This window comes from Phascolarctos cinereus, unplaced genomic scaffold (assembly GCF_003287225.1).
Source record: "Phascolarctos cinereus isolate Bilbo 61053 unplaced genomic scaffold, phaCin_HiC Scaffold_5;HRSCAF=322, whole genome shotgun sequence".
Classification (NCBI taxonomy): domain Eukaryota; kingdom Metazoa; phylum Chordata; class Mammalia; order Diprotodontia; family Phascolarctidae; genus Phascolarctos; species Phascolarctos cinereus.
In genome coordinates, this window is record NW_027555958.1 from 324,810,613 (window position 1) to 324,928,661 (window position 118,049).

At 45.1% G+C, this 118,049-nt stretch overlaps 5 protein-coding genes and 1 pseudogene across 5 annotated transcripts; 3 read left to right on the forward strand and 3 right to left on the reverse strand.

Moving 5' to 3' along the window:
• Positions 1-692: 692 nt before the first annotated feature.
• Positions 693-71,688, reverse strand: IQGAP3 (IQ motif containing GTPase activating protein 3). Its single transcript, XM_020991979.2, has 38 exons — positions 71,601-71,688; positions 68,637-68,724; positions 56,389-56,545; positions 55,778-55,855; positions 54,487-54,563; positions 53,872-53,939; positions 51,965-52,078; positions 51,488-51,666; positions 50,235-50,313; positions 49,239-49,402; positions 48,855-48,942; positions 44,978-45,141; positions 43,942-44,099; positions 41,605-41,726; positions 41,283-41,446; positions 35,183-35,273; positions 33,683-33,850; positions 33,423-33,562; positions 29,833-30,003; positions 26,417-26,500; positions 25,177-25,248; positions 24,997-25,066; positions 23,518-23,726; positions 21,841-21,993; positions 21,350-21,513; positions 20,419-20,643; positions 19,299-19,439; positions 11,738-11,822; positions 11,142-11,374; positions 10,338-10,470; positions 10,076-10,178; positions 8,466-8,592; positions 7,654-7,741; positions 5,998-6,210; positions 5,140-5,306; positions 4,623-4,724; positions 3,887-3,995; positions 693-2,655 (listed from the first exon to the last, which is right to left on the reverse strand). The coding sequence occupies exons 1-38, from the start codon at positions 71,635-71,637 to the stop codon at positions 2,542-2,544; spliced, it is 4,899 nt and encodes a 1,632-aa protein (XP_020847638.1). The 5' UTR covers positions 71,638-71,688; the 3' UTR covers positions 693-2,541.
• Positions 71,689-76,085: 4,397 nt separating this feature from the next.
• TTC24 (tetratricopeptide repeat domain 24) lies at positions 76,086-86,592 on the forward strand. The gene is made up of 9 exons (XM_020991508.2): positions 76,086-76,800; positions 77,321-77,524; positions 78,508-78,636; positions 79,012-79,133; positions 79,596-79,694; positions 83,787-83,887; positions 84,325-84,401; positions 85,253-85,340; positions 86,308-86,592. The coding sequence occupies exons 1-9, from the start codon at positions 76,101-76,103 to the stop codon at positions 86,387-86,389; spliced, it is 1,602 nt and encodes a 533-aa protein (XP_020847167.1). The 5' UTR covers positions 76,086-76,100; the 3' UTR covers positions 86,390-86,592.
• A 242-nt stretch (positions 86,593-86,834) lies between these two features.
• Positions 86,835-89,326, forward strand: NAXE (NAD(P)HX epimerase). Its single transcript, XM_020991510.2, has 6 exons — positions 86,835-87,111; positions 87,402-87,510; positions 87,687-87,797; positions 87,898-88,011; positions 88,549-88,696; positions 89,074-89,326. The coding sequence occupies exons 1-6, from the start codon at positions 86,942-86,944 to the stop codon at positions 89,274-89,276; spliced, it is 855 nt and encodes a 284-aa protein (XP_020847169.1). The 5' UTR covers positions 86,835-86,941; the 3' UTR covers positions 89,277-89,326.
• A 582-nt stretch (positions 89,327-89,908) lies between these two features.
• GPATCH4 (G-patch domain containing 4) lies at positions 89,909-97,124 on the reverse strand. The gene is made up of 8 exons (XM_020991512.2): positions 96,957-97,124; positions 95,785-95,929; positions 94,311-94,384; positions 94,121-94,213; positions 93,877-93,972; positions 90,968-91,053; positions 90,728-90,778; positions 89,909-90,489 (listed from the first exon to the last, which is right to left on the reverse strand). The coding sequence occupies exons 2-8, from the start codon at positions 95,861-95,863 to the stop codon at positions 90,120-90,122; spliced, it is 849 nt and encodes a 282-aa protein (XP_020847171.1). The 5' UTR covers positions 95,864-95,929; positions 96,957-97,124; the 3' UTR covers positions 89,909-90,119.
• Positions 97,125-104,608: 7,484 nt separating this feature from the next.
• On the reverse strand, positions 104,609-105,098 carry LOC110211911 (large ribosomal subunit protein eL31 pseudogene; annotated as a pseudogene).
• A 5,200-nt stretch (positions 105,099-110,298) lies between these two features.
• Positions 110,299-114,936, forward strand: HAPLN2 (hyaluronan and proteoglycan link protein 2). Its single transcript, XM_020991507.2, has 7 exons — positions 110,299-110,387; positions 111,015-111,071; positions 111,709-111,821; positions 112,094-112,447; positions 112,535-112,651; positions 112,875-113,057; positions 114,177-114,936. Exons 3-7 carry the CDS (start codon positions 111,734-111,736, stop codon positions 114,458-114,460), a joined length of 1,026 nt encoding a protein of 341 aa, XP_020847166.1. The 5' UTR covers positions 110,299-110,387; positions 111,015-111,071; positions 111,709-111,733; the 3' UTR covers positions 114,461-114,936.
• Positions 114,937-118,049: the final 3,113 nt, after the last annotated feature.

Below are 118,049 nucleotides of genomic sequence, written 5' to 3' on the forward strand. Positions count from 1 at the left end.
CTCAGGGCTGTTGTAAGGATCAAATGAGATATTTGTAAAGCACTGAGCAGTGTCTAGCACACAGAAAGCACTCTGAACATTGTAGAAGCTCAGTGTTTGTGCACATCTTTCACCCCTAAATTGTGGGCTCTTCTTTTGCGTATTCCCACCACCTGGCACATAGTGTTTTACATGTTTAATAAATGTTAAAGTATTTCACTGAATATGGAAGAGGAAGAATCAGTTACTTTCTTACAGCTGAGAACATTATGTAGCTCATAGGAAAACTAGGGATTTAGGGTTTAGAGGACGATGGTGGCATCCAAGTCTCAAGAATGTGCTGGAGAACAAACAAAACGTATGGGAACAGGGTGTGAAATTGGATGCCTTCTCCTTGGACTTTTCTATGTCCAGCTGGTCATAAAATCAGAGTTGAAACCCAACCACTCCTTCCTCCTCTCTGTTCCAAGGGATGAGAAGAATCAATTTCATATCTCATGAAAACTTTAATACAGTGGGAGAGATTGAAGGTAGGCAGTATGAGTGATTTCCTCACCCACCAGGAACTGGGGAGTAGGAGTGGGGAGAGACGGCCTCATTCTTGGGTATCTGGGAAGAAGAGAGATCCTCTGGAAGCTGGACATAGGCTGGCCCAAGAGTGAAGTGATGGGTGACCTCAGGTGAGTGGGGAATTAATAAGTTAACAACAGACGTGGTTACAACAGCAGATTTTATTCAAAACAAAGCTAGAAGGGTAATAGGACAGAAATTGGGTGCATGGGGAAAAGGGAGGAGAAGAACAGATGGACAAGAAGAAATACAGTGACAGGCCAACAGATCTGGAGAGGCCACATGGATAAATCGAAGAACAAAAATCTGGGAACTGGAAGTCAAGAGAAAAGGGGGGGAAAGGGAAAACCAAATATACTGTATCAAACTGAACATAAAAAGTTGAAGAGAATCCTATTGCCCCAAATAAGTGATTTTTAAATATAAAGGGAACATTATGAGTTTTCTATTAGCATGGGTATAAGGCAACTTTGAATAAAAGACTCCTTTTGGCCCACATGTAAGGTGAGCTCAAATATACGGAAGATAATGAACACTAGGGCTAGGAATATACAATCATTCTGAGTAATGGCGGCAGGGAAATAAATACCCTATTGACCCAAGAATAAAGTAATTTTTTTAAACAAGGGTAGGGTGGAGGAGGAATGAGATTAGAGGTTAAAATAGAGTAAGCTTTATCTACCCTAACAGGGAGAAAGAGCTGCCCCCTGGCACCAAGTAGTAATTCTATACTACCTCTCTTTTTTCAACCCATTAGATGGTAAGCTTCTTTAGGGCAGGGCCCATTTTTTGCTTCTTTTTGTACCCCCAGCACAGTGCCTGGCACACGGTAGGTGCTTAATAAATGTTTCTGGATTAGCCTGTTGTGAAAATATAGTTCCAAATGGAGGGGCACTTTGGAGCTGGGGTTTAGGTGGTTCCAATTGCTGGACAGCCTTCCCTGGAAAATTGAGGCACTAGGTTTGGGCTCTCTGGATCTGTAATAATAAGGCCTGGGTTCAGATTGGGCTTTGCCACTTACTATGTGACCATCACAAGTCACTTCATCTGTCGGCCTCAATGTCTTCGTTTGTCAAACGACGGGACTGGGCTGGATGACCTCTAAGTTTCTGCCTAGCTCTAAATCTATACTATTTGATGGGGGGGGGAGGGCGGGGGCGGGCTGGGATTGTGCTTGCAATACTAAAGTCAGCCACTAGAGTGCAGCAGGTGCCATTACTTTAACACACCCCTCCACTCCCCCAATTAGTCCAAATACATGCATGGTCCCACGCTTAGGGTGTGGAGAATCAAGAGCAAAAGGCTAAAATCAACAATTGTGCCTGAATTCCTCTTTCTGTAGGTCGGGCTCTGGCCAGCAGAGGTGTCCGAGGCAGTATAGTCCTGCTATTCTTTGCCATGGTCATGATACATCAGGAGTCCTGTATTCAGTTCAGGCTGGAGTGTGTCCAGGGAGGGAGTGACCAGGACTGTGAGGGGACGGAGGACCCAATGCCACGGGAAGACCTGGTGAAGGCGATCGGGGTTGGGCCAACTCACAGAAGGCAGATTACCCTTGTTCTATTTGGGTGGAAACCATGGAGAGGCAGATTTAGGCTTGATGTCAATAGACAGCGTTGGGAGGTAGTAAGCTCCCCATTGGTGTGGAGTTCTTTGGGCAGAAGCTGGAGTACCGTGTGTGCGCACGTGCACATATGCATGTACACATAAAGTCTGGGTTGGATTACATGACCCACATGTGTTTCCTTCCCAACTCCGAGGTTCTCTGTGATTCTGGAGTATAGGAGGAATAGAGGAAGAAGCACAAAGCTGCCCCTCCCCCCTGTGCCCACCCCCCCTCCCCAAAGTACCAGCTCCTGCCGTGGGGAGGGAATAAGTCAGCCAGGATGCCGAGCGTTGGGGTCTTTGCAGTTCGGTGCTTTAGTTGGCGCATCTTTGGTTAAAACAGCTGGAATGGGGTAAAGGGATGTTTCATGCTTCTCCCCCCACCCATCATTTCAGGAATAGCTTCTTATTGAGAAGAAAGATGAGGAGGTTGACATTGACTTTGGCCTTGTTGAAGAGTTTCATGATGGCCACGCCTTCGTATTGGAGCTGGAGGAGATCCTGGGGAAGGGAGGAAGACTGTTGAAGACCTTCCTTTGAATCCTACCTCAGAGAAGACCTTGTAACCATAGGTGAGCCTACTTCCTCATCTGAAAAATGGGGATAATAATGCCTCTACCTCCCTCCCCTCCCCTCACAGGGCTGTTGGGAAGCTCAACCAGCAAACCACTCTGTAAACTTTAAAGCCCTGTATAAATGTCAGCTTCCTTCCCCCTTTTCACCTTCAGCCCATCCAATCTTCCCCCTTATCTGCCTTTGACACTCCCTACGCATAGGGTGGTAGATGAATTGCTTCACTTCTGGCCTGTTTCCTCTGAGATTGTCTTCAACTTTCTACCCCTGTATATATCTTGTATTTACATATTTGTTTGCCTGTTGTTTCTCCCATTAGACTGTAAACTCCCTGAGGGCAGAGACTGCTTATGCCTTTCTTTGTATATCCCCAGCACTGAGTAAGAGCTTAATAAATGCTTGCTGACTCCAGATATTTTATTCCCCCCCCCTTATAAAAATTAGGCAATTGGGACTAAGTGACTTGCCCAGGGTCACACAGCTAGTAAGTGTCAAGTGTTTGGTCTGAGGCCACATTTGAACTCAGGTCCTCCTGACTTCAGGGCCAGTGTTCTATTCACTGCGCCACCTAGATGCCCCGACTCTAGATATTTTAGAGGGATGTGGGGAAACTGCTACACCAGCATGAGCTACTGTTCTCTGAAAACAGGCCCAGATGATTTGGGGGCTCAAGAAGGGTCTGCACTGAGCCAGGCCTCTCTTTTTGCAGATACTGCCATGAATCAGGATGTGTGCAAGGGAGTTAAGGGGAAAGGAGGAGGGAACACAGCTAATCTCATTTTCTCTAGCAAAAACTCCAGAAGCAAAGCAGATGATTCCTAAAGAGGGAGAATGGGGATCTGCGTTGACCAAGTTCTTCTTGCCAATGACACTACCCACAAAACTGAGTGAGAATCAGGGCAGAAGCCAATGAGAATCCCCAGGAGTTCCATTGCTGGTCAGGGCCCCCCTAGGGGAGAATGGGAAAGGATTCCCCCACCCCTTACCCAGCCCAGGAGGAGCTAATAATATCTCTCAAGCTTTGGATTTTACATCCCCTCATGTCTTCCCTCCCTCTCCACGTCAAGCCGGAGGAAGCATCCTGTGTCCCTTCTCTCAGTCTCTAGACTGGAGTCTCAGGGACAAGCCACTCACCATACACAGACCAGTCTTCCCTCACCTGGTAGTGAATCTGGAATCTCTCCATGTCTACGCCCATGAACTTGGCATTCACCTCGAACTTTCCTGCCTCTTCCCCAGGAATGATGTCAAAGATGACATTGCGAAAACTGTCAGAGAAATAGGATCAAAAAAGGGGGTGATCAACTTTGTCCCTCCAGAGACCGAACCCCATATTTACAGAGGGAGAATGTTCTAGTTGTCCCCTTCTCAATGGAGCAAGGGCAATGATAAAACTTATTCAGATCCCTGGCTTCTCCTCTTGTCTCCCCTCCCATTAGAAGAAAGTCCCAACCACATGCATTTAGCCCCAATTCCTCATTATAGGCTCAAAATCCCCCCTAGCATGTCTCCCAAGGCCCCCTGGATTGGTGTGTTCTGCACTCTAATGGGGTAAACATGGCCCCATGTTTCCCCCATCCCACCTCTGGGCCTCACACAGACCATCACTCTCCCTGCTGGGGACATGCTCCCATTTTGTACAAACCTCATCCTTCCAACTCTGCTCAGTCTAGAAGCCTTCCCAAAGGGATAGCTCTCAATTTTACTCTACAGAAATTACTTCCCATCGTCCAGTTCCAAAGTCTAGCTGGTTATCTTGCCCTAATCCTTCTGTCCCTGGGCATTGGCTCTGTCTCCTCCATCAGACTGGAGTTGTCCCAAGGGGAGGAGCAGCGAAGTTATTGACTGACTTGATTGGAAATTCCCACACGTCCTGCCCTGGGGGATACACTCACTGAGTGACTGGCAAGTCCTCAATTTCCACCAAGACTCCCTTTTCAAAGAGCTGGGCAGCGGTGTAACGCAGAGATGGCTGTTTCTTCCCCTTTTTGTCATTCCTATTTTAAAATTTGAAAAAGACCCAAGAATTCACTCAAAGGTCTCTTCCTGGGAAAAGGGACTTCCTGTTACTACAGTAGAAGGGATGGGATGGAAGTGTGACTATAGGAAGACACCCACTGGCTAAGGTTAAAAAATAATCCACTTTATTTGGGGGGGAGGCAGTATTCCATTTGATCTTGGGGATCAGTTAGGGCGGGTTCTCCACTCTCATAGGGATTAAATAACTTGACAAAAGTTCTCTAAAAGATGATTGCTCTTTCAGTGAACTGTTGCCATGGAGAATGACGGAGGGAAACCAAGGTAGAAGGATAGCTAAGGAGTTGGACTCAAAGACCCATCATTCCGGGAGAAGCATGGTAGAAAAGGCTCTGAGGCCTGCCCCTTCCACCATGCTGGGACCCAGTGCCCTACTTGCTGCCGCGGGCCAGATTGTCCAGACAGGTGCGGAGGTACTGGTTGTAGTAGTCGCCCTGCTCCTCATAGAAGGCTGTCTTGGCCTGCAGGCCCTGGTAAGTGGCCCGAAGCTTCACCAGCTCCATCCTTCTCCTCTGCCGGTAACGGCGCTGGTTTCGAATATCCTGGAAGGAACAGGAAGAGCAAGGATGATGATGATAAGGAGAACAGAGGGGACAGTGACAGGACTTTCCCAGGGGAGGAGAGGTCTTTAGGATTTGTCTACTCCACACCTCAGTCTCTACCTAAGGGGAAGATGTCCAGTTGTTAACAACCTTTCCCTATTTGACGATGTGCTAGTGGGGCTTAGCACCATTCCAATGAGCTTATTACACATTATGGTGTATTACAGCTACCCATGTTTCTGTATTACCCTCCTAATAGACCCCATGAGGGAAGGGACTTTATCTTACCCGAACTTGGTATCTCCACTAGAGGCTACCCTCAGGGCTCTAAACAGCAGTAATTATTTGTGGAATAAAGGAATAAGGAGAGAGACGTTTCAAGGGTGTCCCCAAGATAGGAAGAGAAGTATAATTTCAAATCTGTTTTCCTTCTAGATAAAGGATGGTTTGAAGTACCTGCCCTTCCCTCATTGAGAAGATTGTTTTGAGGTCTCCACCCTCCCGGGAGAAAAGGAAGACATTTCAACAACTTTCTTCCTCAAGACAGTTTAAGTGTTTCTCTCTCCCTCTCTCTAAGAAGACTGATTTTGCAGGTTTCCACATTCCCAGAAGAGTGGGACACGACCATGTTCATGGTTTTTGGTGCCAGGGTAATGAAGGGCAGAACTGGGCAGGGCATCTGGCTAGCTACCTGGACTATCTCATCCACAAGCCCCTGGTAGCCGTCAGCAGAAGTCACGAGTCCCAAGCTCTCAAGGTGACGAAGGTTCTTCAGGACCCTCCGCTGCTTTTCTCTTAGCGACAGGAGGGACTGGGCAGCCAGAGATCGATGCCGTTTCAGTGGCTCTGGGGTCTGGGCCTCAAAGGCTTGGCGTCGGGACATCAGTAAGTGATGGGCAGTTTCCTGAAGGAAAGAAAAGGTATGAGATTCTTGAGTTATCTCCACCACTCCCCTGCCAGGGCAGCCCCACAGATGAAGGGAAAAGAGACTGCTGGGGGAGACATCTTGACTCCAGAGGTAAGAAGAGAAGATAGAAGGTTCGAGGTCCAATTTCTATGGTGGGAGCCAGATTAGGGGCTGAATCCCCTTTTGCCATAGGGCTATAGAAAGGTGGTTTAAAATGTTTGGACCTTCCCCTTCCCCTCACGTATAGGACAGATAGGTTTTGCAGGGGATGGGGCGCTGGGCATGGAGTCAGGAAGACTCATCTTCCTGAGTTCAAATCTGGCCTTAAACACTTCCTAGCTGTGTGGCCCTGGGCAAGTCACTTAACCCTGTTTGCCTCAGTTTCCTCATTTGTAAAATGAGCTGGAGAAGAAATGGCAAGCTACTCCAGTATCTTTTCTAGGAGAACCCCAAATGGGGTCACAAAGACTCAGACACGGCTGAAAACAACTAAACATTCCCCACTTCAATACATTAGGGAGAAATATGGCCAACATGATAACATACAAGGGACTGTTGGATTCAGAAAGGGAATTCTCCTGAACTGAGCCGAGGTCTCCACAGGCTTGTCTATTCGGAGCAAGGCAGAACAGGGCTTAATCTAAGGCATGAGAGATTTCTGTTAGATGTGAAAGAGGTCTTTCAAACTAGGATTATTTAGGGATGGAAAGGGGTGAAGAGTACCCCTTCTCGTTACGTCTTGCCTCTCAGGACAGGCTCTGAGGATATTTCTCCCTTGCCCGCCATCTTCTCCTTACCCCTGGTTTGGTTTCCATACTAGCCAGCTCAATGTGCTCCTCGCTCCCACCCACGCCCCTTCTCCTGGTTCCAAATATGCCATTCCCTCCACATAGGATGCCCTTCTCCACGCCCCCTGCCCTGCCTTGTCCCCCACTCCCTGACTTCCTTTTGCTGTTGTCGTGTATGACTCTTCGTGACCCTGTGATCCTGGCACTCCAATACTGTTGATGGAGTTTTTTTGGCAAAGATACTGGAGTGGTTTGCCAATTCTTTCTCTAGTGGATTAAGGCAAACAAAAGTTAAGTGACTTGTCCAGGGTCACACAGCTAGTGAGTATCTGAGGCCAGATTCAGACTCAGTTCTTCCTGACTCTAGGCCCAGCACTCTATCTACTGAGCCATCTAACTGCCCCTCCTCCCTAGGCTTCGCCTAATCCCTATCTTTCCTCCTCCTGCCCACCTAGCATCATTTCTCTGTTTCCTATAGGGGTGTACTTTATTTCACCCATCAGAGGTGGGGGGAATGCCCCCAGGGCTCCCCCTTCCACTGAATTTCCCTCTAATGAGCAGCACCAGACTCTGGGTAATCAGGTTGGGGTGGGATACAGATTAAGGATGATTGATTGATATGCCTCCCCACCTCCCCCAAACTCAACCTCACCTGTTCCCCTGATGGTAAAAGAGACAGGATGTCCTGAAGGGAATCTCCTGCCTGGAACTGGATGATATCAACCAACATCTGCTTGGTGCTGCAAAGGAGAGTGAAGTACAGCCCTTTGAGGTGAGGGGGAAAGGAGGGAAGGAGGCAGAGGGAGGCCACTGCCCTGCCTCAGTGGTAGTATTTGGTGGAGGATGGGAAATTCAGTCATTGGGATGATGGAGCAAAGAGGTGAATGCACAGGGTTGAACATTTAAAAAAAAAATCCGTCCTCAGTCCAATCCCTTCACATAGCTTGTCCCAGAGACTCCTAAGACAGAATCACAGAACCTTAGAACTGGAAGGAATCTTATAAATTCATTCTATAACCACATAGGCACCCCCTTTATAACATTCTTGACAAGTGATCACCCGACTTTCATTTAAGGACCTCAAGAAATGGGGAACCCACTACATCCTGAGGCAGTCAGCTTATCCCATTTCTGCCCTAGGTACAAGCCTAATCTACAAGCCCTCTTTATATTAAGATGACAGAGAAGCCTTTCAGCTCATTCTTCATCAGCTCCCCCCCCAGCTTCAGCTACAGAGAACAATAGAAGAAGGGGAGGGTAGAGTCTGTTCTTTAGTTCATTGATTGAATGAGAACAAGAAGACAATGTAGCAGAAATCGAAGCAAGGGGGAAACCAATTAGAACTTTCTCATGGGTGGGTCACCATGGGAAGGCAGTGCAATAGCCAGGTTAGGGTGGCACCTGTCTGAGGGCTACAGAGAGCTTCAGCTCAGAGGCACTGGGGAAGACCTGGGCACCGCTCACCTTAGCAAGAGGCTCCTTCTGTTAGTGTCTTCAGGGTCAGTCTCGAGGCCCTCAAATTTGCTGTTGAGAGTCAGGGATATTTCCAACTGGCTCATGTCTGGATTCCCCTCTGAAGCCAAATTCTCTCCTGGAAATGGGACAGGGTGGGAGTCAGGGACACAGAGAGCTCTTGGGTTTCCTCACAGCCCCTCAAGTCTCTCCTTTCTTCCCCTTAGCTCCTAAAAGTCAGCTTCCTCTGGGAAGACTTCCCAGAGCCAAAGAGCAGGGAGGGTTTGCTCTGGCCCCATCTGAAATAGTAAAACTGTGGAAAAGATGAAGAAGTCAGGGCCTGCTTACAAAACTGATCTCTACTCTCATTCTGCCTTTGATCTGTCCACATCCACGTGTCTGTCCCCCTTGTAGGGGGTACAAATCTAAATAGCAGACTAGTTGACATCTCCAGTGATCTAAGGCTTACAAAGGATTTTCCTTTAAATAACTCTTATAAGGTAGGGCACATGGACATTATTATTTTTGCTTTACAGATGAAGAAACAAAGGGTCTCAGAAATGATTTGCCCAAGATCACAGTCAGTGAGAATCAGAGCCAAGATGTGAACTTAGATCTGAGTCAGGAAAATGTTACTCCCTTTCCTTTCTGCAGAGGTGGGGGACTATGGGTTTGGACTACTGCACTTACTGTCAGGCATGATTGTTGTATTGTTCAGTTTCCCTAACCCTTTCTTTCTTTTTTAAAGTTTTTGTGGCAGGGGATGGTCCAATGGGTGGGCAACATATATAGAAATAAAATGTAAAGACAAAGAGTATCAATAAAAATGAGATGTAAGAATAAACAGAAACACTAAGCCTTCTGCCTACAACTGTAGAATATTCTATTATTCCGCACCGACCCAAAAAAAAAATGGCAAACATTCATTTAGCGCTTTACAGTTTACGATGACGGCTAATGTGGAAATTTGATTTGCATGACTTCAAGTTTGAAATGGGTTTTGTATCTCTTGCCTTCTCAGTGGCTGGGAGGAGGGAGAGAATTTGGAACCAAGAATAAAGTTGGATTAAAAAAACAAAGCAAAAATAACAGTTTACAATGTACTTAAAATGTACATTACTATTATCTGATGCTCACTCCAATCCTGTGACTGAGAGAGTAAAAGTATGGTTCTCCTCATTGTATAGATGAGGAAACAGAGGCTCAGCGGGGTTTAGGGACCCTCCTAGACCTCAAGGCTTTCAGCTCGTGGCCCAATCCTCGCTTTTTCCCACTCTGTGGGGTCCTGGCTGTGTCCTTTATTCTGTGTGACAATCAGGGACATCCAAGATTATACTGAGGCTGACTGCCTTTCTTTACAGTAAGGTCCAGCACCTGGAGTCTGGAGACCCAGGTTCAGATCCCAAGCCAGACCACAGCTAACTACGTGGCCTGGGACAAGTCACCAGACCTCTGTTAGGAGTTTGTGTGCCTACGTTTGCAGGGTGGAGGGGAAGGTGACCTGTCTGTGGGAGTAAATGAGATAGCATTTATAAAAAGTACTGAGCACATAGCAGCTACCGTCGAAATGCTCATTCCCTTCCCTCCCCTGCTGATGGCTGATGTCTGATGAGGGGTGTCACCTATCAGGGCTGGGATGGTAGGCAGCTCCCCTAGATCCTCCAAGAGCTCATGCAGAGGGTCCCGGTGATCTGGGGCAACTGAATCCTGATGCTCCAGCAGCAGCTGAGAAGGAAGAGATGGGAGAGGTCAGAGTTGGGGCCCAGACTTGGCTTTGGACCCTCCTCTTGCCCCCCAGTTATCTCAGTCCCCATGAGGCCCAGAGCATCCCAGATGGCAGGGTGGGGTGGGCACCAAGCCCTCTCCCCATTCCTCCCTCCTTACCCTGTGAGTGTTAATGAGCTCTCCCACAGTGATGTAGACCATAGGCTTGGCCACAGCCACCATATCTGAGTACTCGTCCATGGCGAAGCGCTCTTCAGGCTCTGGTACGCGGCAGGCTTTGTAGATAAACTTCCTGTCTCAGAGAAGGAGGAGAGAGGCATGAAATGAGGGAACAGGAAAGCTCTCCAGCCTCGGTATCTCCATTAGTCATGGTCAGCTACTCCTACATATTCTCTCACACACTCTCTGCCACCCCCCAAGACTTGTAGTGGGTTCCAAGTCAAAGCCTGGCCTGGGCTTCCAAATTCCTCCTCCCCTTTGACCTATTCCATTCTCCTAGGCTGCCTGGAGACTCTATAACCAGAGGGTGACCTTCGAGATCAATAGATCAAATCGATAATTTTATAGAGTATAGTAAAAAAAAGGGCAACATCTGAAGTCAAGAGACTTGGGTTCAAATCCTGACACAAACAACAGCCAGATTGTGTGGCCTTGGGCAGATTACTTAACTCTTTCAGTCTCAGCTTTCTCCTCCATAAAATGGGAACCATAACACCCAAACAACCTCCTTCACAGGACTGCTGTTGTGAAGAAAGCATTCTATCAACTTTAACATGATAGAGAAATGTAAGTTTTTAAAGACTTTTTCAAGGTCATACAGCCAACAAAGAATTGCTCTCCACTGAACACTCTTTCCATTGGACACCAGAATTCTTCTGCAAGAGGATTCTGGCTGGGCCAACAATGGGGGAGGGAGAAGATTCCCACAGAGGCCGAGGGCAGGTTGGGGCATGACCCACAGACCTGAACTTGAGGTGTGTCTCCTCCAGGTAAGAGTTCAGAACCCGAAGGTGCCCATTCTCCCCAGAGAAGGGCTTGCCGGCTGCAGCATGCTGGAGGAGCTGGGCTATGGCCCCCAGGACGTGGCGCTGGGAGGACGTTAGGGCCCCACCTGCCGCCAGATCCACGATGTCAAAGGCATCGGGGGCTACCACGGCTGGGTTCAGGAATCGGTAGTACAAGAGGTTCCCTACTACCTGAGGATGTAGAAGAGAGGAAGAGAATCACAAGCCGGCTCCCATCAGGTGCCAGAGCCCTCTGGGACCTTTGGGGTCCAGTCCAAGGCCCTCAACGGGACTTGCCTAACATCCCACAGTAAAGTGAGGCAGAGCCAGGCCTGCCTCCACCCGCAGAGTTTTAGAAGAAGCGGAAAATCCAGTTCTTTTAGCCTCAAGGTTTAGGTCAGTTTAATTCTCCTTCCTTGGAGTTCCACTGCATTTGCCTTTCTTCCTTTCTCTTCTTCTGGGCACAGCCCTGGGACCAACAAGGCTAAGAAAGAAGCTGTCCTATTTGGAGACAAGGGGATGGACAGGGTGACCCTGACCATCCTAGGCACTCACCTTACATATCTCACTTTCTGTAGCACTGGGAAACTTCTCAGCCAGAGAAGTCTTCAGGACCTTTGCAACATAACGCATCCCGTACCTGAAACAGTAGAACAGGGGGGCTTACCACATCACCTTCCTCATTCCTCTCCCCACCCCCAACAGCAACTGCATCAGGTGAGAGAACTTCTCTATTTGTTGTCCAGTCTTATGCCCTTTCATGTCATCTCTGAGAATGAAGATCGAGGGACTCCTGTTAGGCTTCCAACTGTACCCCTCTCAGATCCTTTCCTGCTAAGCTTCCAACTGTACCCCCCTCAGATCCTTTCCTGCTAAGCCTCCCCCCCACCCAGATCCTTTCCATACGCTTTTTTTTTCTTTTTGGTCAGGCAGTCGGGGTTAGGTGACTTGCCCATGGTCACACAGCTAGCAAATGTCAAGTGTCTGAGGCCAGATTTGAACTCAGGTCCTCCGCACTCCAGGGCCAGAGCACCATCCACTGCACCACCTAGCTGCCCCTTTTCCATGCACTTTTTTTTTTAGGCAATTAGGGTTAAGTGACTTGCCCAGGGTCACACAGCTAGTAAGTGTCAAGTGTTTGGTCTGAGGTCAGATTTGAACTCAGGTCCTCCTGACTTCAGGGCTGGTGCTCTATCCACTGTGCCACCTAGCTGCCCCTTCCATGCACTTCTTGCCCCTGTCCCTTCCTCTGCATCCCCACTGTCACCACCCTGGTACAAGTTTTTGATGCCCTGTGCTGGTTTCTCTCTGCCTCTGGCCTCGCCCTTCCTCCAATCTGCACAGACACCACCAAATTTACCTTCCTTGAGCATCACGTTCCTTCCCTGCTCAAGCACCTCCCATAGCTCCCTGTGACCACACGTCCAACGTTTACATAACCTATGTAATCCTGGGAATTCATCAAACCCAAAGCTCTGAACAGTCTCTAGATGTGGCACCGAGAAACATGCCATGGAAGAACACAGACGCCTGCCATGGTGTTTGTCAGCCGGCCTCCAGGGTCAAGGACTAACCAGCTGAGTAGGAAGCCTTCACTGAGCACAGAGTATGTGCCTGGTCCTATGATAGAGATATACCTCCAACACTCTTGGCACTCCCTGAATACTAACAATAGTGTATATATAGCTAGCATTTATTTAGAGCTTTGGGTCTGCAAAGTGCTTCACACACAATAATAATAACTAACATATATAGCACTTACTACGTGCCAGGCACTAATGCTAAGCACTTCATTATTATCTCATTTGACTCTCACAACAACCCGAGGGAGGTGCTGTTATTATCCCAATTATACAGATGAGGAAACTGAGGCAGAAGGGTTACATCACTTGGCCAGGGTCTCACAGCTAATAAGTGTCTGAGGCTGGATTTGAACTCAGGTTTCAAGTCCGACACTCTATCTATCTACTGTGCCACCTCGCTGCCTTCATAGAGTTTTAGCTACAAACACTTGACCTCCACCCTGCCCTCTGATCCTCACAAATGCATCTCTGCAAAGGCCTACTATGATGCCTCATCACGGTTTGAGGGCGACCCTAGGTTCCTGAAGGAAGAGTCTACCATGCTTGAAAGCCTTCAACCAACAACTAACAAACATTTATTAACATTTTATTAATATTATTAGCACTTGTCTGCATGCTCAGCGCTGTGGACACAAAGAAGTCTCCAGGAGCTCACATTCTAGGCAGGGAGACAATGTGTAAGCAACTATGTAAGTACAAGTTATATTAATGGGAGGTGACCCAACAGAAAGGCACTGGAGCAGTTGGAGGCCTGGGAAAGGCCTCCTGTAAAGGGTGGGGTTTGAGGTGACTCTCGAAGACAGCCAGGAGGCAGAGCGTTCCAGGCAAAGGAATTCCAGCCAGTGAAAAGGCCCCACGAGGAAGTAAACTATAAGAAGACTGGACAGATAGGAAGGCACCAGCCTTGTGGAGGGCTCTAAAAACCAGCTAATCAATAAGCATTTATTAAGCACTTATGGCATGCCAGGCACAATGCCAAGACAGTTTCTGCTTTCAAGGAGCTCACAGTCTAATGGGGATTTTATAGTTAATCTGTGGGAAATGGGGAAGACACTAGAGTCTATTGAAGAACGGAGTGACGTGGTCAGACCTGTGTTTCAGGAAAATCATTTTGGTGCCTGTACAGAAGATGGATAGAATTGGAGTGAGACATAACCAGACTATTGCAACAGTCCAGGTATTAGGTGATAAGGGCCTGCACCACAAGGATGGCAGTGTTAGAAGAGAGAAGGGGACAGATGAAAGAGCTGTTTTGAAGTCAGAAATAATAAGACTTGGCCACTTATATGTGACGTGAGTATGAGAGAGAGGAGTCAGTGACACAGAGCTAAAGAGCCTGGGTGTTATGGCATTGCTCTATGCCTGCTTTACAAGAGCCTGCCTAGCTAAGTCAGGAGAGGCTTCCCTACCCCCCACCAACAGGCTGGCCACTTGGTGATGAGGTCTTTGGCCAGAGCAACTCATACAATAAAGAAAAAGTATAAACTATTCTCAGTCTTATTCGGCCCCTTTCCTCACCTACGGGGACAACCCTCAGAATGACAGAGAAGGAAGCAGAGGGTACAAGAATCGCAGTTCTTAGACCATCCATAAACATTAACTTAGCTGTTGACACTCTCAATAGGAAGTCCTCGTCTAGCAGACATCTTCCTGGAAAAAATTAACTAGATGCTGGATGACTACTTATTGAGCACATTATAGTGGGGATTCCATCTGGGTATGGATCCCACTAGACAGCTACTCTCCAACTCTGTGATTTTGACATTCTTACTATAAATGAAACCATAGACAAAAGGATGTTACAGCTAAAAGAAAGGATGGCTCACAACTTCTCCTGGGAGAGGCAAACGGAGGAGATGATGAGACTTGCTTTTATTGCGGTCCAAGGGCAACGAGAAAACAGCATTTCACAGGATATTGGGCCATCTCATTTTGCTGTGTTGATAATAAAAATTGGAAGAAAAGATCATCATGAAAATAACTGCAACTTATACACCAACAATTGTTGCTGAGGAAATGGAGGTAGGGAACTTCTCCTGAAGCATCTGACAAGACATTCCAGATTGAATCAACTTGTTGACCTCAAGTCAAAGATGGCCACAGGGGAGAATGACAAAAATGTTGGAATGGAAAACTTGATTAGGAGGAAGAAACAAGAGAGAACAAAGGCTGAGAGACTGCAGAGATGCCTCACGCCTACATAGCATGACTATTTTCTTCAATGAGAGGGGAGGTGCTGGACACTGGGAACAGCGAATTTTTAAAAAATCACCGAAAAAATGAAACGGATTATATTCTAACAGACAGGAAATGACTGGTTACAGATGTGGGAGTCATTTCCAAATCAGCTGTCTATGTACATTTAGATCATCAACTTGTTAGAGCAAAGACCAAAATCAAAACCAAATTAAAATGAGAAGATGAGCAATTAAAAAAACTTCCACCTAGATGAAAGAAAAATCAACATGGACTTTGTTACAGCAGAAACTGAAAGAGCTTAAAACCCACCTCAGCCAGCAAACACTTGACATCCTTGACAAGTGAAGAGAGACAGGATGGTTTAGAATATAAATTTGTTTGGTACAAGATTATAAACAATATCATCTCATAAAACACTGAGAGCAGTGGGAAGGAAAACACGTTTGCAGAGCACTTGGCAAGGGCCCAACTAGCCAGATTATCCCAAAGGTATCCAAAAATTCTAATGGAATAATGATAATAATAATAATAATAATAATTATAGCTAGCATTTACATAGCACCTACCAAATGCTGGGCACTATGCTAAGAACTTTACAACAATTATCTCATTCAGTCCTCACAACAACACTGCTATTATGATCCCCATTTTACAGTTGAGGAAACAGAGAGCAGTGACTTGCACAGGGTCACACAGCTACTAAGTGTATAAGGCTGGAACTGAATTCAGGTCTTCCTGACTCCAGGCTCAGTACTCTTATTCACTGAGTCACCCAGCTAACTCAAAGGACAAGGAACTACTCAGAAAGGAAAAGGTATTTTAAGATTTCTCTAATCCTTTTCTCCATCAGTGACAATGGAGCCAGAACATCTAAACTCTACTATATCAGTCTGCAATATACTACAGGAAGAGACAGAAATGGTGATGATGGGATGAGTAGTGGCATTGCACCAAGCAAGCACAGATGCTGAAGGTGACATCATTATTTGATATCTTCAGCTAGATGTCTGAAAGAAGAGAAGATACACCAAATGCGTGGGGGAAAATCATGAACCTTGGGGCAGGTAGGCGGTGCAGTGGATAGAGCACCGGCTCAGGATTCAGGAGGACCTGAGTTCAAATCTGGCCTCAGACACATAACACTCACTAGCTGTGTGACCCTGGGCAAGTCACTTCAACCCCATTGCCTAGCCAAAAAAAAAAAATCATGAACCTTACTGTTACCAAGAAAAGATGATTGAGAGAGACCCAGAGACTCATATACCTACTTTCCCTTCTCTAAAATAAACTTTATGAGAATGCCAAGTATTGAGGGTATCTTTGATGAAGGTATGAGAAAGAAGTCTTGCAAATGGTAATCTGCAGCAGACAGGGTCTTTACAGTCACACAATTCCTGGAAAGAATTGGAAGGAAGACAAGATCTCAAAGTGCTTGTGGTTTGCTGACATATCGTCCAGACTATAATTGATCTGGTAGAGTAAAATTGCACCTTAAAGGCTCCCTTCCAACAAGGTGTGGCCCGTGTATATGTCAAAGCCACTCAAGATTCCTTGAAAAGGTGTGACAACAGAGATCCATCCCTTTGTTCAACGACTCTCTGATTATTAACATCAAGGGATAGAGACTGGACTTCTGATTCACTGGTGAGGAAACTCCCTCTACCAATGCCAACTGCCCCTATGAAGATTAGAGCCTTCTTTGCAATTTATTGTCTTAGAGACCTGCCTGGAGCACCAAGAGTCATGCTTGTCAAAGATGTTTGCCACTATCACAAAGAATGTCCAGAGCAGAGTCCAGATTCTCTATAGGTGGTTAGATCCTCTGGATGCTTCTGTTTGCAGACAATGTTGTGCTGATCGCATGAAGTCTCGGAACACTGAAAAGCCCCCGAAACAACATACATTATCACTCAAAAGAGTTTGGCTGAACTATGCACACAGGAAAAACCAAGTGGATGAAGAATGACTATTGTCTGGACTATGACATGCAGTTAGATGGACAACCCAAAGAGTTGGTCCACTCAGTATTTATATTCTGAGCTAACACTGGAGAGAAACAATAAACTGGGCCCAGAACTGAATAGAAGAGTGAGTTGGGTTGCTTTTGGAAAATTGTACAATGCTTTTAATGACCCCAAAATTCCTCTTGAGACAAAGTTACCTTTAAAAAACCTCTTTATTCTCCCAGTAATGACAGATGGTTGAAAGTGAAAGATGATGAGATTCTCCAAAGAATAAAGCTATGAGTCTCCCATAAGATAACAGAGTGTGCATGGTAGATGTGGGTAGAAGGCAACATATCACCAACGAAGAAAGGCACAGGAGAAGGGGCATGAAGGATACCATCAAAGAGAAATGGAACTGGAAAAGGAAATTGAGTCAGTCACAAAGTGAAAGTGTACCCCACATGAAGACCTTCAGGACACTGGGTGGACTTTCCATGGAGGATTCATAGGAGAAGCTGGACAAGGATTCACAGTATAAGGAGCAGAGGGGTGGAGATCTGCGTCACAGAAGGAAGCACTTACAGGGATGAGACCACAGATCCCGTAGAATGTAAACTCCTTGAGAGCAGCTACAGATTTGTTTTTGTCTTGGTATTTCTAGCTGCTGAACAGTATCTAACACATACAGTAGTAGGTGTTTAACAAATACTTGTTAAATGGATCAATCCATCCAAATACGACAACACTGAGGTACAGATATTATTGTCCCATTTTACAGATGTAGAGACTGAAGCTAAGTTCAATTTTAACTGTTTGAAGTCAAACAGCTAGTAAATAGCAGAGCTAGAACCAAGAAACGACTCTATCTTCTGACTCCAAGTGTAGTGTTCTTTCCATGATAATGTGGTTGTTCAGGTGTTTCAGTAGTGTTTGACTCTTCACGATCCCATTTGGAGTTTTCCTGGCAAAGATACTGGAGTGGTTTGCCATTTCCTTCTCTAGCTCATTTTACAGATGAGAAAACTGAGGTGAATAGGGTTAAGTGACTTGCCCAGGGTCACACAGCTAGTAAATGTCTGAGGCTGGATTTGAACTCAGGCCTGGTGCTCTATCCACACTACGCCACCCAGCTGTCCATCCATAACACATTGTCCTTAATAGCTCATTTTGAGTCTGTTCATGAACTTCTTCCTTCCTTTCTTTCTTTCTTTCTTTCTTTCATGAGGCAATCAGGGTAAAGTGACTTGCCTAGGGTCACACAGCTAGTAAATATCATGTGTCTGAGGCTGGATTTGAATTCAGGTCCTCCTGACTCCAGGACCAGTGCTCTATCAACTGTGCCACCTAGCTGCCCCCATGAACTTATTTCTACAGATCCTTTCTGAGCTCATTTTTAGGCTCCATTCTCCACCTCTGGGAACAGAAGACCACCCTGAGTCCACTATGTAGCATGTACTTCTTGTCTCTTCCACACTTTAGGAGGAGGGCCCTTGTCTTCTCTCTCAAGGTTTAGTCTACTTACCCACATAGCATGTATATTCTGGCTTCCCAGCTCAAGGTTGTTGTACGCTTCACCCGCAGCATCTTCCACCCACACACAGTGTCAGGCACAGTGCTGGATGGTGGATGAATGGAGTGGGCACTCACCTTATCCATACACACCATGATTTTAGGAACCGTGAGAGACAGCACGGTGTAGCGCAAAGAGGGTTGGATGGGGAATCAGGAAGACCGAGGCTCAAACCTTAGCCCAGCCACTTATTAGCTAGGTGGCCATTCACTTCATTTCTCTGGGCCTCAGTTTCCTCATCTGTAAAATGGGGATAGTAATATACTACCTACCTCACAGGGTGGTTGTGAGGAAAGTGCTTTGTTAACCTTAAAGCACTCTAGGAACCTGGGCTACTCCCCTCTAAGCCTTTGTCTTTCCAGGCTGAAGAGTCTTGATGTTTTCAGTCTATCCTCATGTGGCAAATCTACCTATCTCCTCCTCCCCTCTACCCCCCTGCTGCCATTAAATTTAAATGCTCTTCTCCAAGCCTTCTCTGCCACCATCTGGCCTTTTCTTTTTTTCCCTTAAGTGCAATGACCAAAACCACAAGGCATCCCAGGTCTGACTCCCCAGGAAGGACCTTTAAGGCACACCTGCCCAATCCTGGGCCTCACTCCTCCACGCCTACACCAAAGCTCTCCTGGCCCAAAATGCCTCTTTCCAACTGTCCATATCCTTTCTTCCTCCCCAATTCGTCCTCAGGATCCTTCTAGGTTGACACCCCATCACCCAGATCTTCCCTTCTGAGCTACCCCTCCCTGCCCCAACTACCCTATCTCAGACCTGATAGAGTTTTCACCAATTCAATTCTCTGCCTGGGCTAGGAGCCTACATACGGGATCTGGTCCACAGATGAGGTGATAGCTGCAAGAAACTTCTCTGTCACAGAAAGAAGGCTTTGTAGGGAGATGTCCATCCTTCTCTGGACCTCAGGATGACTCAGGGCCTGCTCAGGACTAACATCATAGGGAAGGTTGCTGTGGACAGAGAGAGTCAAGGGGTTGGTTCATTTCACTATCTCCATGGTCTAAAATTACAATGCCACTAATCCCAAGGAAATCCCAGCACCCAAATAAATCCATATAATGACCTGAAATTCAAAGACCTTGCTCAGAGCAACCCTATCAGAAGGGATCAGGAAACAGCAAAGAAAAGAGGCTAAGGAAGATAGGAGGGATTCTAATGGGGGAGAGCTTTCAGGGAAAGGAAGAGAAAAAGGGGATGGGAGAACCTACAGATCTGGGGAATGAGCCCCAAAAGAGATGAGGAAGGACAGCAGACAAAACCAGCAGGTCTGGAAACCAAGGCTAAAAGAAAAGTGTCTTTATACCAGAATAGCTGGTAGTACCTGAGTCTGCTCTGCAGCAGGCCTGAGGGAGGGGGGAAGGGGACAGACTGGGTTAGAATAGATTCACCCTCCCCCCTCCTTCAGTTTGAGAAATATCTTCACCCTGTATGTATGGCCCTATTGAGCCACCCACTCCCATGAGGTTACCTTGCTTCTCTCACTAAGCTACACATCTGGCCTCTAAACACACACCTGCACATGAAAACCTAGATTCCCACATGAAAACCCCAATTCTGTCAGGCCGCCATGTTGGATGAGGCATTTGGCTACATTTGCCTGCTAGGCTGCAAAGAGCTACACACCATCCACACCCCCAACCCAGCAATCCTGACCTGTCATTTGTATGCACCGACTTAGCAATTGAGCACATTTGCATATGGTCTCATCTGCATAAATCCCATGAAAATCACCATAAAGGGATATCTCATTTCTCCCTTTCCTATTCATCCCACTCCTTTATTTTTCCATCAAAGCTGACACTTAATTTATACCAACTAGCACTGTCATTTGCTCGCCACCTTCAAAGGTCTTCCACCCCACCTGTGTAACCTAAGATCAAGGTGATAAAAGACAATCTATCAGCTCCCTACTTGTCCTGGCCTCCTCACCTCCGCTGCCCAGTCTGGGCCTCCATCTGGTTGATCCAGGTCTTATAGAGGTGAATGGGGTCAGTGTGGACACTGAGCGTCCTGTCCTCAAGGACACTCTGGATCACTTCGCCCAAGATCTCTCGCAGTGCACTCTGTCCTCGGCCATTGCGGTAGAAGCTAACCACCAGCTTGACTACCGTTGGGTTGCCCATCGCCATATCCTGGGGCTGTTCAACTTTGGATCTAGGATACAAGGAGACATTCTTTTCCACTTTCCAGACTCCACATGGCACCACATTTCCCACTGAACCAGTAAAGAGTATGGTGCTATGAACTAACCACTGAACAGTTTCTGGGAGAAACATTCTATAGGGCAGTGGCAAGAGCGCTGGTTTTGGTGTTAGGAGACCTAGAGCTCTATTAATTATGACTTTGCTACTTCCTACCCATGTGGCCTTGGACTAGTCACTTCTTCCTGAGGGCCTCAGCTTTTTCACATATAATATGGGAAAAGGTTGGACTTGATGATTTCTAAGATTCCCTCCAACTCTAAATCCTACCATCCTTTTTGACCCCTGCCTAAGCAATGGCCTCAGTTCCTTAGGGCTCTAGGGTTTCCAATGCTTAAGGGAAGTCCTTTTGTCTAGCCGACATCCTTCTTGCTAATGTGTACATGTATGGTGTCATATCTTGTCCCTGCCAAATGGCCACCACGGAATCCTGGGGTCACTCCACCCCTGACCCAGAGTATGAAGACAAGGAAGAAGTCACTCAGGCCCAGTTCTCTATCCTCATACCTGAAGAAATGGTCATTTTGATTATTCAAGACTTCCATAAAGACTCCCTTGGGAAATGGTTCTGATATCTTCCAACACTAAGTCCTTCCTCATGTAAGTCTTAAGTTATTCTTGGTGTTTTCCTCCCATACCCACCTGCCTGTCATACTTACTTGATTTCCTCCTGGAGGGCAGTCTTAAAGAGCTGGAGAAGGAGGTAGGCTTCTCGTTGATTGGAGGCATAATTGTACAGGGTGAAAATGACTGATTCCATAAATTTTGTGGTCTTGTTCTGTGGCATCTGGAAGATCAGCTTGGCCAGGTAGATGGGCTGGGTCTACAGGAGAGAGGGACAGGAATGGCTGTAAACAGAAGCAAGAAGCCTATAGATGAGATCTGTAAAAAAGGCACCTCTTAGGTGGTAGAGAGATCTCTGCCAGCTGAGGCAGGTGAGAGGCAGCGGCTTATGAGGGAGGGGGACAGATGTCATAACCTCAGGTCACTGCAGCTGTCAAGAGAGAGGTCACGAGGGTCCTAAGTTACCAGCAAGGCTGACTTATATAGAGGCAAGAAGATGGCCATGACCTTGGGAGGGCCCCAACCCTCAAGGGAGCTGGGGAGCAGAGGGCAGGGCTTCTTTCTCCTTCCAGCGTCCTCTACTCACCTGGAGCAGGTAGAAGAGGTGTTGGTAGGCCTCTAATTTCTGCCGTTTCTCTTTGCTCAGTGACTTTAATCCTTTCCGCTTGTCTGGCACCATCATGTCTGACAGATGCTCCTTGTTCTTCTTGGTCAGCTTCTTGCTGTGTGAAACAACCTCCTGGGGGTGAGAAGAAGAGAGGGGAACTTCAAGACCCAGCCCAGAACATATGGTCTGATGCTGGGGCTGGGACAAAGGCAAAGTCTCACCTTTTAGCAGCCTAGAGCTGCAGTTTAAGATATGCATGTGAACCTGGGGCAATTGATGAGTGGAGGAAGAGTGAGGAGAGGTAATGACAACAGCAACTAGCATTTATAGAGTGCTTACTATGCGCCGGGCACTGTGCTGAGCACTTAGCCATTATTATCTCATTCAATAATAATGATAGGTAACATTTATATAGTACCTACTACATGCCAGGTACCATGCTAGGTGCTTTATAATTATTATCTCATTTGATCCTCACAATAACCCTGGGAGATAGGTGCTATTATTATCACCCCCATTTTATATCTGAGGAAACTAAGGCAAACAGAGGTTAAGTGACTTGCCCAAAGTCACACGGTTAGTAAGAGTCTGAGACCAAATTTGAACTCAGGCAGGTCTTCCTGACTCCAGGCCTAGTGCTCTACCCTGATCCACCCAGTTGCCTCATCAGCAAGGTAAGAAGTGGGATAGAATCAAGGCTGAAGATCACGCTGAGGGGTGACTTCAGTGGTCACTCCTACTAAGAATGGCACACTCCCTTTCTACCCCAAGGGAAAGGAGGGCAGAAAAGAAAGCACAGTTTATATTACAGGAGGCAAAGAAGAGGGAGAGGGGGCAGGAGGAAAGAAAATAATGTTGTATGAAAAGGGATTCTCTTTGGGGGTCACCTCCTGGACTCTATCCATTAAGGATCGACAGGAACAAAGCAGGAAGTGAGGACTTTGACAAGAATGTTCTTGCTGCAAAGAAGGCTTCAAACTGGAATGAGGAACTGGGAGAACTCATGAAATCCACAAGTTTTAAAGAAAGAAGATGGCAATGATCAGGTCGGGGACCCCTCCAAGGATGCAAGGGAATGGCCCAGAACACACTCAAGGGCATAACAGTCTAAGCTGCGGCCTATGCTATGGAGAATAATGATGCTAATTCATGTTCATACAGCAATGTGAAGGTTTACAACCCACTTTCCCCACCTGTAAAGGAGGTAAGTTTAAGTGTTTATTACGGCCGATTTTACAAATGGGGGAAACTGATTTCCCTTTGAAGAGCCCAGATTTGAACCTGACTGTACGTCCAGGGCTGTATTTCCTTCCTGCGCCATGATGCCCCGAAAGGCAAGATGGGAGCAAGCAACACAGATCAATATGAACTATCTATTACGGCAGCTAGGTGGCGCCATAGTGCACAGAGCCCAAATTCGGTCTCAGATGCTCACTAGCTGTGTGACTCTGGGGCAAGTCACTTAACCTGTTTGCCTCGGTTTCCTAAACCATAAAACAAGGACTGTAATAGCACCCACCTCCTAGGGTTGTTGTAAGGATTAAATGAGATAATACTTGTAAGGCACACTTAGCACAGTGCCTGGCACACAGTAGGCTCTCTCTCTATGATGATGGACTGGAACCTGAGAGCCTGGTGTGGGCTCTGATGCATCACCTGCAGCGTGATTCTGTTCTTCACCAGCAGACCAATCTTGATGTCCATCAGGTTGAGGTCTTGCTCCAGTCGCTGGTTGGACCGGATTTTCCTGACCACCTCCTCCTGGAGCTTCAGCAGCTCGGCCTCTTCCCAGAAATCCTGCTGCCTCTGGTCCAGGAGGTGGGCAAATCGACACACCACACTGAGAGGGGGGTGCTGATCGTAGACTGGAGGGAGACAAGGAGGATGGAGGCTAGGAGAACCCTCCCTGATGGTCTCACCAGTACCTATTTCTTGCTCCTTCATTGCACTCTGACTTTGTGGAGACGGAGCTTGGGAGCTCCATGCCTCTAAATAGAATCCCCTTTCATAAAATGTGATCCTTACCCTCCACCCTGACTATACCATTAACCTGTTTCTTCCCTTCCTTCTGTTCTTTGCAGAACACACACACGCACATACACACTTTAGATTTTTTTGCACATAATAGTATTTCCCCCCCTAATTACATGTAAAGATAGTTTTCAACATTCATTTTTGTAAGATTTTGAGCTCTAAATTTTTCCTGCTTCTAATACATACTGTCCATTCCCAAGTTCCCCAACTTCCTAAGTCTCAGCCCTGTGCCTCTTTCTATCCAGAGTTCCTCAGATTTGGATGACAAGAGCCTCCTGTCCAGCCTTTCCCCAAAGGCTCCCATATCACACCCAGATGCCTGAAGTGGCTTTTTAAGCAACTCTTTTAGTCCCATTCATTGTCTTGTCCCCAAACCTACAGTTCCCTCCAATGGTCTTTCCCACCCAATTCCAATTCCCTGGCCTGGGATACTCATAGGGTCATAGGTTTAGAACTGAAAGGAATATTAGAAGCCACTTAGAATCCAAACTCCTCATTTTATAGATGAGGAGACTGAGGCAGAGAGAAATCATGGGACTTGTCCAGGGACACACAGCTAGTAAGTGTCTGAGGTTAGATTTGAACTCAGGTGTTTCAGACTCCAGGCCCATCACTTTATCTATTCAATGCAGTACCTACTGCCATTAAAAAAAATAATAAGAGAGCAGTGCATGGTCTTTGGGCATTCGTGTGAATGAAAAAATTCAGCACCTGATCACCTTCTGGTGATGGGGCTCTCTAAAGCTAGCTGGGCTGGATATCAGACAACAGACACAGTTGGCTCATTAATGTATTATAATAAAACCCATTAATCTTTTACATAGTCTGGCTATTAATCTAAGCCTATTGCTATGACAGCTGATATTAGCTAGAATTTATGCCATCAGAGCAGGAGCTTTCCAAGAGTTAGGATTGTGTCTCCTCTTGCCTAAAGATCTCCCCTTAAATCAAGAGAAATGCTCAGGGATGGGGGAGGTTGACTGGTGACTGTGAGGTGAGGGAAATCAGGCCCAGAGAGGTAAAGCAACTTGCTTAAAATCACACAGCAGTCTCACTACCAAAAATAATAAACATCTTCCATCGAGGTGCAAACCAACTTACTTAGCATCCTATAGTCATCCCGGGCTCTCCTGGCTCGGAAAAATGCCTGGATCTTCACAACTGAATTAATCTGTTAGTGGGCAGAGAAAGAAAAAGAAAGTAACCACCTTCCCCCTCCTCTTCTCTTGCTTGCATGGGTTGAAAGATGACATACGCGGGAGATGAGGAGCCAGCACTTACATTCTCCTTGAAAAAATTTAGTCTTTCCTGATATCTCTTCCGAGCCACCCACATCCGGGCACAGGCCTGAATCTTTGGGAGGGAGAGACAGGATTAGAGATACGCTGTCCCCATCAGGGCTACAGACCCCAAGCTAACATCCTCCATCCAGAAGTCACATAAAACAATAACAACTTAAATGGGGATCTAACAGGGGCTTAGAGATCCTGGCTTCCCCCTTCAGTCTCACTCATATTTCCATTCACAAGTTATTGTTTGTATTGCTGGGCTTAACACAGTGCCTGGTATATGTCGCTGTTGATCAGTCATTTCTAAATCATGTCCGACTCTTCGTGACCCCATCTGGGGTTTTCTTGGCAAAGATACTGGAGTGGTTTGCCATTTCCTTCTCCAGCTCATTTGACAGATAAGGAAACTGAGGCAAACAAGGTTAAGTGACTTGCCCAGGGTCACACAGCTAGTAACTATCTGAGGCTGGATGTGAACTCACAAAGATGAGTCTTCCTAACTACAGACCTGGCTCTCTATCCACTGCACCATCCAGGTGCCCTGGCACAGGGTAGTTGCTTAATAAATGTTTTTTGAATTGAATTTCCTTCAGTACTCTAGGGAGGGTAATCTAAGACCCCTTTTATGTAGTAGTGGGATGCAACAAGGGCAGAGAAAGATAGATCTGCTTAGAAATAGCTAGAAGAAATATTGGTCATAAGCTGCATCACTATCCACTCTGGGTGAGGTGCAGGAGCAAGAGCTTATAACTGGGAATCACCTGTCTGGGTTTAACTCCCCGGCTCCATCAATGGATGTGCTGTGTCACTCTGAACAAGTCACTTAACCTCCCCAGGACCCTTGGATTACCAGCTTCGAAAGGCTATGGAGCATTTTATAGAATCTCATGATTTAGGGCCAGAAGGGACATTCGAGGTCCAATCCCTCATTCTGTAAATGAGGAAACTCAGGCCCAGAAAGGAAGGACTCACATGAGGTCTCATAAGTAGGAAAGGCAGAGAAGGATGGGGAAAGAAGAGGGTGAGGGTAATAACCTATTTAACAGAGATTAAACAGCTTATCCAAACTCATTCACCCGGGTCAGTCCTTCTGTCTCCTTACTATCAGCCTAAGATTCAGACCATAAGGCCATTTCCTCTAGACACTGCAATAAGGGCAAATTAAGAAATCCTTTCTAACAAGTCCTTTGTGGGGAGAGAGAGAGAGTCCCCAGAAGCCCAACCATGAGTACCTTCATCACAGAGGCCACATTTTCCTTTAAGAACCTCATCCGTTCTCGGTAAATCTTTCTCTGCTGGTAACCTCTCCAATGAGCCTACAAATTGGGACAGAAAAGAAATCATCTCATCTGTCTCCATTCCTCCTGCCTCCCCAAACCTGAACAGCCCAGAAATCAGATCCTCTCTTAGATGCTCAGGAGTCGGGGTGCAGACTAGAGAAGACTGAGAATTTGCACGCTTCTAAATTCAAATTCAACATTTATCAATTAACATATTAACTATGTGCCTAATGCCATGCTAGACACTGGGACAAGGGTGAAAATAACACACTGTGGTCTCAAGGAACTTACATTCTACTGAGACGGCTGGAGGAGATTGGGGAAGCACAACATGGATCTAGACAAATTTGATACAAGGCAGCAGATAATGGGGTAAAAGAGCCATCCAGACAAAATGCTCTAGAAAAATCTGGAGGGCATCAGAGAAGGCTTCGTAGAAGAGGTGACTTCTGAGAGGAGCTTTGAAGGAGACCAGGGGTGCGATGGAGAGAGATGAATGAAAGTACTGTCTTTTAGCAGTGAAGACTCAACTAAGGCTGGACAGTATGAATTTGAAGAAGGCCCAATATGCATGATATACTAACTTCCTCTACTATTAGGAATGGAAAAGGCGAATTGTAGTGGTGATGCTGAGGATTAACAGAGGGTAAATGGTCAAAGGACAAAGGGGCACAGGATTTACATGTATCCTTGTGAAGCCTGATCCAATCCTACCTTACATGTCCCAATCACCCACCGGTGTTACAGAGACACAAACCAATACCTATAAGAACATGGTTCAGACACATGTGGATTGAGAGCTGGAAGGAGTCTCAGGCATCATGGAACCCAACCCCCTCATTTTACATATGAGAAAATGAGGCCAGGAAAGGTTAAATAACTGGCTCAAGGCCATATGTCATAAACAGCAGGGCCAACATTTGAACCAAGGTCTCTTGATGCCCAAACCAACAATCTTTCCACCATACTCATCTCCCTCACACAAACACCATTCATCCATACAAATCCTTATTTTTACACCAACAGCAATCACTCATCCAAACACAGTCAGGCACCTGGTATACTCACAGGGCATTATCCATTCCCCCCCCTCCACATGCACATACGCATGTGACATACACACTGAGAGCCCATCTATTCACTCACATGACAATATCCATGTTGTACACATATAAAGAAATGTCCGCTGTTATATACACAACACGCATAAACATTTGTGTGTAATTTATATATATATACATACACCTATATATATGTGTGTGTACATATATGTATAAATACATAAACATACACACACACACACATATACCTATGTAAACATTGGCATATATCATCAGACAGCTCGAACTCTGTCCAGTAGACATCTTAACTCAATATGTCTAAAATTGAATCATTATCTCTCCCCCTCTATCCTCCCCACTTCCTACCTTCCCTATTACTATAGAGGGCAACGCCATCCTCCCGATCCCTGAGGCTCACAACCCAGGAGTCACCCTGGAGTGCTTGCTATCTCTCACCCCACTCCCGCCCCCCCCCATTTTTAGTCTGTTGACAAAGCTTGCTGATTTCACCTTTGGAACCTCTCTTGAATACGCCCCCTTCCCTCCTCTGACACTGCCACCACTCTGGTGTGGACCCTCATCACTCCATATGTGGATTACATCTGGATAGCCTGCTGGTGGGTCTATCTGCCTCAAGTCTGTGCCATCTCTAATCCTTTCTTTATTAAAGTGATTTCCTGAAATATCATGTCACTCCCCCTACTCAGTAAACTCCTATTGTGTCCAGGGGCAAACACAAAATGCTGTTCGGCATTCAAAGCCCTTCCTAACCTAGCCCCCTCCTACCTTTTCAGTCTTCTTATACCCTACCCCCCTACACTCACTCTTCAATCCAGTTGACACTGGACTCTTGGCTCTTCCACGAACAAGACACTCCATCTTTGGCTTCTGACATTTTCTCTGGCTGTTCCCCGTGCCTAGAATACTCTCCTTCCTCCACCCCAACTACTGACCTTCCTGGCTTTAAGTTACCATTAAAATTCTACCTTCTACAGGAAGCCTTCCCCAACCCCTCTTAATTCCAGTGCCTTTCTTCTGTTAATTATTTCCTATTTAGCTGATATATAGTTTGTCTATACTTATTTGTCTGTGTTGTCTCCTCCTTTAGACTATAAACTCCTTGAAGGCAGGGACATCTTTTGCCTCTTTTTGTATCCCTAGGGCTTAGCACATAGTAGGCACTTAATAAATGTTTGATTGATGGATGTATAACATAAACCAAATATACCCATATCTTCATGCCTACATAGCTATACTACTATACTTACATACCACCAATCCACATAAACACCACACATACCTGTATAGTATATACCTTCACACATCTATAAACTCAAACAACTACATGCATAAGCACGTGTCATCATGCATATACACACATACTACCCTCCCTCCCTTTCCCCCTCCTCCCCATCACTCCATGTACTAAGCCAAGACCAAAACTTTCTATTTTGCTTCAGAACAGATCATATGTAGGAAAGCAACAGGAAGAGGGGCTGAAAAAGCAGGTTAGGCCCAGACTGCGAGGCCTTGAATGTGAAGCTAAGACTGGGATCTTATTCAGTAGGCAATGGGAAGTTGTTATTCACTTGTGTCCGACTCTTCATGAACCCACCTGGGGTTTTCTTGGGAAACATACTGGAGTAGTTTGCCATTTCATTCCTCAGCTCATTTTACAGATGAGGAAACTGAGGCAAACAGGGTTAAGTGATTTGCCCAGGGTCACACAACTAATAAGGGTCTGAGGATAGATTTGAACTCAGGTCTTCCTGACTCCAGGCTCAGTGTTCTATCCACTGTACCACCCAAATGCCCTTTAGACAATGGGAAGAGGGATTAGTAAATGCCTACTGAAAAAACTATCTCATACACACCCACACCCACCAAATCTATAAAGTGCTTGGCCCAAGGGGAATTTAGAATGATAAAGGAGAAGAAGAAGAAAATGGATGAAGGAAAGATAACACATTTGGTGAGACTGGTCCCACCAAAGTAACTTGCCCAAGATATCTAGTGAGAAGGCTTTTAGAAGAGCAATCTTGAGCAAGTCTGGGAAGGAGGAAAAAGGCAGAAGACACTTCTGTACTTGGAGAAATTTCTTCTGCCTCTCCACAGTCCTGTTGTGCAATTTCAATCTCTCCTTCTACAATTTCCTTTCATTTTGTCCTTGGGGCAGACCAATAGGATTTCCATCTTCCGTGGAACAACTCTTTGGGGACTCAAAGACAAGTTAGCTTTCACTCAGTATAGAAGATGGGGTGAGACGCTGAAAGTCTGAGAAACCAAGAGTCTTGACGACCGCTCTACCTGAATTTTAACAATGGCTGGGAGCCAGGTCTTTAGGAATTGGGAACGCTTGCCAAACTCCTGCCGAACAAGGAAGCCCCGCATCCGGGCCTGGAGCTGGATGATAAAGCCAACATTGGCATTCCAAAGCTGGTGTCGGTCGTGGGCGGCAGTAACTGTTGTGACTGCTGCCTGTGAAAAAGAATGGAGAGTAGGGAGGGTTATACAGACCTGGCAGGTGGATGGGATGGTCATAGTCAGGGAAGAGTGAAGGAAGTTTTCTCTCCAGCCCCCACCTCAACATCATGCTTTCCTCCACCTATCACTCTAACCATTTACTCTACTGGTTTTCCTTCCTCATGCTCCTATAGTACTTTCTTCATTACATGAGAGCTCATTAGATCATTGCCTTTAGAGCTAGAATGGAAATTAAGATTACCTAGACCATTTTTCAGATTAAGAAATTGGAGGCCTAGTTTAGGGGAAGTGACTTGCCCAAGTCACATGGTTAATAATTGATGGAGCTCTGGTTGGAATATGGATTTGCATGGATATAACTTCCAGAAGAAGGTGAGCAGAAAGAAGAACTGGAGGAGAGGTCTGGAAAATCGATCACAAGTCTGGCATAGACACATATGATAGTGATGGGGGACTTCAATTATTTGAACATCTATTAGCATTCTTTCTGCCCAGAGAAGAGCAGCTAATAACTTTTTATTTATTTTTATTTTTATTTTTTTTGGCTAGGGAATGGGGTTAAGTGACTTACCCAGGGTCACACAGATAGTAAGTGTTATGTGTCTGAGGCCAGATTTGAACTCAGGTCCTCCTGAATCCAGGGCCGGTGCTCTATCCACTGCACCACCTAGTTGCCCCCAGCTAATAACTTTTAAAAAGATATTTTGTTAGGGGCAGCTAGGTGGCACAGTGAATAGATCACTGGCCCTGGAGTCAGGAGGATCTGAGTTCAAATCTTGATACTTATTATGTGTGACCCTGGGCAAGTCACTTAACCCCAATCGCCTCCCCCCCTCAAAAAAAAGATGTGTACAGAACATGAAAAGGCAAATAATGGAGGAAGACTACAAAATCATGACCTGATGATCATAAGAGATGCCAATGCTTAGAATGCACTTAGGCTGGTAAGGACGGCTAAGAACAAAATGGCAGGAATTTTACTTATGTTGGGAGAAAAGAGGGAGCTCCAAGAAGGAAGAAGACAAGTGCTCAGAGTAGATGGGCCAATCACAAGAGAAGATAGAGAGATGGCAGAACTGCTCCATTCTTAATCCACTTGTTTTCTCTGCCAAGGAGAATGATCTTTGGACTGAAAATGAGATAATAAACATGATAGAGAGGGAGTTGCTACCCAAGATAAGGACGTAAATAATAAGAGAGTGCCTCCTGCCTTAGATGAATTCAAGTCACCAGGCCCCCACTCATCTAAAATTGAGGAAACTAAAAGAACTGGCAGATATGACTGCTGAAGCTACGTCAGTGATCTTTGAAAGAAATGAATAGGAGTCACCACAGCACTGGAGAAGGGCAGGTGTCACTCCTATTTTTTTTTTGAACAATTGGGGTTAAGTGACTTGCCCAGGGTCACACAGCTAGTAAGTGTGAAGTGTTTGGTCTGAGGCCAGATTTGAACTCAGGTCCTCCTGACTTCAGGGCCCGTGCTCTATCCACTTCGCCACCTACCTTCCACTTACTCCTATTTTCAAAAAAAGGAAGAGAATGGAATCTATAGCTCCATGGAGGCTAATGAGATGGATTTCAATTCCTGGCAGGATTTGACAATGTATTATTAAAAGGATGGTCAGTGAACATCTAGAAAAGGAAGCAGTGATCACAAAGAGCCAGCATGGTTTCATCAAGAACAGGTCATGCCAGCCTAACTTCATATCCTTTTTTGACAGGGTTACTAGTCAATGAGGAAAATGTTACAGTTTACCTAGATTTTAATAAAACATGTCAAAAATACCTCATGCTGTTTTAATGGAAAAAGTGAAGGCTGGAAACTACAAAATGCTTAGGTAGACTTGAAAGTGGTTGAATGGCTGGGCCCAGAGAGTAGTTTTTAATGTTTCTATGTAAATTTGGAAGGTCTCTAGCAGAGTGTTTTAAGGATCTGTACTTGGACCTATATATTATTTAACAGATTTATTTATGACTCAGATGGTCACAGCAGGGATGCTTACCAAATTTGCAGATGACACAGTGTTGGTAGGCATAAGTTAGCATGTTAAATGAAGGTCAGGATTTAAAAAATTCTTTATAGATTAGAAGCTTGGGCTGAATTTTCATTTGGACCTGTGACTTCATCTGTGCAAGGAACTTCTAGTTTGGAAACTCTCTCTACCAAAGCAATTCTTTGGTAACTTACAGTCATAGAGTTTCCTGGTACTGAGAGGTTAAGAGACTTGATTGTAGTTACATTTAGTATGTGTCTAGAGGCAGGATTTGAACCCTTGTCTTCCTGACTAATATTGATTGTCTGGCCTTCTGTTCATTATATCATACTACCAAATCTAAGATTAAATTAAATAGGGATAAATGAAAAGTCTTTTGCTTGTTTAAAAAAAATTAACTTTCCAAGAAGAAGTGAGTAGGGTTAGACAGAAGTTCATCAGAAAAAAGTTGTGAGGTTTTAGTGACTGTAAGCTCAAAATTGAATACAAAAATATTTATAGCACCACTTTTTTGTAGTAGCAAAGAACTGGAAACAAAGTGGGTGCCCAATAACTGGGGGAGAGCTACACAAACTATAACATATGAATGCAACAGAATATTATTGTGCTATGTGAAATAATGAATATGAAAAATAACTCCCATCTCACCTGTGAAGAAATCCAGGTCAGTTATGCCCTGGAGGCTTCAAGAGAGGATTGGAGGGGAGGGAGTGGGAAGAGAGGCTGAAACCTAATGTGGGCACCATTTTAGGAAAGATACTGATAATCTGGAAAGCATCCAGAAGACAGCAATCAGGACATGGCCAAGGGCCTTAAGATCAAGTCATATGAAGATCAGTCGACAGATATGGGGATGTCAGGCTAAAGAGAGGGGGAAGACTTAGGGGGAGCAGGAGAGCTGCCTTCAAGTATCTGAAGGGCCACCACACAGAAAGAGTATTGTGCTGGCTCTGCCTAGTCTCAGAGGGCAGTGCTTGATAGCAGAAGCTGCAAAGAGAGAAATTTAGGCTTGATATGAATGAGAATGCCCGCTGGCAGTCAGATCTATACCAAAGTACAAGGGGCTACCCTCATGGGAAAGTGGCCCTCTCCTCCCTTGAGTTCTTCAGACCAGCTCTTGTTTAGGTGAGGGTCAGACTGGATGATTCTGTGATTCACAGTCCAGGGCTACCCACTACAGAACTCTTTCGACTTCTTTGGCTGGGCTACCTGAGTCTAAAATTCTTGGGGATCTCCTGGGGGAGCCACCTCCAGTTTCCATGCTTCCTGACTTTAGGGTGGGGGCAACCACAGAGGCCTTGGTGAATTCCTGATCTTTGAAAGCAGACAGGAATGACATTGGGAGCCTCACTAGGAGTGGCTTATCGTGACTGTAACTAATTTGTAAGTCAGGAGGTTTTAGCCTCCCTTCCCACTAACCTGGATCTCTTCACGAGTGAGGTGGGAAGTATTTAGGATACAATCGAAAGGGTGTTCCCAGGTCCCCTGGAAAGTTTGCAGGTGGAAGTAGTAGGCAATGCCACCCTTCATCAGATGCTGGACCCAGAAGAGCTTGTTTCCTATAAGAAAGCCATAGAAAAAGAGAGCAGAGATAAAGAGATTTGAAGAGATGGGGAGGTAGGAGGGAAAAGAAGGATAAGAAGGAGGAATGGGAAGAGAGGCAGGAGGAGGACTGATACCTAGTTGTTTCTTCCTTTCCATGGTATCCTGCAATACCTTCTGGTAGTCACTGGCACATTCTGTGACCACCCCATAGAGGGCCACAGCTGGGTTACGTAATACCCGTTCTGTCTGGGCTGACTTCCCTTCCTTGATGGCTTGGTTGATGGCAGCCACTCCAAGGGCCACTAGGGTGGCAGAATAAGAGAGAGAAAAGTCAATTAGCTCCTGGGGAACTTCCACAAGAAGCATGCTGTTCTGGGCTGTGGGAGAGGTGAAAGAGAAGAGATACAGTGGGATAGGGAAGAGGAGACAGTGAAATGGAAATGGGGAGGGTGTGGGGAAGGGACACTATCAGTCTTGCATGCATCCCTGGAGGAAGACAATGTTGAACTCGATTAGGAAGAAGGGCAGAAATGGAAGTGGATAGATAAAGGAGAACTAGACATCTCAAGAAGAAAGAATGACTACAGCATTTGATGGGGTTATAAGGTAGGGAACACGGTGGTTTCCCTGAATGGAGTAGGGAATACAAGTTGGAGAGCTGGCGGGAAACAAGGTGGAGGGGTCATGTAGGGGAGAAGCTTCGATTCACTAAGATGCTCAGGATCTGCCTTCAAGGAGCTGAACAAATGGACAGATGGTGCTATGTGAAGGACAATGGATGCAAAGGACACACTCCGAGAGAAAACATGCATCAGTTTTTGCACCGATTTTACCTCTTACACTTTCACATAGTCTATAGTCTAGTCAAACTGGACTAATTCCTTGCTCCCCAAACAGTTCATGTGTTCTCACTTCCTCTGGCTTTAGCTCACAAGCCCAAAACACTCTCCCTCCACCTTTTTGACCAATCAATCAATCAATAAACATTTATTAAGCACCTATTATGTGCCAGGAGCTATGCGAAGCACTGAATCCCCACCCACCCTTCAAAAGTCCACTCAGACCCCACTTCTGTGATAAAGCCTTCACTTATGCCCCTGACAGTGACAACTTTCTGTTTCTTTGGCTTCACACAGCACTTCTAGATAGTCATGAGCTTTTGAGAGCAAGGACTGGGTCATGACTGCCCCCCATGCTTAACCCAGGAGTCTGAACATAGCAGAAGCTTAATGAATATTTGTTGGCTGAATCCCCCTCTCTCCTCTCCTCCCCATCTCACTCAGCTGAGAGAATGAACTCTGAAACACGTTCTGGGGGTAGAGTCTCACCAGAACCTAACACAAAGGCAGAAGAGGAAAAAAAAAAGGGTGGACAGTTTGTTTCAGCCTGTTGCATGATTTCTTATATGCTCCTGGCACGTGCCAACGTTGGGAGTGATGCATGAGGAGGAGGTCTGGGGAGGACAAGTGAGGCAGCAGAAAGGGGTTGAGTACAAAAAAGATTCTCTCATCCCTTTGACCATCAAACAGCCTCTTCTAAAGTTCAGCCAACAAGTCTTCTGCAATGTGAGTCTGCTTCTTCTCAGGAGGGATGGAATGGGATAGGAATGGGTATAATTCCTTTATCCTTCTTACTCTTCTGAGCTGCTTCTGTCTCCTGATTAGCTTTGGCCACTCCCTGGCGGATCTCCTCCAACCACAGCACAGCTCCAGGGTCCTTTGTTACCTAGAGTAGAGGTAGAGAAGAAAGAAGATTAGGGGCCAGTCTGGACTCCCAATTTTACAAGAGTTTCCCCCACCCCTCCATGAGGTTAACTGGACACTCTGACCTGAACTGGACCTTCTAACAGGTAACCCTACTCCTCTCATCTACCCTGTCCACAGCCAGCAGAAGCAGTGTCCTCTTAAAGGGTCCAAGGATTTAACTAGCAATTCATCAAAGAGGAAGCAGAAATTGTGAAGGAATGCTTGAAAAAGCTAAAACCTCACACCTATCAAAATAGCAAAAATAAATAACAATGATAAAAGGCTTTGTTAGTGGGTGGTTTAAGGCCACAGGTGGCCTTGGGCATTGCTGATAATTATGCAAATGCAGTATGCTTTCTGAAGAGCAATCAGAAAGCCTATCAGTTCTGGAAAGGTGTGCTGGGCTTAGAACTGGTTCTAGAACTGCTACCTACTAAGTGATCTTGGGTCAGTCACTTAGACACTGTTTTCAATCCATCAATCAACAAGTACTTAAACAGTTACTCTGTCTGCCAGACCCCGGTGCTAGAGAAACAGAGATAGAAGTGAAACCATCCCTGCCCTCAAGGAGCTTATACTCCATAGAGGAAGACAGTAAGTACATACATAAGGATATTAAAAAACAAAAAAAAAAACAGATACAGGATGATTAGGGAGGGGAGGAAGTTAGCAATTGAGGGGTTCTTTTCCTGAATGAAGAAATGGTTTTGGGGTTGAATCTTACTAGAGGTTTTAAGAGCTGGAAGTGAGTATGGGGTGCATTACAAAGGCACTGGGACAGGGAAACTGGATGACACATTCAAATCCCAGTAAGAAGGCTGACTTCATCACGAAGAGGAATAACATCTGAGAAGGCTAGAAAGGGAGTCTGAGGCCAGGTTTTGGCTTTGAGTACCAAAGAGAGGGGTTTATATTGATCCCAGAGGTCATAAGAAGCCACTGGACTTTAATGAAAAGGGTAATGACGTGACCAGACATACACTTTGGGAAAATCACTTTGGCAGTTACGTGGAAGAAAAACAGGAGTGGGGAGAGACCGGAGGCAGGGAGACCAAGAAGGAGGTTACTGCAATAGTCTAGGTGAGAGGGGATAAAGGCCTTAATTTGAGGGGTGACTGGGAAGGTAGGGGGAAGGGAATGCCTGATAAGAGACGTGAAGGTGGAAATGGTGACCTCAAGCAACCTCTATGGGATGAGGGAGCAGGAGGGGTCAAGGATGATCCAAGGTGGGAATCTGGGAGCTTGGAAGAGGTGGTGTCCTGAGCAGAAATTCTCAAAGTTCAAAAGAAGGGTGAATTTGGGATAAAAGACAGTGAAGTCTGTTTTGGACATGTCAAAATGAAAATAACAACCCTTCCAAAGATTCATTATTTCATCAGAGTGGGTTCTCTACACCAAAGATCAAGACCTTGTCCATACCTTACTAGATAACTTTAAGAATTGTTGTGTCCAAAATACAAATTCATGCCTTGGTGATGATCCTTCTGGTGGTGAGAATAACAATTTATCTTGTTGCACGAAAGGAAGATGTGCTGCTGACCATCCCTTTTGACCTTGTAATTCCACTATTAGGATAACACTCTAATTATTTAACAAAAACTTATTAACTAAACACTTTCTCTAGGCCAGGCACTGTGCTGAATGCTGGAGATACAATGACAGAAATGAAATCGTCCCTGTCTTCAAGGAGCTTACATTCTATCATGGGAGACAACAAGGGCACATCTAAACATATGCAAAATAAATTTAGAAAAAAAAAACAACTTTATTGGGAATGGGTGGGAGGGGGGCACTAGCAGCTCTCACTGGGGAGAGGGGGTCATGTCCAGACTTGTGATTTCATTAGGACAACAGAGCAGAAATCCCTTCAACTGATTCAGAACCTAATTAGTCTGTAACTCAGTCTCAAAGATTTTCCTGGGACTCTGAGAGGTTTAAGTGATTTGCCCAGGGTCACACGACTAGTAGGCAGTGAGGTAACACAGCAGTTAGAGCACTGGATCTGGAGTCTGGAAGACCTGAGTTCAAATCCAGCTGTAGACTAGCTGTATGACCCTGGGGCAAGTCACCCCTTTTGCCTCAGTTTCCTCAACTATAAAATGGGGATAATAATAGCACCTACCTCCCAGGGACGTTATAAAGATCAAAAGAGAGAATATTTATAAAGTGCTGTGCAAACCTTAAAGCGCTACATATATACTAACTCTTAATATTATTTAAATTTTTTTTTCTATTATTATGTGTCAGAAGTGAGTCTCAAAACTCAATCTTAAAGACTTTCAAGATTCTCTCCACTACTTCAAGGTCTCTTCTCTATAAAGATTTTTATAGCTACATTATTTGTAATGTGGGAAAAACTGGAAACTGAGTAAATACTCAATGGCTGGGGAATGATACCTCGATAGAACATGTCACACAAGGAGAAGGACAGATTGACACTCATATACCACCTGTATCACAGCACTGCCTCTGGAGTCAGAGGAACTGGGTTCAAATATTGCTTCTGACACTATCTGTGTGACCTTGGGCAAGTCATTTAACTTCCTTGGGCCTCAGTCTCCTCATTTGTAAAATGAGGGAATGGGACCGGATGGCCTGCGCAGCCCCTTCTAGGTCTAAATGCACGATCCTGTAATTTCCATAAATAAAATGTTTATTCTATAAAGTAAAACCTTTCTAGAACTAGGGATACATTTACTGATACTCAAACATAATCAATAAGGACTGAGATGTTTTAAAGCAGGGATTCTTTTTTTTTCTCTGGATGAGTCAGTCAGGGTTAAGTGACTTGCCCAGGGTCACACAGCTAATACGTTTCAAGCGTCTGAGGTCACATTTGAACTCAGGTCCTCCTGACTCCAAGGTCAGAGCTCTATCTACTGTGCCACCTAGCTGCCCCTAAAGCAGGGATTCTTAAGCAGGGATCTGTGAACTTGGATGGGAAAAAGATTACCTCTTTATTTTCACTAACTTCTAATGAACATTTAACATTTCCTTCAGTTGAGAATTTAAAAAACCCACAAACCTTATTCTAAGAAGGGGTCCATACACTCTACCAGATTGCCAAAGGGGTCCATGAAACAAAAAAAAGGTTAAGAACCCCTGTTTTAGAGTGAGCTATTGGGGCAGCTAGGTGGTGCCATGGACAGTGCACTGGCCCTGGAGTCAGGAGGACCTGAGTTCAAATCTGGCCTCAGACACATGATACTCACTAGCTGTGTGACCCTGGGCAAGTCACTTAACTGACTGCCTCGCCAAAAAAAAAAAAAGATAGAGCGAGCTATTGAGGGGGTAGAGGTTAGAACAAAGAGCAGACTAGCTTCAGAAGATCTGGATTCGAAATACTTACTGGATATGTGACCTCAGGCAAATCACTTAACATCCCTCAGCCTCAGTCTCCTCAGATGTAAAATGAGGATAATAGTACCACATACTTGCAGGACTGTGGTGAAGAAAGCTTTTTGTACACTTTAAGCACTGTATAAGTATAAGTTATCCTTACTTGAATGTTTAAAAAAATTCAAATTATAGTGGTTCAATACTCACTAGATTCTTTCTTTCTTTTTTAAAGTACAGTTCATAAGGAAAAAAGAAATTGTGTTCTTCAATATAAAATAAAAAAATTCCCTCCCTGTTCAGGAAGCTGTAATGGCTCTGTATTGCCTGTTGGATCAGGTCCTAACTCTTGGGTCTGGATTCAGGATTTCTACCCTGCATCATCTCCTCTGGGCCCCAACCATCCTGCCAGGAGAGAACACTCTGGAATCTCCACTCCAGCCTGGCTCAGACTCTTCCCCTAATCTCTAAGCCAGGGGCCCTGCAGCCTCAGGGCCGAATGTGGTCCTCTAGGTCCTCATGCTCAGCCCTTTGAATCCAAACATCACAGAACAAATCCCTAAATAAAAGGATTTTTCAATCAGTCAAAAGGCCAAACCCAAGGACCTAGAAGGCCACGTGTGGCCTCGGGGCTATAGGTTCCCCACCCCTGCAGTCTCTGCCATTACCTCCGCCTGTCATGTTCTCTAACTCACCTTCTGTTTCTTCCTTCCTTACCCTCTTTTTATAATTTCCTCTTTCTCTGGGAAGCCACTCCAGATTGCTTCCAATGGCTCCACTCCTTCCTCTGGGATTACAGGACATAGAGACTTTAAGAGACTGTTTATTCTAAGCCTTTCATTTCCCAGATGAGAAAACAGATGGGAAGAAAGAAGATAAGTGACCTAGCTAAGGTCATACAGAAAGGTGGCAAAGCCAGCATCTGAACCCATGGTACCATGCTGCTTTCTTGTCTCTCTGTCTGTGTCCTTTGGGTACCTCTTTCTCCCTTTTTATCCTCCAGTGCCTAGGATGGACACAATGAGTGCTCAGTCCTTGTAGTAAACTAGATAATTCTTTTTTTTTCCTCTTTTTTTCTTTTCTTTTCTTTTTTGGGCTAGGCAATGGGGTTAAGTGACTTGCTCAGGGTCACACAGCTAGTAAGTATCAAGTGTCTGAGGCCAAAGTTGAACTCAGGTCCTCCTGACTCCAGGGCTGGTGCTCTATCCACTGCGCCACCTAGCTGCCTCAATAATTCTTTTTAAAAAATATATATTTTATTTTTTTCACTAAATATTTCCCAGTTACTTAAAAAAAATTTTCAACATTCATTTTTTAAATTTTTTTGAGTTCCAAATTCTCTCCTTTCCTCCTGGTGCTCCCCCCTCCTTAAGAAGGCAGGCAATTTGTTATCAATTATACATGTGAAGTCATGCAAAACTTATTTCCATATCAGTCATGTTGCAAAAGAAAACACAAACAAAAAAATAAAGCTTTTAAAAAAGTATGCTTCAACTCTGAGGTACCACATTACACCTATCAGATTGTCAAACATGACAAAACAGGAAAATTATAAATATTGGAGACGTGGGAAAACTGGAACACTAATGCATTGTTGGTGGAGTTGTGAACCAATCCAACCACTCTGGACAGCAATTTGGAACTATACCCAAAAGGCTATAAAACTGTACACCCGTTAACCCAGCAATACTACTTTTAGGTCTGTATCCCAGAAAGATCCTAAAAATGGGAAAAGGACCCACATGTATAAAAATATTTATAGCAGCTCTTTTTGTGGTGGCAAAGAATTGGAAATTGAGCGGATGCTCATCAATTGGGGAATGTCTGAACAAGCTGTGGTATGTGAATGTAATGGAATACTATTGTTCTATAAGAAGTGGTGAACATGTAGATTTCAGAAAAACCTAGAAAGACTTGCATGAACTGATGCTGAGTGAAGTGAGCAGAACCAGGAGAACACTGTATACAGTAACAGCAACAACTGACTTTGATAGATTTAGCTCTTCTCGGCAATGCAAGGATCTAAGACAACTCCAAAAGACTCATGATGGAAAATGCTATCCACATCCAGAGAAAGCACTGATGGAGTCTGAACGCAGATTGAACCATACTATTCTTTCTCTCTTTCTCTTTTTCCTTTCTCATGGTTTTTTCCTTTTGTTCTGATTCTTCTTTTACAATATGACTAATGTGGAAACATGTTTAATATGATCATACATGTATAGCCTATATCAGATTGCATACCATCTTGGGGGCGGGGGGAGAATTTAGAGCTCAAAATCTTATAAAAGTGCATGTTGAAAACTAAAAATAAAAGAATTTATTTTAAAAAATTATTTTGTTACTTTGAAAAGAATGGAAATATAAACTTCATTTTAAAAAGCCATACTAGCCTTAAGAACTCAAAAAAATTAAGTATTTGTGTTAATATTAAACTCTGACCTTATAAGTCTTACTAAGAAAAATATTTTCAAGATGATCTGGTCACAACACTGCAGAGTTACGTTATGCTGCATTTTGTTTTTTAATAAAAATTTATTTTGCAAACAAGGAAAAAAAAGTATGCTTTAATCAGCATTCAGAATTCATCAGTTCTCTCTGTGGAGGTGGATAGCATTTTTCATCATGTGATGTAGATAATTCTCAAGCCTACCTGGGCCTTCTTTCTCTTGGCTGAGGTCAGGATATGGTGGTACAGGGGGCCAACAGGGACAGTGACATTATTCAGGCCAGCAGAGGGCAACAGTAGGGCAGTCAAAGTCTTCTCTGGTTTTCTCTGATCCAGGGCCTCATTGATGAGACTGACTGCGAGGATCTCTGATGGAACAGTAAGAGTCTACTAAGGAAGGGAAGCCCAAGGCTGCATTCTAGGATTAGAATGATAGCAAACAAAAGCAGTTGCAGTGACCAGAACTGGGGGTTGTGAGTCTGACCCCCGACACAATCCATCCCTTCCAATCCAACACCCAACTCACGCTCTGTCTCCTCCTGGACCTGACCATTGACTTGGCTCACAGTGGCCTGCAAGTCATTCCAGCTCAGGAAGGCCCCGGCCTCATTCCGTTCCTGCCACAGCCTTCCCAGGGCATCAAAATAACTGAGGATTAAGGAAAGACAAGATAAGTTGGGAGGTTTGGGATCTCACAGCACTTACGGGTCAGGAGAGATGGAGGATTTTACCTCTCAAAGAGAAAGTAAGGCTTAAAGAAAGAGACTAAGAACAGTAATAGCTTAAATTTTATCTAAGTGCTTTAAAGGTTACAAAGTGATTTCTCTACAACGACCCCATGAGGTAGAGAGTGCAAGTATTGGTATCCTCATTTTGCAGATGAGGAGACAGGCTCAGAGGCAAAAAGATTTCATAGGTACTGAATCTCAGAGCCAGGACTTGAATCCAAGATCAAGTCACCTTTCCACTATCCATCTACCATCTTTCCACCATCCACCCACCATCTTTCCACTATCTACCATCTTTCCACTATTCATCCACCATCTCTCCACCAGCCCCACAGTCAGAGGGACAATCAGATTACATCTCCTTCTCTTTTCCACATGCCCAGGACCATCTCTCCTTGAAGGGAAGCAGGCAGTGACTTCATGCTGGAGCAGAGATGTCTAGACTCCAAACCTAATGAAGAAACTCATTTCCAAAATCACAGACTTGCTCCCAGGACACGGACTATTTCAGAACCTTGTTTTCTTGGTGCCAAGGACCTGAAAACTTGCCAAAGTCCGAAAAGGACACAGTTTTAAGTACTTTCCTCCCCTTTCCATACTTTGAACAGTCCAGCCAGACCGGCCCCCTTAATGGTCCTCACAAAGGAGGCTCTCATTTCCCACCTCCATGCCTTTGCACAGTTTATATCCCACGCCTCCTCATCTCAGTCCTTTGTGTCCTTCAAAACTCACTTTCTACAGGAAGTCTTTCCCAATGTCCCCAGCTCTTACTAACACCTCCTCCCCCCAAAGAATCTTGCATTGATTATGCATAGATTCATATATGCATATGCTGTGTCTCCCTTTCCGCCCTCCCCTCAAATTCAACATAAGCATCTTGAGAGCAGGAACTCTTTCTTGTAGCCTTTTTATTTGTTTTTTTTTTTTGGTGAGGCAGTTGGGGTTAAGTGACTTGCCCAGGGTCACACAGGTAGTAAGTGTTAATGTGTCTGAGGCAGCATTTGAACCCAGGTCCTTCTGACTTCAGGGCTGGTGCTCTATCCACTGTGTCACCTAGCTGCCCCTCTTTTAGCCTTTTTATTACCAGCACTTAGCACACTGCTTGGCACCTACCAGGCATTTAATAAATGCTTACTTTCAGAAAAACCTGGAAAGACTTGTATGGACTGACGCTGAGTAAAGTGAGCAGAACCAAGAGAATGTTGTACACAACAACAGCCACATTGTGTGATGACTAATATTGATAAACTTAACCCTTTCCAGCAATACAAGGATCTAGGACATCTCCAAAGGCCTCATGATGGAAAATGTTATCCACATCCAAAGAAAGAACTATGGAAGCTGAATTGCTATTTTTTCCCCTCTTCTGTTGAGTTTTGTTTCCTCTTTCTGGTGGTTCCTCTTATTGGTTCTAATTTTTACTCACAACATCTCTAATGTGGAAATATGTTTAATAGGAATGTATTTGTATAGCCTATATAAGATTGTACGCCATCTTAGGAAGGGTGGTGAGGAGGAAGGGGGAGAAAAATTTTAAACTCAAAAGCATATGGAAGTGATTGTTGATAAATCAAAATAAATTAATAAAAAAATTTTAAAAAATGCTTACTGATGGAAGGATCATCTGTAAAATGGGTCTAATAATATTTGCACTATTCACCTTGTTGTTCAGTCGTTTTAGTTATGTCCAACTTGATTCTTTGTGACCCCATTTGGAATTTTCTTGGCGAACATACTGGAGTGCTTTGCTATTTCCTTCTCCAGCTCATTTTACAGATGAGGAACTGAGACAAAAAGAACTAAGTGACTTGCCCAAGGTCACACAGCTAGTGACTGAGGCCAAATTTGAACTCAGGAAGAGGAGTTTTCCTGACCTCAGGCTCAGCACTCTATCCACAGCACCATCTAACTGCCCTCTATTCACCTACTGGGCTTTTAATAAATGCTTATTGATTGATGGAATATCTGCAAAATGGGTCTAATAATATTTGCACTATCTAGCTCACAAAGCTATGAGGAAAGCACTTTGTAACCCTTAAAAGTACCATGCAAATCAGTTGTTTTCATTTCAGCTTCCTGTTTCTGTCACATCCCTGAGGTTTTAAAGATCCTGTGCCTTGCCTTGCCTTGCTTACCGCTGGGCATTCTCTCCATCCACTTCAGCCAGGCCCAAAGCTGGGCTCACCAGACTGTTCCAGAAGCCCCCAGCATCCCCTGCCTCCAGGCACCGATTAACCAGGGCAACAGCAGAGAGCATCTCCAAAGCCACAAAGAGTTCCTCCTGAGCCAATTCCTAGGAGAGAGGCGTGGAAGTCCCCTTGACAAATCCGACACCTTAAGGGTACCTCCCCTCCACCCTAAACTGACTGGAGTCAGAAAGACCTGAGTTCAAATCCTGCTTCAGGTGATTATCAGCTGTGTGATCCTAGGTAAATCACTTAACTACTCTCAGACTCAGTTTCCTCATCTTGTAAAATGAGGATAATAAAAGCAAAATAATAAAATCTCCCAGGATTCTTGTGGGGGTCAAATGAGATAAAATATATAAAATGCTTTGCAAACCTTAAAGTGGTATACATGTGACACTTATTATTACTATACAATCTCATATCTCACTAGCCCACATCCCCTTTGCAAATATATAATGCACACTGGCTCTTTCTTCCTAGTAGGATGTGTCCCCCGTCCCGGCCCGACTTGCTCCCACTCTCCCACAACCTTCCATTCGAATCCTCTGGATTAAATGCCCTATCCACTGGACTCCTTGAATCTTAGCCTTCCGCCAGTCAAACCCTTCCCTACTCTGCCACCCCTTAAGAAGGCTTCTGAGGCTTATCCACCTCTGCCCAAGTCCACTCCCCTCCAGGCTTTTCCACCCCCCACCACAGGTATCTAGAACTCTGGCCCCCTGGATCTTCTGCAATTGATCTTATGTCTTGTGCTCTGGAGGTGTAGAATTTCTCCAAAAGGCTAGGGCTGTCCCTTTTCTTCCCCTCAGATCCCTCCTTATGGTCTTAAGGCAGGGTACTGGTGTTAGATCAGGGGTTAGAGATCAGCAAGATTTCTGTTCTAGTAATGGGCAGAGGACCAGGGGGATGGAGAAAGTACCCCATGACTATCCACAATCTCTCCAGTTGTCAGGAGACCTTGTGACCCCTTCTTGTGACTCACCCCTTCCTGTTGCCGCTGAATCAAACTTAGTTCCTGCTGGTACATGGATTCAGCAAAGGGATACACCTCAGGCAGCTGGGCTTCAGGGCACATGAGCTCCCTCACCGTGTCTGCTGCCAGCCCGCTGCGGATGGCTCTATTGATCCGTCCAACAGCCTGGAGCACTGGTAGGGGTACAGAAAAGCTGATTCAGCTAGTCACTTAAGCAAAGTATCTGCCCCCAATCCAGCCCTACCCCCCAATGTGGCAGTATTGAGCAGTTTAAAAAACCACCCCTCATACCAAATGACCCAACAATGCCATTTCTGGGACCAGGCCCTGAGGATGCTGTTAAATAGGAAAAGAGAACTTTCAGGACAAGGACAAACCTAGCTGCTTTATTTGTAACGGCGGGAAGCTGGAAACAACCTTTATGTCTTCCCACTGTGGAATGGATGAATAATTATGATATATCATTGCAATGGTGTTTGATTATGTTTAAAAAATTACAGATCTGGGGGCAGCTAGGTGGCGCAGTGGATAGAGCACCGGCCCTGAAGTTAGGAGGACCGGAGTTCAAATATGGCCTCAGACCAAACACTTGACACTTACTAGCTGTGTGACCCTGGGCAAGTCACTTAACCCCAATTGCCTAAAAAATAAAAAAAATTTTTAAAAAAGAGACAAATTTGATGACTACAAAGAAACAAGGACAAGGAATGGATTATATGAAGCGACACAAACAAAAGACAGCAGAATTTAAAAAAAACAAACACCAAAGGCACTAACTTTGGCTTGTTTTAAAACAATACCACCATCACAGCAGCATTGTGGCTTAATACAAAGAGCATTAGAGCTAGACTTGAAATCCAAACACCTACATTCAAATCCCAGTTCCAGCACTTGCTTGCTATGTGACTTATGTGAACAAGCCACATTAGCCTCCTAAAGCAGTTTCTTCATCTGTCAAATGGGGACAACACATACTATCTACCTCATGGGAGTGTTATGTTGACAATGCTTTCTGAACGTTAAAATGCTATAGAAATGCAGGTTGTTGTAATTGTTTATAATAAAAAAAAACCTACAGCAGAGTTTTATTTTAAGCACAGAGACGGAAGAGAGCAGAAGAGGATAGACTGTAAATAAATTGCTAGGCTCCGCACTGTAGACGAATTTTTAGAACAAATTTGGATGGTGTGTTGGCAGAAGAGGGAGAAGGGGAGAAGGGAAAGAAGGTGCCCTCGGGTGGCCAGCTACCATAGCAGTGGGGGAGGGGGTGGTGTGTGTGTGTGTGTGTGTGGGTGTAAGATAATTGGGAATTGAGTATGTCAGGTCTCTGAACTCAGAAAGCCTTGATGCTCAGCGAAAAAAGGTGAGACTCTTGTTCTTAGCAACATAAATTGACTTCCACTCCACCACAAGGGCCAAGCTGAAAGCCAAGAGGAGAAAGACGAGGCAGGGCCAAGCAACCTAGCTGTGCTGGCCCCAGAGGCCTCAGGTGCAGAGATGGGCCCCTGGCAGGAGACTTCACCCTGAGAAGGACTCTACCAGTTCTGATGTAGGACTCTTAGTTCAGCCACGTGATAAAGGACTTTTGTCACCATCTGACTCTTCCCCGACAAGGAGCATTCCATCTTTTAGTGCAAGGTCTACCTGGCCTGAAATTAATTTGTCTGATTGTGTGTCACGGATCCCTTATCACACTGGGCAGATTTTGTCTTCTTGGCGGCTAAATATAAAATTGTATAATAAATCCTCTCTGCCTTTTTTGGGTTGAGAGGGAAAAAAAAAAAGAAAAATGTCTAGACTTGCCACCTTAGGCCAGAGGTAAATTATCAGCAAGGTTGATATAATAAGAGGAATTCCTAGGCCAAAGGCTCAAGATCTCCCTGGGTGAATCCCACAAAGAATCTGACTCCACAGGTAGTCCTCAGCAAGGACTCCCCAGCCTAGGGCAATCCTAGAGCAAACCATCAGACAAAAGTGTTGCCCTGCCAAGACAAGCAATCAAATGATCAATGAGCATTTATTAAGCACCTACTACATGCCAGGTACTGTGCTAGGCACTGGAGATACAAAGGCAAAAACAGAATTATCCCTTGAGAGAACATGTATAATGGAAGATATTCAAAATAAATTTAAGGTGATTTGGAAAGGGAGAGCTGGGGGCAGTGGAAGTCTTGAAGCAATAAAGGAGTCTCAAAAATGGAGGTGGGGAAGGAACACGTTTCAGGCAGAGATGAAGGGTTCTGTGTGTCTGTCTGGAACAGCAAGAAAGCCAATGTAGCTGGACCAGATAGAGTGTGCAGAAGGGAATGACGTCCAATGAGGCCGGAAAGGTAGGCAGGGGCCACGTGGGGAGGGCTTTAAAAACCAATCAAAGGGGTTTATAACTGATCGGGAACCACTGGAGTTAACTGAATAGGAGAATGACAGGTCCACACTTAGAGAAAATCACTCCAGCAACTGGGTAAAGTATGGTTTAGAGAGAGAATACTGAGGCTGAAAAACCAGTTAAGACGCTATTGTAACAATCTAGGTGAGAGGTGATGAGGAGGGGCCTGAACTAGGGTGGTGATTATATGAGTAGAGAGAAGGGGATGGATTTAAGATGTGGAGACTGAAACAAGATTTGACAGCTGAACGGATATATGGGACTGATGGAGAGTTATGAGTCAAGTGTAACAAGGAGGTTGCAGAACGTGGGAAAATGGAAGCACGGTGATGCCGTTTAACAAAAATATGGAAGTCTGGAAGGGTGGTGGGATTGGGGAAAAGATAATGAGGTGTTTTCTTGTTTTTGTTTTTACATATGTTGAGTTTGAGATGACTATGGGACATCCAGTTTGAAATGTCCAATAAGCAAAAGTGATCTGGGTACTCTTCACAGTCAGTGCCTGAAAACTGTGGAGGTGAGACAAAGTAAAAGATTCTTAAGAGAATAATTACCACAAGATTAAGTCAAGCAGAAATTATAAACCAGTAGAATTTAAAAGAGCATTTCTTCTCTCCTGGTTTATAGTAAATTTTTACCAGTGCACAAAACTTTTTACCACCAAACATTCGTAGTTCTCAAACTCTATGAGCCACTGAACTAAGGTTTTGGAAGGAAGAATGATCCAAGAAAAGAAGGTAGAGGTTTTCCTGGCCCACAGTATAATATGAGCTAGGAAATGCTGCTTTAGAATCAGAAGGGTATCAGGATGTTTCTAGGTATTCTATTTCTTTTAGATCTTGCTACAGATTACATCTCTATGCTTATTCATTTACTATAAGAAAGGAATATTCTTATTCAACTTCTTATGAAGAGGTTATAAGGTATATTAATAAATATATATTATATAAATATCTATAATAAATTATATAATGTTATAATATAATATATAATTGTAACATTATAGATATTTATATTATAGCCAAAGCAATAAGAAAAGTCTATCTTACTAAGCAGTAGGAAATTGTACTGAGCAAAGAGTACTGAAAGGTGAAAGGAGTCCCCCACAGATAAGCAATCAAAATGTCCCTTCTCCTAGGCATATTAGTAATTTCTTGGAAGGCAAATAACCTTTGAAATCTGGACTGGACATTGTCCTTTATCTCACTGCACAGTTTAGTTGCAGAGACTAAGACGGACAGCAGCTACTGGGAAACAGAACAATAATGCCCAGGAGAAAATAACCCACCACTTAGGGGCATGCATGTCTTACAAATTCAAGCCTGTTTTGTAACAAGCACGATCCCAAATTCCTTAAACACACTTTCTGAAATTATCTTCTAAGCGTTATCAAATGGTACAGGAATGAGGTACATTCTTATGTAGGTGAGAGCTGCCATACCCTTCAGAGGGCTGACAACCAGTCTGGGTCAATCCTCCATCATGGGACAGGTGACTTACTAGCAAGTTCCTGATCGCCTTTAGCATTGGCTGCAGCCACACCAGCCTGGACCTCCTCCTTTTCCAGGAGCTCTACCAAGCCCAGCTCCTTTAAGAGGCAAAAGATTACCCTGAGAATTATGATAGTTATTTGTGTACATGGGATACCCACCCCCATTAAAATGTGGTCCCAGTGACTGTCATTTTTTAACCTGTGCATTCTCAGAATCTAGCATATTGTTTTGTATATAGTCGGTGCTTAATAAGTGCTTGCTGAATGGAACAGGGGTGGTCTATCCTAGCTTTAGGGTGGGAGAGTCAGGGAGCAGAGAAGGGATCTCTAAGAGGGGGCTCCCTTGAGGCCAGATAGGATTTCCTCCCCTCACTCTCCCTCCTCAGACTTACCAGCGCTTTCTGTTCTCTGTCTAAACTCAATTGCTCCAGGTACCAGTCACCAAAGTCCCTCCTCACTCCTCGAAGGGCCAAAGCTGAGTCGCAGAGAGCTTCAAGCAAGGCCCCAGAGTTCTGTCTTTCCAGAGATTCATCAATGGCCTCCAGAGCTCCATGAACTAAAAAGAAACCCAGACTTGGGTCTAGGCAATTTGGGGGGGACCAGGGGCCTTTGAATGCTCTCAATCTGCCCCTACATCCCATCATCAGTAACTGGAATCATCTGAAGCCAGTAGCATTCTGACTACTCTTCCCCGCTCCCAAACCTACAAAGGTTTCTTTTGGTTTTGTCCATCCCAAACTTTGGGGACCTTCTTTCCATCAGCCTCCCCATCTCAGTGATTGTATCTCAATACCCTCTCAGCTCAGGCTCTGCTCCAAGCAGGCAAACCCATGCCTCTTCCCCACCCCGAGCCTTTGAAAGAGCTGTTCGCCCCCAAACACTTCTCTTTCTCAGCCTCATCTCTTCCCCAACTCTTCCTTCCCAACTTTTTCATGTTTCTCCCCTTTCAGAAAGCCATGTGTCCTTTTATTTTGGTCCTCAGTATTTGTCTTTCAAATGGCAACTCATTAAGGATGGGTATCAGTCTTTTTACAGGCATACAGTTTGCATCTGCCACTGGAAGGAAAAAGAACATGAAGGCTTCATTCTGATCTGGTCTAGTTTAGGGAGGTGAGGGGTGGGGGGAAAGGGAGAGAATGGACCTTGAATCATTTCACTTCTCAGGGGCCCCAGTGAGCTGTCTATACGACTGGGGCTGAGCATGGAGGTGCTTGACCAGATGACATCTAAATGTTCCTTCATTTCTAAATCCTTTGATCCCAAGATTTCAAGCAGGGGTCGAAATTTTCAAACTTTGACTAGGATGGGCAAATGCTTTGTCCAGGCTCCGGTATATACCCAGGCATCCTGTACTGGGTATATATTTGAATTCTTTTGTCCTCTCTTACCATTGACTTGGTTGATATTGCCCTGTATCTCCGCCTGAGTCAGGTATCGGTCGTAGATGTCATGGCTCTCTCCACCACACTAAGAAGAGGGTGGAAATGCTAGCAGGAGGAGGTCAACTTGAAATAAACCCCCTTGTTACTTTTCTCCCTCCCCCATTCCATCAGATTTCAGTCAGCTCTTCTGGGTTCCTCAACTCCCACTGCTTCCAGAGGTCTAACCTAGTCCAGAAGCAAACCGAAATTTCCACCCTCCTGCTACCAGCACATTTAAGCTAACCTTAAGAATCTCTAGGGATAGAGTCCGGTCTCATCCAGTAACATCCCAGGGTCTCTGCTCTTCATAGAGACTGAACCCAGGAATCCTCCTCCATATATCTTTTGCCTTTTAGACACAAAACACTAATCCTCATCTTCCTTTTAGATCCCTACCTCTGAGGCAATGAGGTAACACAGTGGGCCTGGAATCAGGAAGACCCAAGTTCAAATCCAGCCTCAGACACTTACTAACTGTGTGACTTTAGGCAAGTCACTTAACTTCTTTCTCCCTCAGTTTCCTCAACTGTAATATGGGGACAATAACAGCATCTACCTCCCAAGGGTTGTTGTAAGGATTAAATGAGATATTTGTAAAGTTCTTGGCAAACAGTAGGCACTATATAAATAATAGTAGGCACTCATTCCCTTCCCTTTTAGTTCGATACAATTCAACAATTTTTCATTGCCTACTGTGAGCTGACTGCCATGCTAGGCTATGACAAATTTTTATTATTTTAATAACTGACATAATTTAAAGTTTACAAAACACTTCATGTACAGCATTTCATTTGAGTCTCACAACAATCCTGGGAAGGGGGTACTAGTGGTGGTATTATCCTAATTTTACAGAGAGGGAAACTGAGGCTCACAAAGGTTAAATATATTGCCTATGGTCACATGGCTAGCATCAGAGGTAGGATTAGAACACAGGTCTTCCTGACTCCATATCCTGCGATCAATCCACTGTGCCACAGTACTCTCTTCTGGCCCTTCTCATCGTTCTGCCCTGGCCCCTTTCCCTGAACCTCCCAGATAACTGGATTATTTATTGAACTCTTCTGGCAGAGGATCTCAGAGTGCTCTCTCTTTCTCATAAAGCAGGGAAGATTCCCCACTTCAGCTTCAGAGTGTAAAATTAAGACCCTGAGAAGGAGTGGTTTTTCCCTAGGTCAGCCAACCCAGCATATAGAAACCTGAGCCCCAGGACTTCTCCTTACCCAGTTCCTGGAGCTGGCGACTTTTTCCATCTTCACTTGGGCCAACAGCTCCTGGTAAACAGCAGCCAAAGGCTCCCGGAGGTTCCCCAACATGGCATTTGGGTTCTTCAGCGCAGCAAGAGTGTCTTCCACCACCCCTCTCTCCACTGCCTCATTGATGGCAAGGACGGCGGCGTGGACTAGAAGTCGGGGAGTAAGTGTTGGGGTGGGAACCAGGGTGAGACATGAAAACAAGATCAAGGGATGAGAAGCAAACAGCAGGTTGAGGTCAACCTTGGTTACTTAATTCTCATTCCATGTTGCCATCATAACTTCCTCACGCCCTCATAGATTAGCTAGGCTGGAAGGCCCATATGTAAGCAGGAGATGAGGAGAACCTCCTTTTTGGGATGTACTCTCTGCCCTTGAACCTGGAGTTTCCCACCTATCCAAAGCACCATTCCTGGCATTTGTTGTGAGAGGTCAGCTGCTACCTACCAGAAGCCTCATCCACAGAGAGTTCACTAGCCAGGATGCCCCCAATCTTGCTGAATGCTGGCAGCTGCAGCCCATACTTAGCCAGCTCTGAGGTCATGTTGTTGAGTTCTTCCTCTGCAAAGACGTCACAGGTAAATGGATGGCACTGAAATCTCAAAGCACCAGCCTCTCCTGCCACATTCCCCTGTCTCTTCTTCCCTTCATAACCAAATTCTTGTAAAAGACATGTCCCCACTCTTTGCTTCCATTTTTCTCACCTCATAACTTCTCAATCCCTTGTAATCTGGCTTCCAAAGCTACCCTGCAATTGAGACTGCCCTCCCAAAGTTACCAGCCATCCTTTAACTGCTGAACAGGATGGCTTTTCCCCCCTTCTTGACTTCTTTGTAGCTTTTGATGTCATCAGGCATGCTTTCCTCCTAGTTAAACTCTTGGCTTTTATGCCAATATTCTCTTCTGGTTCTCCTTCTGACTGTCTAATCACTCTTTCACAATCTCCTTTGCTGGATTATCACCCACCCCACATCCCTTAAGCACAGGCTTTTCCCAGGGCTCAGTCCTGGGCCTCCTTCTTTTCTCTTTGTGTGTTCTCTATATGTAATCTCATCAAGTCCCATGGGTTGAACTATCTTGTCAGAGGTGATTCTCAAATCTATGTACCTAGCCCTACCTCTCTTCTGAACTCCAGTCCCCAGTTCCACACAACAGACCAACTCCCTGCTGGACATCTCCACATCAAACTCAACAAGTCTAAAGTGGTGCTCAGACTCTCCTCCTTCCCTCCTCTTCTAAAACTTCCCTATCTCCATTAAGCACATCACCTTTTCAGTCATGCAGATTCACAAACTCAGTTACCCATATTGTTTCTCTCTCCCTTGCCCCCTGTATCCAATCAGTTGCCAAGCTTTGCTTCTAACCCCACAACTTCTCTCTGATTTATCCTCCTTCTCTCCACTCACATGACCACTACCCTAGCTCAGGCCCTCTCACCTGGACAACTGTTGTTGTTGTTTAATCATTTCAGTTATGTCCGATTCCCCTTGACCCCATTTGGGGTATTCTTGGCAAAGATACTGGAGTAGTTTGCCATTTCCTTCTCCAGCTCATTTTACCGATGAGGAAACTGAGGCAAACAGGGTTAAGTGACTTGCCCAGGGTCACACAGCTACTAAGTGTCTAAGGCCAGATCTGAACTCACAAAGACGAGTCTTCCTGATTCCAAGCCCAGTGCTCTATCCACTAGACCACCTAGCTGCCCCCTGGACTACTGTAATAGCCTCCTAACTGATTTCCCTGCTTCCCATTTCTCCTCTCTCCAATCATCTCCTATATACTTTCCAAATTAAGATTCCTAAAACACAGTTATGACTAGCTCCTCTGCTCAAAAACTGTCCGCAACTCCCTCTTGCATCTACGATAAAACCCAAACTCTTTAGCCTGCCATCTAAAGCCTCATGACGCTGTGCTTCTCTTAATTTTCTAGACTTACTTCATAATGCTTCCCTTCCTGTACTCTCCACTGCAGCCCAAGTGGCCTGCTAGCTTTCCCTCAAACTTGACATTGACCAGTTCCCCAGCCCTGGAATGTATTGCTACCCTCATATTTGCCTCCTAAAAATCTCTAACTTCTCTCAAGGCTTAGGTCAGGCGTCTAAGTAAAATCTTTTTGATACTGCCTGGTATTATTCTCTCTCCTGCCTCAAATTATCTTATATTCACTGATCGGTATAGATACTATAATCCAGTCCCCCCAGTCCCCTCAGTCTCTCTTAAGGTCATCGAGGACAGGGGTTGTTTAGTTGTTATCTTTGCATTGACAGTGCCCCACAGATGGCAGAACTTTAAAAATGTTAGCTGAATGGAATGGAATTGAATTGCTGGGCAGAGAAAGAAGTGAACCCACCCACCTGTAAATTTTACTTTACCGTACAGGTCATGGATCTGAGGTGCCAATCCCAATCGGAAGAGGAAGAGACTGGGAAAAAACAGAAGGCAAAATTGTGAAAGAAACGTCTTCCTTACATCATATTAAGGAACTAAGTGACCTCAGGCTCCCATCACTCTCTTTTTCCAACCAAGACCAAGGCTTTTTGAAAGAGGGCTACAGAAAAAGCCTGGGATGTTTTCCAAGAAAAGAGATCAAGAAATTCAAGGAATCTCTCTCTGTGTAAAAGGTGACTCATATCCATCTGGAATGAGAGTATTAAAAATTTATCCACCATTCATCCAAGGCTGACCTTACCTGAAGGTTCTGGCTCGGGTCCCACTCCTGTGGAAGCCTCACGCTCTAATCACAAACCAGGAACATCTCCAGTTCAGCCTCTACCCACAGTTATATTCACAGAAGGAGAAGATCTCCACATCCATCCACCCACACGGCATTGCAGACATACACAGCTATACAGATCTAGGCTCTCACATCTCTGGTGGTTTTCCTTCGGGTCCCTTTTCCATCCCCCCCAGTATAATGCAAGCTGTAGGGGATATTCTACTGTACCTAGAAACCTAGGAAGTTTGCTCACCTCAGCGCATGGATACAGTAGACGACCCGTGGCATGTTCTTCTTGTCATAGATGTCTGTAGTCTCAGGAAGAAAAGTCTGTAGGAGAAGCCAGCCTATTAGTGCATGTAGTAGCCTAGTAAATGCACCCAGTTTGAGGAGGGAAGAAATTCCGGGCACCATTTTTTAACCTTTCTAAATGGGAGTGGCATTTAGAGAGGCAGTATGGCATAGTAGACAGAGAGCTGGTTTTAGAGCCAAGACCTAGGTTCAAGTCCTGCCTGACACATCCCGGCCACGTGACCCTAGGTAATCACTTAACCTCTCAGTGCTTTAGGGAACCTTCAAGTCTATAGGTTGCAGGGGCAGGTAGGCGGCAAAGTGGCTACAGCATGGCCCTAGAGTCAGGAGGACCTAAGTTCAAATTTGACATCAGACATTTACTAGCTGTGTGACCGTGGGCAAGTCACTTAACCCCTATTGCCTCAAAATAGAAAAACCCCAAAAACTATAGGCTACAGAGAAAGTAGACAATCTGTGTTAGTAAAGGGCGTTTTCTCCTTTGTGAGGCTTTTACAGGAATGAAATCACAGCAGGTACAGCTGACCTTAATGACTCGCGTTTATCTATGGCCCAACTGCTTCTACTACTACTCCCTACTAGATGGGGAGAAGAGTGAAAAGTCAACATTGATATAAATTCATGCCACGTTAAGGGGCAGACGTATGAAACAATGGCAAATTTAGTTCCCACGTACTCCCAAAGCAGGAGAAAAATGAAGGGCAATGTACATTATTTTGGCAGCTAATAGTCTGATATTTTACTATTGCTTCTGCCAGTCTTTGAAAGGAGTTCCACTATATATTATCAGTGCCAGAATCTGTACTTTTGTACTGTCTTTTTCTGAAAATACACATGTCATATTTAGATAGATAATGCACTTACTGAGTGTTTACTATGTGCCAGGCACTGTGCCATATTTGTATAAGGCTTGAAAGTTTGCAAAGTGTTTTACATACTATATATACAGAAAAGTGTTTTAATATACATTGTATACACAGGGAATCTCTCTTACTGCACAGATCCTTACAACTCCCAGGGACTCAGAAGGGAAGTGTAGAGGAGAATTCTTTTCCTTGTACAGTTACAGAAAGGGGGTGTGGCTCATGTGAAATCTTATCGATCCCAAGGCTGTTTTTAATCAGCTTTAACCAGTCAGTAAGGAACATGGGAGCCATGGGGCAAAGGTGCTGATGGAGACAAAGGTGTGGCACAGAGGAACAGGAGGGAGAGAGTGACAAGTCCAAGGTTACCTTAGGTAGGCCAATGTGAGACACTGCAGCCAGCCAGAAGTTGATGTTATCAGTGTGACGGAAATGTAGGCCAGTTGCCTAAAGAGGAAGAAAAGAAAGTCAGTCCCTGCATAGTTCTGAGAGTCCGTTATGGACAGGACCTGTGCTGGGCACTGGAGGGGAGATCCAGAGGGAGGACGCTCTCTGCTGGGGAGACAGAGCACTGCCCCAGGCCACAGACAGACCCTGAGCATGACAAGGGAAGATGATGCTGGATAAAGATCTAGACACCAGTGCTGGGGGGAATATTGAAAGAGGGAAGGTCTGGTCCAGGAAGTTTCCAAAAGGAAGTGGTGTCTATAAGATGGGAAAGAAGGGAGACCTGGAGGCAGGTAGAGAATAGCACCAGGGTATCTTCGATAAGGATAACTGTTCATGCGACGATTTAGGGGTCAGTGACCACTTAATGTCTTTTAAAGCCTACTGTAAGTGTCCCTTACACCCGAAAGAAACACAATCTTTAGGAAGCCCACCCACGGGCAGAGGGGGAAGATGTCCCCGTAACAAGCCCCTTTCACAGGTGAAAAGGAGGGAACAAGGAAAGAAAGCTGGGCCTTCAGGTGCCCCCTCACCTTATACCGCATTTGCTCCAAGTCATAGATCTTTTTGAAGGGAACCACATCAGGGGCAAAATAGTGTCCTAATTTGGCCAAAATAACCCCATTTCGAAGGCTCTCCTCCAGCTCCACTGGAGAAGGCAGCTCTTCTTTCAGGCAGGCCTCCATCCAACTGTGGGCAAAGTCAAAGGAGAAGGCAGGTTGTAGCCCCTCTGGCTGGGCTCCCAGGAGCACAGGCAGGCTGCAGTCACTCTGAATTCACGTCAGGACATTTGAATCTTGTTTCCTGAACCCTGGGTCCTCTGGTCTCTAGATCAGAACTGAACGCTTCCTCCCCTGGCTTAGCAGTTTCTCCTTCCCACTCTCTCTCTGCCTCCTGTCTGTTCTCAGCTACTTTCTCTCAAATTGCCCCCACACACCTGGAACTGTAGAATTATAGATTCAGAGCTGGGAGAAATCATCTAGTAGAATGAAATATCCTGGACACCATGGCGGAAGCTTGGCTAGAGCAGCCAACAGTAGCGGCCCTTGGAGGCAACCACAGTTTTGGGAGCTCTCAGAAGAGATAACTTGTCAGAAAAATTACACGGGACCCTTTGTGGGCCCTGGGTGCAGGATTTAGTGCTATTTGGCAACTCTATTGCCCATAGCTCTGGGTCACAGTTCCAGAGTAGAGAGGAATGCTTCTGGTCGGGTTGCAAGGAAGCAGGGGCCCTGGTCACAGTGGGACCAGGAGGAGCACCAGTGCTTGTGGCTGCAGGAAAGCAGAGAACCTAGTCACACTTGGGACGAGAGGAGCAGGGACCCTTCCTGGATAAAGACCAGAGCGTAGACCAAAGAGCAGTGACCACATCTCTCCCTGCATCACACCACATTGGAAGCAATGAAAATTTCTAGACTCTTTAGAACTAGCTCTGAAAATAGCAGCATGAAAAAGCCTGAAGCTTGACATAGTGCCTCCCTACCACAAGGTGAGCAGAGTCCAACTTTAATATAAAGTTCGAAGTGAAGAAATAGTCTGGGAAAATGAGCCAACAACAAAAAAAAGAACTTGACCATAAAAAGCTACTATGATGGCAGGGAAGACCAAGATAAAAACCCAGAAGACAACAACGTGAAAACTGTTACAAGCAAAGCCTCAAAGAAAAATGCTAATTGGATCCAAGCCCAATAAGAATGCTTGGAAGAATTTTTTAAAAAAGATATGAGTGGTTGAGGAAAAATTGGGAAAAGGAAATGACAGTGATGCAATAAAATTATAAAAAGAGAATTATTAGCTTGGTTTGAAAAAAAAACAGGCACAACAAATACTGAAAAAAGCATCACCTTAAAAAAGAGAATCGGCCAAATGGAAAAAGAGGTACACAAGCTCACTGAAGAAAATAATTCCTTAAAAATTAGAATTGGGCAATAAGACTTCAAGAAACAATTAAGCAAAGTCAAAACAATGAAAAAAAAAAACGAAAATGTGAAATAGCTCATTGGAAAAACAATTGACCTGGAAAAGAGATTGAGGAGAGATAATTTAAGAATTATTGGACTACCCGAATGCCATGATAAAAAAAAAGAGCCTAGACATTATATTTCAAGAAATTATTAAGCAAAACTGCCCTGATATCTTAGATCCAGAGGGTAAACTGAAATTGAAAGAATCCATCAATCACGTCCTAAAAGAAATCCCAAAATTAAAACTCCCAAGAATATTGTAGACAAATTCCAGAGCTCCCAAGTCAAGGAGAAAATATTGCAAGCATCCAGAAAGAAACATTTCAAAGAGTCACAGTCAGGATCACACAAAATTTAGCAGCTTCCACATCAAAGAAATAGAGGATTTGGAATACGATATTCCAGAGGGCAAAGAAACTAGAATTATAACCAAGAATAATCTACTCAGCAAAAGTGAGTATAATCCTTCAGGGGGAAAAATGGATATTTAATGAAATAAAAGACTTCCAAGCATTCCTGATGAAAGTGCCAGAGCTGAATAGAAAACTTGACATTCAAATAGAAGACTTAAGAGAAGCATAAAAAGATCAACATGAAAGAGTAATCCTAAGAGACTCAATAAAATTAAACTATTTACATTCCTCTACGGGACCTAAGAACTCTATCATTAGTAAGGTAGTTAGAAAGAGACTGCATAGACAGAAGGCATAAGTAGGAGTTAATTGGGATGATCTTCCTCCTCCCCAAAAAATGAAGGGATGAGAAAGAGGGATGCACTGGAAGAAGGGGGAAGGGAGATGTAGAATGGGGAAAATATTCTCACATAAAGGAGATACACAAGGAACAGTTTTTATAGTGGGGGATAAACTGGAGGGTAGCAGGCAATGGTGAACCTCACTCTCATCAGAACTGGTTCAAAGAGGGAAGAATATATATATATATATATATATATATATTCAGATGCATATAGAAATCTACCTTATCCAATAGAGAAATAGGAGTGGAAGGAGATAAGAAAGATGGTGCAGAAGGGAGAGACTGATAAAAGGAAGAGAGGATTAAGGGAGGCAGTGGTCCGAAGCATAGTAGATGGACAGGATAAAAAGAGAGAGAAGGATAAATAGAAGAAAATAGGATGGAGGTAATAATCATAACTGTGAATATGAATGAGATGAGTTTACTCATAAAACAGAAGCAAGGCCCTACCCCAGCAAACCTTCCCTGCCCCTACTCCAGCACAAGCTAGCAGAGAGGTCTTGACTCTATTGCTGACTAGAGAAGCCCTGCCCCAGAGCTGGCCAACAGCGAGACCTTGCCCCTGGGGCCTGCTGGCAGAGAGACTCTGTTTCCACAGTAATCCAGCATCAGGGCCTAACCCCTGGGGCACGCTAGTAGCTAATCCCCACACCTAGGGGAGGACAACAGGGAGGCCCCCTGCCAGTACAAGCCAGAAGGGAACCCTATCTTCCAGTGAAACCAAGCAGCTAAGCCCTGAAGCCCATCAAAAGTCAGCATTAAGGGGGCAGCTAGGTGGCACAGTGGCTAGAACACCAGCCCTGAAGTCAGCAGGACCTGAGTTCAAATCCGGCCTCAGACCAAACACTTGACACTTACTAGCTGTGTGACCCTGGGCAAGTCACTTAACCCCAACTGCCTAAAAAAAAACCTCTCGCATAAAAACACCCAGTCACAAAAAAGGCAGAAAGAAACAAGTAAAAAAAATCAAAAAAAAATAAATTAACTATAGAAAGTTACTATGGTGACAGGGAGGATCAAAGTATAAATTTAGAAGAGGACAATAGTGTTCAAAGAAAAATGTAATTTGGTCTCAGGTCCAAAAAGAATTCCTGGAAGAGCTTAAAAAGGATTTTAAAAAGCAAATAAGAGAAGTAGAAGAAAAACTGGGAAAAGAAATGAGAGTAATGCAAGAAAATCATGAAAAAAGAGTCAACAGCATGGGAAAAGATATACAAAAATTTACTGAGGTAAATAACTCCCTAAAAAGATAAGAATTGGCCAAATGGAAAAAGAAGTACAAAAATAATTCCTTAAAAGTTAGAACTGATAGGGGCAGCTAGGTGGTACAGTGGATAGAGCACCAGCCCTGAAGTCCGGAGCACCTGAGTTCAAATCCGGCCTCAGACCAAACACTTGACACTTACTAGCTGTGCAACCCTGGGCAAGTCACTTAACCCCAATAGCCTTTAAAAAAAAAAGAACTGAACAAGTGGAAACTAATGACTCTATAAGACATCACGATACAATAAAAACAAAATCAAAGAAGTAAAAAAATAGAATAAAATGTGAAATTTCTAATTGAAAAAACAATTGACCTAGCAAATAGATCCAGGTGAAGTAATATAAGAGTTATTAGATTACCTGAAAGCCATGATCAAAAAACAAAACAAAACAAAAAAGCCTGGATAACATCTTTTAAGAAATTATCAAAGAAAACTGCTCTGATATATTAGAAGCAGAGGGCAAAATAGAAATTGAAAGACTCCACCAATTACCGCCTGAAAGAGGTCCCAAAATGAAAATTGCCAGGAACATCATAGTCAAATCCCAGAGCTCACAGACTAAGGAAACAGCACTGCAAGGATCCAAAAAGAAACAATTCAAATATCACGGAGCTACAATCAGGATTACACAGAATCTGGCAGCTTCCATATTAAAGAACCAGAGGGCTTGCAATATGACATACTGGAAGGCAAAGGCGTTAGGATTACAAACAAGAATCACCTAGCCAGCAAAACTGAATAATCTTTCAGTGAAAAAAAATGGACATTTAACAAAATGCAAGACTTTCAAGCATTGCTAATTAAAAGATCAGAGCTGAATAAATAATTTGACCTCCAAATACAAGACTCTGGGAAAAGATAAAAAGATGAAAAAGAAACAAGGAAGAGAAAACATAAGAAATTCAAGAAGGTTAAACTGTTTATATGTGGCAAGATATTTGTAACTCTTAAGAACTTTATTACCATAGGACCAATTAGAAGGAGTATATATATATATATATATATATATATATATATATATATATACATATATAGACAGAGGGTGTGGGTATAAGGTGACTTTGGTGGGATGATACCCCAAAAAACAAAATAAAGAGGTGAGAAAGAAAATTGCACTGAAAGAAGGAGGGAGATTGAATGGGGTTAATTATCCCACATAAAAGAGGCATGTAAAAGATATTATAATGGAGGGGAATATGGGGGGTATGGAGGGCAAAGCTTAAACTTTACTCTTATCAAAACTGGCTCAAAAATAGAATAACATACTCAGTTGGATATAGAAATCTATCTTACTGTATTATAATAAAGTAAAAAGGGACAGGGATAATAGAAGGAGGAGGGAGAACTGACAAAAGGGAGGGTTGATTGAGGAAGGTGTTCATCAGAAGTAAAGAGCTGGTGAGGAGGGAAAGGGTGTGGGTAAGAGAGAGGGAGATAAACAAGGGGAAAATTGCCTGGAGGTAAATACACAGGTAGTTATCATAACTATAAACGTGAATGGGATGAACTCACTCATAAAATGGAAGTGGATAGCAGAATGGATTAAAAACTAGAATCCTACAATACGGTATTGACAAGAAACACATTTGACACAGAGAAATACACACAGGGTAAAGGTAAAGGTCTGAAGAAGAATATTTATTATACTTCGGCTGAAACAAAGAAAGCAGGTGTAGCAATCATGATCTCAGACAAAGCAAAAGCAAAAACAGATCTAATTAAAAGAGATAAGAAAAGAAATTTTATCTTGCTGAAAGGTATCATAAACAATGAAGTCATATCAATATTATACACATATGCACTGAATTGTATAGCATATAAATTTTTGAAGAAGTTGAATGAGTTCCTGGAGGAAATAGATAATAAAACTATACTAGTGGGGGACCCCAACTTTCCCCTCTCAGAACTAGATAACCAAAAATAAAATAAAGAAGTTAAGGAGGTGGATAAAATTCTGGAAAAGTTAGATATGATAGATCTCTGGAGAAAACTGAATGGGAAGAGAAAAGAATATACCCTCCACCCTCCCCCCACCTCTGAATTTGCCCCCTACAGCACAGGCCCCACTGTCAATGGCCTTGGACCCTGGGGGCAACCTTTGCCTGGAAGCATCACCCAGGTTCAGCACACCCTGCTCAAGGTAAAGAAGCTAGCCTCTGAACTTGAGTAAGCACACTCTTTTAAAGTTACAGTTCTAAATGTTAATGATGAGATATTGATTCTCTGTGTAAAGCGATTTGGAAAGGCATTCAACAAAATTGAAGTCCCCTGATTGGTAATGGGTTTGTTTCAAGTTTCAAATTGGTGAACTTTTTGTATCAGTTATGTCAAGCAACTTTTCATAATCTGGTTATAGCTAAAATAATTTGGCTATTGTCGGTTATTGTTTTAATGTGTAAGCTTGCCAAAAAGTTTGTTTGGGTTTTGTCTTGCTGAGAATTTGAAAATAATCTCTATTATTATGATTGGCTTTTTACACCAGGACAAATTTAAGTTTGAGATGTAAATCCTGGAAAAAGTTTTTCCTAAGCTGTGATCAGTGAAACTTGCTGTTTGAGGTAAAAGCTCATGGGATTTTGAGTTGTCTGATAGATCATAATAATCCATTGATAATCAATAATTCACCATCTGAAAGAAATGCCACAAGCTACTGAGAGAGAATGTGATACTAGTGGGAACTCAACATCAAGAAAAGCTGAGAGGACAGTTTTAGCCTCAGTCTAAGATGGGATCCTCCTGGCTAAGTTTCCCCATTACGTTCCTATTCCTGAGTCTGGCTAGGAGGTGGATTTGGTACTGCATGGTTGGGAAACTGAATTATCTGAATCCAAACAGAGCTAAGGATGTTTTATCCTGTCATATCTTGGCCCTGTAGTCTTCTGTCAGATTTGTGTCTTCCCAACTACAGGCCATTCACCTATAGTTGGTAGCAAACAGTGGGTACCAGCCAATGCCCCACCCCATCGTTCCCCTGGATGAAACCTGTGCTTGGTTCCAGTCAACTTCCTTTTTGGGATCCCCTCAAGGCAGGGACAGCTCTATGCCCCTTGCCAGCAGGAAGCAGTTTCAGAAGCCAAGACCTTTGCCCCTTACCCCAAAAGAATTTGGGTCCCATTTGCTTGAAAGGGGAAGATGGGGATGGGATCTGAACCCCTAAAAGGAAAAGACCATGTCTTTGGGACCTGGACCCTAAAAAAAAGAAAATCTCTAGCCCTTTCCCAAATCTCTGGTGTTTGCCGTAGGCTGTAATCCACTCAACTGGCCTTTCATTGTGGCTCTATCCAATCTCTCAATTCTGTTCCCTTACCTCCTGATTGCCATTCTTAGTCCTACCTTGACTCCATTCTCCCTGGAGTTCTGTTCACCCCAGCTTACTGGCCACTCCCATCCAGATCTTTCTTAGACCCCTCCTCCAGTCACCCCAACTACTTGACCACTTCTAGATCCCTCCCAGTCTTTCTGTATATAAGGTCCACCTTGTCTCCATTAAGGTGCTCACATTCTTAAAATCTAGCCACTGCTCAGATTCTTACAATCTAGCCAATAGCTCAGTAATGTTCAGATTCATTAAGAGTCTGGCCAATACGGTAGATGTTCTAATAAACCTTGTCTTTGGCTGAAAAACAAAACAAAACAATCTGGTACTGGCTAAGAAATAGAGTGGTGGATCAGTGGAATAGATTAGGTGCTAATTACATTATAGTAAATGACCATAGCAATCTGGTATATGATAAACCCAAAGATCCAAACTTTTGAAACACAAACTCGTTATTTGCCAAAAACTGCTGTGAAAACTGGAAAACAGTATGGCAGAAACTAGGTATAAACCAACATCTCACACCATATATCAAGATAAGGTCAAAATGGGTACATGATTTACACATAAAGGGCAATATCATAAGCAAATTAAAAGAACATGGAATTGTTTATCTGTCAGATTTATGGATAAGGGAAGAATTTAGAACCAAAGGAGATATAGAAAACATTACAAAATTTAAAATAACTTTGATTATATAAAATTAAAAAAGGTTTTTGCACAAACAAAACTAATGCAACCAAAATTACAAGGAAAGCAGAAAAGTTGGGGGGAAATTTTGCAATAATTATCTCTGATAAAAGCCTTATTTCTTAAATATATAGATAACTGAGGCAAATTTATAAAAATACAAGTCATTCCCCAATTGATAAATGGTCAAAGGATATGAACAGGCAGTTTTTAGACAAAGAAATCAAAGTTATCTACAGTCATATGAAAAAACACCCTAAATCATTATTGATTAGAGAAATGCAAATTAAAACAACTCTGAGGTACCACCTCATACCTATCAGATTGGCTAATATAACAGAAAAGGAAAATGTTGGATGTTGGGGGAGATGTGGGAAACTGGAACACTAATGCACTGTTGGTAGGGTTGTGAACTGATCCAACCATTCTGGCGAGCAATTTGAAACTCTGCCCAAAGGGCTATAAAACTATGTATACCCTTTGATCTAGTAACACCACTGCTAGGTCTACAACCCAAAGACATCCAAAAAAGGGAGAAAAGACCTATTTGTATAAAAATATTTACAGTAGCTCTTTTCATGGTGGCCAAGAATTGAAAATCGAAGGGAAGCCCATCAATTGGGAAATGGCTAAACAAGCTGTGGTATGTGATTGTAATGGAATACTATTGTGCTATGAGAAAGGACAAGCAAGGTGATTTCAGGAAAACCTGGAAAGAGTTACGTGAACTGATACACAGTGAAGTGAACAGAACCAGGAGAATTTTTTACACAGTAGCAGCAATATTGTTTGATGAAGAACTTGAATGACTTAGCTATTCTCAGCAATACAATGATAATCCCAAAGGACGATTGATGAAGCATACTATCCTCTTCCAGAGAAAGAACTGATATTGTTTGAATACAAACTGAAGCATGTTATTTTTCATTTTCTTTCTTTCATTTTTTTTCTTTTATTCAAGTCTTCTTGTACAAAATGACTAATATGGAAATCTTTTACATATTGCACATGTATAACCCACATCTGACTGCTTACTGTCTCTGGGGGGGGTGGGAGAGGAAGGAGGGATAGAATATGGAACTCAAAACTTTAAATAAAAATGTTAAAAAAAAGAGAGAGAGAGAGAATGAAACACCCCTCTTATAGAAAGTAGTTCAGTTGGTTGGTTCTGAAGCCCATCCACTATCTTTCAAATGGGGTAGGGAAGGGGGTTGTGGCATGACTACAAGGTCAGAATGTCATATATATTGTAGGACAAGGTTTCTGTAACAGGTGCTTTTTTGTTTTGCTTTGTCACAAGAGAGGTTCAATTTAGGGGAGATGACAGCAATGTAATGATGAAAAAAATCAGCGTAATATTAAAAAAAAAAAGGGAGAGATAAGCTAGTCTAACCTCTCATTTTATAGAATGACAGTTAACTGCCATCCAAAGGGGTGAAATAATTTGCCCAAATCACACAGGCAAGAAATAGCACAGCCAGGAGTCACACACAGGCCAAGAAAGAAGTAAACACCTCGTCCCTTATCATACCACCTTGGAAGAACTGAAAATTTACAGGGCCCTACAAGTATCTCTGAAAACAGCTGTACAAACCCCCCGAAGCTTGGGACAGTACATTCTCCACATTGGAAGCAGATTCGTACCTTAACAAAGAGTTTAAAACTCAATTAGCTGGGATCATGAGCAAGCAGTGCAAAAAGAGTCAGACTATATTATCTTACTTTGGTGAAAAAGAAGATCAAAATATACAACCAGAAGAAGACAACAAAGTCAAAGCTCCTACATCCAAAGCCTCCAAGAAAAATATGAATCAGTCCCAGGCCTTTGAAGAGCTCAAAAGGAATTTTGAGAAGCAAGTAAGGGAAGTAGAGGAAAAACTTGGAAGAGAAATGAGAGTGATGCAAGAAAATCATGAAAAAGAAGTCAACAGCTTGCTAAAGGAGACCCAAAAAAATACTGAAGAAAATAACACCTTAAAAAATAGCCTAACCCAAATGGCAAAAGAGGTCCAAAAAGCCAATGAGGAGAAAAATGCCCTAAAAAGAAAAATTGGCCAAATGGAAAAGGAAGTCCAAAAGATTACTGAAGAAAATACTTCCTTAAAAATTAGAATAGAGCAATTGGAAGATAGTGACTTTATGAGAAATCGACACAGTAAACAAATCCAAAAATGAAAAATTAGAAAACAATGTGAAATATCTCATTGGAAAAACAACTGACCTGGAAAATAGATCCAGGAGAGAGAATTTAAAAATTATTGGACTATCTGAAAGCCATGATCAAAAAAAAAGCCTAGACATCATCTTTCAAGAAATTATCAAGGAAAACTGCCCTGATATAGTGGAACCAGAGGGCAAAATAGAAATTGAAAGAATCCACAGATCTCCTCCTGAAAGAGATCCCCAAAGGAAAACTCCTAGGAATATTATAGCCAAATTCCAGAGTTCCCAGGTCAAGGAGAAAATATTACAAGCTGCCAGAAGGAAACAGTTCAAGTACTGTGGAAACACAATCAGGATAACACAAGATTTAGCAGCTTCTGCATTAAGGGACTGCAGGGCTTGGAATATAATATTCCAGAGGGCAAGGAAGATAGCATTACAACCAAGAATCACCTACCCAGCAAAACTGATAATAATCCTTCAGGGGAAAAAATTGACATTCAGTGAAACAGAGGACTTTCAAGCATTCTTGATGAAAAGACCAGAGTTGAACAGAAAATTTGACTTTCAGATACAAGATTCAAGAGAAACATGAAGAGGTAAACAGGAAAGAGAAATCATGAGACTTATTAAGGTTGAACTGTTTATATTCTGCATGGAAAGATGATATTTGTAACTCATGAGTTCTTTGTCAGTATTAGAATAGTTGGAGGGAAAAAAATTATATGTATGTATGTATAAGATAGACAAACAGATAAATAGAGGGCACAGGGTGAGTTGAAGATGAAGGGGAGATATCTGGAGAATAAAATTAATGGGTGAGAGAGGATAATACTGGGAGAAGGAGAAAGGGAGAGGTAGAATGCGGTAAATTATCTCACATAAAACAGACAAGAAAAGGCTTTTACAGTGGAAGGGAAATGGAGGGAAGGTGAGAGGGAATGAGTGAGTCTTATTCTCATCGGATTTGGCTTAAGGAGAGAATAACATACACACTCAACTGGGTATGGAGATCTATCTTACCCTACAGAAAATAGGGGGGAAAGGGGACAAGACAGCAGGAGGATGATAGAGGGGAGGACAGATTTGGGGAGGGGGTAATCAGAACCAAACACTTCTGGAGAGGGACAAGGTCAAAAGAGAGAATAGAATAAATGGGGGCTGGGATTGGATGAAGGGAAATATACTTAGTTTTTCACAATATGACTACTATGGAAGTGTTTTGCATGACTATACATGTATAACCTGTATCGAGTTGCTTGCCTTCTCAATGGAGGGGGAGGAGAAAGGGAGAAAATTTGGAACCCAAAATTTTAAAAACAAAAGATAAAAAAAAATTTGTTTTCACATGCAACTGGGAAATAAGATATACAGGAAATGGGGTACAGAAATCTACCCTGCCCTACAGGAAAATTGAAGGGAAGGGGATAAGAGAAGGGAGGGCAGATTAGGGGTATTTAGAATGCATGCCATTTTGGGGTGGGGGGAGGGACAAGGGAGAAAACTTGGAACTCAAAATCTTGCAGAAGTGAATGCTGAAAACTAAAAATAAATAAATAAAAATAAAAAATAAAATAAAAGATTAGGAGAAAGGGGTTCTCATGAAATCACAGGATCTTGGAGTTGAAAGGGACCTCAGAGGGCATCTCGTTCAACCCGTACTTGAACAAGAATCCCCTTTTCAACATGCCCAACAAGTAGTCATTCTGTTAGTCATTCAATCTTTCCTTGAAGGTTTGCCACATGAGGTACCAAGGTGGCACAGTGAATAGGATGCCAGGACTAGAGTCAGGAAGACCCAAGTTCAAATCCAGTGTCAGCTATTTACTAGTTACGTGACCCTGGGCAAGTCACTTAACCTCTGCTTCAGTTTCCCCAACTGTAAAACCCTCCCAAGGTTGTTGGGAGGATCGAATGACACAATGATTGCAAAGTATTATATAAGCCCTAGCTATTCTTACTATTACCATTACTTTCAGTGGCAGCCCATTCAATTCTGGTACTTACAATTGGACCTCACATCAAACCAAAATCTGCCTCTACCCAACCTCCAAGAATCGCTCTCAGTGCTGCCATCTGGCACCAAGCACAGTTAAGATTAATTTCCTTTCCCACAGCAATCTTTAGAGGCCAGAAGACAGCCTTCAGGCGCCCTAAGCCTCATCTTCAGTCCTGTCTCATCCACTGAGGGATGCCAGGGGAGTCTCTGAAATGGACAGAGAACTGAGCTAAGATCGTGACCACTGTGTATCACCCCAACATCAGTATGTCTCTGGCCTACCCCTTTTTTCTCCCCTTTCTTCTCGTGGGGGAAAGAGACAGCATCAACCCAAATAATTTAGCTAGGATTGGGCTAGAGAGAGCAGGATTAAGGACAGGTACGCTTGTGATCTAGCACCTTGAAAATTCCACTGACCCCATGGCTATCCCTTGTCCACTTCCCACTCACAATATGGTTTCTGCATTCCCACTTAACGTTGCTCTGCCTACCACCCTTCATCCCTTGGCCTCCCTCTGCCTTCCTCCCCTCATCCCTTACATCCCCCTACCCACCTTCCCTCATTCCACGGCCTCTTCCTGCTTACCTTCCTTCATCCCTTAGCCTCCTCCTGCCTACCTCTACTCACCGTTTGGCCTCTTCCAGACGGCAGAGATATTGATAGGCTACATTCTGTCGCCTCTGTTCATCCATCTCCTCTGCAGTGAGGCGTTCATCTGGAAGGTGGGAGGTGTGACACGGTTAGCGGCAGATCAAAAGGGAGCAAGGATGCCTGATTCCTATCCTTCACCATCTTCCTCAAAAGCAATCCCTCCCTTGCCTGAAAACCTGAAATAGTTACCATTTGACATTCACCCACCCAGTCCCAGTTCCTTAGACTAGAGTCCTCCTAGGTTAGCTTGTATTCCTTGTTCAGATGGGAAAAATACTTTATCCAGGCCCAATGTTCTCTACTCCCTTAAGACTTCAGAGAGGCCATTCTCCTTTGTCCTTCTCTCACTCTTCCAATTATGCTTGTTTCTTTCTCTACTTTTTCCAGTTTCTTCCTTTAGGAAACCTTCTCAGACTCTTCCTCCCAATCTGTCACTCTCTTCCCATCCCTCTGCCACCCTCCAGGAGGGATGTCTGGAGCTCTGGTCACTGAATCCTTAGCTCCCTCTTTATCTAGTTTCCTATTTAACTAAGAGTTCCCCAGGAGTCTACTTCTGGCTCTTTCTTCAAAGGTCAGATCAGGAGGTAAATGATATTTGCTTTTGCTAAAGCTAGATGACTATGTGTTGGGTATGTATCTGCTAGAATTAGATTAAATGCCTTCTAAGGTTACTTCTCAACGCAATTAAAAAACCATTAATTAAATGCCTTACATCTTCAGGGTTCAATGATCGTTGGCACTAGAGATTTAAAAAAAACCCCACATTTATTTGATATCTTCTATGGCCAGGCATTGTGTTAGGGATAGAAAGACAAAAAAGTTTCTGCTTTCAAGGAGCTTATATCCTATAGGAGGGAGACAACCTATTCACATATATACACTAAATTACATACAGATAAATACAAGGTAACTTTTCTGGGGAAATCAAGAAAGGCTTCATGTAGGAGGTAGTATTTGGCTGAGATTTTGAAAGAAACAAGGGATCCTAGGAGTCAAAGGTGAGAGAGCACTAGATCCATTAGGTGACAGCCTGTGAAAAGTTACAAAGAAAGAAGATGGGGGAACATGCCTAGCCAGTTTACCTGGACTGAAGAGTATGTGAAGGGGAATGAGGTATGGAGCCAGGGTGTGAACGTGTGTGGCTTCAAACGCCAACACAGAAGTTTGTATTTGATCTTAGAGGTAATAGGGAGACACTAGAGTTGATTAAGGAGAGTAGGAACAGGGTCAGACCTCTCATTTAGGAATATCCCTCGAGAAACTGTGGAGAAAACTTCAGGAGACAACCCTGTCAACTGGAGGGGTTCAGGGGAAGGCTTCATGAAGGAGAGGAGCATCCAAGCTGAGCACAGAGAGAAGAGAAAGATTTTGACAGAGATGAGGTAGGAGGGCATTTTATTTGGCACAGGGAGTGTATTATATTTGAACTCTAAGATTCTACAATTTTACAAATTCAAGATCCAAGCAATCTTTGAAAAATAAAAATCCCCCAAATAGTCAAAACAGAAAACCACTCACCAAATCTTCACTGTCAACAACCATATTTCTCAAGGCCCCTTTGAATCTCAACCCACCATTCCCCTGATCCCCATCCCACTATTCTGAAGAAATATCTACTTTAACAGACACATCGACGTTTAATGCCGTACCCCCAGGCTCCCACCCAAAAGATTCCAAAGAAAAGTGAATTCAAGAGTGAACTAAAACTAGGCACAGAGTTCAGTCAATTTATTTTTGACCCAGCACTTAATTTCTATGGCTAATTATTTTTAGCTGACTGTCAGATTTCTCTTTGAGGAATTTAATTTGAATTGGCAGTCAAGTGAGGTTTTTAAAAATACACTCTCAGGACCATATTCCAAATGACAGGCCAATGGAAAGAAATCCATCAGTTATTCCAAGGGAGGAGCAAAAAGGAAAAGGGTTGGCAGTTAAGCCTGGAAAGTAAGCTGGTAAATGACTTCACCCCAGAGGTATGAATTGAAAAACTGGGCAGGACTCTGTGTGGGTGTGCGTATGTGTACAAATGGCACTCTTTCTGCCAGACTTCCTAAGGTCTAAAGCCCTCACAAGCTTAAACTTCCCTTCCTTCTACAGATACATGGACTTGACTTTATGAAGCTCCCCAAGATTAACTCACATTGGTTTGAGGGAAGAGAGGGAAGCAAGAGGAGGGGTTTTCTTTCCATCCAGGAGGCTGGACTGAAACCCCAGAATTCTCAGGAGACGGTGAATTGTAAAGATCTCTAAGTTAAGAGTCCAGAGATCTGGATTCAGTTACCTCTCAGGTCTGGCACAACTGTGACTCTCGGCAATTAACATCCCCAAGCATCAGTTTCCCGATCTGTAAAATGCCTGTCTCACAACTTTGTTGTACAGATAGCATTTTATAAACTTTAAATCACTAAATGTTATCCCCGCCCCCAGCATTTAATACAATTTTCTGCATAACTACATAAGTTTTCGTCTAATTTGAATTGATGGATTTGATTTGAGGACCTCTGACCCCACTCTGCCCTAAAAGATGCCCTAGTACTTAACAGCCTAGCCCAGCTAGGAAGTAGATAAAAATCCCAGAGGCTCCAACACCCCTTCAGACTAAGCCCTGACATTTTCCTCTAGCCCTATTTTACAGATGAGGAAGCTAAGGCCTCCTGGGTTAGTGACCTGGCCGAAGCCACCGAGCAGGTAAACAGCAGAATCGGAGACTCTAACCCACCGCATCTAACCCACAGGGCTCGAACTCGGGTCTCCGGGCGCTCTTAGCATTGCACAACAGCGCTTACCGCAGTGCCTAGCATGTAGTCGGCGTTTAATAAATGCTTGTTGACTTCTCCGTGCTGCCAACCCCAAGGCTCCAGACCCCAGCCCCTGCACTTCTGCCCGTCTTTGGCCCCAGCCCCGTCCCTACTCGACCCTAACCCTTGGTCCGTCACTCACAGGTCGCCCCTCCAGGCCTTGCTCCTCTCCCCTCCATCCTCCTCGCCCTCTTGCTCTTGCTCCAACTACAGCTCCTGCTTCTGCTCCTGCTCCTAGGTTTGAATCTCCCGCCGCCACCGCCCCTCGCAGTCGCAACAGTCCGGCCAGGACACTTCCGGTCCGCGCTGCGGGGCCTGCTGGGATTTGTAGTTTCCAGTCACACTGACCTCTCCCGCCCGAAGAAGAGGCATGAGGGAACTCTGGCTCGGGAGACCACGGTTCTCTTTCCAGCCACTTTCCCTCCCCTTCCTCGTTGTACCCCTTGCCCATTCCCCTCCTCTCATTGTCTCCAGCCCCTTCCTCATTATACCCCCAGCCCCTGCTCCTCCCCTTCTTCACTGTACGCCTTGCCATTCCCCTCTTCTCGTTGTCACTCCAGCCCCCTCCTTACTATGGGACTCCCAGTCCCTGCACATCCTTGCTTTTGTCTCCCCAGGCCTTCTCTCCTTAATGTAACCGCAGCCCTCACACAGTACTCCCAGCTGCTTGCTTCCCTTCTGCATCACCACAGTTCCACTCTTCACCATAGCATCCTGACTTCTGCCTCAACCCCCATCCCCAGGTGTCTACTGCTTTAGGACCTAGCTGATTTCAGAGAAAGGGGTCACCAGTTTGAGTCTATCTGATGGGAATGGGCTGTGAACCCTTAAAAGGAAAAGACCATGTCTTTGGGATTTGGACTCCAAAAAGGAAAAGCTCTGGACTTTCCCAAGTGGCCAAATCTCTGGCATTCACCTGAGGCTATAATCCTATCAACTGGCCTTTCATTATCGGGTAAGCCCTATCTCTCAATTCTCTGTTACCCTTAACCTAGCCTAGACCTCCATTGTTTGACCTCCCTGTGGCCCCTGGCTTTTAAGGGTGGGAACCCTTAATCCTATCTAGGCTCCATTCTCCCTCGGCCTTGTAGTCCAGGTCCCTGGCTTTCTGTACCAAACAGTCATCCCAGTTTGCTGGCCGCTCCCATCCTCCTTAGACTCCCCCCATCCCCAGTCTTTCTGTATATAAGGTCCACCTGGGCTCCATTAAGGTGCTCAGATTCTTAAGATCTGGCCGGCTTGCTTAGATTCTTTGAGTCTGGACAATATGGTGGATTCTTTAAATCTCACCCACCCTGTTCAATGTTCTAATAAAGCTTGTCTTTGGCTGAAAGGAGGCTTGGGTCAAATTCATTCGGGCAGGACCTTCGTGTTGTGATTTTGGGGTCCCAGAACCTCTAAACCTCAACATACTCTTCAGGCATTGGGCAAATCACTCTTCAGGCCTTAGTTTCCTCAACTGTTAAGTGAAGAGTTTAGACTAGATAACCGCAAAGGTCCTTTCCATCTCTAAACCTATGACCGGTATGAAGGGATACAGAGTAAAGTCAGGAGAACCAGAAAGACTATATACATATTAACTACAATAACGTAAGCCCAAAAGACTAATAAAATGAAGTAATTAGAATGCTCTGTCTTGACCCCAGTGACGAAGAAATGCACTGCCCTCTTTTCATTGGAAATTTAGGGGACCATCAATTAATGATAAATAAATTGAGGAACGGGGCATGATGAATAGGTAGAGAGCCCTCCTCCAGCCAGGAAGACCCCAGTTCAAGTCCCACCACTGACATATTTCCAGCTGTGACTGGAACTTTTCAGGTAAGGCAACTTGCTAAGGCCTATGAATAAACAAGGAAAGTACATTTGTAGGCATTGTCTATGCCAGTGAAAGCCCAGGTCCAGAGGCTATACTTATCCCTATAGGCCAGACACTGTGTAGTTTACTTTGTACTGTCAGCTTCTGGGGAGTGGAGGCCAGGGAAGGAAATTTCCATTCTAGGAAGATGGAGTATTGTGAATAGAGCCTCAGGGCAATAGGTCTGGTCCTTTTCAATAGCATAATAATGATGGGTGTGGAACTCAGTAGTTCCACTTTGTCCTGGATTCCTAGCTTTTACTAAACTTTTTCCTTTACTAGGGAATATTTACTTTGGGGGTGGGAGCGATTTGCGGAATGACTGAAGTAAAAGCAGAAGGGTATTCACAACATTTTAAAATATGTTTTTTTCAGCCACAGCAATTCTCTAAGATCATCTCCTAAGTAGAGGAGGAGTTGGGTCAGTGGGCTTCAGTTGGAGGAATCACCCACACCCACAAAGTCACAAGTCCCTGAAGTATTCAGCTGTGACCATTAATACCCATTTATGTAGGGTCCCTTTACCGATTACAAAGCACTTTCGACCTAATGGCCTCACCAGGAAACTCTAAACTGCTCTGTCCATTAGAAAGAAACCGAGGCTAGGAGAAAAGACAATAGAATCAATGTGAAACTGGGAAGGTAAGGAGGGAGGAACTACAATTTTAATGAGAATCCAGGTATCCCATGACTTTGAACAAAGCTCCACCTCAACGGATCAGAACTCAGATAGGACACCTGAGCTGTCAATCAAGGAATCCCTTAGGAGGGGCGGGTGTTACTGGGTTGTCACAGTGACCCCCGAGGCTCTGAGCAGAGGTAACCCAAGTCTGTGGAGCCATCCCAGAGAGTCAGCAGCTCCAACGCAGATGCAGCAAGAGGTAGGGAGGTACCTGCTGTGTGTAGGGGATAAGGGGTGACTCAGGGATGGGGGCAGTTCAGTCAGCTGAGACAGGAGGCAGGATGACCATGTTCCCAAGCCCACCCATCACAGAGGCCAGGAGCTGTGTGTGTGTGTGTGTGTGTGTGCGCGCGCGCGAATAGAAATACCCTGGTCCCCTCTTCAAATCTTTCTCATGAGAAAAGGGAAATGGGAAGGGCCTGGGAGTCACAACTGTGTGACTGAGTTCTCTGTCTCATTTTTCATCTTTTGCCTGTAGGCAGGGTGAAATAAGTAGCTTTGAAATCCTCAGAGAGGTGCTAGGGAAATAATATGATTTTGATGTGTTTTCTGCTTGGGTTCTTAGGTAAACTTGGGCAGCTAGGTGGCACAGTGGATGCCTGGAGTCAGGAAGACTCGTCTTTGTGAGTTCCAATCTGGCCTCAGACACTTCCAAGCTGTGTGACCCTGGGCAAGTCACTTAACCCTGGTTGCCTCAGTTTCCTTCTCTGTAAAATGAGCTGGAAAAGGAAATGGCAAACTACTCCAGTATCTTTACCAAGAAAATGCCAAATGGGGTCAAGAAGAGTAGGACTCGACTGAAAAATAACTGAAAAATACTTGGGTTCCAGGGTATAAGGGAAGCTGAAAGTAGTGTGAGCAGGAGGCAGTGAGATGAAGGAGAGTAGAAAGAATCAGAGGACCTGGGTTTGAATCTCAACAGTATAATGTGGGAATCCTTTATAGAAGCAGAGACATGGTCAATGTGATTATTGGATAAGGTCCTAGGGGGCTGGGATGGTGAGGCAAGTTCAGCTCTTTGTTCCTGGGTGATCTTGGGAAATTTACTTAACTTCTGTGTGTCTCATTTTTCTCATCTACAAATTGAGGGGATTGGACAAGGTCATCTTTAAGGTTCTTTCCCCCTCTATCATTCTGTGGCTGTTACAGGCCAGGACAGAGCTAAGGACAGAGATTGAGGAGTGTTGAGAAGACAAAGGGAAAGGAAAAGGAGAAGTATCACCTGGGGCTCTGAAGGGACAATCTTTTTAAAGAAAAGGGGGGCTTCAGTATCATTGGTCTCCATCTTTTAGCTGATACTGCAGCAGGAGAGATAATGATTAAACAACAGATGGTACCTGGGTGGGGAGGAATGACTAGAAAGTAAGAAACTAAGGTTAATTACGGGGGAGAAGGTCCATCAGGGAGATTAACCTAGATAACTCGGGGGCAGGAAGAAGGGAAGGGAATAAATATGGCACTTAAAATGTGCCAGGAACTGTATTAAATACTTCACAAGCATTATCTCATTGAATCCACACAATAACTCTAGGAAATAAGTACTATTATCATCCCTATTACAGTTGGGGAAACCGAGGCAAACAGCGGTCCAGTGACTTGCTTAGGGTCACACAGCTAGTAAGTGTCTGAGTCCAGGTTTGAACTCAGTTCTTCTTGACTCCTGCTCTAACCACTGGGACACCTAGCTGCCTAAAGTTTCTTCTAGCTTTAGGTTCTGTCATCTAATAATAACAAAAGTTCAAACTTCTACAATGTTTAGAAGTTGACAAAGACCTTTATTCAAAGCAAGCCGTTTTCAGGTGGTGGTGGTAGGAAATATAAGATTTTATGAGGTTAAGTAAATGTCTCCCCTTGGCATTGAAGCTAGGATTTGAACCTAGGACTTCTGGCTCCAAGACCGCTATGCCCTCCACCCTTTCTACCACTACTCTCTGGGCTCTCCCTACCAGACAAACAATGAGAGACAAGTGGCTACTGCAGTTGGGGAGGACAGTTTAGATCATGGGAGGGTCACAACTGGCCAGGGACAGAACTGAGCTCAAAGAATCCTTCTTTGAAAGTAACTGTGGTCAGTTAACCAACTCCTTTGTCTTTTCAGTTCTATGTCTTCTCCTGCCTCTGAGGACAGTTCCCTGGGGCCAGGGACCAAGGCGTGGCCAGCCAAGAAGAGGAAGAAAAAGAAGAAACATCTGGAAGCCAGTATCCAGACCCTCACCCAAGCTGGGCATGGGGCCTTGAAGGATGGCAGAAATGATGAGGCCTTGGTTAGTTTTCATCGAGCCTTTCTTCTGGCCTTGGAGGCTCAGAGAGGCAGGGACACCAGGGTCCTCCAGGCCTGTGCCTTCAACCTTGGAGCAGCCTATGTGGAGACTGGGGACCCGGCACGTGGTCTCAGGCTATTCCTCTGGGCAAAGCCAGAGGAAAAGGCCAGTGGTGCTTGCCATGGTGACCAGTGCTTCAATGTGGCCTTGGCCTACCATGCCTTGGGTGATTTGCCTCAAGCCTTGGTATGGTACCACAAGGCCTTGGGCCACTATCAGCCCCGGGGAGACCAAGGGAGAACCCAGGAGAAGATGGCAGCCTGCTACCAGGCCCTGGGGCACCCAGGGCAAGCAGCCCACTGCCTTCGGGAAGCAGGCCAGGCTTATGCACAGGCAGGGAGACCCTGGGCTGCAGCCCTGGCACTGGGAGCCGCTGGTGGATGCATGCTAAAGAGCAGGCATCACAAGGTGGAAGAAGTGGTCCAGGTGCTGGAGGAGAGCCGGAGGCTGGCAGAGAAGAGTACCAGTCGGAGGCTTCTGGGTGAGACCTGGGGTCAAAAGGCAGCACGCTCATCGATGTTGCCACTGAGCCAAAAATATAGAATTGTGCCCACCTGGTTTGCTGTGTGGGGGATAATAGACTTACATTTTGTATATCATTCTATACTCCTCTGTTTTATATGCCTGGGGCAAGTATCTCACACCCATGGTACAAGAGTCGAAGGAGCTGAGTTCAGGTCCTGGCTCAACACTACTGTGACCTTGGGTAAATCACAGAATTTCTTTGGGTCTCAGTTTCCGTACCTGTAAAATGAAGGCATTGGACTAAATGGTCCCTTCCAGTTCAGATTCTATGATACTGTAAACCTATGAAACTTGCTTCACACTTACTCAGGCTATGAGGAAAAACTGAGGGGAAGCAGGGGAGAGACTGCTGACATCAGGGGGGCTGATGACATGCATTATGTGTGCTGCTGCGGTGACATAGCTGTCAATCATTCTTTAGAGCAGTTGTGTCCCAACCTGACTCCCAGTGACCAATGCTATCCCTGGCCCCCTAGGGAAGCTCTACAATGACCTTGGCCTGAGCTATTCCCAACTTCATCTGTTCCCGTTGGCAGCTGAGAGCTTCCTTCAGGCTCTACCTCTGTGTCCGGAGCCAGGAGCCAAGGCCATTGTGCTACGGAATCTTGGTGCTGCACACAATGCCCTTGGGAACTTCCGAGAGGCACAGAAGCTCCACCAGAAAGCTGCTGCCCTGTATGGTGGGTACCTGGAGGCTCAAGCCCAGGCTGGCTGCATGAGGGCAGACGGGTGTGGGGAGGGAGTGGGCATAGGGATGGGATTGGGTTAGAGGCGGAGGAGATAGGTAGGTAGGATATAACAGGGAGTTGTAGGCCCATAGGCGCAGGGCAAAGAGTCTGAGGACACAGAATTTTGAGCATGGGGCCCACAAGCTGAAGTCACAGGATTTGAAGGACCTGGGCTCGAATCCCAGCTCTGCTACTTGTTTGACCTTCAACAAGGTGATCTCCCTTCTCTGGGCCTCTGTTTTCTCATCTATAAAATAATTAAGATAAATTAGTTAAATTAATAATTATTAAATTAAACTAACAGTTATATAAGTGCCTACTATGTGCCAAGCACTTTACAAATATTACCTCATTTGATCCTTACAACAACCCTGGGAGGTAAGGCTATTATATCTCCATTCTACAGTTGAGGAAACTGAGGCAAACAGAGATTTAAGTGACTTGTCCAAGGTCACACAGCTTGTAAGTGTCTGAGACTGGATTTGAATCTATCCTGGCTCTATGCCTAGTGTTCTATCTACCTAGCTGTCCCAAATGAGGGGATTAACCTCAAAGTTTCCTTTTAGCTCTAAATCCTGTGGGGATTCATGGAATGTTAGAGCTTTCAAGGACATTAGAAATCATGTATATCAATCTTCTCATTTTATAGTTAAGGAAACTGAGGCATAGAAAGGGAGAGTGACTCACAGTCAAGGCTCAAGGTCACACAGCTGGTGATAGAGCTAAAGCCCAATTCTTCTGATTTCCAGGCTTGCCTTATCTCCTTTGTAGACTCAGAGCTGGGGGCAGGATGATGACACCATGTTGGGGCCTGGGGGGGAAGCTGTACTTTAAGACTGCCGAGTCCTCTCCCTGGGCTTCAAGGGAGGGAGGAGAGGAATCCAGGCACTCCTGCCAGCCAGCACACTACCCTGTGGCTGGCAATCTGTTGGCAGGCTCAGCTGGGCAGCGGCAGGAGCAGGGCGAGTGCTTTGGGGGCCTGGCATTTGCCCTGAGTCAGTTGGGGGAACATGAGGCTGCCAGAGACAACTACCTTCATGCTCTCCAGGCTGCACAGGATGCTGGTAAGGGGGTTTCCCTTGTGATGGTGTTTGGGGTGGACTTCTTTTGCTGCAGGGGGAGACTTTAAAGCCTTGCTGATGGGAGGGGGGGGGTGCTGAGAGTTTGGGGAGCCTCCTGCTTGAGGCAGGGTAGAATTACTTGGCTAGCAGGGAGGCTGATGACAGTACCAGAGGCCAGGTATTTTAAATAGGTCCATTTACCCTTTCTCCCAAATATTGGAGGTGAAGAATGGGAAGGGTCCATGGAGCTAGATGTGGAAGGTAGAATCTCCCCTCCCTGAAGTCCCATCCCTTAATCCCATCCCCACAAGGTAGGAAACATGTTGAGGAGGTATGTGTGTAAAGGGGTGGGAATCTCTGTAAGTTTTTCTTTCCCAGGGGATGTGAAGGGACAGTGGCAAGCTCTGGAGGGGCTGGGGGCTGCAGCTGCCTGTCTGGGGCAGCCTGACCAGGCTGTGAGGCGATATAAGGAAGCACTGGCTTTACTGGTCCAGTGCCAGGTAAGAACTCCCAACCCTAGATCCTAACCTTTCCTGTCCTCTCCTGCTTCACACTTCCCTCTTCTGGGAAGCTTGCTTTGAAAACACATTCCCTAGCGCTAATGTCCAGATCTCTCTCTTTCCCTTTCCCTCTCCCCTTTCCCTCTCTCTCCCCCTCTCTCCTCCCTCTCCTGGTGTACGTGTGTGCTTGGAGCTTGAGGTTAGGAGGGAGGTGTCCCACCTCTCCCATCAGCTTCCAGTCTTTTCCAGTACTGGAATCTTATCTGCTCTTCCTTTTTCATTTTTTTCCCCTTATAGGTAAGATTGGGAATTTGTCCACTATGGGAGGAGAATTTAGAAAGACTGACCGATAGACCCTCCTCCCTCTTTCATCCATCTGTTTCTTATCACCCTCCTGCCCTCTACTAACTCTCTCCTAAGGCAGGAGAGGGGCCAAGTAATTGTCTCCATTATCCCTACCAGAAAGAGCCCCCCTCAGTTCAAGAGAGGCTGGTGGCCAAGCTGGCAGATTCTATGAGGAATCACTTGACCCTGAGAGGACTGGATCCTGATCCCTACCTGGTGAGAAGAATCCTAAAATAGGGAGCCCCAGGGTGGGAGGTGGAAGGACCATTTGTGGTAAAAGGGAATTGATGTTTCCTTGAACCCCAGACCTTGACTGTCTGATTTGATTCATTTGCATTCTTGTTTGCCATAAGTAATACTGTTCTTTGCTATTCCCTTGCCCCAAGGCCCAGGCAGGGAAGCCTCCAATCTGAGACAGATTGGGCCCCTGGTTTAGGCAGAGCAAATGTCCAGAGTGTGAGCCTCATTCATGTGGGTACCCATCACAGCTTCAAAGGTCTCTAGGAGCAATTTCAAAAAAGGCCACAAGATGGCGATGTTATTCAAAGAACTCAAAGGTGCGGTGGAGAGGGGGGAATATCTTAACTCTTCTCTCAGTTGCCTCATCTATGTGCCTTTTTCATATTCACTCCTTGTGCCTCTGTCTCCTCCCTTTATTTCTCTCTCTCTCTTCCTATCTGTCCACTGCCTCTGGCCACACTCTAGAACAAGAGTAATATTTCAGAATCTCAGCAGATCTATGGCCTTGTGCATTGGCAGGACAACTCAGTAGCTCATTCTAGGCACAAGCAAGTAGGAGGATACCCAGCTCTGCTCTGCCCTGCCTCCTTCACCAAGCTCTGGGCGGCTAGGTGGGGCAGTGGACAGAGCCTGGGCCTGGAGTCAAGAAGGCCCCAGTTCAAATGTGTCTTTAGACACTTACTAGCTATGTGACCCCGAGCACCACTTTACCTCTGCCTCAGTTTCTTTAACTGTAAAATGGGGCTAATAATAGCCCCTACCTCCTAGGGCTGTTGTGAAGATCAAATAAGTCAATATTTGTAAAGCACTTAGCACGGTGCCTGGCACTCATTCTCTTCTCTTCTCTCCTCCCCTCCCCCCAGTCTGGTGAAAGGATCCAACCAAAGCATGGGTATGCTACATGGGAAAGTAGAAAGGGCTGTGGATTTAGGGGTCAAAGGACCCAGGTTCAAATTCTGGCTTTGTCACTTAACAGTTGTGCTACCTCCTGTTTCCTCATCTATAAAAGGGAGGTTTATTGAATGACTTATGGGTGGACTTATTGTATAGGTTGAATGGACTTAGTGAATGAAGGAATTAATAAAAAAAGCACTTTTTACATGCTTACTATATGCAAAGCACGGTGCTAAGTGCTGGGAATACAAATACAAAAGTGAAGGTAGTCTCTGCTCTCTAGATGCTCCTGTTCTAATAGCAGGAAACCACACATATAGGTATCCAGGGAGTGGCATTTATTGTACAGGATGAATCTTTCTTACTAGAGGTGATCAGGAATTAACTGCAAAAGAGAGTCTCAGTGAGAGGTGGGTTCGACTAGGTAGCCTCTGAGGGCCTGTTTACCTCCCAAGAGTCTGTAAATCTGTGGGAATGCTTCCAAGTGGAAGTGGCATCTGAATCATGCCTTAAAAGGAAGAAAGGTCTTCAATAGATAGGAGATAGGTGACACAGTAGATAGAGCACAGGGCCTAGAGTCAGGAAGACCCAAGTTCAAATGCAGCCTCAGACATTTGCCAGCTGTGTGATCCTGCACAAGTCACTGAACCTCTGTTTGCCTCAGTCTCCTTATCTGTAAAATGGGAATAATAGCACCTACCTCTCAGGGTTGTTGTCAGGATGAAATGGAATAGGATCAAATAAAATAATTGCAAAGTGCTTATCACAGTGCCTGGCACATAATAAGTGCTATGTGAGTGTTAGCCATTATTATTAGGAAAGGGAAATAGGGAAGGAGGAGGGGAGACTCCATTCCAAGCATGAGAATAGTGTGAGCAAAGCAACAGAAATGGGACAGTTTGGGGGCAGGAGAGGAAGGGCAAATAACGAATAGTCCAGTTTGAAAAATACAAAAAATACATGAAAGAGAGATGTACAGGGAAATAGGAGACTGGTATTAGAAGGCTTTGAATGAGGGGCAGCTAGGTGACATAGTGGATAGAGCACTGGCTCTGAAGTCAGGAGGACCTGAGTTCATATCCCCCCTCAGACCAAACACTTGACACTTACTAGCTGTGTGACCCTGGGCAAGTCACTTAACCCCAATTGCCTAAAAATAAAATTGAAGGCTTTGAATGCTGAGTTAAGATTGACACTTAAGCTTGATTCAGTAGGCAATGAGGTACCACTGAATGCTTTTTTCAGCTTTCATTTTTTTTTCAGTTAATAGGCATTTATTTTCTTTCCCTCTTGCTTCCCCAATTGAAAATTTAAAAAAGAAAAAAAAACTTAACAGGTGTGCATAGTCAAGCAAAACATTCCCACATTTTCTGTTTCTGAAATGCATGTCTCCCTCTGCATCATCACCTCTGTGTCAGGAGGTAGGTAACATAGTTCATTATCAGTCCCTTGGACACTGAAGGCTTCTGAGTAGAGGAATGATATATGATCATGGAAGTTCATTAAGAAGATAACTTGGCCAGAGTGGGGAGGTTGGATTAGAGCTAGTAAATGTTTAACACCTGGCTCTCCAGGAAAAATGCCGACCTAACACATGTTTAGGTTTAATTAGTAGTGTTCATATTTTCTCCACCACTTCTTTAAGTCTAGACTATCAATAAAAAAAAGAAATCAAGCTTTCATTTGAAGTGTTTGATGATTTCCAAGGTGTATATGATCACAATGAAAATTTAACAATCAGCCCATCAGAATGGTTTCCAGCACAATCCTGAGATGTGGTCATAAAGGCATAGATTTAGAAGTAGATGGGACCTTAGAGGTCATCTAGTCCAACACCTTCATTTTTCAGACAAGAAAACTGTGGCTCGGAGAGGTTACTTACCCAAGGTCATAGGTAGTGATAGGCAGAATTTGAACCTAGGTCCTCTGACTACAAATCTGTTGGTCTTTCCACTCTACTACAATGACAGACTAAAGGCAGACAACTAGTTAGGAGGCTGTTACAATATTCTAAAGGAGAAGAAATGAGGACCTGAGTTAGGATTATTTCGGTGGGAGCAGAGAGAAGCTAGAAATAGCCAGAATTTGGTAATGTATAAAGTGTGTAGGATGAGAATGAGGTAATGGGAAGGATGGCGGTGTCATTATCAGAGATGGAGGCATTACCTGGAAGGGCAGGTTTGGCAAGCGGTTAGGGGGAAGATTATACTAATAACTAGCATTTATATAGCACCCACTGTTTGCCAGGCACTGTGCTAAGCGCTTTACAAATATTTCATTCAGTCCTCATAACAACCCTGAGGTAGGTGCTATTATTATCACCATTTTATAGTTGAGGAAACTGAGGCAAACAGAGGTGAAGTGACTGGCCCAGAGGCACACAGCTAATGAGGATCTGAGTCTGGATTTGAACTCGGGTCTTCTCGACTCCAGGCCCAGTGTACAATCTACTGAGCTACCTAGCTGCCTCTAAAAGGACTTTATTTTATTTTTTCTCTGTGTCAAACATTTATTTGTTTGTTTATTTATTTATTTTAGGCACTTGGAGTTAGCTGCTGGATCATCTGCTTCTAGAGTCCCATTAGTACAAAATTCCCCTGTCTAGCCCTGTTATGACTTATGTGACCTGATGGCTTTAATCTTTTGTGGGTCCATGGACCTCAACGGAACAAAGGTTTCCCCATCAGTGGTTTTGGAATGAATCAAATCTTTCAGTTGTTTCTGGATGCCAAGTCTTCCTTCAGTTCAGAGTCCCTATTAATCTCTCTGTTTTCTCTGATTCTTTCTGTCTCTATCTCTCTGTGTGTGTCTCTCTCTCTTTTTTAGGCAAGTGGGGTTAAGTGACTTGCTCAGGGTCACACAGCTAGTAAGTGTCAAGTGTTTTTAGTCTGAGTCTGGATTTGAACTCAGGTCCTCCTGACCTCAGGGCCGGTGCTCTATCCATTGCACCACCTAGCTGCCCCTCCTTCTCTGTGCCTCTGTCTGTCTCTTTCTGTGTGTATATGTGTGTCTCTCTCTGTCTGCCTCCCTCCTTCAGTCCCTCCATTGATTTGTCATCCAGGAAGAGGGGGGTCAACGCCTCTGTGCATCATACAAACGAATAGCTGGAGGGAATATGACTCTGACCATGGCCATAGTTCCTAAAACCACTCATTCTCCCTTTTTCCCTTTCAGTCACTGACCCGGGTGAGGCCACAGGCTATGAGTAGAGCCTCTTCCTCCAAGCCCTGCTACCAGATCCTGGGGGGTCAGGCAAAGGGCCCAACACAGTGCAGGTGAGGTAGAGTGGGCAAGTCAGGGAGAGTGGGAGAGAGGGATGTGGAGCTTCAGAGATAATCAGACTTTAGACCAGAGAACCCCTAGGGGAATATGTGGTGACAATAATGTTGGTTCATAGGACTATGAATTTAGAGCTAGAAGGAAACATTCCAATCCCTCATTTAACAGATGAAGAAACTGAAGCCCAAAGAGATGGATGATGTACCTAAGGTCTAAGAGTAGCAGGGGGCAGAACCAAGATTTGAACCTAGGTTTTCTTACTCTAAATTAATCTCATTCCACTGTGCCATGTTTCCTTAAAGAGGCAAAGGGTGTGGTTATGAGTGATCAGGGCTGCTGAACAGAAGGGTTATTGGGAATGTTTTCACTTTGCAATGGGTGAAAGGAAGGGACTCCCCTCCCAGTCTGTCTCCCTCCTCCTTTGCCCTGGCAGATCAGCTGCTTCGTGGGAGGAAGAAGAGGAGGTGACAGTCAATCTTCCCATGACATCGCCCAAATGGAGACTGGATCGTGAGTCTGAGTAGTCATGTGCCCCCCACCCCATTTCCTCACATAAGCAAAGTTCATCTGAGGTCATTTTATCCTTTCTCCCGGCTGTTCCACCTAATCCAGTCTGAGGTGGGATGCCTCCATCTTGGTGTTCCCACCCCTGGCAATCTGGAAAGCTTTCCTCTACCTAACCTACAATCAATCAGTCGACAGATATTCCAGGCACTTTGCTAAAAGGTAGCACCTATATTTCTTACTCCACATTACTATTGTGAGGAAAGTATTTTGTAAATCTTACAGCATTTTTTAAAAATTGGAACTTATTGAAGGAAGAAAATTAGTGTTCATTAACCACCTCAGATACTTTCTAGCTGTGTGGTCCTGGGCAAGTCACATAACCCTGTTTGCCTCAGTTCTTCATCTGTTAAAAAAGAAAATGAGTTGAAGGAAATGGCAAACCATTCTGGTATCTTTGCCAACAAAACCACAAATGGGGTCACAGAGAGTTGGACACAACTGGAAAACAACTGAACAACCACAACAAAGCATGTGCTGAGAGTTTTACAAATATCACTTCATTTTAACCTCACAGCAACCCTGGGAGGTAGATGCTATTATAATCTCCATTTTATGGATGAAGGAACTGAGACAGACAGAAGTTAAGTGACTTGTTCACAGTCACACAGCTAGAAAGTCTCAAGCTGGATTTGAATCCAGGTGTTTCTGACTTCAGGCCCATCAATCTTGTCTGCTGTACTACCTAGCTACCATTTCATGACACATTGTCCACTTATCTGCCTGCCCCTTACTTCCCAATCTTTTCCAAATTATGGGTTTAGATAAACTGAGGCTTATATTTGTTTTTTCACTAGGTCTGAGGCCTCTCTCTTTCCATCGATCAGGAGTTCTCAAAGATGGGAAGCCCAGCATCCTGTCCTCTAATGGTCCCCAAGCCAATAGGTAGGTAGGCTTCCTGCTTGGGAAGACATTTAGGGCTTGGAGTATGAGTGGAAAGAGGAGTTGGAAATGGTGTGCTTTGGAGTGGCTTGAAGTCCTGCTCTGACACTGTTGTACAGAGGTGACCCCTGAGTTCTCAATGACTGTGCCATCTGTGTGCAAATTCTAGCAGCACCAACCAAACCAGGAAGGCTTTGGGTATAGTCTTTGTGATGGACTCTGGCTCTGTCATCTGAGGACCAGCCTTTGCTAAGTTCCTAAAAGTTCATCAGAATGTGGGGGGTTGGGGTGGGCAAGATGATGTTTTTTGGCACAATTGAAACTCATGAAGACAGTCTGGTAAGGTAGAGAGGGGTGCAATCTACACTAGTGAAGATAGCACCTACACGAATGAAATAATGTATCTTTGTTAGCATTTCAACTTAAACATTTATTAAGAGCTTTCTATGTGTAAGGCTGAGAGGCACCAAGCCTCCCCACAAAACAAGGCCACCTTCAGGGAGTTTACATTCTGAGGAAAATGGGTATTGAAATATTATGGAAAGTTACAACTTTTAAGAAGGGGGTAGGGATGGGTAAGGCTGAGGATCTGGTGCTAAAAGGAACAATAGAAGGTCCCAGAGTGGCAAGATGACCTGGGCCACTAATAAAGGGATACAGGGCCATCTTTGTTTTTGTCCCTCAGCAATTGTAATAATCCACGGCCAGCCATGGTGCACCAGGAGTCGGTTTGCCCACTCCATCACTTGCCCCCTGGGGAGAAAGGGAAAAAAGATCCTGAATCTGGGGACCAGAACCTCAAAACCACCTATCCGAGGTGGCATCATGCATGGGGGAGGTGAGGAGGGATAATGAGAGCTCCAGGGAACAGCTAGTCCCCAGTTGCCCCTCTCTTCGTTCCTCGGTACCCAGCACTTTCTCCCTCGCTCTCCCCAGGCTGTAGTACTACTCCTCTTCCTATCTTCTTCAGATCACATGAAGGACCCCCCACCACTCTCAGCAGAAACGTCTGCAGGAGGCCAACCAAGTCCAGCTTCTGCATGGTCATGTGACCCTCGTCTCCCTAAGTCTCCTCCTCTGGCTTTCTCTACTTGTCCAGTCCTTGGATGGAGACTGTCTGGAGCACAGCACTGCAGAGTGGTCAGGCTGTGCTCAGTGTTAGGGTCACATGAGGACTTCGAGATCCCCCACACCACCTCCTGCTCCACTTTTGGTGCAACTGGAAGAGAAAATAAAATTGGCAGTGAATCTTGTTTCTGTTCTAGTCCTGGCCTGCTTTTGTCAGTTTCACTGGGGATGGGAGGAGGGTGGTGCTCAGCTTCTCCTCCCAGGATAGTAGTCCCAGAAGGCGTAGTGCGGGAGTGGGTTAGGGTCCGGACAGCAGGGGGCGCTGTAATTGCACGCAGCCGCCACCGAAGGCAAGAAGGCAAACTCAGTTTGCGTACCAGCCGGACTCGTAAGCGGCGCATGCGCGCTAGGATTCCCGTCCCTGACCTCTCCCATTCACCCAGGGCTGAAGCAGGAGAGGCAGTGCTAGCGCATGCTCCGAGGCTGGCATTCAAGGGGGAGGGAGAGAGGAAAAGAGGCAGCCCGCGGGGACCTGAATGTCCGGGCTGCGGGCGCTGCTGGGGCTGGGGCTACTGGTCGCCGGCTCGCGCCTGCCGCGCGTCTTGGCTCGAGGTGGGCCCCGCTGCCCGGGGCCCGCCTGGTGGGGGGCAAGGCAGATGCACCCAGGGGACTCCACCATGGCGGGCAAAACCCTGAAGTACTTGAGGTGAGATGAGGCCAGGGGACGTCCGACTTCCGCGTTCTGCGCAGGGAGCATGCACTGACCTGGACCGGGGGTGCCCCCAAACCTGGGAGGGCAGAGGGTGCAGTGACTCGGACGGGGTCGCCCACCTGAGTCGGGGAGGCGGGGCAGGACTAGGGGTTGCAGGCGTACAAGGGATTTACCGACCTGGACCGGGGGGCGCCCGCCCGAGCCTGTGGGGCTGGGAGCGCTCGCCTGAGCCTGGGAGGGCCAGGGTCAGGAACTGAGTCTGGAGGGGCTGGGTTTTCTCCCAGCCAGGAGGAGGCCCAGGCTGTGGATGAGGAGCTATTCAACGAGTACAAGTTTAGTGTGGATCAACTCATGGAGCTGGCTGGGCTCAGCTGTGCCACTGCCATTGCCAAGGTCAGTGCCAGGGGCTGGGGGAGGACCTAGCACTAACCAGCCCCTAAAGAGCAAGGGCAGAATGATGAAAGCCAGTAGGAGGGGATGGGAAATGGGTCACATGAAACCTGTCCTACGGGAACCAGGGCCTTCCTGCAAGAAGATCCTTTTAATCCCCATGCATCTCCTCCCTGCAGGCATACCCTCCCAGTTCTTTTGACAGCAGCCCCCCAGCAGTCCTGGTTATCTGTGGCCCTGGAAACAATGGGGGTGATGGCCTTGTCTGTGCCAGGCACCTCAAACTCTTTGTGAGTATGGAGAGGTGCCACCAAGGGAGGGGAGGCTGACAGGACGGGAAGGGGCTCTTACAATTTGGTCATCTGGATCACATCACTCCCTCCTTCCCAGGGCTATGAGCCAAAGATCCATTATCCCAAGAAGCCAAGCAAGCCACTTTTTGATGCTCTGGTGACACAGTGTCAGAAGATGGACATCCCTTTTCTGCCTGAGATGCCACCTGAGGTAGGAGGCATTAGACCCTAAATTCACTTACACGCTTTCTCTAATACACAGCCACTGGCTTCTTTGCTTTTCCTTTACCTTGGTATGAAAATTTTCTTTTAGCTGCTCCCACCCCAAACAATGAAGCCTAAATGCTTTCTTCTGGACTCCTTTGCAGCCCTACCATGCACCTTTGTCCCTATCTTCTAGTAACTGGGAGCCAGGGTTTTAATCTAGACATGGTTACTTATTACCTCTGTGAGCTTGGGAAATGAACCTCTCTGGGCCTTTGAGAGGGCCAGTTTTATTTTCAAGGTCCTTTCCTGTTTCACCTATCATCCTATGACTTCTGTCCTAGTCCCTGGTGCCTGAATTTCCTCTGAAAACAAGTAGCCGTCCCTCAGCATAAAACTTGAGTGTTTCTGATTCTGCACCCACCACTGCCTGTATCTATATAATCTGCATTGTTTTTTCTGTAGCCATTCTAGCCTTTTTCCTTGCTTAGAGCAGTACTGGGAAATGGGTTACCAACCTACTCTTCCTCTCCCTTCTTCCTAGCCGATGCTGATTGATGAACTATATGAACTGGTGGTAGATGCGATCTTTGGCTTCAGCTTTAAGGGTACTGTGCGGGAGCCATTTGGAGCCATCCTGAGTATGCTGAGTGGGCTCACAGTGCCTATTGCCAGCATTGACATCCCCTCAGGTAACCGGAGGGGCGGGGGAGAGGGGTAATAGAGTCGTATAAGTGGATGATTTCTGAATACTCCTAAGTGCCCAAGCTGGGCAGGAAGTGAAGGCTACCTGAATCATAGAACGTTAGAGCTGGAAGGCTCTTGGAGGCAAGAACTTGAAAATTCTACGTCTCCACTCAACATCCTCTCTGCCTGGTGTCACAGAGTATTTTCACTTCCTCCATATGAAGAGACCCCAAAGCATAGAGGTGCCTGGAGAGCCTAGGACAGGGCCTAGTGTTCCTGCTTCCCCCAAGATTGAGCTGAAGCCAAATTCAGAAGGGGTATAGGGGAAGGTAAGCTGAAAAGAGGACTGATTCCTGTAACCATGTGTCCCTTGCACCCACAGGGTGGGATGTGGAGAAGGGGAACCCAGACGGCATCCGGCCTGACTTACTTATTTCACTGACAGCCCCCAAAAAGGCAGCCACTCTGTTCAAGGGTCGATACCACTACTTGGGGGGTCGCTTTGTGCCATCTGCCTTACAGGAGAAATACCAGCTCAACCTACCCCCCTACCCAGCAACTGATTGTGTCTTGCAGCTGCAATGAAGAAAGACTGGTGTGCCCCCAATAAAGACTGAGTTCATTTTTGGTCTGGATCTGTAAAGTGCTTTGAGATCTTCTGGGTGGGCTGGAGTCATCTTTGTGGGCCAGAGAGGGCACAACATGGTATAGTGCAGAGAACACTACCCTTGGAATCAGAAGACCCAAGTCTGAATCCCAGAGCTGTGTGACCTTGGGCAAAATGTCTCTGGGTCTTAGTTTCATCATCTGCAAAAGTAGAGGGAATCCTCTAAGTTCCTTTCCAGCTTGAAATTCTATAAACATGCTTAAGATGAGCTGATGTTGCAGTACGGTAGATGGGAAGAAAGACCTTCTGCTAGTTAGGATTGCTAAATGTTGAAATGGGCATCCACGGGACCTTGTATAATCTCTTTGAATACAAGTAATTCCTATCCATCTGGACTGGGGCAAACTTGCCTATAGGCAGGAAAGCGGATGAGACACTTTCAAAGTTTCAGCCCTCCTTTAGTTGGTGATGCTTCTGCAAAAGTGTGAAAGGAGCCAGAAGGATTCTCGTGTGAGACAGAGAATGACTCTGGTGCCTCTTTCCCAGCTCCAGGTCATGGGAAAGAAGCCTGGTGTGGGGGTGGGGGATGAGTGAAGAGCCTAAGCAGGACTGAAAAGTAGGGCCCTGGGAGGTGTTTATTGATTCCTCTGTGTAGAAGAACTGGATACCTTGATTTCCGGTGACCTCAGCACCTAAAGGAGAACCCTCTGTTATCCCCCTTGTCCCCCACCCCCTGCAATGGGCAAAGGGCGCAGAGGCCTGAGTCTCTGGAGTCCTGGTCTCCAACAAGGGAAAGTAGATGGTTATTGGAACAGTCCTCACTAGGCCTCTAGTGGTTCCTTTTTTCTTTTCTTCTTCTTGGTTTTCTGGGTTCTGTTTTCTTCTTCCTCTTCCCTTTCTACTTGAATGCCTACCTCATCTTCTGTTTCCTCTTCCAGTTGTCTCTTTTTCTTCTTCTTCTTGCTGTTCTCATCAGGCTGTTCTATGACCTCCACATGCTCAGTCCTGTCTGTTACTGATGCTTCTTCCTGACTTTTCTTTTTCTTCTTCTTCTTCATCTTCTGGGGCATTTCCTCAGCTGGAGAGTTAGGTACACCTGTGTTCTGGCCTTTGTACTGTGCCAGGAAGGCCCGCTCCTGCTCTTCCAGCCGTGCCAGCTTGGCCTTCATGGTAAGCCCATGGCGGGCACCCCTGGGGCAAGCAGATACCCAATCAGAGGAACAGCAAATCAGAGAAAGCATTCCCTCCCCCTGTGGTCTTGCTTGTGTGGGGCAAGAAAGACTTGCTATCCATCTATGGGCAGCATTAAGGGCTAGGGATGAAAGGGGCTAGAGACAATGATGGAAGCTTCACCTGGAAGAGTAAGCCCAGAGATGGGGAGGCTAGAGAAGGGCAGGGAAGGGAGAGCTGAGCTTGCAGACTGCCTTACTTGTGTGCAGTACGTCCCTCGAAGGCTCGAATCAACTCTTCATCTGTCAGGCTGGGTATTGACAGAGGGAAAAGTAGTTTAGGAAGGCATGGCCTAAAGAAGAAACCTACTGTCTCCCCACCAAGCTATCCCAGGTGGGGAGTGAAACCCTCTTCAAGAAGATCTGCCCACATTCATGTGGGACGTGGAATACTGGAGCAAGGCCTTTGTATCACCCTCCAATTCTAAGGGAATTCTCACATCTTTGCTGGTGGAGGTGCCTCATCCTCACTGCTTTGTTCACTCTGCTTCTCTGCTTTCTCCCCTCCTGAAGTGAGAGTGGCACTCTGGCAGGAGATCAAACATTTACAAGGTTAGCAAGTTTTTATGAAGCACCTACTATGTTCAAAGCACTACAGGAAATGCAAAGTTTAGACAAAGTTCCTGTTCCCGTGGGCTCACGTTCTGGTAAGGAGATATAACTCATATAGTACAGGCAAATCTAAGGTGGTAAGTTGCAGATCAGTTACTGGTCTGCATTGTTAGAAAGAATTTCCTTTGTTGTTGCTCAGTCCTGTCTGACTCTTTGTGGCCCCATTTGGAATTTTGTTGGCAAAGATACTGAAGTGATTTGCCATTTCCTTCTCTAGCTCATTTTACAGATGAGGAAACAGGCAAACAGGGTTAAGTTATTTGCCCAGCGTCACACAGCTAGTTAAGTGTTTGAGGCCAGACTTTAACTTGGGAAGAGGAGTCTTCCTTACTCCAGGCCCAGCACTTTATCTACTTTATCCAGCCACCTAGCTGCCCCAAATGACAGTAATACTGATATTTTGTTGTTTAGTTGATTAGTCATGTCCAATTCTTTGTGACCCCATTTGGGGTTTTCTTGGCAGAGATACTGGAGTGGTTTGCCATTTCTTTCTCCAGCTCACAGATGAAGAAACTGAGGCAAATGGAATTGACTTTCCCAGGGTCACACAGCTGTTAAGTGTCTGAAGCCAAAATTGAACTCGGGTCCTTCTGACTCCAAGGCCATTGCTCTATCCACTTTGCCACCTTCCCAATTTCCTTACCAGTTAATTAAATCACAGGCACAGGCCCAAGCCACCAAAAAAGCCCTTGAGGTTGGGGGTGAAGCTGATTACTAATAGTGGAACTGGGGCTAGTTTCTAGGAGGGCATTAAGCTAGGCTTTAAAGGACAGGTAGAATTTCAACACTTTTAAAGGTGAGGAAGGACATTTTAGGTTTAAGGAACATGACCAAAGGATAGTCTTGTACTCGAGTTAGGAAGTAGCTCAGTTTGGCTAAAGCACAAGATACTTAGAGGGGAGGAGCTATGAGTTAAGTCTGGAAGTGTCTGGCACACCAGATCAGGGGGACCTTTGAATGCCAGGCTAAGGAAGAAAGACCTTTACTAGGTAAGCAACAGGGAGCCACTGGAGGGTTCTGAGCAGAGACAAGACCAATCTGTCTCCTTTTGTCAGCATCACCATCCTCATCTCTCTCCATTAAGTTTGTTCCAACTAGCCAACTACCACATGCCCATTTCACATGGTAGATCTATGTTTCAGGCTGCTAACTTAAGCAGGTGCTGTATCCACAATGCTGTAATGACAAACCTGGCCTCCCCCCATCTCACACAGAGACAGTGGAAAGAACCCGATCTAGAGCCAAAAGGTTTACCCCTCACTTCTTCTGGGACCTCAAGCTACTTGCCTCATCTGTAAAATAAGGCGTTTGGCCAGGTGGCCTCCCAAATTTAGATCTCTGAGTCTATGATCAGAATGTAGGAGGAAAAGAAAACAGAAGGGAAAGTGCTTTGGTCACTATTCCCCAAGATCAAATGACAACACTCCTATTACTATTATCATTTTGGTTACACTGCCCACGGGGAATCTCAGCTAAAAGAGGGAGAACTTCACAGACTTACTGAGTTCCCTGAAGGACAGTGTGGCACCACATGGATAGAGAAGGGGACTTGGAGTCAGAAGACCGAAGTCTGAATCTTTCTTCCAAACACCAAAAATGGAATGATCATGGTTAAGTCACTTAACTTGGGCAGGTGGGAGGCAAGGTGGATAGAGCGCTAGGCCTGGAGTCAGGAAGACCGAGTTCAAATGTGACCTCAGACATTTACTAGTTGTGTGATCCTGGGCAAGTCATTTAACTTCTCTGCCTCAGTTTCCCCAACTTTAAAATGGGGGATAATACCTCACAGGATTGTTGTGAGAATCAAATGAGATGATAATTGTAAATCTCTTAGCAAAGTTCCTGGCACACAAGTAAGTGGTATATAAATATTAACTGCTATTATTTTTTATTATTGATTAACTTTTTGAAGCCTTTTCCTCATCTGTAAAATAAGAATAATACTTGTACTACCAATCTTCCAGGCTAATTGTAAAGAAAACCCTTTGTAAATTGCAAAGTGCCATATAAACATGAGTTATTATTAAAAGTTCATTTTCTACATCCTTTCCATGGTCTTTCCTTATAGCATCTACCCCCCCCACCCCCACCCCTTACTCCCCACTAGAATTCTGGATACTTGCTAAAAAACCAGAAAGATTCATTTGGAGAATGGGAAAGTTGGCAAAGAACCCTAGAATGTCGGCTCAAAGGGACCTTGTATACTAGCTAGCCCACACCTGCACAACCTGTGTCCTACCAAAGAATTTCGGGTGGCCCATCAAAAATGTAGAGGAAAACATCCTCTACATTTTTGGCTGGCCTCCCGAAATCCTTTGGCATGCCCGAGGGCCACAGGTTGTGGAAGCCTGTGCTAACCCAACCTCCTTATTTTACAGATGAAGAGGAGGTAGCAAATACCTTAGAGAGGGAATGGATTTGCTTTAGAACCCACAAACCCAGGTCTGATTCCATTTACAGTTGTGTGTTCATTATATGACCTTACAACATATCTTCATCTTATTGTCCAGGCCCCATGGTTCAGATATAGCTTTAGTTCTACCCCACTGCCTAATTCATTTAGAGGGCTGTAAGACAGCTAGTGATCACTTGTTTTTTAGAATACACCATCTAATTCTTCCTCTTGCAAATGGAAGTGTGGCTACTGTCTCCTGATAGTGAAGACAATAGAAAGCACGAAGCCCCACCTGGACTAGCAGGTGGGAGGAGGGTCTCCTTCATCCCTAGCCTCTAGTACCTTTATGAAGTGTCTGTACAACAGGCTGGACTTGGAGTTCCCAGATCGTTTCTGCCTGCTGGCATCCTTGGCCTGGGTCTTCATCTTTACTCCATCCTGTTGGGGAGGTGGAGGTTGAACTAAGTCTGCTGCCCCACGCCTGGTTCTCACAGTCCCTACACAGACCAAGTGCTTGTGTATTCTATGCTCATCTCTCCCTCCCCTCCCCTTTCCCCTTCCCTTACCCCATCCCCCCACCCAGTACCTTCCCAGTCTCCACCACCAAGCTGGCAGCTGTCTTGTTGAAGAGCTGGCTCCACCAGTGGTCAGTGAACTCCTTAGAAGGGTCATGTCCCACCTGCCCAAGGGGAAAGAGACACAATCCTGCAAATGCCATCCTTCCATCCCGATTTCCCCTCTGGGTCCCCAGGCCCCAGACCCACATGGAGTCTTACCCCAGCATTGTCCTGCTTCAGCTTCACCTTGACCGCCTGGGCTATGCCATCTTCATTCTTGCCCAGGCCCTTGCCTGGAGAAAGCAGAGACCAGGCTCATGCAGTTTATCTGTCTGCAGCAAAATCCTGACCCCTGACCACAACAATGCCTTTAGACTCTACTCAACTCTATCCCTCCTTCTTCCCCAATTCAGTTCTACGTGTCTCCTGCAAAACTTCAGAGGCTCCTGACTCCACTCCAGCAAAATTTCCTGCACTGATGTCTACAGCCCATTCAAATGGATCATCTGTCCTAATCTGTCTGTGTCCTGGGGGAGCTTACAACTACACAAGGGACTAGGACTGTATTCTCCAACCCTTCCTGGAGGAAGAATGGCATCATCCTCATCATAGCTAACATTTAAAGAGTGCTTACTATGTGCCAGGCACTGTGCTCTACAATTATGGTCTCATTTGATCCTCACAACTACCCCAGGAGGTAGGTGCTCTTATAATCTCCATTTTATAGATGAGGAAACTGAGGTAAACAGGAGTTAAGTGACTTGCCCCAGGCTTACATTGCTAGTTAAGTGTCTGAAGCAAGATGTGAACTCAAGTCTTCCTGACTCCAGACCCAAAGCTCTGTCCACTGTGTGCCATAACTGAGTGCTAAACTTAAAAGAGTCAGAAGACCTGGATTCAATTTCTAGCTTTGTCATTTATGATCCTATGTCACCATGGACAAGTCACTTAACCTCTTAGGGCCTCTTTTTGCCTTACCTATAACTTGGGGGTAATAACACTACTTCATATTACCTACTCTACCCCAGAACTGTGATTAAAACACTCTCCAGACAAGAAAGTATTATAGAAATGCGATCTCTTGTTATTAGCTTAATGAGATTCTCTTTACTATTATATACAGTGGCCCAAAAGTCTTAGTGAAGTTTTAAACTCTAAAAACTTAAAGTCTGTAAGATGAGTAGTTTTCTACTTGTGGAAACTTTCTCCAAATAGCTCTTTAATGCCCAGGGTAGGGCTTTGCCCACAAGGAATACCTGAGGTAGCTAGGTGGTACAGTCCATATAGCACTGGACTTGATTCAGGAAGAGCTGAGTTCAAACCCTGTCTCTGACACTGAGATATGTGACCCTGGACAAATCACTTAACCTCTCTGTCTCAGTTTCCTCAGTTGTAAAATGGGTATAATATAAGCACCTATCTCACAGGGTTGTTGTGAGGATCAAATGCTATATCATAAGTTAAGTACTCTGCAAAACTTAAAAACACTGTATAAATGCCAGCTATTAAGTCTTCCTTTCTGAGGGCTCTTTTCCCTGTCCCTTTTCCATCTGGGCACCCTACCTTCATTTCCCTTTCAGAATGGTTCTTCCTCTTCCAATTCTGCCTAAGAACTGAGGTGTCTGTGCTAGTGGGAGTTTCTTTCATAGCCCTGGGGTACTAGAAAGCAGGACTGGAGTTGTGGGGCTATTACCTTGAATCCATCCATGCTTCTGCAGCTGCTCCTCAGCAAACTTCATCCCCCGACTCTTGGTCCCTGAGGTGACGTTCATGTTGAGAAAAGAGTTAGTCTCTGTCCTCAATGTCTCACCAGTTCAAAAGTGGTTACTATCATCCCCCTGAAAGAAAAAAAAAGGATTCAAACCTATCGCTCCCAGTCTGGTTCTACTATGAGCAGAACACTGGCCTGGTTTCTGGATTGATCTAGACGCAGTAAGAGATGTTGCAGTTCTTTAAAATAATTTCTTATGCGCTGGAGACAGTTTCAGAAATGTTTTAAATAACAGGAACATTGTTAGACTAAACATAAAGCCTCCAAAAAGGGCCAGTGTCAAAGGAATTCCCTTGATTTTGACCTGTCAGTTCAGATGTGCCTTAACAAGCAAACATTGCCTTAGTCACACCTGACATGACATAACAGCCCTGGGGCTGCATGCTATTTGGTCTCCTTAAAAGGATCTCTTGTCTCCTCTGGAGAGGATCTGCCTTTACTATCTCTAGTCCCTGTACCTTTGCACCAGCTGTCCCCCATACCTGGGATATTCTACACTCTCCCTTCTTCTGCCTCTTAGTCTCCCTGGCTTCCTTCAAGACAGCTCAAATGCTACCTTCTGCAAGAGGCCTTTCCTGGCCTGCTTAGCTAATGCCTTCTTTCCCTTTCCCACTACCTCCTCAATACAGATCTTCTACTAGATATTTAAAAATAGTCAGCCTTAGACCGAGAGAGCTCCTTGAGGGTAAAGACTGTCTTATGGATCTTTTTGTATTCCCAGCGCTTAGTACAGTGCCTGGCACATAATAAGTGCTGAATATTTATTGATTGATTATTTCCTTGAAAGTGGCCGCTGTTTTTGCTTTTCTTTACATCCCCAGCACTTATCACAGCACCCGGCACAGACGAAGAGCTTAATAAGCGTTTATTGATTGATGCCTTGGGCGTGGAGTCTGTTCCTGCCTTTCTGTGTATCCCCGGCGATCAGCATCGTGCCAGGCATAAATGCCTGCTGACTGACCGACCAACCTCCAGTTGTCCCCAAGAACCCGCTCCGTCTGCCTTCCCTCCCCCTCCGGGGTCGCCCAGCCCTTCCGCAATCTAACTCCCATCTCTCCGGCTGCAGTTCCGGAAGGGCAGTCTCCAGCACTTACATTTATCTGCTCCTCTTAGCACCTCTTCCTCCCTTCCGGTGTGCAGCCAGCTTCTCTCTAGTGATGGGAGCTGCTCACAGTCCCGTCAAGGTCCTCATGGCTGAAACACGCGGAAACCACAACCGGCAAGCCGCCATGTTTCCGGAAGTACCGCTTTCGGTCCCTTCTAGGTGGCAAAGACCATAGAATGGAACCCAGGGGAACCATAGAGTTTAAGTCCTCCGAGGGAAGGAAGTTCCGAACCTCTCTCGGAAGCGGGCTGGCCCTCAGGTTGTTATGGAAACGGGGACTCTTAGGCTCAGTTTCGAAGCTCTGTGTGTGTGTGTGTATGTGTGTGTGTGTTGGGACGTATGAAGGATGGTCATCTATTCTCTAATGAGAAGCATCTTCAGGGGGTAATTGATGGTCATCTATTTCTCTGATGAGAAGCATCTTCAGGGGGCAGCAACTTGTCTTCCTGAGTTCAAATCTGCCCTCAGACACTTACTAGCTGTGTGACTCTGGGCAAGTCACTTAATGCTGTTTTGCCTCAGTTTCCTCATCTGTAAAATGAGCTGGAGAAAGAAATGGCAAAATCACTCTAGTATCTTTGCCAAGAAAACCCCAAATGGAGTCACAGAGAGTCAAATATGACTGAAATGATGGAACAACAAGCACCTCCAGTGAACAAACCATAGTCAAGGCCTTTGTAGCTTAGTGACTATAACAAGTTATATTTATTTAACACTTCGAAGTGTGCAAAGTATTTTACATCTATGATCTCCTTTGAGTCTCACAACCTTATAAAGATAGGTGGTAGTACTGCTTTACAGATGAGGAAACAGGCATTGAGAGGTTAAGTGACTTAAGTGTGACAAGTCACACCTTGAGTAATTGTTAGAGGAAAGACTTGAGTTCTGGTCTTCCCGACTCTAAGTCCAGCATTCCATGTACTCCAGGCGGGCTCAGCTTCGGAACTGATTGTGTGAGTGACATAGGACCTCCCAGTATGGTGTGTCCTCATCAGAAAAGTGGCTATGCTCTATGAGCAAAGCAGAATTGAAGTAGCTCAAAAGAAACAGGAGATGTGCAAATTTAGAGAAACCCAAATGTTCACATGGACTATTTGTGCCTGACCTGGGGTAGAACATTGCAAGCTCGGTACTGGTCTGATCAGCCACTGTCAGACGCACTGTAACTTGACTCTAGCATAGTGCTGTCATTTTGGTCTTCTTAATAACGAAGGCCGACAACCAACCAACCAATTGTAAGTGGCTTAGCCTTTAAGAACCCAAGGCTCACTTCATGCCACAATGGAGCACTGGAGGAATATTTTGGTTGAGATGCATAATAACTCAAATTTATAAAGGGAAATTATATATCCTATTTTGCAGATGAAAAAATTGAGGCCTGAAGAGATTGTTGTTTGTTATGTGAATATTGGTCTGAGGTGACAGGTTTCCTGTCTGTGAAGAGAAAGTTCTTACACACCTCTAAAATTTCCATCCTCTACCTACAGAAATTTGGCATTTATATAGCACCTACTATGTGCCAGGTACTGTGCTAAAATATTATCTGACTTAATATTGAATTGGGATCAAGGCTTTTATACCTCCAAGTCTATTCCTAGGCAGTTGTTTCCACTATTCACTGTTATCATTACCAACAAAATATATTGAGTACCTACTATGTACAAGGCATTTATGACTGGTTCTGGGGACCAGATAGTCTCTTTACCCCAAGGAATTTGTAAAATATTTGGAATTTCACACCACTGTTTCTCCAGTTCAAGGGATCCTGGCTCACAAGTGCATATTGTCATCCTAGTCATAAGTAAATTGAGAAGGGTAGAGCTATCGAGTACCTCCCTAGCATTATTTGTGTCTTTTCTGTGAGAGATGAGAGGAACACCTCTGTCATTCCTTGGATTTGCCGTTTCACAGTGGCCAAAAATTCTCTAGTTCTCCCCCACCCCACCCTCTATTTCTGGGTTCAGTGATTTGCCCAGGGTCACACAGCTAGTAAGTGTCTGAGGCCACATTTGAACTCAAGTCCTCCTGATTCCAGGGCCAGTGCTCTATCCACTGTACCACTAGCTACCCCCTTTTTTTCTTTTCTTTTTTTTCAGTTCCCTTCTCTTCCTCCTTTCCTCCCATGAAGTTGGTGAGAGTGTGAGACCTGGTATTAGAGAGTCAATAAACCAAAATAAGCTAAAGTTTGTCTAATTATGGCCTGGCAGAGCAACAGAACATTAACAGAGGAACTCAAGAAAAGCTTTGAGGCCTTGGAGAGTAAGAGATCAAATAGAGATTGCTGAATTTCAGGGAGTTTCATGTTGGTCTTGGAGGTAAAAGCTCCAAGTATAACAATGGTTAGAATGTTCATAAATTTGTAGCACCCTCTCTGGAATCATTTCCCTAATTCCTACCTGTAATGGCGGCTGGGTCCCTGGGAGACAGTTGACTACTGCCCCCCCCCCCCGAGGGTCCTAGGAGTAACCAAATTTCTGATACTATTGCTCATAAGACTCTATCTGGCTTGCTCCCCCAATATCAATTAACCAATTTATGTCAAGTAGCTTTTACAAAGGGATATTTATTAAGAAGGTATAGAAAGGACAAAAGTTATAAAAACATCCCTCAAGCTAGATTTACACTCTTCCCTCTACACGCTCTTGGTCTCTGGGTAGAATAGGCTCTAACTTGAAGCTTAAAGGTTCTGAGGCCCACATTTTAGGGAACATGTGGGGCTAAAAGGGATCTCAAGACCCCCGGCCCTGGGGAGTCTTTTTGAGGTCTGCACCATATTCACTTCTGAGTGTGCTGTTACTGATGGATGCAATTGCTCCCTTGACCCACTGGGCTAGCTCTTTGTAGGAGGTGGGGTCTTTGGCTCACATGTCAATCCACTGCCAGGCTATGTCAAGCAGGATGTCCCTCAGGGCGGGCTTCTCACTGGACACAGCTACTGCCGCTAGCAGCCCATGTGGTCTCTGCTACTGACTCTGATTGCTGAGAGGCACTCTGATGGTCATTTAGACCTTTGGAAGTTCACAAGGTCATAATATAGTCCATTCCTTCTCCCAATACTCATTCACTTAAGATCCAGAAAGAATAAACACAGTTGAAACAAGCAACATGTATTCAAGGACACATAGCCACTGGGTGGGGAGGTGAGGCAGCCATAGCTTTTACTTCTCTCCCCACCAGAAGAAGCCCACAGCTATTCTTCCCCACTCAGAAACGTGGGGTAGAGAGAAACTTAATTCCAGCTCTATCATCAGTCCCTCTGACTCTGAAACTCAAAATTCGCCACACAACTCTTGCCCCTCAGTCATTAGGGGCTGAAGAAGATACCTCCCCCCTGCCCAGAGTTGTACAAGTTGGATTCAAACTAGGCAGAGAAATTTTTCACATGCTTTTAAGGACTGAGTTCTTGTTGGCCAGCTTCCCATTATAAATAGAATAGAATAATGGATTCTGTGATGGTTACTGCTAAGTAGAATGTGATTTAGTGTAAGTTACTCTTAGTGATCATTACTGTTAAGTAAAATGTAATCTTAGTAGCTATAAAAATAGTTTTAGACAATTATCACTGGGACATTTTTGTACCAACTGTAAGTTATCACAATACACTGAAACAATGAAAAATATATATTGTGAAGAATGGTTGAAGGGACTGGAGATAGGAAGGGACAAAGGGAATAAGTATTTATATAGCACCTACTATGTGCCAGGCACTATGTACTTTTTACAAATATTACCTCATTTCATCCTCACAAAAGCCTGTAAGTTAGGCGCTATAATTAACCTCATTTTACAGCTGAGGAGTGGATAGAGTAGTGGGCTTGGAGTCAGGAAGACCTGAGTTCAAATCTGGTATCAGACATTGGCTGTATGACCTCAGGCAAGTCACTTAGCCTCTGTTTGCCTCAGTTTCCTCAACTGTAATATGGGGATAATAATAGCCCCTACCTCCCAGGGTTGTTGTGAGGATCAAATAAGATAATATTTATAAGGCTCTTAGTATAATGCCTAGCACATAGTAGATGCTATGTAAATACTAGCGATTAATTATTGAACTCAGGTCTTCCTGACTCTGTGTCATCTAGGTGGCACAGTAATAGAGTGCTGGACCTGAAGTCAGTAAGACATCTTCTTGAGTTCAAGTCTACCCTCAGACACTTACTAGCTGTGTGACCCTGGGCAAGTCACTTCACTCTGTTTGCCTCAGTTTCCTCATATATAAAATGAACTGGAGAAAGAAATAGTAAACCATTCTAGTATCTTTGCCAAGAAACCCCCCAAATGCAGTCACAAAGAGTCAGACGTGACTAAAAAATGAGAGAATAACTTCCTGACTCCAGGCGCAGTGCTCTATCCGCCAAGTCACCAGCTACCTCAGATCAATACTTCTGACTCAGATTCTATGATTTTACTGGCTTGTGAGCCAAGACCAGATTCATATGAGCTAGCAAAATAAATAATTCCTTGCATGTATAGAATACTTTGTCATCCCTTATTTCATTTTATCCTCCCTCTGCCAGGAGGACAGGGCAGACATCACTATCCCCATTTTATAGAAGAGGCAGCCAGGCATAGTGGATAGAGCATGAGTTTGGGAGTTAGAAAATCTTTTAAAATCCTAGCTCTGATACTTACTACCTTCATGACCTTTGGGTTTCAATTTCTATATTTGTGAAACGAGGGGAATTAGACTAGATGATCTCCAAAGTTTCAACAGTCCTGTGAAATCTGGGCTCAGGAAGGTTAAGGAACTTGCCCATAGAGCTAATTAGTGGTAGAGCCATGACTAGTACCCAGACCTTCTGTCCTTAATCCTAGAAGTTTATCTTTTTTAGTAGTTGAAGAGATTCAGACCGTTATGAATTGAAGGTGAATGTCGATCAATCTCTGTGTAAGTGGTAGGCATAGGAATGAAGTGAGTAGCTCCAAGAAAGCTGAATTCTGAGTTTGCCAAGCTGATCTTTTTGCTACATCTCCTAAAGTCAGGGCCCTTTCAGCACTAGGATCCTAACTTCTTGTTAATTGCAAGCTTGATCTTTTCCTTCCAGAAAGCCAATTCCAAGACACCTCCTGTGTGTGGCACAAAGTCTTTGAAAAGCTAGGTAGGCTCACCGATGCTAACCTGAGCTCTGTGCAGATTACTGCAAGGAAAGGTACAGGGCTCCTGATCCACTTCTCTTTGTTGGAGGTGGCCCAGATTAAGGCACAGAGGCCTCATCCTGTTCCTGCCTCTCAATCTCTTCAGGATGAAGACAGCTGAACAATTCTCCAGATTGGGATGAGGACTGTAAGTACCTTCCTTAGGTCTGACTCTAGTTCCTGTCTGATTTGACAAGAGTTTTGGTCACTTGTCTTCAGAAGGAATCCCTTCTAGAACTTTACATCCCTCTAGCCATGGTGACAACCAAATCTCCCCATCCTCCTCAGCCCCTCTCCACCAGCCAAGGACATCCGCAGTTATTATTTATTCCAGGTTACTAACAGTACCTGGAATTAACCCCTGCAGCTGAGGGGCAGGGATTTGGACAGGAGATAGTTCTTGACTATTTTTCCTTTCTTTCCACTTTGTCTCTAATCTCCTTTCCAACCCTTCCAGGATAATTGTAATTGTAAGCACTGATGTTTATCTTAATGCTTGTGAAAAGTATTTGTAGATATCAAATATACTCAAGTGATTTTGCAAGGGAAGGCACAATTTCTGAAGCGATATTACACCTTTTAGGGGACAATAAGGGGTCTCAAAAGATTAGAGAGGAGTATGGGCACAAAATCCTGCCTCAATTTCTTATAGATCTCAGTAGCCTGGGAGAATGAGGGACAGCCACAGAGAATGGAAGGAGTGACTGAAAGGAATCTGGTATGGACACATACCATGTAGGACTCCTGTTGATCAAGAAAAGTGCCAGTTTGCTGACAGAGGGGAAAATAGCCCCCTCCTTTCCCCCAACTCAGATTTTTTTGCTTACTGTTGAGAGCTAAGAGAGTGATAACTATTTAGATACAAACTAGAGGCCAAACCTAAGAGCTGAGAGGTAGAACAATTCTTATCTGGGGATGAGATGTCTGGGAGCATTGAGAAGCCCTCTGCTTCTTAAGGCCCCCTCCCCCTTAGCCATTGCCAATCTGACTACTTCTTTCCCATTTTTTCCTTCAAAGAGCTAGAAAAGGGTGGGGGGAAGAAAGGAAAGAGAGACCCTATGACTCTTAAGGCTATGGTATCAATATAGGCTTCAATTTGGATTGTATTCACCTATTGGTGTGTTGATGCTATAGGTTCTGGACTCATTTTACCAACCCATACTGGAACTATTCCAGAACAGAGTCTCTAGAGCATGGATACTACTCATTGTTCTAGGTGTAACCCTCAGGGGTTGAGGATGTTTAATACTATCATTCATGAGCCCCCATCTGATGCACTCCCATAATATTCAATGAGTTAACATCTCCCCAACATCAATTAGCCAATTGCCATGAATTAGCTTTTACACAGGAACATTTGCTGAAAAGACATAGCAAGGACCAGGACACAAAAACATCCCTTCCTACCCCTATCCCCTAAACAGGGCATAGTCTCCCCTCTACATATCCATTTTGTCCCTGGGGGAGAAGACTGCACCTTGAAAGTGATTGCTACAAAATGTTCCTCTCTGAGCCCCTGCGGGCAATACTTCATGGTTCTCTGAGGCCTTTTCTGACTTCTCAGAGTCCCCCCAAATTCACAAGCTACTCTCTTTCTTAGTTGGGCTGGCTTCCTTCTGGGTTGGGTCACTCCCTTGATTTCAGGACATGGTGTCTCTGCTGCAAGGTCAATTTTTTGCTGAGCTGAGTCAACTAAGTCTCCCTTCAGGATTTTTATACTTCTGTAATAGTAATAATGTTTGACATTTATACAGTTTGATGTTTCTTATTTTATCTTGTTATGAACTCATTGAGTAGGACAGATAGATGGAGAAACTGAGCACAGTTAAGCAGTTGGCCTAAAGTCACTGTTGAGTTGATATCAGTGGAGCCCATGCTGATTGCCCACTGATAATACTTAGATTTCACTATAGAGCCAGCCCACCTCCTCCAATCATATATTCCTTTTTTTTTTTGGGGGGGGGAGGCAATCAGGGTTAGGTGACTTGCCCAGGGTCACACAGTAAGTGTTTGAGGCTGGATTTGAACTTACCTCCTGACTCCAGGGCCAGCCTCCTAGCTGTCCCCATATATTTCTTTGATGTTATATATTTACAACTTTTGTGTAACTGTTTATTGATAATATGCTGTAACCTTGATCAGGGGAGTGGCCCGATGGATAGAGGGCCAGGCCTGGAGTCAGGAAGATTTATCTTCTTAAGGTCAAATATGGCCTCAGACACTAACTAGCTGTGTGACCCTGGGCAAGTCACTTAACCCCGTTTGCCTCAATTTCTCACCTTAAAATGAGCTGGAGAAGGACATGGCAAACCACTCTAATGTCTTTATCAAGAAAACCCCAGATGGGGTCAAGAAGAGTCAGACATGACTGAAACAGTTGAACAAGAATCTAAACCTATGCTGTAACCTACTTACACCATAAATCTGTCCACTGCTTTTTGGATGATTTCCAACTTTTATTCTTCAGAGACAGTGGTTTTACTTGCTTTGCAGTCATATAGTATCAGGGCCTTTGATTCAGGGAAATGTTTGAGACTGTACAATTTTTTTTTGAGATTTTATAACTTTAAATGAAATTCAATTTAGTTTTCATCCACACTGACTGTCTGTAAGCTTTTGAAAGTGGTGACAGGCACGTAAGTAACTAATGTATACAGCTTGTTTGGTGAATCTTCATCCTCATTGCGTTTCCTAGACAAATGCACTTGGATACGATATGGGACATTTCTTATTCCTTTGATCCAAACAGCTTTGTTGAGTCTGGTGTCAATGGGTACATCTGGAGTACCCATTTCTTTCACGGCAAATCTGCGGATTTCCTTTAGAGCCCGAGGAGCTTGCTTTTTGAAGCCTACTCTATAATCCTCTTGTGATGTTGATGGTATACTTTCTGGTCATCACCTTATTGATGGCAGAATGTCCCTTCTTTTTCTCTCCACCTTTCTTTGTGGGAGCCATCCTGCCCAGGACCAGGTTGGAAAGGGACTGTACAATTTTTCAAAGGTAAGCCACTTTTACCTCCTCTTCCTATTCAGTTCTGAGCCAGTTCATTAACTTTAGTGTCTATTCAAGATTCATATTACTATTTGAAATAATTGAATGGTTTCTGGTAAGTGCTTTGAGATCTTCTTATTTCAAATAGTATTATTGCCTGAGAGCCTAAAATGGAGATAAGACCAAGGCATACAGAGCCTCTGGCTCATCCTCCTAAAGGAAGCCTGTTTATTTGGGTTGGATTGGCCCAGGACCAAGCAGATGATCTGGTTCAGGGTGTCCTGTTTGAGGAGACAGGAGGTTGTTTGTCATCTCTCTAGAGAGCCACTGGTCCAAGGGGAGGAGGGAAAGGACCAGGCACAAAAGGAATTGAGAGGAAAAGGAAGGCAGAGCTGGGATGAGGCATTTTCAAGCCAAAGGGAAGGATTGAAAATTGTGCACCCTGTGGATTACTGATCACTCTGAGCTTTCATTATAATACATGCAACTTGACTTACCACAGAGTTAATACTTACATGCCATAAAGAGCACAGTTATGTTTTTCCCCTGGCATTAAAAATAGATGCATCTATTTTTTAAATTATTTATTTTTAGTTTTCAACATTCACTTCCACAAGATTTTGAATTCCAAATTTTCTTCCGGTTTCTCCCTTTCCCCTACCCCAAGACAGCGTGCATCCTGAATACTCCCTCCCCTGACCTGCCCTCCCTTTTATCATCCCCCACTTCTCTTATGCTCTTCCTCTTAATAAATGCATTTATAAAAAATAATCTTAAGTCCCTCTTCTGCTCCTGTTTATACTGTTACCTTTCCTACTCCTGCTCTAAGCTCTAAGGGAAGGATATGTCTCTTTGATGATGGCACTTATACCTAGATTTCAAAAAGGTATCTGTAGGTTCTGAGGAAGAAGCAGTTGCTTGTACTCTAAGGAATAAAATAGTGGAGCCCCAAAAGATACCATAGGAGTTTATCCAGTAAATAGCAGAGGAAATAGAGGGAAAAAAAGTTGATAGGTCATGGCTCCCTGATCAGGAGGGTAGAGACAGTCATTTGTCAAACCAATAACAATAAAGAGGTCTATTGTCTTCCTAGAGCAAATATTCAAGACATCAAAGAGAATCTCTTAGGACTTGTCGAAGTGGGTGACTGCTAAGCACTTGTGGTGATTCACAAGGTATATGTGATACTGCCAGAAGGAACCTAAAAAGCATCGCCAAAGATGAAAAGTCCTGGAAAAACAAGAACAAAACCTAAAGACCATAAGGGTGCAGCTTGTATTTTCCCCTGTGTTGCATATTGAAGGAAAAGGATACAAAACAGAAAATTATTTGGGGAAATGAACAGTTGGCCAAGAATAGGATTTGGATTTCTGGGCCATGACTTATAATATAGGGATCAGAGACCACTGGCTATTGATGGAGTGTACCTAACAAAGGGTATTTAGGATATATTGGCTTAGTATTTTGCAAATCTAATAAAAAGAGCTTTAAAATAAAAAGTATGGGGGAAGGAAAGAATGTCTAGGTGTAGTCTTTAAACCAGACGTCATAGAGAACAGCTGAAGAAAAGGAAGAATATAGCTTCTTGGATTTGCTAGGATTTGATAAGTTCGTAAGTGGCAAAGATCTCCCAAAAAGGAATCTGTAGTAAAACCCATAACTTCAAATGTTTATACACAAATGCTCAAAATTTAGGCAACAAGCAAGATATCTTAATTCAGGCAGGCATATTTGACCTCAGTTATCACTGAGATTGAGTGGAATGAAACCTATGGCTAGACCATAGCTCTGGATGGGTAGAGATACCTTATTCAAAACAAGCAAAATAGATAAATGGCTGGGGGCATAGCACTGTATATTAAGAAGGCACACTAGTGTGAGGAAATCTAGGAACCAGAGTGGGGGAAGCATGATGGAGAGTTTTTGGATGAAGATTAATGGAAGGAAAAATAGAAACCATTTAACATTAATATCAGTGATTTGGATAAAGGCATAGATGTCATGCTCATCAAATTTGCAGATGACACAAAGCTGCATAGTCAAAACACTAGAGGATGAGAGGATCCAAAAATATCTTGACAGCAGTTGGTTGAATCTAATAAGATGAAATTCAATAGAGGTCAATGTTATACTTGGATTCAAAAGTCAATGTCTTGAGTACAAGATGGGGGAACCACTGTTAGGCATCAGTTTGTCTGAAAAAGGACTAAGAGCTTTAGTGGACTGAAGGTTTAATATGAGCCAGCAATGGGATGTGGAAGGCAACAAAGCTAATGTGAGTTTAATTTTTTTTAATCAATTTTCTTGTCTAATATGAGCTTTAAATAAGCAAATGTGAACTTCATTAAGAGAATAGCTTCCAGAAATAAGGAGCAGACAGTCCCTCCCTACTCTGCATACTCCCATACTCTCCATATCTGGCATATTGTGTCTAACTCAGAACTCTAGCTGGAGAGCTTTCAGAGGAGGGCAACCAGGACAGTGAAAGGGCCTTGAGTAAGGATTTACTAAAGAGACTAGGGATATTTGGCTTGGCCTCCGAGGAGGGCCTTTTTGACTATAATTGAATCCCCAGTATTTAGCATAGTGCCTGGCTCATAGTAAATATTTAACAAATGCTTCTTGACTTGACTGGGGAAGGTTAGAGGTGGGGGAGTGGGGAATAACTTGATAGCCATATTCAAGTATTTGAAATGCTATCATGTGAATAAGGGATCCGATTTGTTCTTTTTGGCCCCAGAAGATAAGAAATAGGAACAACAGGTGAAAGGCAAATTTGGATTTAACATCAGGAAAATTGTCCTAACAATTAGCTGTTCAAAATTAGAATGGGCTACCTCAGGAGATAGGGTTTCTTCTCATAGGAGATCTTCAAATAAAAACTGAATGACCACTTGTCGGATATATTATAGTGGGGATCTCTTTTGGGTTGGACTAGATAGTTGCAGAGATGCTTTCCAATGCTAAAATTCTGTGACTCTGATTTTTGTAGGACAGATTGGGTCCTCTCCTATTAGTTTCTGCCAGTTATGTCCTGATGAGAATCTTAAGGCTTCCCAGAATCTAAAAGGCACAGAGAATGGAGAGAGAAGGCTGAAGAGATATCTGGGGAGAAAGCAGCAGAACATTATATGAAGCTAAAATGATGGGGTACTTGGACCCCTGCCCTAGGACCATATCTCTCCCCAGCCCAAAGATCTTATCTCTGGCAATAACTCATGAGTGGGCCCCAGTGGGGCAAACCATCTCTCCCTGTTACAAGAACAAGCTGACCTCTGTAGAATTTCCCTTGTTATGAACAGGACTATCTGGTACCAGCAGAATTATTATGTACTGATTTCCATAGTTACTGTATGCAATCCAGAGGTCAAGCCATAGACATCAGTGCCCAAGGCTATCTTGTCACAGAGGTAGATGTACACACATACAGACCCCTTAGAAGATTCCCCACCCCTACCCCAGGCCATGCCAGTAGTGAATGTCACCTGTGCCCAAGGTACAGAAACTGTATATCTACTACCTAATTAGCATACTTGCCACACAATTCACTGTATCTTTTCTACATAAGCTTTAGCATCACTTCTGTTAGGTTGCAAGTTCCTTAAGGAGCTCTGCCTGCCATATTAGCATTACAATAAATTTTTGCGACTTAACTGGAAGACTACTTGAGTCTGTGAATTCTTTCCAGACAACTCTGCCCTGAACCTTGGTATTTTGGGGTCCTTGCACCCCTAAAACATCATCATAAAGACATGGGATTGCTTAAACCAGATAAGAAAAGACAAAGGGATTATTTAAGTCTATTCCCCATGCTACAGAGGATGGAGCTCTACTGTTCTTGCCTTTACAGTGAGGACAGAATAAAGGAAATGGGTTTAAATAAGAGTAGGATGTACTTATTTATAGCAGCACTTTTGTGTCAGCTTACTCACATGAACTGAGGCAGAGTGAAGTAAGCAGAGCCAAAAACGTAACATCCATTACTACATCAATGTAAATGGAAAGAACAAGCACAACTGAAAATGAATATTGTAGAAGTACTACAAAGAACAAGCTTGGTCTCAAAGAAGAGATGTGAGAAGACAGCAGCCCTACTCCCTATGCCTTTGCAGAAGTGAGAGGTCCTTAGGTGTGGGAACATTGCATATGCTTTCAGATTTTCTAGATATATTGTTTGGTTTTGTGGATTTTTCAATGGTTCTCTGGGGGAGGGAGGAGGAATACTGGGGAAAATTTAGTGCATATGAAAATGAAGGAATCAATAAAATTTTATTTTAAAAATAATAGGATACTGAAATTAATAAATACTTAAATTAGACCAGGATGGGCTTCCCAACAGCAAAATGAGTGATTTATCACCCAGGGAAATTCCTTCTCTACAGAAATTTCAACTCAGAAGATGTAATTATCATTTAGGGCTAGAGAAAGAGGAGTAGAGAAATGAATGAACAAATGACTCCTTCAGAGAGTTTCTCAAAGCCTCAACTCCCTAGTTCAGTGTCTCCTAGACATGCATCTTTGCTGTTTAACTTGTCTTTTCTGTTGTAGTAGTAGCTTCATTCAATCTCTGTGGAGGTGGGCCCAGTGCCCATTATTTTGTTGTTGTTCAGTCATTTCAGTTGTGCCCCACTCTTCATGAGCCCATTTGGGGTTTCCTTGGCAAAGATAATGGAGCTGTTTGCCATTTCCTTCTCCAGTTCATTTTATAGATGAGGAACTGAGGCAAACAGGGTTAAGTAACTTGCCTAGGGTCACAGTTACTAAGTTTCTGAGGCCAGATTTGAACTCAGGAAGATGAGTCTTCCTGACCCCAGGCCTGGCACTCTATCCACTCTGCTACCTAGCAACCTGTTACCTCCTCTTTCCCCCACCTCGAAGAAAATTTAGAGACTGGGATGTTGTCCCACTCAACCTTCTCTTTTCTGGACCCCCATTCCTTCTTTGTCCTTGAAGACCTCTATCCCCCCTCTCTGAATCCCTGGCCATTTTTTCCGGTGGCCTGTGCCAGCCAGCCCTGCATCCCACATCCCCAGCTGTTGACATTTCGTTGACATTCCCTACCAGATAAAGAAAGGGTATCTGTTATACAACAATAGGGAGAAAGGCAAAGACAATGGGAAATTGTGCTTCCTATGGGGTGGGGACAGAGAAGTAAAAGACAAACAGACAGACAGGGGGTTGGGCAGAAGAAGTCAGGGTTTTGATGCAATTGGATGTCTGGGTCTTACCCCAAGAATCTCTTCTCCCAAGCGATGCTCAGATCGGGGCCAGGACCAGGACACAGTGTGCAAAGGTGAGAGAGTTTCTGTCTGGGAGGTCTGTAAGGGAGTATGGAGATAGCAGGAATATAAGTAATTATACCCATTTGTAGTTTATAGACAACCCTCCCTTCTCTCTCACAGATATAAACACCATAGTGAGACAAGTTAGCTCATCCTTTCCTCCAGCACAGCCTAATGAGAATTCTAGAGATCTTCAGGAAAAGACAGCCCCAACTTGCCCAATCCTCAGTACCAACTGTCAGGATATCATGCGTCAATTCTGTCCTCCAACTGACTTGCAATCAGCCAAACAAATGTTTACTAAGTGCCCATCATAGGCCTAGAAATCTTCCAGGGTCCCCCCACCCATCCAGGATTGGCATCTTCCCTTTGTTCCTATGGCAATAAGTTCTAGCAGATGGAGTGCCAGACTCGGAAGCTGGACATCCCATGCCTGGCCTAGACTTATGGAATCATCTAGGAGGAGTCTTGGAATCTCAGTCTCTCTCTTCAAGCTTTGGGAATGAACAAGCACCTTTTTTGGGGGAAGACAGTAGAGATTAGATCTGCAAGGTGCTAAGAGATCTTTGTGCTATAAAGTACTTGGACATCCTGGAAATGGAAGCAACTTTCAACAGGATTCTCTTTTTCTCAAACAGGACAAGAGGTTACTAATTACTGCCTTACTCTGCTACTGTGGAAGTAGCTTCTTCTTGGTAAGGAAGCAGACTCCTGTCCTCACCCTTCTCTCCACTTAGAGATATTCAAACAAGATAATGTATGTGGGCATGGTTTGAAAAGGATAAAACACCATACAAATATTACCTATCTTTTTCATTATGCCTAAGCCAGTTTCAGTGTATCTTTTCACCTCCAGATCCCGGGTTCTGCCAGATAGCAAGCAGTCTCTCTCCTTTCCCAAGATCTCTTGGGGGGAAAAAAAAGTCACTTTCCTCTCTTACTTCCCAGTTCTGATTTCTTCCCCTTCTTTCCAACAGGAAATTTTCTTTCTGATGTCTAACCTCTAGTTTTACTGCTATAGCATGTTTGTCTCTTGTTCTTTCTTTCTGGGGAGACAGAATACAGTCAGGCCTTTTTCCTTATCTCCTTAACTCCCTTCCACTGTCTCCCTGAAGCAGTCTTGCCTGTGATTCTTCCTGCTACCAAATTCAGTCCCTGTGGCTATGCCCCATTGAAGATGGAACCCAGGTGGTCACCTCTCTCTAAAGAATGCCTGCTCAGACTTCACTGTGACACCCTCTCCCCCATGCCTTCTGTTTTCTAGGCCCACCCCACACTGTTTCTTTTTCATTTCCTGAAATGATGTCTGCCCTGTTATAACTGTCATTACAGATCACCTTCTAGCTGAGTTCCTGTCATGCTTAATCAACTAATCCTCCCTGTTCTCTGGAGTCTCCTCTTTCCTCTAGGTGTTGCCATCTATCACAAAGACACAGGGAACCCAGGTAAGATGACCCCGGCCTAGGGGACAGGAGTGGCTGGCTGGGAAGACCCTGGGCAGAGGGGCAGGGACTGGGTGGGAGACATTGGAAGGATGGAGTGCAGGGACAGATGAGATACTGAGAGAAGGGGCAAAGACTTGAGGGACACCTAGAGGGAAGGAATAGGAATTGAGGTGGGGAGGGGACACTGGTAGGGAGATGGGCAGGGGCTGGAATGGGTCATAGAAGACAGTTTGGGGCCAGGGTGTCCCTGTCAATCTGGCCCCCTTTGCCAGCACCCCACCCTGGTCCCCACTACCTCCTGCCCCCCATCCATGAGGTCATTCACTCTCGCCGCGGTGCCACGGTCACCCTACCCTGCGTTCTGGGCACCCCACCCCCCAGCTACAAGGTGCGTTGGAGCAAAGTGGAGCCTGGGGATCTACGGGAAACACTGATCCTGATTACCAATGGGCACCATGCTCGGGGCTACGGGCCCCTGGGAGACCGTGCCAGGATGAGGAGGGGGCACAGGCTGGATGCCTCTTTGGTGATCACGAGTGTGGCGCTAGAGGATGAGGGGAGATACCGCTGCGAGCTCATCAATGGACTGGAAGATGAGAGCTTGGCATTGACCCTCAGGCTGGAGGGTAAGAAAGTCGGGTGTCTCTCTCCCCCAGTGACCCTTCAATACCACACTTCCAGGATCCCGTCAGTCTCTATCTCTTCACCCCCAGGTGTAGTTTTCCCGTACCAGCCCAGTCAGGGTCGATACCAGTTTAATTACTATGAAGCTAAGAAGGCATGTGCGGAGCAGGACGGGCGGCTGGCCACGTACCCTCAGCTCTACCAGGGTGAGCAGACTTCGGGTTACAGTCCCGGGCGGGCTGGGTCCTTTCCGTGGCTCCTTGTCACCATCCTCCTCTCCTGGGCCCCGAGTCATGCTGGAAGCTGAGAGAATAGGAGATGTGGGTGTGAGGAAGGAGATAGTTCGGCAAAGAAGGGAATGAGAGAAGGGGGAAGGCGACAGCTCGGGGAGGCAGTGACAGCCCCTCCTCTCCTGGTCCTGCCCCACAGCGTGGACCGAGGGCCTGGACTGGTGTAACGCGGGTTGGCTCCTGGAGGGCTCCGTGCGTTACCCAGTGCTGACAGCTCGAGCACCCTGTGGGGGCCGGGGCCTGCCAGGGATTCGCAGCTATGGGCCCAGAGACAAGCAGCTTGACCGCTACGACGCCTTCTGTTTCACATCTGCTCTGCAGGGTACGGGGAGAGGGAACTGGGGAGCGGGGTGGGGGCCACAAAGAAGAGGAAACGGACTGAGGCTCCTGGAGCAAAAGAGGGGTTGGGACCCCACGAGGCGGGAGAAAATAAGCGAGGTTAGGGCTGAGGGTGAGGCTGGAGAAGAGGGACCAAGTCCATAGAGAAAAAGGAGGGGCTTGGAATGGGGTATTAAAGAGGGGGAGAAGGAGAGGAGGAGGAGCCAACCCAATGAGGCGGGGCTAGAGAAGGGGGGGCCATCGGAATGGGGCGGGATTAGAAAAATAAAATGGGGCCTGAAACTAGAATAAAGGTAGGGCTGGGATGCGATGGGGGCAAGAGGATAAGAGGGCAGATCAATGAAGTCGGGCTAGGAGAAGGGCGGGATTAGAAGAGGCTGGGCCTGGCATGGGCCTAAACTAAAGAAGCGAGGTGCAGACAAATGGGGAGGGGCTAGATAAAGGGCAGGTCGGGACCTACAGAAAGAAGCAGGAATGGAGCTAGAGAAGAGGAGGGACTGTCAAAATGAGGCGGGATTAGAGAATGAGGTGGGGTCTGGAACTAGAAAAAAGGAGAGGCCTAGGATGGGGTAAAAGCTAGAGAAGAAGATGAGGAGAGGGCGGGGTTAGGAGAATAAGGGCAGTATTAGAGGAAGAGGTAGGGCCTGGTCTGGGGCTAAACTGGAAAAGAGAGGGAGGGGGCTAAACTACAAAAAAGGGGGAGGGGGAGAGAAACGGATAAATGGGACCGGGCTATATAGGGGTGGGGACCAGATTTTAGGGGGAAAGAGGCGGGGCTTAGTAGGGTTAGATAGGTGAAGGACAGGTGAAATTAGCTGGGCTAGGAAACAGAGCGGGGCCTGAAAAATGTGGAGTGGTCTGGAGAAAGGTGAAAATGGGGAATAGGTCACGAGGCTTGGTTAAGAGGGTGGCGGAAAAAGAGGCCGGCAGGAGAAAGGTAGCTGAACTAGGGGACAAGATGGGGGTTGGGGGTAGGGGGAAAGGGGCAGTTTTAAAAGGCGGGTCCATGTAGTTTTCATCCCGCCAGAGTCAGCCCCACACCCCTTACTCCCCGCCTTCTGGGCGAGGTCCAGTCTTAGCCTTGCTCCCTTACTCCTCCCAGGCCACGTGTTCTTCGTGCCTGGCCGTCTGACGCTCGCGGAGGCGAGCGGAGCCTGCGCCAGGAGAGGGGCTGTGCTGGCCAAGGTTGGCCACCTCTATGCAGCCTGGAAGTTCTCGGGCCTGGACCGCTGCGACGGGGGCTGGCTGGCGGACGGCAGTGTGCGCTTCCCCATTACCACTCCGCGGCCTCGCTGCGGGGGCCTCCCGGATCCCGGAGTCCGCAGCTTCGGTTTCCCCAGCCCGGAGCAGCCGGCTTATGGGACCTACTGCTATGCCGAGACCTAGGGGGACATCCTCTCCAAAATCCCAGTCCAGATAGCAACGCTCCTTCCTATTGTTGGATCTAAGTCCAACTGGGAAAAGAGATTGAGAGTCGAATTGGGGATGGGGTGTGTCTGCACTGCCTCTCTCCTTTCCGAGCTTTTCCTTGCTAGAGAGACTGGGGGAGATGGGGAAGGACTTACTGATGCTCTCTGTCTCCCGCACTGCAGATAGCTGTGGCAAAGTCCAGACGGGGCCGGGGCGGAAGGCATTTTAGATGCTCCAGGGCCGCTGACCTTCCTGGTTGTGGTTTGGGGGCCTTTGGGGTGACTGGGTACACTTGCCCTGAGAGCTAATAGTATTTGAATGGTGCTTCCCCCTGGAGAGAACGAGTCCGGCGTGCGAGAACCGAACGAAGTCCAGTGTCGAAATATTAACTGATCTTTGTAGATTAATAAAGTAACCGTGGAGACGTTCGCTCTCCAAAGAAGTTAAAAGTATTTAACCATGTCGGTTCCCATTCCTCCAACATCCTCACTCAGGGGTCAGGAAAGGACTGTCCCCTGGCATGTAATGGGAGGAAGGCTGTAGTGAAAGGGGAGCAATCTGCAAATTGAGGATATGTGTGGATTAGAGGATGCCTAAGGTACACTTCCTGTTCTAAATCATGTGGAACGAGTCCCAGGAAACAGAAGGAAGGAGAGCACCCAGGTGTCCGGACAAGTAACTTGAGAGCTAGGGTGGGGGGAGGGGAGGATGAGGAAGGTCTGCTTCTGAAATTGGGGTCATGTTAAGGGGGGAGATTTTGAGGAAGAGAGACAATTGGAGTTAGGAAAGATAGGGAGATGCACAGACCAAGAGAATATGAAAGACAGGGATAAGATGGATCACTGCCTAATCTGGAAGACGCAAGGAGACCAGCACCACTGCAGGGTATGGAAAAGTCAGGGAAGAGCTGGAAACCCATCTCCTTCCTTTACCCGAGAGGATGTAGGACCCAAGACACCTGCGCCCCCGCCCCCCCCACCCCGCGCACTTTCCCCTCACTTCTCTAGTTCTGGGTCCAAGCTTCCTTCCCCCAGACTCGTTCCCCTCCCCCTCCTTCGCTGGAGCCGAAGACCCAGGCATGTCACCCTGCTATTCAGTTTCTCTCAAAGCCTCAATTCTCCCCGCGCAGCTGCTGGGTAATTGCCTGCCGGCGGCTTCCGCTCCGCACCCCCTCCACTGTCAGCCCCCTTCCTGCTCCGTTCCCCCAGAGGTGGCGGCTGGCACAGAATTGGCAAAGGCCCCAGGTGTCCGTGCCACGTGCAGAGCCGGGGCTGGGGGGAGATTGGTGTTCGCTGGCCTCAGTTTCTCCTCCGACCTTTGAGGTGAGGTAGTAAACAGTAGACTAGAGTTAAGTGCCATCCGAGAAGAGGGGACAAGGATCTACAATCATCCTATCCAATGCCTTTTAAATACATTTTATTTTATTTAAATTTTTATTTCCAATTCCGAATTCTTTTCCTCCTTCAGCTCCTCGCTCACCCATTGAAAAGGCAAGGAATATGATACCCATTATACATATGAAGTCATTTAAATTGAACTGAAAAGGCGCACATGCCCCCCTACTGTAACTAGGCAATTCTGTCTAAAGTTTAACTTTCATCCTTCCCGGTACAATTTCGCCAACCAGGTGGACTATGAGTTTCTGAAAAACTGAAGGAAAGATAGTTGCTAGAAAGTCTGGCTTCCCAGCCCTCCTCTGAGCAAGAGGAAGATCCGTGGAACTTAAATGATTGGCATTCTTCAAATCCCTGAAAGCAAGAGGTTTTAGTCTAACCCTCTCTCTTGGGCAGTGCTGGCGGAGTGTGTGTGTGTGTGTGTGTGTGTGTGTGTGTGTGTGTGTGTGTGTGTGTGTGTGTTGTATCCTGGTGGCGGAGTTGTTAAGATATGTTGACCTCTCTGTCCTAAAACATCCAGTTCCTAGTGGTCAGAAATTCCCCGATGTGATGGTAGTGTGGCGGGGGTAGTTGGAGGGGAAGCCTTCGAGTGATACTAATGCAGCTAAAATAATAATGACACCAGTCATATCACAGAAGCTTTCAGCTCAGGAAAGTTGGTTACCTTGCGCTGCCACTAGCGGGCTGATGCTATTAGAGTAAATTCAGAATGGACCCGGGGAGTTATTCTGACAGCCCTGCTTTTCAGAGTTGTTATATCTGCCTTAGCCACTGCACCATGGCAGTGTAGACGACTTTGAGTCCCTGACGAAGAAACCCCCCCCTGCTCAACTCCCAAGAGAGAGGGGCCGGCCAGTGGTTAAATATAAGCCGCTTGTGCGATTGAATTTCACTTCCTTGGCTGCTGTCTGGCAAGGTTTAAACTGGGCCAGAGACTGGAGATTGACCCAGCACAGAAAGGAATGCCCCTCCTTCCCCCAGCCCATCTCCAACCCAGAAATTTTTAAAAAATTTTTTAGAGATCATTGTGCCATTCCCCCTGCATCTGCTCCAACATGGAGCTTCCAACACTTTTCTTCCCCCCTATCATCCTGGGACTAGAGGGCAATTCTCCATTCCCCTTTTTTATACAGATATTGGGAGTTCCTCCTACTATCTAATCCTAATTTCTTCCACCATCAGCCTTTCTCTGCCCTCCCCTGGGATGGACCCAGGATTAGCCGCTTTATGCCCTTCCTTTTTCCCTCTTCATTGACACGGAGATAATGTAGGGTGATTCTTTGCTGAGGATTTCAAAGTACTTTTGAGCAAAACCTCCCATGCCACAAAGGGAAGAAACAAAAGGGGTGGGCTGAGAGTAGCTGAGCAGCCCCTGGAAGAATCTAGGCGTCCATCTGTCCAGCCTTCTGTCCCTGCCAGTGATCATGTCTGGTCTCCTTGGTGCTGTAAAGAAAGTCTGGGAAAGACCCAGGCCGAGGTCCTGAAGGAGAAGGGAAGCAAAACTCCTGGGTCCTGGGGGTTGGGGTGGACGAGTAGTTAGTATTCTGGGCACCTCAGCATTCTGTTCCGGCCAGTGTTTCTGATCCACCCCTTGGCACCAAGGTGCCTGCCACATTCGTTTATGGGAGCAGTTTGGCCCTGGAGGCTTCCCCCACACTCAGTAACTGCATATCGCTTTGCTCATTATTTATACGAGCTAGTTCACCTGATCCCCCTCATATCATCCTCTCAGTGTCCACCAGCCCCTTCCTATCCCCTTTTCTGCCGGAACAGGGCTCCCCTAGATAATGCCCCGCTTCCATCTGGGAGAACTCCAAAGGTTTCATTACTTTCTTTGCTTGCTCAATCCACCCGCAGCCTAACTCCCAGCGCTGCTACTGCAATGTCAACCCCACCCTATCTCTCTATCTATTGGGGGGGGGGGAGAAAACTCAGGAAAACAGAATAACCCAAGCTACAGAAAGCAGGTGGAGCAGAGGTATTCATTTCATCTCCGTGTATGATGATGTTCAGTCATTTTCAGTCGTGTTTGACTCTTCTTGACCCCATTTGGGGTTTTCTTGGCAGGTAATGGAGTGATTTGCTATTTCCTTCTCCAACTCATTTTATAGATGAGGAAACTGAGGCAAACAGATTAAGTGACTTGCCCAGAATCACACAGCTAGTAAGTC

Bases quoted from the DNA above. Each gene is read 5' to 3' on its own strand.
- NAXE (XM_020991510.2), top strand. From the start codon at position 86,942: ATGTCCGGGCTGCGGGCGCTGCTGGGGCTGGGGCTACTGGTCGCCGGC. The intron at 88,012-88,548 runs GTAGGAGGCATT...CCTTCTTCCTAG, and splicing joins TGCCTGAGATGCCACCTGAG to CCGATGCTGATTGATGAACT. The intron at 88,697-89,073 runs GTAACCGGAGGG...TTGCACCCACAG, and splicing joins CAGCATTGACATCCCCTCAG to GGTGGGATGTGGAGAAGGGG.
- GPATCH4 (XM_020991512.2), bottom strand. From the start codon at position 95,863: ATGAACGTCACCTCAGGGACCAAGAGTCGGGGGATGAAGTTTGCTGAG. The intron at 94,385-95,784 runs GTAATAGCCCCA...TGCTTTCTCCAG, and splicing joins GAAGCATGGATGGATTCAAG to GCAAGGGCCTGGGCAAGAAT. The intron at 90,490-90,727 runs GTAAGGCAGTCT...TGCTTGCCCCAG, and splicing joins GAGGGACGTACTGCACACAA to GGGTGCCCGCCATGGGCTTA.
- IQGAP3 (XM_020991979.2), bottom strand. From the start codon at position 71,637: ATGGAGGGGAGAGGAGCAAGGCCTGGAGGGGCGACCT. The intron at 49,403-50,234 runs GTAAGAGAGGAC...GTTTCTTTTTAG, and splicing joins CAATATCAACCAAGTCAATG to TTCATGGAGCTCTGGAGGCC. The intron at 30,004-33,422 runs GTTAGTGGGAAG...TCTTTTTCACAG, and splicing joins TCACTCGTGAAGAGATCCAG to GCAGCAGTCACAACAGTTAC.
- HAPLN2 (XM_020991507.2), top strand. From the start codon at position 111,734: ATGCTTAATCAACTAATCCTCCCTGTTCTCTGGAGTCTCCTCTTTCCT. The intron at 111,822-112,093 runs GTAAGATGACCC...CCCCTTTGCCAG, and splicing joins CAAAGACACAGGGAACCCAG to CACCCCACCCTGGTCCCCAC. The intron at 112,448-112,534 runs GTAAGAAAGTCG...CTTCACCCCCAG, and splicing joins ATTGACCCTCAGGCTGGAGG to GTGTAGTTTTCCCGTACCAG.
- TTC24 (XM_020991508.2), top strand. From the start codon at position 76,101: ATGTCTTCTCCTGCCTCTGAGGACAGTTCCCTGGGGCCAGGGACCAAG. The intron at 84,402-85,252 runs GTGAGTCTGAGT...TTTTTTCACTAG, and splicing joins GCCCAAATGGAGACTGGATC to GTCTGAGGCCTCTCTCTTTC. The intron at 85,341-86,307 runs GTAGGTAGGCTT...TATCTTCTTCAG, and splicing joins AATGGTCCCCAAGCCAATAG to ATCACATGAAGGACCCCCCA.